Source organism: Brassica napus, chromosome A3, assembly GCF_020379485.1.
Source record: "Brassica napus cultivar Da-Ae chromosome A3, Da-Ae, whole genome shotgun sequence".
In the NCBI taxonomy this organism is placed as follows: Eukaryota; Viridiplantae; Streptophyta; class Magnoliopsida; order Brassicales; family Brassicaceae; genus Brassica; species Brassica napus.
Window position 1 is genome coordinate 26,769,392 of NC_063436.1, and position 110,521 is coordinate 26,879,912.

Below are 110,521 nucleotides of genomic sequence, written 5' to 3' on the forward strand. Positions count from 1 at the left end.
CGGATCTTCCATGTCACTGATCTCTCCTTCCATGAAGTGTTCTACTCTTTTTCCTTGGTTAGGGTTTTGTCCCATGTGGTTTTTCCTAACTAAGTTTTTAATGAGGGAATAGCTTCATGGAGTCCAAGCTTGACTTGTCCCACATGGTCAAGCTTGAGGGGGAGTGTTGACATGAGAGCATGAATGACATAGAGGAAGAAGAGATCAAGTCAAGACATGCATCCGGAGTGATCAAAGTGTGCTTGTCCGTACAAGTTTGATCTAAACTTGGCGTGCAAGACAAGATGAGACTTATCTGTGATCAAGGAGGATGTGATACTTGCCTTAAGATATTTAAATGATGTCGGCCAAGAGAAGGGATCCGTTGAAGAAGAGGACAAGGTGGTTCAAAGGAGAGAGAGCCGTTTGGTGCTGTCGCTTTCCACCTTTGCTGTGCGCACCTTGCCTTGATCAGTCCCCTTTGTTTATTCTTTTCTTCTATGTCAACTTGCCATTAGTTTATTCATTGTTGTATCTATTTAAGGCATGTAACCAGAACCAAATGAATCAAGGAAATGAGTTCCTCTTCTCTTTAGTCTTATGCGATTCTCTCTCTCTCTCTCTCTCTCTCGATTCTCTTCACCTTCTTCATAATTCTCATAATGGCTTAAACAAATCTCATATTCTTTCAGGATTGTGTTGAGTGCAGCTACCTCTGTTTGGTTTCCAGTGAACCAGAAAACAATGTTTGATTTACTCAGCAACAAAAGTGTTAAGGCTAATGGGATATCTTGATCGATGAAGCCTCCATAGAAGAAACGACCAAGATTCAAAAATGAAGAGCCCATAACAACTGTGTCTCTGTTCTTCGAATCGTGTGAGTTTTCAAAATAGAATATGGTCTCCTTTGAGGAGGTTAAATTGGTGTCAATGTTTTTTTTCATTTTTTTGGGGTGCAATTAAAATGCAAACAAGATGTTCTTAATTTCTTATAAATATAAAGTTCTACATATGTATAATCCAGAAATAACACCATAGTGTAACAATGTGTTCATCAAGTAGAAGACGAAGATGACTTCCCTGAAGATATCGCATCCGCAGCACCTGGAGTGTTCTGTGAGATTGTTGCCTCTGGTTTACCTGTTTTGGCACTATCGTCTCCTTCTGCGTCTTCACCATAGAAAGAACCACCAGAGGATCTCATCTCCTTTACCATTCGAAACTCGTCATAGTGCACCCGTCTATGTTCATTGAAACTTGTGTTTTTCTCTCCCTCAGGATCTGCAGTGCACAAAAAAAACAGAGATGAAGATATGATGACATGATGGAACTACTGAGTCAGCTTTGATGGGTATTTTGCGAAGAACCTTCTTCATTTTGATCTATTGGTTCTGCTTCATCCTCTGACGGGGTCCAGTCACCAGAATCAGATATGTGGCTAATAATTTTACTTGAAGAAGCTAAATCGTTCAGATCATTCTTTAGTTCTTCAGCACGATGCATTTCAACAAAGTTGTCAAACGATCTTACTCTAGAAGACAGAGAACCTGAAAAAAAATCAACCATAAAGAAAAGGAAAAAAAAAAACTAGTTCAAGTCACACTTCCAACTAGGCTGATAACAATTAAAACAGGACGCCTGCGGCAAATAAAACATATATGTAGGCATTAAAAAAAACTGAAAATAGAGCAATGGACAAACCACCATCATCATCAATCATGGGGTACGGTGGGTGATAGGGTGTCTTTGGTTCAGTAATCTTCTGCCTAACAGGTTTGTTGGATTCAATTTCCACTATATTAGCTTCATCCCATTGTACACGTCCCCTGCCATTCAATATTAACATACTTGATGATGCTACACCAAGAGAAGTTTTGCTAATAGCTAAAGAAAAAGGGACAATGTGTACAGCCCCTGAACCGTAGATAGGAAACATCCTTAGATAAACTTAACAACAATTGCTATTCTGTAGTTCATGAGCCTTACGATGAAGACAAGAGTACTCTTACTATTCACTTTTGTGCTTGATTAGGGAAACTCATAAACATACACAAGCAGGTATTCATTTGTCCATGTGTCATTTCCCTCCAGATGATCCGTTTAAACGCATGCTCTATCTAAATGATCAAATTTATCTAAAATTTTAAAACTCATCTAAATGATTCATTTGAATTTTTTTTGTCTTTATCACTAAACAAACAATAATTCTCGTTTCCATCTATATGAACCATCTTGAAGAACAAACGAAAATGTCCAATGTAAAAGTAAAATGGGGGAAGGGGAAACATACTTTGTCATCTTGAGGTGATTATATACTCTTTCAGGCTTGACCAATATTATAGCTCGACCTGATTGCAAGAAGAAAAAAAACTCAGGTTAGATTACGTACATGTTGGGCAGGTCTACACATTGATCATCATCTTCCTCTACTGTTAGGTAGGTCATACACCTATCAAACCCAAATTCACACCAATTCGCAACTGTTTATGATATACAATTCAGACAGAGTCACCTTGCTTCCTATGGCACGACAGATTCTCGCTCGCTTCCGGAAGTTTTTTTTTTGTCTCGTCTCTCTTGGACTTTTTCTACCTCGTATGTTTACCCTCACCAAGGATCTCACGCTTTAAGAAGACGTGCGGTCAATAGCCGTCCGTGCATTTGACATTGACCATTATAGATTCTATGTTTAGCCACTAGAAATAGAATTATCCGTTAGATTCAACTGATTCACGTTGACTGGTAAGGGTAGTTTTGTAATCAGCTTCTTCTAGACATAAATAGAATGTATTTTGAATAGACCCAGTATGTTCTTAACTCTTAATAGAGTGTTTTCCGTTCTACACGCGATTCGTGTATTTTACTTGTTTTTTATTTTAATTTTTAATATCATATCAACTGTTTTGGTTCGTTTTTGAATTGTTAATGATTAATTATGTATGTAAAGAACTTTTGAAAGCTTTATATAGCAACAATCTTCGAAGAATTTCATAGTAAGGACTGGAAGCAAACTCTCTCTCTATATATACAAAAGGAAGATATTGATCAACTTAAGATACAAAAGAAACTCTGATTAAGACATATATGACATGGCACATTCTTAACTTATGATTGGCTGAATTTCTCATCTCTCCCTTGGGATGTTCTTGTTAATACATAAATATTTTTGCCTGCACATTAGTAAAACCAATGCAGTGTTATCAAAACCTTGCATCGTTGCCGAAATGTTGATGATGTAATGGGTTTTAGTCTGATGATCTTTCCTACCTTGCTACTAAATCTTCTGCAATCTTCCAAGCATCTTTTAACAACTTGAATGATTTTGAAGGGTCGTCTTCAGAGAGAGCACATCTCAGGTCTGCAAACAAGTCACCTAAAACAGACATAGATTCTTCGGTGCGAGATTCTGGGGGTTCAGCATGTGCTTTTGGTTTCCCCGGTGACTCCATGAGATGCTTTACGCTACTAACTGTTTTTCTCTCTCTTGCACGTACCTCAGCTTCCAAATTTGCAGCCATGGTAATGGCTCGATCTATACATGATGGAGGTATCTACAGTTAAATATAGAAGTGGAGATCAGCTTCCATGAGCGGACTAAAATGACTTCAATAATCATCTTAAACATCTATCTATATCTGAATGAACTTAATTGTGTAAGCATCTGCATGTGAGGCGGATGGGGAAATACAAAGAGACGGAGTTTACCTGGGCAAGCTGAGCAACCTTAAAACCAAAGCTCCTGCTGCAAAGGCCACGCACGAGTTTATATAGGTAGGTCACATTATCATGATCAGACCCGCCATTATCCTTCTGTGATGTCAGATACGAGACATGGTATGTACCAGCAGAAACCGGGAAACTGTTACTGATCTCGGCTATTTCAGGGTAATGCGTGACAAAAAGAACCAAACATCTCTTTTCTACTAAGAGATGGTGTAGTGTTGCATAGGCAATGGCTACACCGTCATGTGTGCTAGTGCCTCTTCCGAGCTCATCTATTATAACAAGCGAACGTGAAGAGCAGGTTCTGATTATGTGCGAGGCCTCACTTAACTCCTCTAGAAAAGTACTTCGACCATGCTGGATACTGTCTGTAGCACCCATCCGAGTGAAAACACCATCAAGAACGTGCAGCTTGGCGAATGAAGCTGGTACAAAGGAACCAACCTGGGAAACCAGAATCATTTAGCATTCAACAGATGTAAAAAATACTAAAAACGGATAAGCTTATACTGCTAATCTCCATGTTACCTGAGCCATTATGGAAATTAAAGCAACTTGACGGATATAGCAGCTCTTTCCTCCCATGTTAGGTCCAGTGATAATCTGGCAATATTCCCCTTCTGCGTGCAAGCTTGTGTCGTTTGGGACGAAGTTATCTTGTAATATAGTCTCCAAAACCTGGGAAATTTTTGAAAAAGCAATGAATAATAATATTCCCAACTTGATTAGGCAAAGGAAGAGAAAAGAATAACAAGTGAGAGCAGAAGCATACAGGATGACGACCAGACTGTATGTTTATCTCAACTGGTTCACTGTCATCAACAAACAAAGGACACATATAGTTCTGCATAGGGGGAAAAAGAAGAACACAAGTTAAGAATTGAAAAGCAGTGACTGCTAGAAAATTTTGTGGGGTTTGTTCCTTTGGCAAACCTTATTTCTAGATAGAGTTGCAAAGGAGTGCAAACAGTCCAGCGCAGCAAGAGCTTGAATGGCAGCCTGAAAATCAATATAGTATCCAGCAAAACTTTTGAGAAAACTATCCCATGAAGCTCGGTTCACTATAGCAAGATGTTCTGTTGCTAGAGCTAGCTCGTCCAGTCCAGCTACTATTTCTGGGGGGTGATATCGAATAGTCTTTTTGGTGCTATTAACTTTCACCCAATTGATAGGAACCTTGGCATCAACAGGCACCTGTATTAGAAAGAAATCATTAGCTTCAAATAAGAAACAAATACCCAAAATTTTAAAATATTGTTGTGTTTATACTTGGTACGCAAGAAGATGGATGTGAATGATGTCTAGTGGAATGTGCGCGAAATCATATTAACACAAGCTTCCTTCTTAAAACCTTTTCTATTCTAAATACATGAAGATGCTTTTGGGGTAGCCATTTAGGTGCAGTTTCAAAAAGAATAAAAAAAGCTGCACTCTTGTGGTAAGAAAGCATCATCTTAAAAATACGAGTTCTCAGGAGAGTACCTCTATTAAATGCGTGATCCCAGACACATCAAGAAAATCCAAATTTCGATTCGCGAGCTTCTTTCGATATGAAACTATCAAGGAATCTAGCTTTTCCCTGACAGCTAGAACTGCTTGGCGAGCTTCAGCAAGCTGTCCATAGTAAATAACACAACTGAATTATGAACACACAAAATCGCCGCTAAAATAGAATCAGATCAGTGTTAAGGGCCTTTATGATGCATAAAACATAATGTAAAGAGAGAAGCGATTAAGGGTATATAAACCTCAGGAAATTGGTTGCTAGAAGTGATTAGTATGTCGAGCAAGTCTCCTCGAGCAGCCCCTTCCTTGTTGAGGGCAGAGAGAAGTTTCGCGGCATTGTCAACCACAGCAGGGGACGAAACAACCGAAATCAATTTTCTCAAAAGAGAAGACCGCACAGTTGCGGATTGCATACTCCTCGTTTCACAATATTGCTTTATGCCAAGGCGTTGAAGTTGCTTCCCCGCAAGTAAAATAGCTTCGATAACTGCAATGAACTTTTCACCCAGAAAGTTAAGAACTCTCAGGCCTCAGGTGAGGAAGAGAGGTAAACAAAGAACTAACAGGATATCTAAGAATAAATAAATGCTTTGGCCCATTGACATTTATAGCTCTACATATGATTATCAAAAAATGAATGTCATTGTGAGGAAAGAGGATAGGACCCTGAACAATTTCTGTCAGATGCTACTACTATGCATCAGTATTTTTTTTGTTTGACTAGATATCACAAAAATACTAATACTCTTTATTGTTAGCCAACTTACTTCAAGAAAGAGTTTTATGATTAGTCATAAATGGTGCGCTATATGCCAGGCACATATATAAGAGGGTAAAGGACAAGCCAAGTTTCACCTCTGTGGCTTTAGCAGTCCGATGAAAGATTCTTGTTATTCCACGTTGAATATCAGGTGATCTAGACAAGGCTGTCAAGACTGAGGAGAGCACATGATAAAACTCAGATGGTACAATTTTTCTCTCAGAACTTTGTTCATCTAACTCGTCGCTGGCCTGGGAAGAACTAGGAGATCCCATGCATGCAACAATCTCAGAAACAGCATCAAGGCGAGCCGATATCAAATTTCTATCGCAAAGAGGATGAGTCACCTGTCGAGTGAAAGTGTTACAAATCATGATCAGCGAAAAGTCCATCAACACTCTGTTTCTGAAAGGTAAGTATAGAAATCTATGTCCCTTCAAGAACTGATGGCCGTAAAATCTTATTACTTTATTATAATACGACGACAATGTGGTTTATCCTTACAAAAAGCCCTTTGTGTCAAAGCTAAGAAGAAAATAAAATGTGTCTTACCCAGTGTCTAAGAAGCCTGGAACCATATACCGTAAGAGTCTGGTTCATATTATGGAATAAAGAGCCAGACTCCGATCCATCTGAGTTATTTCTTATAACCTGAAAAAGCGACAACCTGTTTTAAAAGTACTTAAAAAGGACTGGAGTCTTAATATTCACTGAATATCACATTATGACAGGTAAAATAAAGCGGAAAGCACCTCCAACTGTTGCAGTGTATTGGCTGAGAGAGTCATCTCTGTGGTGCTTGATAAAGAGCGAATTGAAGCTCCCTCGAAAAGGATCCTTTCAAATCCAAACTGTTTGAGATGGCGCAGTGTCAGGGCAAGGGCTTTAACAGTCAGATGTGGCATGTTCATAATTGTCTGCACCATCAACAAGGCAACAAATTAGCAGGAACTGCAACAAGCAACTAGTTTTATTGAAAAAAAAAACTACTAGAAAACATATATCATAAACAAAAGTTAAAGGTTTTAGAAATCAAATGACATACATGAACTGTCAAGCGAGATATTTTCTCTTCAGCAGCCTCCACCTTGTTTTCTTTATCATCTTCTATGTTTCTTGCACTGAGATCTTCATATATTGAAACAATCTCATCTACTGCACTACCATTGCGGAAACGATCCAGTGCGGCACGTTCCACTCGAACGTTTGAAGTAGGTCCAGCATATCCCAACAGAAACTGCCAAACAAAGATCCCAAGCGACCATTCATCAGTACATGCATTTATATCAACCAAGAACAGAAGTTCTAGTATACTAAACTAATCCGTAGAATAAATTTTCAAACAGACAAAGATTCTTGTCAAACAGTTCATCAAGAAGCATCCAGCGCACGATAACTAAAAAACCTAAAAACGAGCTTAAAATACCAAATGTAACATTGACTTATACACATATAACTGTACCTTCTCAGTTTGCTGTGAAAGAGGCTGGCCAAGCAACAACTCAGCTGGAGATAAGCTCAAAACCACAGCCTCTAACCCACTCCTCATGAAATTATCATTAAACTCTCCATGAACAACTTCACCAGTAGAAATCTCAACGCCAACAACACCAACTCTAACATCAAAACTCGCTTCCAAACCACAACCTTTATTACTCTCCCTATCAACTCTCTCATCCACTACACAAACCAAGAAATTACTCTGACCACCAAAACCTTCTTCACCAACACACCCGCCACTTATATCCTCAGCCGCCTCAAGCGTCGCTTTAGTATACAAACCCGATAAGCCACGGAAAAACGGACCGGCCCGGTTCGCTCCGTGGGACTTAATAGCCGCAGTTTCGGTCTGCTTCACCACACCAACCTTGTACCCTGCATTCACCAGCCTCCTCACGTGGACATTGAGCCGAAACGTCGGTACGCTCGCCGTCATGAAGCTGTGATCCATATGAGCGTAAATGCCCAACACACGCGCTGCTATCTCCGCGTCTTCTCCGAAGAATCTATACCTGTAACCAACTTCCACCATCAGAATCACATCCGGGTGCTTACTCTTCAGCTCCACCACCTGCTGTTCCAACGGCGTGTACTTAATCGAGGTTGTTACGGGGAGAGATTCTTCCTCCGGTGGAGGTTCTAGGAATCTCTGGAGGAATCTTCGGTGTAGATTGGGGTCGGGTTTGGGTGTGGGGTTTTGAGATGGTTTGGGCTTCTTGGGTGACGCGGCGGCGAGATGATCGGAGAGAAGTTTTCGCTTGGAAGGGGAGAAGGAGACGGTGGCGGAAATCTTCGGCGGCGGTGTTGACGATTCCTGATTCGGCGGCGGTGAGGGTTTGGGTTTGGGAGCGAAGAATCGAGAAATCACCTGCTGTTTCTGCTTGCCCATGGTTACTTCTTCGTGGCTATGGCGATTCGTTGGTTGCCAATTTTCGCGCGCTTTCTTAGGCTGCTGCTTGATAGTCTGGAGAAGAGTGACGAAGGCAAGCGGTCTGAGGAGATTCTTCTGGGCCTAATATTTAAATGGGCCTTTATACATGATTCCCTAATGGGCCATCGATGGTTTTGATTTGATACGGTGTCGTATTAGGAACGCGACTCTAGAAGTTGTAGTGGATACGGTGTCGTATTAACTCCTCCGTCAAGATTACTTCTCTGTCGCCGTCGCCGCCGAGATCAATCGATCGATACACAGAGAAAGAGAGAGAGAGAGATGGCTATGTCTCAGGTGGTGAACACGTACCCTCTTTCGAATTACAGCTTCGGAACTAAAGAACCGAAGCTGGAGAAGGACACCTCCGTCGCCGACCGACTCGCTCGTATGAAAGTCAAGTACGACTCCGACTCTTTCCTCTGTCATCTTCTTGTAGCTACTGCTGAATTTAGAAAAACCCTTTAAGAAAGCTCCGGCCTTTACATGCTTAGATCATGATCTTGCTGATTTTCGTAAACGATCACCAAGAAAGATCTAACACAAGACATTGTTATATAACTTTCCAGTAATTGATTTAAGAGGAGGTGTAGCTACTGTGCAATGTGTTGTAGAACACTTTTGTTTTGTAATTATTTATTCTCTCGAAAGTCTCTTACTTCTCTAGTCTCGAGTTCTATAGTTTTAACTCAAGGCATTGTTGAAGTCTGTTGATGACTGAAGTGTATCTCTTTCTTGTTTTATTGACTGGTGTGTTGCAGCTATATGAAAGAGGGCATGAGGACTAGCGTTGAAGGGATTCTTCTGGTGAGATAATGTTTTGCAACTCTAGGTCGACTCTACTTGTTATCAAATTCCTCTGTACTTTTCTCTATTTTGTATCACCACCTGCTGGTTTAAAATCTGTGGAACAGTTATGTGGTTCACATTTTTCTGTTAGGCATAAGATAATGTGTTAACATCGTAAGGGTCAGTCTTATGTACGTATAAGCCACACATACATGTATCTCGTTGGTTGGTGCATATTGCATAAGTTAAGTGAATGGTTGGTGTCAAGCTATACTAGAATTGTTACCACCTACTATGATTTGAGATTTGTTCTCTCTCTCTCTCCCCTACGCTAGGATTGGTCTTGATACCTTTTTGCTGATCAACCTTTCAGGTGCAAGAACACAACCATCCTCATATACTTCTCCTGCAAATCGGTAACACATTCTGCAAACTTCCAGGTGGACGCCTGAAGCCTGGAGAAAGTGGTATGCAGCAACCATCTGTTATTAGTACTTTCTATACTATTGTGATTTTCTTCATTGCTTCATTTTTGGTTTTGCTATGTTATGTCTTGCAGAAGTCGAAGGTCTGAAGAGAAAGTTGACCAGTAAGCTTGGAGGCAATTCGGCTGGAATTGTACCTGACTGGAAGGTACTATTCTGGTTTCCTCTCTGTTCCTTTAACTGACAATGACTAGATTATTAGGTATTGATAGATGCCTTAAAGGAACTAAGTCGATGTGGCATGTGCTTGCTCTTAATGCAAACGAGAAGCAGTTCAAAGTAGGGACCTTTTGGTTATAAATTATAACACTTTGGCAGTCTAGTAATGAGGGTTTCATAAAAGGAAACAAAGATAGGTCTTGGTTCTTTGATAGAGATTGATATGTATATTACATGAAAAAGAAGACTTTGTCGCTAGTCCCCACATGCCTATGTATGTATATCCCTCTGTCCCTGATCCATAGTTCGTCGATGGATTTTTTTCCCTTGAACAGGTAGGAGAATGTGTTGCGACATGGTGGCGTCCAAACTTTGAAACCATGATGTACCCGTATTGCCCTCCTCACATCACGAAACCAAAGGTAATTAAAAAAAAAACTCACAATATAGCTTCATAACATTCCTGTTTGACTCATCTCCTGAGTAGGTTTTGTTTACATCTCTCTTTTTTTTGGGAATGGCAGGAATGCAAGAGACTCTACATTGTTCACTTATCTGAGAAAGAGTACTTCGCAGTGCCCAAAAACTTGAAACTCTTGGCCGTCCCTTTGTTTGAACTCTATGACAATGTTCAGGTTTTTGTTTTTTTATATATATTTCCAGATACTTTCAACCGTTAGAAATGGTCTTATCCCAAATTTCTAACGATGTTATTCTTTTCCTGTGACAGAGATATGGACCGGTTATATCGACCATTCCTCAACAGCTATCCAGATTCCATTTCAACATGATTAGTTCGTGATTCTACTCGGTGTTCAAGAAGAAGAAACCTGTCAGATTAGGCACGATAGAGAGATGTAGCTACCAGTTTTAGAGATCCGAGTTCTGGATGATGCATGTTGGTTTCTTTACATTATAGACTTGTTGGCATTATGAAGAACAGGTTCGTTCATGTATCAGCACAAGAAGATTATTCATCTAATTTCTAAAAGCATTCGTCATTATTTGACTAACGGCTGTCTTCTCTAACCATGAAACATGTGTTTTGACTAATGATATTTTCATTGACGTGCTATCAATATATGAAACACAAACTAGGCCATGTTAAATCTACATTGTCTCAGTCGATCTGTAATAAATATCTGAAAGAGAAGTATATTACCATACCACAAATCCAAATGGTGAGAAGCAGGAGAAGTTTTATTATTCAACAGTCTGTCCCTAATCAAGACTGATCATATAACATTTTCGGATGACTAAACATGATCGACGTAACATTAGATGTGTCATTGGTCGAGAGAAGAGTACATTTGGTCATGCTTCATCATAGGCCAGTAGAGCCAACAAGTACAAAACAAAGTCAGAGTATTTGAAAATTAGCGACAGCTCATTGCGAATGGGACATAAGTAATTAACATTGCAAAAGTTAACAATATTCCTCAGATAAATCTTATAACTGGTCCACTTGTCGGTGTAAATGTAATATTTTTTCTTCTATTATCAAGAAAGACAAAAACGTGAGTGGAAAAAACTATACAATTAATTTCTTGCAGCAAATAGGAGCTCAATGTTGACTTCACTGCAAATTACATACAAAATGTCTCTAGCCAACTTAAAGTTCTAATATATATATAGCTAGCAAATAAACTTTTTTTTTTCGAACTTTGCTAATACAGTTTGTCTACTTGCTATTGATGCTTTACTAAAAAGACACATTCTTTAACAGATTGAATGATTGCTTCTCTATAATCATTGTTTCATCATTTACAATCATTGGATTGAACCAGACAGATTATTCCATCCACTGAGTTAAATTTATATGTGATCCAAATTGAAGAAGTCGGTCTTATTTTCTTGAGTTCTTGCCACCATTTCAGAGATATTTTTTGGATATGAAGATTTTATATGCATGAAGAAATCACATATCTAAAATACGATTGAACTTAAACTAATACGCTAATCGTTTTGTGTTGAACCCTATTTTCTTTGTTTCACAAAAATTGTTATTTTGATACATTTTTTTGTTACACGAAAAGTGTCGTTTTATAAATACATTATGAATCATATTTATTTTTCGTTTTGATATTAGTTGAATATTTTTGATTTATAAATGGATTTATTTTTCTTTAATATTATTGATCAAACAAATGTATTTATTAATCAATATCTTTTACTTTTTGTAAAGTGTTACAAACAAATTTTTGTTTTCTCAACTAAATTTGAAAATAAATAATCATTCTTCTTCATATCTCGTATCCGTTCTTTTTGTCTTCCTATATGTTTTTGTGATGGTTACTAGTTAGATCATATATGTATTAATAATTTAATTTTGTCCTAGCAGACTTTTGCTACCTACACCTAACCAGTCCTTGCATAACCACAATGGCTTTTGTGATCAGTACTTATACAAATACACATATATGCATATACATACGAAATTCACACATAAATATCCTAAATTCCATGTGGGTCTACATGCATATAGTATACGAACCATTTGTCTTTTTATTTCTAAGCAGACCCATTTGGTCATTTCTTAACATTAAGTATGCTAACTCTATCTGTCGGCCTTTGGTGATATATATGTTATCTCAATACAGACATGTATTCTTCTACTATAACAGGATTGAGAAATGTTGAAGACGATAGCTGTAGAGAGACCAAAGCAGAGACAGAGGAAAGGGTTCTGGTCACCAGAAGAAGACGAGAAGCTAAGGAGTTTCATCCTCTCTCATGGTCATTCTTGCTGGACGACTGTTCCCATCAAAGCTGGTCTCTCCTTAAATCTTTTTCTTTTATTGTTTAGTCTTTGTCAAAATAATTTAGCCAATTTTTTTTTTGTTGGGGTTTAATATGAAAAGGGTTACAAAGGAATGGAAAGAGCTGCAGATTAAGATGGATTAATTATCTAAGACCAGGGTTAAAGAGGGATATGATTAATGCAGAAGAAGAAGAGATCATATTGACTTTTCATTCTTCCTTGGGCAACAAGTAAGCTTTACCCTAACCTAAAAAAAAACTAACCCTCTTTTCTCAGCAGATGCTAAAGAGTAAAGAGAGCTGTTCTTTTGTGTGATTAGGTGGTCTCGGATTGCAAAGTTCTTACCGGGGAGGACAGACAATGAGATAAAGAACTATTGGCACTCTCATCTGAAAAAGAAATGGCTCAAGTCTCAGAAGTTGCAACATGCAACATCTATATCCACTTCTTCCGAATCACTCGTTGCTTGCGGGAGAAGAAACCCGCAAACCTTGATCTCACTTCCAGAGAAGACATCTTCATCTCCATCACAAGAAAGCAATGACAACAACAACAACTATTCATGCTCTTCTGGTCCTGAGATTGCAAGGCTGTTCTTCTCCGAGTGGTTTACTTCGTCGGATCCCTACTTTGATCATTCCTCTAATTTGACAGACTCTAACCACATCCAAACTCCAAATATTCAAGGACCTGTCTCAGACTACGAAGAATCAGGTGATGTTAATCAGTTCTATTACAACGAGATGGTGATGATGAGCAACAGCAACTGGACTCTTAACGACGTCGTTTTTGGCTCGAAGTGACATAAGCAGGGGCATAAGATTGATAGAGACGACTCAGTCGTCAACAACCATGTAAATCCAGTCTCAAACAATGTAAATCAAATTATAAATGAAAAATATTGGGAAAATTATAATTTACCACAAATTTGATACTTTTTTTTTTTGACAACAAACAATGCACAGACTCATATTGACTCTGTGAACCAACTTGGAAACTCTGCATCCATGTGTACGACGAAAGATAGTTGATGCCGGGCACTACGTGCTAAGCTGTCCGCCTTTTGGTTCGCCGTCCTTGGTACATGAACGATGTCTGAGTTGTGGAAACTTCTTCTCAAAAGCTTGATGTCTTCTAAATAGGTTCCAAATGCAGGCCATTCCTCAGGTTCCGAAACCATCTTCACCAACTGAGAACAATCTGTTGCAAACGTAACCTGAAATTGTCTTAAATTTCTCATGCATTCCATTGCCCAAATCAATGCCTCCACCTCAGAGTGAAGAGGTGATAGACATGCACGGACATTTCGTGCCCCTAACAAACCATCAAAGCCTGGTAAAGTAATAAACCATCCTTGCCCTGAGAACACAGCCTTATCTTTCCAAGAACCATCTATAAAACACCATCGTCCTGTATTCGTTTGGATGGAACTATTCTGTGTAACTGGTGCCACTCTCTGATTCCTTAAAACCTGAGCCTCAGCCCAAAGTGTTGATTCCAGTTCAGCCAGCTTAAGTGTATCTCTCGGATCAACATCAATATTACCAAACACCTTCTTATTCCGACTTTTCCAAATATACCATAAGATCCATGCAAACTGATGGTCATCTATCTTTGGATTAACTCTCCAAAAAAGATGATCCATATTCACAAATTTGATACTATTTTCTAAATTTATGTTTAAATGATAACTATTTTGATAAATATCTCAAATTTGTGATGATAAAAAAACTAAAACAAGTCTCCTAAATCATTTATAAATATTTAAGAATCATTTATAAAACATTTATAGAAGTTTAATAGCAATATAAAACATTTATGATATTTCAAACAAATTTCTCCAAAAAAATTGAAGGTAAGATGTATAAAAGAGTTGCATTACAATTTACAACTTAACTAGAGGCTAGAGCTAATTAAAGTGTCTTAACCATAGCAGCAGCGGGAATTCGAGGCAGCATGCGCCACCGCGTGTCTTTGGCTTCATGGAACTTTGCCTCTGAGTTTATCCATCAGCTCAAATTCATTTGGAGCAAGCTTAGAATCTAAAAAATTTGGAAACTCTTCCTCACAAAGCTTATCACATTCACAGCTGGAGTAGCATAATCCATGAGCTCCAAGGACGTGCGCGTTTTTACGTCAGACACAATAAGCTTTACAACTCCTTCATCGAATTTCTTCTTCTGCAAGTTTCTTTCTCGCTGATGTCTTATCTTCCAAATCAATTAAAAGCTCGTGCCCATGCCTAGTTCAATGGTTCGGTTTTAAGCTGAACCAAAAAACCAAAATGTTTTAACTAAATTAGTTAAGTATAGTAGTAATATTAAGATTTAATATATCTAACCAATTAACCTAAACAACTAAATATAATTTATATATTTTACTTTTAAATAAACAAAATAAACACGACTAAAAATAAAATAAAAAATATGAATCCCATACATATATCAAAGACAGAAAACTACTTTTGATATTTATATTAAGTTTGAAGATAATAGCATAAAGCTATTAGATTACACCTTCTACATTTTCATTTTAATGTTTTGCTTGAAAAAATAATGGTTTCGTGTCAAATGGTAGTCTGTTTATATTCTTATAAAATATCTTTTGTAACTTACCTAAAACAAAACTAATAAATCAACACGGTTGAACTAAAAAAAACACAAATAAAACCAAATAAAACCGAATGAATACACACCAAGTTAAACTAAAACAAAACCGAACACACACACACAAACAAATTAAAACCAAGCCAAACTGAAAACAAAACTAATTTAGGGTCCGATTGGCAAATAGACTTTAAGAGCTTTTAAGGCTTTGAATCAAATTAAAAGTCTTCAAAGCCATTTTTTTACCAATCACGTTTTGTTACTTCTAAAGTCTCCAAAATCTTCCTAAAAATATCCATAACCCGTAATTAAACCGAAATGCCCACCTATAATTAACAAGGTCATATTCAAGCACATTGCAAAAAAAAAAGAAATTTGAATTTGTAAATCAGCATAACATATACGCGGGTCAAAATCTAACTGTCTGTTAAATGACAATATGAAAAATATTAACAAGAACTGTTGCAATTTTCAACAATACTACTGAAGATTTTTACACACCAGAAGTAATCAAACTCATAATCAGCGAAATCACAAACACAAAGTATTTTCACTACAAATACATCATATAAGAATATGATCTTTTGACAGCACAAGTAGCAACAAAGATATGCGAGGAACTGAGGAAATGTATAAAGCGTTTTCATATAGCAGAATAGCTGTAGTTATCAGCATCATCAATGGAGGAAGGAGACTTAGCAGAAGCAGTGAGTACCACCAAGGCACCAAAGAGAATGGTGACAATGGCTGTGAAGTTCACAAGAAACGCTTCTGGCCCGTACTTGTCGAGCTTAGCACCACTCTCCAGGAAAGTCAGCTTCTCCAGAAACCCTAAAGCTGCGTTCCCAACCGCGAGTATATAAACAAATAGGCCTAGGATTGCGTGCCACGGAAGCAACCCACTTCTAAGGTTTGGTGACCCTCCAGGGAAGAAGAACACTATGAAGCTGTACACCCACTGCAAAGTTTAAAAACATTTTTTTTTTATCTTTCTCTGGTAATGAACAATGTACAAAAACCCTTTAAAAATCTACTTTCTATAAATGGAAAGGTCTAATAGCTGCACAAGGCCATGGGATTTACCTGGAAGCCATAAAGAGAAATGACACCAATACCAATCCAAGAGTGGAGGCTGTAGAGGTTAGGGATTCCACTTTCGTTGTGGTTCTTGAAGGCTGCACAGATTCCCCAGATCCCAAGAGCCAGAGCAATGGCATGGAGGATAAGGTGGATCAACTTTTTCACTGGCTTCTCCAATGGAAGCGATTTGTAACTTATAATTGCTGCATTTCAAGTTCAAAAAACAAAGGTTTATGCAGTCATTTTCTATAAAGTGATCATCATCAACAGGGCAAATCCATATAGTAAGTAATACAAAGCTTTTCTCATTGTTAAAAGGAGGATGTTAATGTTACCTTCTCCTCCCAAGATTACAAATCCAATGAGCATCAGAACAGGATGCAGCTGGATCACAGAAATAGAAAAAAATCAGATAAAGAAGGTCATGCAACAATTCGAATGGCTAAAAGTAATAATACAATTGAACAGAAGTCATGCTTTGCTTCAATGGCATACTCAGGTAAACATCATGTTTGTTTTGGATGTTTATAATCTTTTTCCTCTCAACAACAACAAAAATAAATGGAACTTTAAAAACAAGATTGAAAAGTCAGAAGATATTTACATTTTCTGTATACCATCAATCAAACGCCAATGACTCAGTAAAGACCAAACATCATTTTAGTACATAACTGTACGCTCATGGAGCCTATTCCACATCCGTAGCAAAACTATTATCCAAGTACATGGGACACACCAGATAAATCAAAGTTATCTGAAAAACTATCAAAAACCCCCACTTTACAAATCAAACAAAAATCAAGAATTAAAACAGAAAGAGACTTCTCCATCACAGAAAGCCACTCACTCAGAAACAGTACTAAGGTATGGATAAGGTTTAAACTTTGCAGATAAACCACAAGATTGTGAAGCAAAAACTCGGAACTGAAATCAATTTGATTTTTGATTTATAAATACTACACATACCACCAATCAGAACAATGGTCAAGAAAGGCAGAAAGTCAACGCAAAGACCTAAAAAAAAAAGAACAGAGGGAGAGAGAGCTTAAAGTAAAGGAAACAATACATTGAAGATGAGATTCTTGTTTTCAGCTTCCCAAGCCAATCCACCTCTGTAGCTGATATTCCAAACCAGCACCATAATCGCCGCTATCACAGCCAGCGCGTGGGCCGCAAACGTCACCGGCATCGCGTTAATCCCGACAGCCATAACTGAACAGAACTGTGTTTCTTTTTTTGGTTCTTGTCTTTTTCTCTCTCCTTCTTCTTCTACTTTTGTGTCAGACTAATCTCGATGATAACCTTTGAGAAGACCCAGCCAGATAAACCAACCACGTGGTCGTCGCGATCCCCTTTCGATTTGTATATTCAGACGTGTATTTTCGTGGGCAGTTAACTGGATAAACAAATCAGAGGTCCCCACGTGGATGTCGTGGTAGCTGCATCTAACCCCCGCGCTTTCGTGTCTGTTCTTCTACCACCAAACCCCTAGAGCATACTGGACCTTGTTTCAGGCCCAACTACACATTTCTAAATGGGCTTAGCCCGAACCATTTTTGTGAAAACAACCAAGTGAATGATTAACAGGCTCTGTTAGGTCTATTAACCTCTTTAAGAAGTTACATCGACATTACTTCCCGGATAAAGATCACATTCCAAGAGAGCCACGTACAGAATAAAGAGCCGGCTACGTGGCAATACATGACACGTGGAATCCTCTAGCGGAAATATAGAGGACACATGTGTCCTCCTCTATCACTCACTCTGTATAAAGCTTTCAAGAAAGTACACGAGTTTCTCACAGAAAAGAATTTGGCTAATGGATTCACAAGCGCAGTTGCAGCGTACTCATGCTCATCATCATCAAGCAGAGGAACCAATCAAGATTCACCATCCAGGTTGTATACCAAACTGAACTCTAATTTTCAGAACCCAACGTAAGCTAATGAATGTGTTTCCATGTGTTTTGGATGCAGAGGAAGAAGGGCATCATGAGAAAGGACCATCGAAAGTTTTGAAGAAAGTTAAGGAAAAGGCAAAGAAGATAAAGAACGTTCTTACTAAACATGGACATGGACATGGTCATGAGCATGATCGTGGAGGAGAACAACACATCCCCGACGATCACGATCTAGACGAGGAAGATACTGAAGATTACGACGTAGGCCAACAAGTCCACGGTGGTGCACCAGGTCTGCCCCTCCCTTACTATAAACTTCACTTTAAAAGCAGTTTATGTTTTGGTATTAACACGGTTGATTGGATTTGTTTCGGCAGCGCGAGGAAAAGCTCATAACATTCATGATCCGATGAAGGAGGAGATAGTTCCTCCAGGGACAAAGGCTTTCCCGGTCGTGTCCTCTTCCCACACTAGAGTCTCTGAGCCAAACAGAGGATTTGAACCAGCACGAGCCCCCAATACCTCTCAAGCTCTGCCTCATCCTGTAAGACCTTCCGGTGTGTCGGAAAAACAAGAAAAAAGAGGCGCTGCTCCTACGATGACGCCGCATAACACGCCCGTGTCTTTGCTCTCTTCAACAGAAGATGTCACGAGTACGTTTGCTCCTGGTGAGCAACGTAAAGTCCATGTCGAGAGAGACAGAGTATTGGAGGAAGACCCGTCTGCTCCAGGTAAAGGGATGTCGAATTATCAGTCCAAAGTCACTGATACCACCGGAAAAGGTGATAGCTTGTCTCCCACGTCTTAGGGCTTTCAATTAGGTTCTTTGACTCATGCTATTTTTTGTATCTCAGCTGGTGGAGAAGTTGGAGCAGCACAGACTATAGCAGCTCTTGCGAGGTTGACAGCGACAGGCGGAGATGATCAACTAGGGCATGGAAGAGATCTGCCTGAGAGAAGACACGGGCTTGAAAGAGAACTTCCGGCGAAGAGACATGACGTAGATGTGAAGTCAGGAACTGCTTTGGGTAAAGATCTTCCGACAGGAACTCAAGCTAGACATAACCCTGAACGTTTTGAACGACAGAGGGGAGATGAAACGCATCAGCCGGATCAGAGCAGCTACACCGATAAAATCACATCAGTGACCTCAGTCGTGGCGGATAAAGCTGCGGCGGCTAAAAACGTCGTCGCTTCGAAGCTTGGATACTCCGGGGAAGGTGGAAACGTAGGAGCTGAAACTCCGAGCTCCGGGGAAGGATACGGGACCAAGGTTGCATCGGTAGTGACTCCAGTTTACGAGAAGGTCAAAGAGACGGGAGCTAACGTGATGACGAAGCTACCCTTCTCCGGCGGAACAGAGGAGACGCAGCAAGGACAGGACAAGGGCGTGTCTGCCAAGGAATATGTAGCGGAGAAACTAACTCCGGGGGTGGAGGACAAGGCTTTGTCGGAAGTGGTCGCCGAGAAACTTCATCTCGGAGGAGACACACCGAAGAAGGGGACAGTGACGCAATCTAAGGAGGTGGAGGAAAGGCTAGGAGGGTTCCCGGATCCGAAATCGGAAGGAGCGATCAAACACGGTGAAAGGTATGCAGAGGAAGGCGAAGGAGGGATGGTGGATAAGCTGAGTGGAGCTGTTACGTCGTGGATCTCCGGTACGACGGAGGAAGTGACGCAGAAGTCTACTGAGTCTGTTCAAGACTCTTCACAGTCCGTAGGCGCCACAATTGGTAACGCCGTTTTTTTTAATTGAAAATCGCGTTTCTTGATTTTAGCGTTTGTGTAATGATGTTTGGTTTTGGTGTACCGGTGGTTAGGGAATATGGGATTTTCCGGTTCGGGAGCAGAAGGAGCGGGCCAACGAAGCGGTGAGAAGCGTGGCTCTGTGCCTGTGCAGAAGAAGTTCCAAGAAAATTGAGATTAGCTTCTTTTCATAATGTATGGCGTGTGTTAATGCTTTCGAGTACAATGTGTTTCTGGTTTGATCCATGGCTAATTCTGCTGCTGTCATGTAGAAATGGTACAAGTTTTTTTGGGTTAATAATGGAAAACTACTTTAACTGGCCTTTGGAAATTGAAACAGTAGTCAATACAAAACGTCGACAGCAGGGTTCGAACCTGCGCGGGCGAAGCCCAACAGATTTCAAGTCTGTCTCCTTAACCACTCGGACATATCGACGTGCTGTTAAATTTCTTCTTGTTCAGTTACAGATATCGACAGGATGTTAAAAATGGTTACAGCATAGTTCTATTCCTTTTGCATAACAAAGTAGCTTTGCTTTGGGACGTTAACACAAACAAGATATGCATGGTTTCAACTTCCGAACTATATTTTCATGATAATCTGTTTTAAACTTTCCATAAGAATACTTCTACAAAAGAGAAGTGAAAAATGAACGGCGACGACATTGAAGAAATATAAGATCATAACCAAGAAAATTACATAATATGAAAGTGTTTTAATTTTGTTTTCTTTTTAATATGAGAAATACGAAAAGATTATATATTTTTAAATGCTTGATGAATACAACGAAAATGTTTAGAGAGCTCGGCTTTTGACGATGTCAAAGCTCATCTCGCTAGGATCAGTGGCTTGCAACTCAACCTGAATGCCATCCAGTGATCTCTTGAACCTATCCTTAGAGCTCGCGTACACCATCTTCATCCTCACTCTAGAAGAATCCGGTGACCTACAATCATCCAACAAGCCCAAACACATTAATTAGCACACCTTTCTTTTTTTGCCAAGAAATATAAGCACACTTATTGAAACAAATTCAAAGTATTGTATTTCCGAAAAGTATAAGAAGTCTTAACATGTATTTACACAGCTTGTTTAGTCTGGTTAGATCTAACTTAATCTAAGAACATCCACAATGAGAGTTCTTCAAAAGGTTTCGATCAGTAAATATCAAAAATGAAAATGAAAAAATGTAGAAATACGATAAAGATTATATCTCGTACAAAAAGCTCAAATTTTTTTTTTTTTAAAACATCTCCACATGTCACCATGTAATTGACTTAACTTTTTTTGTTTAAATTTTAACTAGATAACTAAATTTGAATGAAATTATTAATATTGTATTTGGTTAGATACTCTTTAAAGTATGTAACCAATAACCATTGATGATGCTAAGTATTTACGCACTTCTGACTAGTCTTGTTTTAGTGAGTTTGTATATAAGTGGATATGATCTCATATGAGGCTATACATATTTCACATGTTATAAGCGTTTTAACCTTATAATCTTATGACAAATATATAGTAAAACTGAAATAAATAAAAGGAAGGTTAATATAACGTACCAGGCGATGAAGAAGATTTTGCTCTTCTGGCAGTTTTCATTGGTGGTAAAATCTAAATCGAAAACCGCATAGCGGCACTCATCGGCAGGGAGGGAATTGGTGAAATCATCATAAGTCTCCTGCGGGTTTCCTAACTTTTCAACCACCACTTGCTGTCCATCTATCCTGAATATTATGAACCGATAGGTTCTTTTCTTTAGCTCCAAAAACTTCAGCTTGCAGTTGTCCTCCACTGCCATCCCCGACGCCGCGTTCGCCTTCTCGTTCAATCATACCATCCATTATATCATTGCAGTCAATCATGCCATCCATTATATTCTTGTATACTAAGTTAGCTAGGTTTTTGGTTCTATACTAATATCTATATGTGGCAGCTAGCTTATATGTGATATATACATTTTGGTATTGAGTTATCACGCTAATATTGTTATTTAAAACGTGATAAACTATACAAAGAAATGAGAATCACGTCAATATATAACATGGCTACATTAAGAAATCTGAGATCTAACATAATTAGACAATACTAGCATGATATGCATCCAAAATCTATATTTTCCTAAACTCTACATAGGTATCTATATTTAATATTTTCATGATCAGATGTTCTATCAAAACTTAGGCTGATTAAAAAGATAAATACAATCCTTAACTTGGAATAAAACTAAATCTTCTTGATTGCCTTCTACAAGCCATTGTTTAGAAACAACAAGCCTACAAAATTATTACAAACAGAGAAGAAAGAGAACAAACCATTGTTTTTGTTCAGTTTCTACGGTAAGACTCGAGGAACAGAGATTTGCTTTTTTTTCTTGTGTGAATATGGATTGTCTTCTGGCACAAGAGGGAAAAAAAGACGAATGTAATTTTGGAGGATAATGCTTAATTGGTTTGGTGAAGAAAGGATCGAGACAAACTCGGACAAACAAAGGCTCTTATTTATTAACTTTAATATTGGTTTTAATCTGTTATTTTTTCAAACCTTAAAATTCGCCTAACCATCCCTCTTTTAAGGCACTTTCCGTTCTATTTTTAGCAGCAATTTGTTTACACTCTAATCCATCCATACATTCATGATATGCTGTTGTTCACGTTGATCGCTAGGTTGCATCTATTCGCTCCTTTCCATCTCTTAAAAAAACTTTTACAATACATGTAGATAATCAAATGCGTATGAACGGACTATATCATACACCAAACACACATAAAGACTACAAATAATGGTGATCACAATCTGACAATAGGGGTTACTTAAATTTTTAATGAAAGATACAATGTATATGCTTTGTAATTTTAGAAAGTTTGGCATCAATCGTTTGCTTGCCATGCAGTGACAGTAGTACCAATATCCACTTATCATACCAGTTATCCTTATTTTCAAAGAAAAATCCACTATCTACTTCTTACAAAAACTTCAATATAACCCTTCATAGTAATCCCTTATATATTAATTGAGGAACATTTGAAAAGATGTAACCTCAATTTTGTATTAATTAAAAGAGGCCTCAATGCATAGGTGGCACTCAATTAGGTAGTCAATTACATTCAATTGAAAAATAAGTAGGTCCACATTCGATTTTTATATATTGTTAGATACATAAGTTGGTCAAACTATATGATATAATGATATGATATGATATTTTCTTTCCTTAAATAAAACCTACGGAATTACCATAAATGACTAATAAATATATGACAATTAATGATTTTAATAATAAAGATTTGATAACAATTTATATCTCCTCCATCATTTTTTGTTTAATTTTATATTATTAAAATAAATTAAACAATCAAATTAGCTATAAAAGTAAAATTTAGATTTTTTCGTATACGTTATATTTTGAATTTTTAAAAACGACAATAAATGACTAAAACTATTAAAATTATTATGTTAAAAATTAATGATCAATGGTTTAACATTTTTATTATAAGAAGATACACATGATTTTAAAACCATATGAGTAAAAAATATCATTTAATAATAAAATATATATATATAGATTAAACACTATATACCATAAGATTACATAAATATTTTAATATTAAAACTTTCAATGAATTTTCAAGAACATTTATAAATTATAAACTTATTAAAGATTTCAGATTGAAAATTTTGTTATCGATGATTTAAATATTTTGTTATAAAACGATATGAATGATCATAGAACCGTATGATTATAAATTCTTATATAATAAATAACTATACAAAATATACTATTCTTAGAAAAATAGGTTGTTTCATCTTAACTTATATTACACTTTTTATTAAACTAACTATCGAATTGATAAATAACGTACCAAAAAATGTTTTGCTCTTTCCTTAAATAAAAAGCTACGAAATTACCTAATATGATTAACGTAGATGTGAAAATTAATTATTATAAATAATAAATATTTGATAACAATTTTTGTATCTTAGTTCTTTTTTTTTAATTTTATATTATTAAAAGATATTAAAAAATCACATTAAATATATAATAAAACCATTTATATTTTTTCTTTTTTTTTTTTGTCGACGCCCATCTTCTAAGATCAAGTGGTAGTCGGGTTTGAGTCGTTCCGAAGAGACGCTCTGTCCGACTGAGTCTGATCAATATGGGAAAAGAGAACACTGCTACATCTTGCTTCCTTGGCGAGAGAATCTGCACGAGAATTTCTTGTCCTCGGTATGCGGCTGATACTGAACTCCAAGAAACCGGCTCGTAAAAGTCGAAAGGAAACTAACTCGGAGGCAAAAGCCGGCCAGTCAGTAGGGTTCGAAATCATGTCCACCAGGTCCGAACAGTCAGTCTCGATATGAATCACGGTGTACTGTAACTCTCGTAAGCAGGACATCGACCATATGAGTCCTTCCATCTCTGCATGGAGAGCTGATAGGCTTTTCCTGCATCCTTGTAGGCCAAATCTTTCAACTCCCATTTGATCCTTGTAGAACCACCGTAAGCCACTAACCGTGCTATTCTCGATCCATGATGCATCGATTTGGCAGGTCGGACGTTGGGGGTCCACAGAAGAAGTCGAAACCAGTGACGGAGTAGGATGTTGCTCCTCTTCTTCTCCCTCCTCCAGTAAATTTGCTTTCCTCCAACAGTCAGCTTCGAGGGAAGCTAGCTGGAGGGAATCCAATGGGGAGATATCCTTACCATTGAAAAATTTATCATTGCGAGCCTTCCAAATGTACCATAAGATCCATGGAAAAGTCTCAATAAGTGGTTCCCTAGGGGTCACGTTTCTCTTCTTCCAAAAAAGGAAGTTCATGTTTTGATAAACAGAGGTACTCGGGAAGTAACCCGGAAGGGACGGATAGTCCGATAAAGCCCACACCTGGAGAGCCGGGGGGCATTCAAAGAGGAGGTGATTAATGGTTTCCTTAGGGTCACCGCACCTAGGACAGCTCCTATCGGTTCCCAAGTGTCTATATGCAAGTCTTTCGGCTGTAGCAATACATCCTGTCAAAGCTTGCCACATAAAGTGTTTCATCTTCCCGGGAGCGGGGATACTCCACACATGGCTCTGTAAACCAGTGATACTTGGTTGTACAATCTGAGCTTCGTCATCACATGGTTTAGTCTTCTGTAAACGTTGATATCCTGATTTTACTGAGTAAACGCCCGACTTTGTAAAGTTCCACGCATACCCATCCATAGACCACGTATTACTTGGTCGTAGTTTGAGTATTAACGGGATATCCTCAGAATGAAAGTATTCTAGTAACAGGTTAGTATCCCAATCCCTTGTATCACGCCTAATGAAGGAGTGGACAAGGAGTTTTGGGTGTCTATGAGTGATTTGATTGGATGGTCTCGGCGGGCGAGCCTCAATGTCCGGAATCCAAGGCTCAGACCAAACACATGTGTTTTGTCCTGCTCCAATAGTCTTTCGTAGGCCCGATTTGAGGAGTGGTTTTGCTGCCATAATGCTACGCCAGCCATATGAGGGTGAGTAGACCTTCCGATCTTCCAAGGGGCTTGATCGATTATAGTACCGTCCTCTCAAGACTCGAGCAAGCAGAGAGTTTGGAAACTGGATCAATCTCCAAAGTTGTTTTGCTAATAGGGCGATATTAAAGTCGTGTAGGTCCAAAAAACCAAGTCCACCTTGATCATGTGGAACACATATCTTGTCCCATGCAATCCAGTGTAATCCTCGGTTGTTTTGGCTCGAGCTCCACCAAAAGTTTGAGATAGCACTCTTTAGTTTCTCCACAATGCCTTGTGGAAGCAAGTAGCACGACATATTGTATGTCGGCACAGCTTGCGCCACAGATTTTATTTGAACCTCTTTACCGCCTTTCGAGAGTAATCTAGCGGACCACGAGGTAACACATCCATTAAGACGGTCTTGTACGTAAGAGAAAACTTTCATCTTAGAGCCACAAATTTGCTCTGGGAGTCCTAGGTATTTGCCCATCCCACCTTCAGTAGTAATCCCAAGAACAGCCTTTATATTCTGCTTTATGTTTTGATCGACCTTATTTCCAAAAAAGATGGAAGATTTAGTCGCATTTAGTTGCTGTCCCGAAGCTTTTCCATATGAGTCCAAGATGTCTAAAATTTCCTTGCACTGTCTCACTTCTGCTTTGCAGAAAAAAAGGCTATCGTCCGCAAAGAGAAGATGAGATATCCGGGGGCTGGCCCGAGCCACACGTAGTCCTAAGATGCGCTTCTCATCCTCCGCTCCTTTAAGAAGGGAGATCAGAGCTTCAGTGCACAAGATGAAAAGGAACGGGGATAATGGGTCTCCCTGCCTCAAACCTCTCGTGGGTATAATTTTACCCCTGGGTTCTCCATTAATGATCACTTGATAGGAGATCGATGTAACACAAAACATAATAAGATCAACCAACTTTTCTGCAAACCCCAAACGCAGCATTAAGGTCCGGATAAAACTCCATTCCACCCTGTCGTACGCTTTGCTCATGTCCGTCTTGATGGCCATAAATTCTTCTCTAGCTCTGGTGTTTGTCCGGAGGGCGTGGAAGTTCTCTTGCGCAAGTAAAATATTATCTGTGATCAAACGTCGTGCCACAAAGGCAGATTGAGTCTCCGAAATCAGCTCAGGAAGAACTCTCTTAAGTCTCTTAGATAGCAGTTTCGATATGATCTTGTAACTAACGTTACAGAGGCTAATAGGTCTGAACTCCGTCATTTCTCTCGGTCTTTCCTTCTTTGGGATCAAGCAAATGTTGGTCTGATTTAGTCTCGGGTCAAAATTTCCATATATTTTTTCTTATATGTTATATTTTGAATTTTTCAAAACGTCTATAAATTATTAGAAATTTGAAGATCCCACTCTGAAAATTTTGTGATCAATAGATTTTTTTTTGTCATAATAAGTTACAAATGATCATAAAATTGTATTAATATGAACTTTTATTTAATATTATAAGAAGATACACATGATTTTAAAACCATTTGAGTAAAAAATATCATTTAATAATAAAACATATATATATATATATATATATATTAAACTATATACCATAAGATTACAAAAATATTTTAATATTATAACTTTCAATGAATTTTCAAAAATATTTATAAATTATAAACTTATTAAAGATTTCACATTGAAAATTTTGTTATAGATGATTTAAATATTCAGTTATAAAATGATATGAATGATCATAGAACTGTATGATTATAAATTCTCATTTAATAAATTACTATATAAAATATACTATTATTAGAAAAATAGGTTGGTCCATCTTAACTTACATTATATTTTTTATAAACTAACTATTGAATTGATAAATAATCTACCAAATTTTTGTTTTGCACTTTCCTTAATTAGAAGCTACAAAATTACCTAATATGATTAACGTATATATGAAAATTAATTATTATGAATAAGAAATATTTGATAACAATTTTGGTATCTTAGTTCTTTTTTTTAATTTTATATTATTGAAAGATATTAAAAAATCACATTAAATATATAATAAAAACATTTATATTTTTTCTTATATGTTATATTTTGAATTTTTCAAGACGTCTATATATTATTAGAAATTTGAAGATTCTCACTCTGAAAATTTTGTGATCAATAGATTATTTTTTGTTATAATAAGTTACAAATGATCATAAAATGTAACGCATATGAATTTTTATTTAATAAATATTCAAAATAAATAATATATATATATATATATATATATATATATATATATATATATATATATATATATATATATATATATATATATAAATACTAATGATTTAAAGCAACAAGATTGGCTGATCAATTTAGTCGTCGAGTTGAAATCTTTGAAAAGTACGTGAAAGACTAAAGTCAAAGTAAATATGGATTTAGAATAGTAGTTATATTTTACTAACCGAAATACCGAAAAAACCGAACCGAACCGAAACCAACCCGATATCCGAATTGAACACCCCTAATCCAAATGATGCCAAACTATTGTTTCATTCTCCAAAATATAATAAAAATAATAACTTAATCTCGCGCAAGGCGCGGGTCTTATCCTAGTTGAATGTATATTAAAAAATTAGTAGACATTAAGCCTCAATTTCAAAGAAATGTGAATAATAACCACATTTTAAATTGTAAAAAACACTTTGAATAATTATAAAAGATTTGAAGCAATACATTCATTACTAATTGGTTGAGAACGCATAAAACTTAATTATAGCAACAGTTGAATGAAACTTAAAAAAAAAAAAAAATTGGCTCATGAAATTTTGATTCATTCCATAATCAATTCACATTCTAAACTAGAATTATCTTCGAGGATTACATTGCAATGGTACACGGGGTAGATGTAGAAAACCGGAAAGTTGGAAGGTTATATTTGTAATATTCTCAAAACATTTTAAGGTAAAATAAGCCACAACTCCCGAAACGACGTCGTCGCAGCCTCGTGTTCATCGGATGAAGAATTAGGGAAAAGATATTCATGAGAATATTTGATCGACGCTATGTTGTTACCACCAACCAACATCACTGGATGCATGATCCATGGCTTCCCTTAGCCAAATCTTCCTTATTCTGATCGTTATCTCTTCTTCCCCTTTCTGCTCAGGCGGAAGGTGCGTTTCGTCGTGATCCCCTCATTTATCAATCATACCACCGAGCTGCGACCATTGGTTTCGGCGGATGCATGTAGCTTTTTTTAATTCATCTTCTAATTGTGGCGATTAGCGTTACTTGAATATCTTGATCCTTGCGTAACACTACTGAACCTTATTATTCATTGAGATGTTAATTGATTCTGCAATAGTTGGTTTGCAAAAATGTTTATTCATACTACTGCTCTTCCTCTACGCAGTCGAAAGGAACTCCGAGATAAAGATAACATTGGTGAGAGTTACATACAGTCGAGTTATGTTGTTGGATCTAAGTCTGTGGACCCGAGACGTGTTCTTCAACTTTCATGGCAACCAAGGTCAGGTACCTTTTGATTTGATATATATATATATATATATGCTTCTTCAGTCAGTTGTTAGATAGCCTGCAATTTATTGCAAGCGTTACTAATAATGTATGTCTGGAACTATTTGGTATGCACCACAGGGTCTTCCTTTACCGTGGGTTCTTGTCAGAGGAAGAGTGTGATCATCTGGTAACATTCCTCTTCCTTTCCTGTTTTAATTATGTTTTGATTAATACATTTGGTTTTTTTTTTTTTGATTAATGGTTGGTTGCTTTTTTTATGTAGGCGAAGGAAACTTCAGAGGTTAAATCAGGGGATGGTGATGGTGATGGGAAGACTCAACTTTCAAGTTCTGACCACGTCTTAGATGTGCCGGTAATTTTTTTTGTTTTCTTCAAGCTTGACAAGAAATCTTTTGTCGTGTTCCTGGAGGAACACTATGTGGTAAAGATGCTAAGTGTTCTTGAAGTAGACTCTTAAGATATATATGCTTGTAGTTTGTCTGTAACACAAAGTCGTTACCTTTCTTATACATCCTTATCAAGTTAACGGAGATTTGAATGGACGTAACAATGTTATGTTACAATCCTTGTTTTGGTATAAACTAGGACCCAATAGTTGCTGGGATTGAAGAAAGAATTTCTGCGTGGACTTTCCTCCCAAGAGGTAATTTACCTTTACTTTTCAGTCTCGGAAGGGCTCTTTTCATGAGTAATGTTTGTAATAAGTTTCTTCTTGGTCAAACTGCTTGCTTGTGTTTCTCTTTTGATGCACATCTTGCAGAAAACAGCGGTCCCATCAAGGTAAGAAGTTACACTATGGAGAAGTCAGACAAGAAGTTGGATTATTTTGGAGAAGAATCTAGCTCTGTGACGCATGAGTCTTTGTTGGCAACTGTCATTCTCTACGTCTCAAACATAACTCAAGGCGGAGAGCTTCTCTTCCCAAATTCAGAGGTCAGTAAAGCAAAAAGAATCTATTTGGCATAACTCAAAGAATATTTGGATTCATGTTTTCTATCCTTTTCCTTCAGGTGAAACTCAAAAGGAGTTGGTCAGACTGCTCAGAGCCCGGTAACATCTTAAGACCAGTAAAAGGAAACGCAATCTTGTTCTTCACCAGACACTTGAATGCGACTTTGGATCAGACGAGCACTCATTTTAGATGCCCTGTCCTGAAAGGGGAACTGCTGGTGGCGACGAAACTGATATACGCGAAGAAACAAGCAAGAAAGGATGAGGAGGAGAGTGGTGAGTGCAGTGATGAAGATGAGAGCTGTCCACGATGGGCTGAGCTTGGGGAATGCAAGAAAAACCCTGTCTATATGATTGGCTCTCCTGATTACTTTGGTACCTGCAGAAAAAGTTGTAACGCTTGTTGATTCTTGAAAAGTACTATTCTCATCATCATCATATTGGAAAATAATGATGGCATAATTGAAACTTTTTCAATATCACAGCTGTTTTTTTTTTCTGTGGTTTTGTATAGTTTACACTTGACTTGAGTATATGACTATCCAAAATTATATTTTTTCTACATTGACTCGTGATACCGATTTATTACTATCACAATTTTGAAAAATATTAGACGATTTTACAACTGACGATTCCATTTATTTTATGAGAGTTTTAAAATATTTTTATGAGTATTTCTTTCAGTTTCTTACTACAGCAGGGTTTAAGTATTTCTTTCACTAATTTTCAATACATCATTTTTCTGACGTCGGGGTGTGGAAACAATTTATCACACTTAAATATATCTTTTCAAAATCAAAAGTGCATGAATCATCACCAGACAAAAGAGATGAAAGCAAATGTGCATGAATCATGTATTTTAATGAATAACTAGAGATTGACCCGCACGCCCGTGCGGGTGTTAATTTTTACGGTTTTATAAATTATTTGTTATTTTATCATTAGTGTTATATATTTAAGATGTGTCGTCGTATAACTAATTGTATTCAAAATATTTGGATTGAGTCGGGTAATAAGATTATTTTTGGTACAAATATACACTCTTTTCAGATACATTGGTTAATTAAATATTTTTATATTTCTACACATCAAAATCAAAATCATTCAGACCCGAGAGGATCCAACTCAAGCATCATACATAAATTTATAATATCCAAGTGGCGCCTAATTTAAAAATCCAAAAAAATTAATCCCGAAAGAAACAACTTGTACCTCAATGAGTATCCGAATGTCCATACTTAACTGATTTTGCAAATAGATTAAAAAGGAAACTCTTTCTATATATTTGGCAAAAATAAGAAAAATAGAAAGAATTTTTTATTTAATAAAATAGTTATATGAAGTGAAACATTAAGTGATAATAAATGTAATACTTTTTAATTATTTTGATTTAAATTATTATCTTGTTCATATAAACTATGCCTTTGAATTATGTGTTTTGCTATGTAATTTTTCACCAATTGGAACTAAGACAAAAGAAAGTTTTAGTAAAACATATTAAACCAAACTATTAACCATATGCAAAACTCGGTTATCTTACATTTTTATTTTTTTTTATAATTGCACAAAGTTAATATTGATTAACTAATAAATAAAAATCTACATTATTACTTTTACGGTAAATATAATTAATGATGTGATATATTGTTAAAGTAATATAATTAATGAAATTACTAAAATAAAACTATACTTGTATTTTTATACATTAATATTTGTTTTTCATAATTAGTGTTTTATATTTTAGATATGTCGTAATATAACTAATTGTATTCAAAAGATCCGGATCGAATCAGATAATATGGTTATTTTTGGTACAAATATCCAAACCCGTTTCAAATACATTGGTTATTTAGATATTTTAGGGTCATATACATCAGAACCAAACTCATCCAGACTCAAAAGGATTCAACTCAAAACCTACACATAAATTTATAATATTCAAGGAGTGAGTAATTTTAAAACAAAATAAAACGATACCCGAAAGGAACGACTCGTACCTAAGTGGATATTTAGTGTTCATGCCTAACTGATTTTATAAACTAATATAAATGATATTTTTTATGTGTTTTGCTAAATTAAGTGAAACTGAAAGAGTTTTTTTTATTTAGTAAGCAATTATATTGAGTGAAAAATTAAGTGACAATGAATGTAATTCATTTTTATTATTTTGATTTAAGTTATGATTTTATTCACTAAACATGTTTTTGAATTATGTTTTTGGCTACGTAATTTTCCACTGATTGAAAAAAAAAATGTTATAGTAAAACAAATTAAAACAAACGCTTAACCTTATGCAAAACTCAGTTATTTTACTTTTTTGATTTTATAATTGACACAAAACTTATATTGATTAACTACTAAATAAAATCTACACTATTATTATTATGGTAATATAATTAATGATGTGAAATATTGTTAAGACAATATAATTAATATGAGTGAAATATGGAAATACAATTAATGTAGTACTGCTATCTTCGTTTCTAAACAATTTTCAGTTATAATACTATTCATGTTTCCAAACATTACTAAAGTGTACTTCAGTTTTAATAATATAGATAACTTTCTTCAAAGACTAGTCTTTTTCGTTAAACATCCAAAGCTTAAAAGTCATCCCCTATATATTAAAAGAGAAGCATTATAACATATTTTTGTAGCCACATGTCATCACCACAATCATTCTTAGAATCCTTAGAAAAATATGTTGGTCCATATAAATATATAATAAGTTTTTTATTAAACTAACCATAAATTAATCATAAATGTTCTTCATTGTTTCCTTAAATAAAAATCACGGAATTACCTAATGTGGCTAAAGTATATATATGACAATTAATAATTTTGAATAATAAATATTTGATAAAAATCAGTCTATTCTCTATAATTTTTAATTCATTTTAAAATAAATTAAACAACCACATTAACTATAATAAAAAATTAGATTTTTTCGTATATGTTATAGTTTGAATTTTAAAAAACGAATATAAATGACTAAAGTTGTTAAAATTCTCACACTGAAATTTATGTTATAACAAGATTCAAATGATTCTGAAATTTCATAAGTAGAAAGTCTCATTTAATAAATATTATATATATGCATATTAATATTTTTTAAAAATAAATTATATACCATATAAAATACATAAGTATTTTAATTTCGAATTTGATTTGAAATTTTTTGATAAACATTTTGAACAATTATTGACAACTTAATATTTAGATTTTAAACTTTGTATTGAATGTTTTTAAAATTATAAATTACTAAAACTATTAAACATCCCATAAAGTTTTTATTGTTATCATTTGTTTAAAATTTTTGTTATAAAGAAATACAAACGATCAAAAATAATATGAGTATAAAATATTTTTTAAGAGATGTCAATATTAAAAATGTACTATATATCTATGTTAATATCATTTAAACTTAATTTTATAACATATAAAATATAAAAAAGTGTTTGTCTGGATAAATAAAATTTATTTAAGTATTTGTACCAATTTAATTATATACGTAATAGTTACTAAATTTTTAATTATTCAATATATATTTATTATTTCATAATATGTAAAAAATATGTAATACTTAAAAATAATTTATAAATAATATTCATTCCGCGCAAGGCGCGGATCTTAACCTAGTATATCTTATGCGTGGACCCTTATGTGTTAAGAAAAAAAAAATAAAAGAATGGTATAAGTTATAACCGAATTTAATCAATTAATATTTGATGGAATTAATGGAAATGGAGCCCCTGAGGGTTATGTTTGTTTTCTCCGTACTAGGCCTTTATAATTTTTCGACGACAGCTCCTTTGCCTCCTCCTCCTCCTCTGAAAATTTTCTTCTCATTTTCTTTTGGCGTCCCATCACTTTCTCTCGGTGACTTTCTTTCCTGCCAAGCCCCGAGGATCGCTCTTGATCTTCCTCTCGGCGCACGCACGCACGCCCGATCTGCTGTTACTGTTCTACTGGTGCGTGATCGGGACTTAAACCATTCGCTTTCCATTATCACTTAAAATCGATTCGCTCGTAACTGTCGTTGATTGAGATTCGAAATCAACCAAACGTTTTTAGTTCTCTCCGCCTTCATGATTAGGAGATTTAGGCGTCTGTGTTAGTACTGATTCTGATTGATTTGTATGTGTAGTTGCTTAGGGAATCTATACAGAGGGTGATGTGTTTATAGGACTGTGTGTGTTTCAATGATTGTTGCAGTCAAATTCGATGGAGCTGGTGAAACAAGATGGGAAACGAGATTTAGGCATCTGTTGTTTCAGTGGTTCTGATGATTTGAATCGAATACTATGTGATTGATTTTGTATTTATAGAGTTGCTATGTAGATTTATACGGGGTGATGTGACTTTGTGTGCGTGTGTGTGTTTGCAGTTGAAGTCGATGGAGCTGGTGAAACAAGATGGGAATGATTCTCTCGACATGCTCATCAGACGCGCCGTTGGAAAGGATCCTTTTCTTTCCTTCCCTAGGCCTGATAATAATCCAGTCCAGCTCTTTCAGCTTCTCCATAACTTAGAGCGTCCAGGTGATTGGATCTGATATTGTCTCTCTATCCCAGGCAAGAAGTACTACTCTAGGCTTGGAATCAGTGGGGATATGTAGTTTTTAGAGTCTTGATAGGTTTATCATGTTAGAATCCATATTTCGTTCCCAGGCTGGCCATTGCTGACTCCTTTGAAGATATAACAAGTACTCCTCTAGAATTGGAACAGTGGATTAGGTGTTATGTGGTTATATATATATTTAGTTTTACTGTCTTGAGATGTTTATCGTATTAGATTAAAGGGATTTGTTGAATAGCATGTGTGGTTTGGGGTGTGGGATTTGGGATTTATTCGATGTTCTATTTCGTTCCCAGGTTGGCCATTACTGACTCCTTTGAAGATAGAACTGCAAAAGTGTGAAAAGTGCGCCAGGGAGTTTTGCTCTCCTGTGAACCATAGAAGGCATAGCCGTGTGCATCGGCGTCCAAGAAAGCAGGAAAAGGTTTGCTTTTTCTCAACTTAGGTCTACGTCTTTTGTTTTTATGTCTTTCCAAGTTCCAACTCCTGGTCGCTGTAGTCTTTTTACTCAATAGTCATCTGAAGATTGTGTTTGCATGATTCCAGGATTCCAGCAAAGAGAGGGATGCGCTGGGGGAGTTTTGGGATAAGGTAAGTTATCTCTTAGTTTTTTGCCAATTCGATTAAGTCTTTTTTTCCTTTGGGTAATGATCATGTTCGATCCCTCTGGTATTTTCAGCTCTCGGTAGTTGATGCGAAGGAGATTCTCTCATTAAAGAGCATGATGCTGGAGGTAGTATAATTCCACGTTACATTTATTTTGTACAAAAGAAATTCTTATCTTTAGTCGTTTAAAGTGCATGGTGACTGGTGAGCATCGCATATGAGTGTAGTATTGCATCTTTTTCTGTCGTCTCAATGACTCATTTCATTGTTGTTTGTCCCACTCCCATCGTTTCTAGGGGTTTGACTCTTCATGAAGGCCTAATTACTTTTTCTCTTCATTTGTGCAAGGTGTGATACAATAACAACGCTGTTATATATGTTTCCTAGAATGCCATATGACTTCATCAGGGTTATAGGATTAATTCCCCAATAATTACGCTTTAGTTAAAAAACAAGAGCATAGCATACTTAATTCGTATACATACTCTCGCACGTCTGATGAGTATGCATACTTAATACATGCTGTCCCATTCTTTGGCATTCTATTTCTGCATCTTTTACCTAATACATACCTGTGTGAGTAATCAATATGCTTTGTTTTGGTTCTTTTAGGATGTGGCTGGGGAATCAGTTGAGTCCGGACTAATGTCACTTATCGAAAAACCAGGATATACTGCTCTGCCACAATATTATCTAAGAGCTGGTTCTGACCTTTTGGTATGAATTTCTTTTTTACCTTTCTGGATAAAGAGTGTCCTCAATGCTCAACTCATGGCTGATTTAGTGATACATGCTCTGGTTTCTCCAGGATATTATCCAGGCTAGAACACCTAGGTTTTCAATTTCTTCGCAGAAGCTTTTTAGCATCCTCGATGAAGCAAGTGAAAAAACTTTCATGTGTAACGAGGCTGCACCAATGCAAAAATACATATTTGACGGGGAAATTGGGAAAAATATGCTGGAGGCAAAAAATGTCGTTGCTTGCGCAAGCTTTCTCCTGGAACAGAAATTGGTAAATTTTTCCTTTAAGGTTTCAACATTGCTCTCTAGTTGGCAGTGCAAAGTGTCTAAGACGAGGACTTAGCCTACTGTGATTTATCTTTGTATTCTTAACGTAAAGATCAAAGCATGGCTTGCTGACAAAGATGCGGAAGCCCTGAGGTGCCAAAATTTACTGGTTGAAGAGGAAGAAGCTGCTCAAAGAAGGTGCGTTCTTATCAATTGAAATGCTTGTCATGTAACGTTACTAGATTCACAATTCTCTAATTCTGAATTGGCTTCTAAGTGTTAAGTCTTATTCGCTGGTATTATGTCTGGAGCAGACAAGCCGAGCTCTTGGAGAGAAAGAAGAGGAAGAAGCTAAGACAGAAAGAACAAAGAGTAAAGGACCAAAAAAAAGATGCTACCGAAGACGTGAGTACCACATCAGAAGAACAACATTCCCCAGCTGAGTCTTCAAGCCCGTTATCTGTAGCTTCAGATTCCGAGGCGCAGAGATCAGATTCCATACCAGTTGAGGATTCTTCATCCCTCGAGGAACCTCAAGTTCTGGAAACGGACAATGAAAGAAACGGTGAAACTCAAGCGCCTATGGTTGATGATGATGGTTTGGGTAATGGTCAAAACATGGAAAGGCGAAGTGGGCGAAGGCAAATGGAGAAGAGATCACAGCATGGAATGCCGAATGGGTTCCACGGTAATCATGCGCCAAAACTTGGAGGCATCCGAAAGAATGGAACTAACAGAGACGTAAGAGGCAATACTACTAAAGTTTGGAGCCGAAAAACCAATAACCCCAACTCGATATCACCAGAAGCAGCAGTGGATGAACAGGATCGAACAAAGAACAGTGAAGTTCTGATTGGATCGTTGAGTGTAACAATCCGAAACACCGGAGAACATAACCAAGCAAAATGCCGTGAAGAGGAGCCAAGAATGAAGACTGTTGAGGCGAAACCCACATCTGACCAATCAACTGTAAAAGTATGGAGGCCAGTGAGCAGTCAGGGAAGGATCGATGAAAACACAGACAAAAAGGATAAGATCCCAAGCTCAACTGTACCTGAAGTTAAAACCGCTCATCACATAAGCTTGAACGAAGCTAAGGCGTTTCTTGCAAAGAGTAAAACTTCTTTTAACTGGTCTTTTTTTTTCTCCCTATCGTTTAATTCCAATATTTGTTTACTCAAAAATCTGAATTGGCTTGTCAGGATGGAAAGAGGCAACCTCTGAAGAACACGTGACGTTGGTTCTGTCTCAGGAAACAGACATTTCAGGTAACAACAACACTCACGAATCTTCGAATGGTGTTATAACCGCCGCACGACCAAAGCTCAGGAAGAAACGCGAAAAAGGTAGCAAGGTAAAGTATGTTCCAAAACAGAGGACTCCTTGAGAAATCTAAACAAAAAAAGAACGAGCTCGTCTCTGGACCGGAGTATCATTTTTTAGGTATACCAAAAGTGCAGTATTAGTGAGAGAGACGTATGGTATTTTTTTTCTTTGCTTCTAGAGAGATTTTTCTTGATTTTAAGAGTCAATATTCTTTTTTTGTTTACTTCATTTTCTCGATAGAAAGACATTGAGTTGTTATTTTGTTGACCTTTCTCCATGGTGAGGGTTTAAACTTGAAATTTTGAAATGAAATTGATATTTAGCCAAATATGAAGTCTACCATACTGTAATATCATATCAGTACAACATAGATTCCTACAATATATGTATAGTTGTTAGACCCCAATCTCTTACTAAATCACCGAACTGCTTCCAATGTTAGAGGGTTTAGTTCTTTCTGGTAATAAAGAAGATAGAAACCCTTTTTATCTTTCGTTCTTTCTCAGTTAGTCAACTGAATCCTCCAGACCGTAACACCGGAAAGAAACTCCAACTGTTTCCTGGACTGTTGTTATCACCTTCTCGCATGACCTTCTCATTCGACCACCACTCCGTTCTCACCATTTCTTCAGTGTTATCAAACTTGAACTCTTTGCTCGACCCTAGCGAAAACGTTCTTAACTTGTGACTCTCTGTTTCTCCCCACGTTTTGTCACTCCATCTCATAGTAGGCGAAACCGCCTCATACGTATCCCTTTGATCATCGAAACCAGCTCGGTTTAGCTTACTTGCAAAACAACGTGCTAAGTCTTCGCCAGTCACCTCAAACGAAACTCTATGACCAACCGTGAGAGCTTCATCGTTCCATGACGACCCGTGATCTGAATATCCAAAAACAGTGCCTTCAAGTGACGTCAGATTCCCAGAACCCATTCTTGAAACCATCTCTGCACCGTTTGAGCCGAGTCCGAATCCTCCGCCACCATCAGGAGTCAGGGCACCTGAACCCAACCTCGAACCTGGACCAGCAGGTGTGATGGATCCAGAACCGAATCTCGACCCCCATTTACGAGCTGTGAAGTGCTCAAACCCCAAGAACTTTGGAGCTTCTCCGACACGAAACTCAATGATGGAGCATTTACCTGGGTAAGGAGAAGAAGTACCTGAACCAGGAGAGATTAGACTACCACCTGGACTTCCTGGATACACTTGATGCGACTGAAACTCGTAGTGCGCAGCTGAAAACTGTTGATCCATTCCCCCGCTGTTTCTCCGAGCTCGTTCCAGAGAAGATGTAAGTAACTGAGCAAATGGCACTTCAGGGGAAGAAGGAGTTGCAGAACTCATTTGACCTGACTCTGGAGGTGGCGTGAACGGCGCAGTGGATGGTCGAGTAGTGTAAGCAGAGTCCACAGGAGGAGTCACGGGTTGAGTTTCGTGAGCGTAAGGTCCAATCTCAAAGGCTGAAGACGGTTCGTTCAGTGAATATGTGTTGACCGGCAAGGAGAGTAGACCATGAGGAGTGTGGGACATAGATGGTGGACCTGACTGAAGAAACGATGCAGGAGATGAAGGAGGAGCCATAAAGGGAAGAAACATAGAAGTTGAGTTGCTCGAAGAGTTTTGGACTGGAGCCACCGGAGCTGATCCGGAGGCAACCGGTTCGGGTACAAGCACCGCGTGGCCGATCCGCTTGTTGTTCTTTTGTGATTTAAAACACCAGTACAAGCTCCAACAGCTTCCCCATTTTTTCTTCTGATGAATTTCAAGAAAAAAAAATACAAGATTTTTGATCAGCTTCGGACAGAACCAAAGTCTATATAACACTTCAAACAGACATAAAATGTAATTGAGATCTCCTGTCGGAAAACGTTGGCAAATCAAGACGCAACAATTCTTATTAATATTTTTTTTAAACAGTATTCTTATTTATGATGACAAGAAGAAGAGGAGGAAACATATGTACACTCCGGAAAAAAGGAGAGCTCGTAGTTACCTGCACCCTCGACGATTGTAGTCTTGACTCGGAGGAGGAGAAGATGGCAGAAGCAGCGGCGCTCACCGTATCAACGTTATTGTTCAAGTTTCTCATATCTTAGACTTGTTTAACATCCAAGATTTGTACGACTCTACCACCACTTTCGATCTCAGTATTAAACGAGGAGATAGAGATTTTTTCCCTGGTTGGAATCAAAAGGAACAAATGATCCTAAGTAAAAGAAATGTGAAACCGAAGAAGGATTAGTATAAATAAGCAAACAAGGCTTTGATTCTTATGAAATGGGATGAGTCTTCTCTCTCTCACCGGTCGTTATCTTCCACAGTTTTCATTCAATTTCCCACGAGATATTGCCATGTCATCCAAATTGACTGTCGGGACCCACGCGCTTCCTTTTTTACTTTCTTCGAGATATATTCTCAAATTATTGTGTATTAAACTGTGAATTTAAAAGAAAAATGAATAAAAAAACACTAAAAAGGGAGAGTAACGCCCATGTTTTAAAAATCGGTCACCTAGCCGCCTAGACGGCCATCTAGATACTACACATCACTCTTTTACTCCAATCTGTTTAAAAAATTAGATATCTGATTTTCTCTGCCTATACCGCCTAGACGACCGTCTAATCTATTTTTTTTTGTATTTTTATTTTATTTTTAATAATATTTTTTATTAATATATTTGATCTAAAATTTTATAAATATCATTTATATTCATAATTTTGATGAAAATTACACTATATTAAGTTTATATATTCTATTTGTGTGTTTTATACAATCTTAAACATGAAAATGTATTAATGTTATACACAATTAAAGATTAACATGTTTTATAACATAGTAAACAATCTAAAAATTTTGCTCCGATTTTTTTTTAGGTTCTAGGTCCAATCCGACCGTTAGATTAGCGTCTAAGGCGTTCTCGAACGGGGAGTAACGCATAATAGTGAGTCCCCGATGTAGACAAATGGCTTTCTTTATTTGGATCTTTTTTTTTAAAAGGAAACTGAGAGACTAGAAAAAGAACAAAAAAAATTGTGATATAAAAGGATAAACCCTTCGTAATTACAGGGGATACCACTGAGGGTGTCATTATGGTGGGCGTCGCGAAACTCGTGAGTCTGGTCCGCTCTCTGTGTGTCTTTTGTTGGTTCGCGATAATCTCGTGACTGACTTACACAAATTTAGTTTTCTTCCAGGTATAGTATTTATTACCACCAAACATTCATATAGCATATGCAAATATAGTTATTGCTACGGTCGCGTTCGTGTATGGAATGAATCTATTAAATGGTTTCCATTTATTTCTTTTGCTATTATCATGTCACTTTTCTCTTTGAGTATAATACATCACTTTCTTATAAGAATATCACTTTTATCTTTTAAAGTTTTAAGTAAGGATATTACACACCTTTTGTTTTGTAGTTGATCCTTTTAATCCCTTGTTATATTATTATGTGACAGATTGCTCGAATGTCCACACTTCAGGTACGTGCGATATTTACATTTTTCGATTATCTAACCAAGTAAAACTAGATCTTGTTTTGTTCAGTTATTATCTGCTCTACTCGTTTATTGTTTTATATCAACTAGTTTGATTTCTTTGTTTTCTTTAGTTACTAGTTTTGGTAGTCTCGCAAATTGAAAACCCAACTTTAAAATCTCACATGCTACCTTAAATCTGCGTTTTAATAGTATCAGGTTAAAAGTTGATCCACAACATATTTGAAATATAAGTCATGTTCAAGCCAGTGTTCTAACTTTCTAATTATATTATATTGATTTTTGCTAGTCAATAAACAATGTTGGATCATTTTTCATTGGGTGCAAAACGTATAAAATGCAAACTGGAGTATTGAACTTGAGATAATAGAGGGTGCACATAAGAGATTTAGCCATTTTATCTATCAAAAATTATCAATATTGATAATATAATGGGTGCATGTGCCCTCATAGTGGACACTCTAGCTACGGCCCTGGACATAAACATGAAGATGAATGGTTTGGTCAACCGATACAGGTTATTGTTCGTTATTATATAGTATTTTCAGTATATGTAAACCAGTAACAGTCACATAAAAAGTTACCAGCTAATTTGTGGCCTGGAATGATAGATAGCATCGGCGTTTGAAAAAGCTGGATCCTTTTCAACGTGAATATCTAAACAAAATTGGTCTTCGAATCGGATCCTGCATGTAAGTTGGTGTGTTTGGCAGATTTGTATTATCTTATGATTTTTTGTCACAATCAATTATGCATTTGTTTATAAAGCGTCCTAATAAAAAAAATATACAAAGTTAGCTATAAGACAACTTCTCTTGGTCCACATAAAAGAAAGTATTTTACCAAGATTCTTTTAAAAGGAAACGATAATTACTTTGAAGACTTTTGAAGACGATTAAAAAGGATTGTCATGGAGTTTAAAGAGATTCTTTAGAACCAAATCGACTGGTTGTGAACAGCCTTGTAAGCAACAACTAGTTAACAAGTATATTAGTTAATTTATGTAATAAGTAGTTATCTTTTGTAATTGTTATTTGCTTAAAAATCTAGAACCAGATGGACATGTTACTGGTCTTAGCCGCCATACTTTAGTTAATGGAAGATCTTCGAAGATGTATGAATTATGATTCAAATGATTTGTGAATGGTTAAACTAGATTTGAGAAGGGTTGTTTAGTCGGTGTAAGTAAGAAAGATATAAGAGCATGATTAATGGAGGTTTTTAGGGTGGGTTTTTAGCGGAATATAAGAAACTGTTTCTTTATTACTTATTTAAGAACCGGTTCTTAGTTTTTTCAATGAAAAGTTAAGAGATGGTTTTTTATACTCCACTAAAAAATCTTAAGAACCCCTCATTAATTATGTTCTAAGATAAATCTTTGTGGTTATGGGCTAACAAGAGAGCGCACGTTTGCAGAGTGAATGCCCTTTCCGTGCGTGCGTACGAATGCAACCCTTTTTACCTTTCTCTCTTGATAAGAAAGTTATTCACTATTTAGAGTATAATATTTTGCAAACAATGATAGAAACTTAGAAAAAAATGGCAGTGGATCTTTTTGTGTAAGCAAACAAAATCCATAAAAATGACTTCTCTTTCGACATTTTCACTATCCTCTCTAGTCATGTAATCAATACATGACAACCAAATTAGTGATACCAGCACATCATGTGACCTGAACTTACACTTGTGATCATATATACAAATGCTCGAAAAATCTGCTTAGCCAGTACCAAGAAGCCAACTAAATAAAGCTTCACTTGTGTACACCTCTGGCTCTAGTTAATATATTTGAACTATGAAAGTCTAAATACGGAATGGGAAACTACATAGACACATATATAAAGAAGCATAACTAAAAATGGTATATATTATTGACAAAATTTTACGTCCAAAGGTCGTCGGTCATCCACCAGCAGTCAGTCACATGGATATCTAGTAGACATTGAACATGATATAAAGTGACATATAAGTGGAATAATCAATGGGAATCTTCATTCACATCCCTAAATAAAAAACATTTCGACGCTATGACCTAGCTATAGCTACTCCATTACATATATGAAAAGAGTTTATATAATTAATTTAGAAGTTGTGGAAAGTTATAATATGATTGGTAGGGAGAGGACTCGAGAAAAAGGGTTGGGGGCCAGCCAATGGGCCCTATTTCTTCCCCCAACATCCCACATGCACACTTCGTCTCTCCAATCTCTTTCATTCCGTATTTCACAATCTCACTTACTCATTGATTGTAATGTATTAGCCGCTTAGACTCAGTGCCGTGCCAAGGCATATTGAGGCCTAAGGCAAACTTAAAAATAAATATTTCATTTAAAATTTGGAAATAAATGTTTCCATTTCAACTTTGGAAATTGTAATACATATTTTTAAATATAAAATTACTGAAAACAAAAGAATTTTGTTGTAATTTTTTTAAATACAAAACATTATTTAAAAAAAACAGTAAAAAGGACTGAGACATAATATGTTTTCTTATATTCAAAAAATTATTTTGCCAAATTTCCATAATCAACATTTATAAGAAAATAATTTCATATAAGTATATGATAGTTAGGCCATTCAATAGTATCAATACATTTTTGGATGTATTTTATAAAATTATTAACTAAAATAACTAATTAGCAGTTCAACACTATTATAAAATGTTTTTCTATTTAATTTTTTTTTGAACGAAACTTTCCTATCTAACTTAAGTCACAATAAAATCATTAAGATTCTCTTCAGTCGCTTTCCATACACAAGATTTGGCATGTATTCATTGTTTAAGGTCCTATATCTATTGTGAATTGTAATTAAAATCCTAACATGAATTCAAGCGAAAATAACATCATGCTAAACTTATATTACCAATACCCTAAACAAGAACTTGGGGCCCCTAAAATATCTATTTTTTTGTGAGGCCTGAGGCAAATGCCTTTCTAGTAACACATAAGGCACGGCTCTGCTTAGACTTTTAGTAATCCAAGCGGTCGTAGACTCGTAGCTGGTGGTAAAAAAAAAACTGGGCTAAAGCGTATATCTATCAATTTTTTTTTTAAATAAAAAATCTACCAGTTTCATTTAAAACAAAAAATCTATCAGTTCTGTTAGAAATTAAATTATCATTTATTTGATTATTATCTTATTATTGTATTGATTCATGTCTTATTTTACTATGGTCCAATTTAAAGCCGAATACATTTATTTATTTATTGTTTTTTTTTAATTTATCAAATATTAATCTATAGAGTTGGGTCAACATCGGAAGTTGCTTCGTATTAACATCTAAACTATAAGATTAGTGCCCAAATATAATAAGTATAAACAAGGCAGCTTGTAAACCCTATGGAAGAGATGTTTCATACTAAGGCCCAACACAATGAGCTTAAGTCAAGGCCCAAACATAAAGTAAGAGTATATGCGTAAATAAAGAATAATCAACGCCAAGCAACCAAAAGCAGCATTAACGAAAGATCTTAGCTGGGTTTTTAAGTAAAAAGGTAAAAGATGTGTGTGGGCTCTACCAACTTTTTAGAAACCGTCTCTTACCGTTATCAATTAAGAGGCGATTGTTGGTGAGTTTTTGTACTGTTCACAAGCCTTACAACTGACACGTAACGTTCTACGATTAGTTTTTAAATTTTTTTTTTTTATAGACCAAAAAAATAGAAAAATAAAAACACATTGGGTTTTAGGGTCAATGGTGCTCTGAAGGTAAGGCCTTAATGGTTAAGGCCTCTACTAAAACCCTAGAGACGCACTTGTATAAAAACAATCACATTGCGCTAGCTAGGTTAATTGCTTACGACGTCACTAAACTCTCCCTTGAAACTTGTCTCTTCCTTCTCAAGCAAACATGAGACCTCCTCTAACTGGTGGTAAGAACCCTAGTCGCCGCTTCTTTTGACTCCATAGTTTAGTTTTTGTCTCCGTCGTAACAATAGCTAGTTCTCTGTTAGTTTTGTCGGAACTCTTTGTGTTTAGCTGAACTGAACATCAAAGTTGTTCCCTTTAGCTAAAAAGTCAATTGGGTATTGAGAATATTGAGTTTCTGCTTTAATGTTGCTTTGTGTTTTAGGACGTGGTGGTGGTGGGTTCAGCGGTGGACGTGGTGGCGGTGGGTTTAGTGGTGGACGGGGAGGTAGCTCTGGAGGTAGAGGAAGAGGTTTTGGAGACCGTGGACGCGGCAGAGGCATGAGAGGAAGAGGTAGAGGAGAGCCTGGTCGCGGAAGAGGAGCACCAGGACGTGGAGGAATGAAGGGAGGCAGCAAAGTGATTGTGGAGCCACACAGACACGCTGGAGTGTTCATTGCAAAGAGTAAAGAAGATGCTCTTGTTACTAAAAACTTGGTTCCTGGTGAAGCTGTTTACAACGAGAAGAGAATCTCTGTTCAGGTATGTTATTAGATGATTGATTGATACTTTCTGTTTGTATGTTTACCTCTTTCTTAATTGGTTTTTGATTGAATCTACAGAATGAGGATGGAACCAAGACTGAGTACAGGGTGTGGAACCCTTTCCGTTCTAAGTTGGCCGCTGCTATTCTCGGTGGTGTTGATAACATTTATATCGTAAGTTGGACTCTTTTGTTAATCTTATGTATGCTGATGTCTGTGGGAAGTGTTCATGTATTGCTTGTTTTATGTTTCAATGTAGATACCTGGTGCTAAAGTTCTATACCTTGGTGCTGCCTCTGGAACTACAGTCTCCCATGTATCTGATATTGTTGGACCTGTAAGCAAAACTTAGCCTCTATGTTTGTTGATGATTATAAGTCATAAACGTTGTCTTTGTGATATTGTAGGAGGGATGTGTTTACGCGGTTGAGTTTTCTCACAGAAGTGGTAGAGACTTGGTGAACATGGCTAAGAAGAGAACTAATGTTATTCCCATCATTGAAGATGCTAGACACCCTACTAAATACAGAATGCTCGTAGGCATGGTTGATGTTATCTTCGCTGATGTTGCTCAGCCTGATCAGGTTTGCTTTTCTTACACCTTTACACTGGGAATGATCTGATACTGAAGTCAGAGTTGCTTAAAAAACTTTTGCTGTCTAGCATTATATTTTGTATTTGGTGGCAATTAGAACGGTGTTCTAATGATAGCAAATGATGAGCTTTACTTGGATTCCCCTTCAGATCATCATGGGTGATGCAAACTCCAAGTTTCTGATGCTTAAGAACATCTTGTTTCTCTTTTCTTAAATATAGTTTCAGTTTTTGGTTTCTTTTCGGATTTTTATGTCTTGTTCTTAAAAAATGGCAACTGTAGTATATGTTCTGTACATTTTGCATTTACTATTTTTTGGTTTTCAAACTAAATATCTATTTTTGAAAAATACAAATTCAGAATCGGTTTTGGTTTCACTGGTGTAGATAAATCAATAATATTTTAGTCATTAGTTTTTGATTTGATAATTTGATTGGAGCTGATGATGCAATTTAGCTTTTCTTGTTCAAAGTTTCTAATGTCATTTTGGTTTCAAGAGTTGCTATTATATTATATTTATATGTAATGATTGTTCTTTATGAAATGTTGTTTGTTCTCTTAAAAACCCTTAAATAGGCTAGGATCGTGGCTTTGAATGCAAATTTCTTCCTCAAAACAGGAGGTCACTTTGTTATCTCAATCAAGGTTAGTAGCATTCCACAAACATTCTTTCATGAAACTTTGAACGTTCATTTTCGGACAAAAGATTAGTAAACATGTTTCTCTCTCGTTTTTGCAGGCTAACTGTATCGATTCAACAGTTCCAGCAGAAGCTGTGTTTCAGAGCGAAGTGAAGAAGCTGCAACAAGAGCAGTTCAAGCCAGCAGAGCAAGTGACTCTTGAGCCATTTGAGCGTGACCATGCTTGCGTCGTTGGTACCTACCGTGCGCCTAAGAAGGTCAAGGCTGCTACTGCTGCTTAGTAGTTCAGAGATTCCTTCTTTTTTTTTTTTAGATTTGGTTCACTCCTTTTTTGTTCCTCAGATTTTGCTTCTATCTTTCCTCCCTTTAGAATCTCTAAGGTTTTAGGTTTTTTATCCAAGTTTTGAGTATGTATACTTTTTGAACCTTGTTACTAATCTATTTTTTGTTTGTTCATCACTCCATAGGGTTAAAGCAATTTTACTCAATTTTCACTTTTATTCCATTAAAAAAAAGATGGAGTTATACATTGGAGATGCTCTTAGGCTTTTTAATCCTGAACTTATTTAATCAGAACTGGGTTTTAGAAAAAGTTTTATAAAATTTCCTGACTTGTTTGTTTGAATTATAATCATAAACTAGATTTTGACCCGCGCTTTTTGAATTTAATAATTTTTAATATAAATATTTATATAAGATAGTTTGGCCATATTATTCGGAACCGAATAATCAACCCGTACCAAATTAAAAAAATGAAACCAAACTTGAACCAAAATTTATAAATAACCGAACATATCATATATCTCTAGAACCAAGATAAATAGATACCTGAATTTTTAAAATACAAATTATATACCTACAAATATTAATTATATGTAATTTCTAAATATCCAAATATCTTAAATATACTATTTATAAGCTGAATTATCCAATAAAAACAAATTACTCAAACATTTTTTTCAAATATTAAAAAAAATATCTTAATAAGTCCTCAACATTCAGTCTAATTTTCTACTAAAAGGTACCAAAACACCAATAAGTGATATCCACAGTCAAACCAGTAAACGCAGTCACTATATATAATCTAGTTTCAATTTAATAAAAATCTATTATTTAAAATCCTTTAAAATCTAAAATCCATATTAACTCGTGAATCTATACCAGATGACATGGTAAAAATCTAAAATAACATGATAAAAATTTTCAAAATTTGATTAAATTTCTCATATAAATTTTACTAAGATATAAAATTGAATAAACTACATTTTTTTATGTTATACATTCTAGTTTATAGGTTTTATAATTACTATATTAAGATTAAATTTTTGAGTTTTAGAAATAAAATTATTATTAAGTTGAGTATAGTTGAGTTACCTATAAATGTTAAAAATAAAAATATATTTTATTTAAACATAAAAAACATTCTAAAATGCTATAATTTTCTGAGAAAATATTTATACAAAACTTTTTCTCCTAATAAACCCAGTTGTAAAAGATTTTCATTACAAAAATAACCTAGGAAGGTTTTCAAAGAAAAAGCTATAATTTTGAAATATAATTAAGCTTGTTGTTGTACTGTGAAGTATTTTTCTAATCGTAATTGGAAGTTAATATGTTTTGACCGTCGAATGGTATCATGTTTTTAACTTTCTGTTAACCGTACTTGCATCATGTTTTTATGTTAGTTTGGGTCATAAAACATTTAATATGAATTAAAAGTATGGTATTGTTCAGACTTTAATTACCAATAAATCCAAATGTTTTTATAGTAACTGCTTTTGTTAAAGAAAAATGATCTTGGGTTGTGTGATTATTAAATCAGTTATAAAATAATCTGTTTTTTTAATAGGTTTAGTGACACAAAAGTAATATTCCAAGGAAAAATAGGGGTAAAATATATCAATGATTCTGAATTAATAATATTGATGTATAAATCTTTGGTGTATTATAGTAAGTTGAGTATTAAATAAGAGTATTGGTTATTTTATAGTTAGAGAAATATAAGGTAATTGATTAGTGTATAGTTAGAGAAATATAGGGTGAGACCAAAAAAATAGTTAAGTCTAGTGAATATGTCCAACAACCTTTCATAAATAGATTTTTTGGGACTGCTTCCTTTTTAATAGTAGAGATATAACATGAACCGACTTTCACCCTCGTGGTGATGAATGAATGTCAATGGTGAGGTTAAGAAAAAAAAAGAGAAAATATATTCTTGAACCAGGGATTTGCTTCGTCACGGCCATATCCACATACCACCAATACCTGTAACTGTAAGCAACTATGTTTAATGATGATTCACAACTCTTTATTTAGTGAACGAGGACGTGTTACTTGTATTCATGAAATGAGCACACAGAAGGTAGCAGGATAAAAACTATGCTAGCTTTAGTGGTAGTATTAAAACCAGTTTTCATCAAAAAAATGAACATTAATAAAAAATGAAAATTGTCAGAAGTGGGATTTGAACCCACGCCCTCTTTCGAAGACCAGAACTTGAGTCTGGCGCCTTAGACCACTCGGCCATCCTGACTATTTGTTTATACAAATAAGAAAAGTTATAATATCTTATACTTATGTAAAATAAAAAATTTCTTAAAGCAATTATATATTGGAAACTAGAAGTCTTCCGGCGCTACGCGCCGGGTTCGGATATTTTATTTGATCCAATTTTTAAAATCTTGTGTTTTGGTATTTAGTTGTTAGGAGTGATGTAGTTGAGTGTTGTTGAAAGGTTTTGCATCTTAAAAAGTGTTTAAATTGGTATAGTCTTTACGGGAAGTTAGTGTTTTTAAGTGTTTATATTTTGGAGTTGATATATGAGCTCATGTTTCGTATCTCAGTGTAATATCTGGTGTTGTATCCATGCGGTTTTCTTTATTTTCAATTTCGTTTTACTAAGTTATGGTAAAGGGGTTGAGCATAAAGGGGTTGAGCTCTTAAACTGAGCATTTTGAAAGAACTGATAAATTAAATTTAAAATAAATATTCTACGTCACTGGAAATAAATATCTCAGTAACCATCTTAGATCCTCTCAGCGTTTTTTTGTGTACATATCAATGGGAAGATCAATGAGGCATTTAGATTGTCGAACTTCTGTGAGGAAGATAAGCAATGCTGATCGTGATAATCATTCATGCGTTCACTTCTTCAGTCTTCGATAATCGTAATCATTCATGCATTCACTGGAAATTGATTGTTAGTAAATTTAATTATTTTAGATCAATTGAGTTTTAATGATGATTTTTGTTAGACCATTCTAAAATCACATATAAAATTATGAGATTTGTTTTTTTTTAAATAAGAAAATTTACTTAAACATTCTAAAATGATTAGAAGTCTCCTGAAAATTATAATTTTAACTATTCTCAATAACATTAGTTTTCAAAACGTTTTATTAAATAGTAGGTTTTTTTTATTTTTAATGACATTGGATTTCATACACAATTTATCAAATAGTAATTCTATAACATTCATTTTTTTAAAAAAGATTGTGCTTGTATAACAATAAATTTGTCATTTAAAACAAATCATCTTGACTATTTTGCATGCTTCATTGCATGGGAAGTATATATATATATTTTGTCATGTTATATCAATGTTTTTTTCGTATTATTTTAAAAAGTATTTTAATGGGAAATGCAAAATGAAAACAAAGTAAGCAAGGAATACAAATTGAAGATCTATTCGAATCTTGAACGTGTACCAAAAATCCAAAATGAGAAATTTAAAGGTTATGAAGAACGTGAACTTGTAAACGCAAAGAACGTTTTGGTGTATAGCATGTTCTTTAATCCATGAGATCATTGAATCCCGACATCATCTTGTAGAACTCGATCAGCAAGAAGAAATGAAAACAGTTGGAGCAGACCATGGTATCAGCTCCCTCTTGAGGATGGCAGTTTAGATGTGGCCACATTTTCTGCATTGAACTCACATAGGTTTGTTTCATGTGAAGAAAGGGGCGTGCCATAGAACGCTGGAAATTTGCCATGCAATCTTCCACCACTGAAATACCTTTATCATCGGTGAGTTTGTTGATGATTTTCACTCCGTTCTCAGTCTCGCCGGCCATGAGGAGAACACCATAAACGTACGTCCCTTGGATGTGACCACCCTTTGAAGCTATGTGGATTTGCTCAAATGGTGTTATTTTATAATAGAGTTATTCTATTATAGTATATAATGCATAAGAGATTATAGAGTTCTATTGGAGATGCACTTACTTAATTGAATGGTATTATATTGCGACAAAAAATGGGTTTATTAATAGGTTACAAAACTATCACCAAAGACCAATCTCTTTTGCTTGTTGTTGTAATTTAGTTGTTGTATGAACTCTGGGTAATGGGCCGGTTTGGACCCACTATCTATTTTAATTTTAGTAATCGTTTCACAAAAAAGACCAATCATGCAAGCATGGATCTTGGTCCTTAGACAAGAATGAGTACGAAATGATATTAGTTATCTAACTTTTGGACAAAACTATTTTTTATGTTTTTTATAGTTGTATATAATTTATATTTGCCATATAAGAAGAAGAGAAGACGTTGTTAATATAATCCAAAAAATGAAGAACTGAAGCTCTGTTTTCCGTCAGTAAAAGGAAGAACTGAAGCTCTGTTTTTCTAAAAAAATATTTTTTTTTTATCTGCAGGAACAACTTTGTTTTTCTTTTTTTTTTCAATCCAAATGTCGGTTGAGTTATAAAACAAAACCATAGACCACATTCTTTAAACAACTGTTTTTTGAAATGAATAAAATTCAACATTCTTTTAAAAGAAAAAGGTATAAAGAATTTTCTAATCGTGTTTCTTACACATTCAAGCAAGCAAAACCAGTCTAATGTCCGACGTCCTTGTTAAATCTATGAATCAAAACGTTCACTTAAAAACCAAAAAGAGGAAATACTAATCACAATCCAAATTAACTAAGATGAAGATCCAAAAGAACTTCATATAAAAAGATAAATGTAAAGTGTGTGAGACTATAGTTTTTCTTATATAAACATGATTTATTTCCGAGAAGGAACAGTGTGACAGTCTATTCTAGTATTCAGCACGGATCAGATATATGGGTTTTTGAAACTATATGTGATTTTTTTTCGTTTCGTCTGAATCGACAATTTACAATCTGAATTGCTTTGAGACTATCTAGATAATCAATGTTCGGATTTTCAATAAAATATGTTTTTAGTCGAATCAAATCTGTTCGCGAAAATAAAATAAACTTTATTTTTAATTTTTTTATAATTTAGTGAAAACAAAAATATATTTTGAATGGTACCACAAATAATAGCGACATCATATGAGATCATAAAGTTTCGTGCGAGTGAATCGGGTGGACAGAGATATTAGTGTGAGAGGTTCAAACCAAATGATAAACTTATCATATTATTCTTTAAAAAATTGAGATCTCTATACTATCCTCTGTAGTTAAATGTTATTATACACGAACCATTGAAAATCAAAAAACCAGGAGCAGTGGTTGGCCGAACATGAGCAAGACATGCTGTAACACATCATCAGTTGTTCTTTCTTCAACTTGTTTGTCGTTGCTTTTGAATATTAGTCGACGGACATCACCCAATCGTTTGTTGTCTCTATCTTCATTCAGAGCATAACCAGGTTTTCTCCAAAACATTATAGATAATTTCCTTAGCTACAACAAACACTGAGACAAAATAAAACACACAGAAATAGCTTTCATCCAATTTACAGCAATAAACCAGTTTCACATTAACGATCAAACTTGCTTCTGATCTCAAACCACAAAACCTTCTTTAGTAAAGAAACTTTCTGATTGTTCACAACAACTAAAGTTCTCAACTCTTGAAGAGAAATCATACATCAAAAAAGGGTTTCTCTCCAGAGAAATAAGGAGAACCCCATTCCTTCGTAACTGTCTTCTGTAACATATCAAAGAAAAAACCATAGACCCTAGAGAACGTTGATAATTTAAACTTTAGTGAAAATCTTTTCGTTTCAGATATCTCTTTTTCTGCCTATGCCTTGTGTGCAGTTGATGCTCCTATAGCTGTTAGATAAAACCACCAAAGAAACAAAGGAAGTTCAGAAATTAATTAACCAAAACATGTGAGCATGAGCAATAACTTCTGGTTTCACCTTGTTTCTAGCTTTATTGATCTCCTGCAAAAATAAAGAAAAAGATATTGTTTTTTTTTTGTTCAGACACTGAATCAAACCAAAACATGTCTTCAATTTGTGTATTCCTTCGAATTTAACTCGTGTTTTCTTAGCTAAATTGTTTTAATTTTTGTTAATCAAAGAAAACACTGCTATATTCTCCTGATCTGAAAAACCAAAATCGAAACCAATAAATTAACTGTAGACAATGAGATCAAAAGTAGAGACTCTAGACAAATCCAGAATGAGATGGCAAACTTGGTCAGCCGGTTTACTTGTCCAAACGGATCTAACCCATTTTCTTGGTGATTAAACTCCTCTTGAGTTTTAGAGTTAGTGATATCAGAGAAACTCTGTCTAACTCTTTCTAAACTGTAAAAGAGATGAATGTTGAAGAGGTGATATATACCTTCAATTCTTATCGTTGCCAACTTGCCATTATGCGTTGAGTGCTTTGACTCTTTTCGTTGAAAATGGTTTGTATACCCATAAGTTCCCCAACGTTATCTGCAAACCACCACTTAAATGAAGACTTCTTTCCTGGGTTATGTAAAAATGTTATTTGGTGTGCTTTTAAAGGAATTAGATTAAACTGAACCTGGCAAGTCGGTGTTTGTGTTAGCCAAATCAGATTGTGTCAAAGTTGCAGAACCACCAGAAGCTCTCTCTCGGATTCTGTTCCACCGTCGCAGCAATCTCAACGAACATGGTTTGGTCCGTAAAACTAATAGCAACAGGGGCGTCAACAGACCTGATGTTCGTGTTGCTTGGTGTAACATCAAAAAATCTTGCTCATGATCTCTCTTTCAAGATTTCCCTAAAGGTGTTCAAGTGGCAAACGTTGATAGGCTTGGATTAGCGTTGACTGCGAAGGGGTAAGATGGATCAGAAAACTACAAAATCCATAAACTCGTTCTGTTAATTTGATAAACAAAGAGATATTCGACATACCTTCCCATTAATCAGCAGGATATCAATGCCCAAAATCGAAGCAGACGTATCAGACTATCAAGGAATAACATTAGATATGAATTAGGAGGAGGAGCGTTACGGCGTCGGTGAAGACGAATGGGAAGCGTTACCGGGACAGTTACACAATTGGGAGGATTTGCCTTAAATCCACGGTTCCAAAAACACGGCAGTGCTCGTGACCTCGAAACGACGGAGATATGGAAGAAGGGTGAATCATTTATGGGCCTATTATGCTAGATTTAACTACTCATTAAACATTTAAGGTCCATCTTCGAACTCTGCAGCGTGAAAATTAAAACTGGAGCCGCCACATTTAAGATTTGGGCTTAATCTGCAAATGTAATAAAAGCCCAGATGAAATAAACGGATTAATAGACCTGAAGCAAAAAAAAATCGGAAACAGCTTGGTGTGCTGATACGTGTCACGAAATGCCCCACTCTTTATGGTGATGTGGCTGCAGGAGGTGAGAGAAAACCCAACTTTATTGTATAAGATGTACAAGTCTTGAATTCATAAAAAGTTAGTACAGGGTTCTTTGAATTCATAAGTTAGTACATGGTTGTTTGAATTCATGTGAAAGTTTAAATAGGTTGGTTGATACATTTAAGTCAGATGAGCAGATGTACCTGACATTTGGTAGGTTCAGTTGCATTTATCTTTTCTTTTGGAAGAAAATAACAAAAGCACCGTTTGTTACTTCACTGGTCGAGTAGTTTCCTAGAGCCTAATAAAGTTTCTACTGGTGGTACCAAACCAATGAGAGAACACAAACAAAAAAAGCCTTAGAGCTACATATTCATTCATTTTCAAAGCTAAACAAAAGAGAAACCACAAATCATGCAATTAAATCCTTTGTTTCACTCCCTCCCCACTTCTTCATACGTTCCATTGTCTCCTCCACCTGTTCATCACAATTATTTATTAACGAATCTCAATGGACAAGTGTGTATGGATACGGTTTTGTGTCTTAATAAGGTTCTTACCTCTTTATTCCAGTTTGTCTTGTACAGAACAACTATCAGTAACAACGTTTGAAGCGCTGTTCCTGCTATCATTCCACCCCAAAGTCCCTGAAAACATTATTAAAGTATAATCACTATTAATGAACTTGAAAGGTTGCATTACAGTAAATTTTAAGCATGTTTTTACTTACCATCACTCCCAAGTTTGCTTTGTAACCAAGAAGATACCCAAAGGGAAGGCCAAAAATGTAGTAACAACCCAAGTTGATATAAGCCACTAAGCCTTGCCAACCACCTCCAATAGCCACACCTAATGAATTAAGCCAAGAGACTGTTATTATGATGTGATGAAAACCTCTGGTTTGGTTTTTGATGGAAGAAAAGATATTATTGTGTTACCGGAAATAACTGGCTGCACGCTGTTGAGAACCATGGTTATACCAAGAAGATAAGCTAGCTTAGACACTGCCCGTTTTAGTACTTCGCTGCTTGTGAAGATGATAGCAAAATGGTCTCTGGCTATGATGATAGCCACCATAAAGACAAGACCAATGAGGAGAGACTGGAACACCGTTACATAGACAGAGTATTTAGCTGCTCGTGGACGGCCTAACCCAAGCTCATTAGAGACACGGACACTAACACAGGTAGACAACACATTAGCTTCATAAGTCTAATATATAGTTACCTAAACAATGTCGGTACCTTATAGCAGCGTTTATTCCAATGAACAACATAGCCTCCACACCATTAACATTCATGCTGAAATGTCAAAATATTTCAAATATTACGTGATAGTAAAATATGATTAGTATACAAAAGCATTTTTTGTGAAAGTCACTAACCATATAGAAAGGGAATCAACAGCGATGACAGCGTTGTCAAGACGACCAGTTAGGACAATGATACTCATCATATACCAAAGCTCAAGACAAAGCATAACAGCAGACGCAATAGAGAGCCTTACAAAAGCCCAAATCTCTTTAAAAGCCAACCAAGTCAAGCCAGTCCACCCTTCATTACACCAACCAATCACATAAACAATCTGAGAGATCGCTGTTCCCCAGTTCGTAATACTAAACGCCAAAGCGGCACCGTTTGTTCCCCAACCAAACACAACTATGAACAGCCAGAGCATAGCAACGTGCATGATAAGAGCAACGAAACCAATCCAAGCAATGGCGATGACTTTGCTCTGCGCTTGAAGGAACTTGGAGGTAGGGAAAGTGAAGGCCATCGAGAAGAGCTGAGGGATAGTTAGAAGAGTGAACTCTCCAGCTGCTACAGCTATCTCCTCTGCTTGACCGAGAAGTCTCAAGACCGGTGTGGCGAAGACGTAGATAGGAAGGAGGAAGATGCATGAAACGAATAAGATGATCCATGATCTTTGCATGTAGACGCCTAACATGTTGACTTGACCAGCTCCAAAGGCTTGGCCACAGAGTGTTTCAAGTGCACTTCCCATGCCAAGCTACACCAAAGCAAGTTTCATCAAGATTCAACAAAATATTTGATCATGTCTGTCCTGAAATTTTTATAGATAATTAATTTAATAAAAAAAGTTAATTATTCTTTTTTTAATAAATTTGGAGGTCTATGTAAATTACTTTTGTGTTTCAAAAAGAAATGTAAATGAATTTTATAATGTTAGAGACTATAAGCTAATATTTTATTTGTCTATGCTCATGACCTGAGTTATAAGGAATCTAGAGAGAGAGAGAGTACCAAGAAGCCGAAGGAGAAGGTGCCGATGACGGAGAGAGAGATGGAGACGGCGGAGAGCTCTATCTCGCCGATGTGACCGACGAAGATGTTGGTGAAGGAGGTAACACCGTACTGGCAGATGATGTTAAAACCTATCGGAGCAGCGATCTTCCACAACTTGGCCGACTCCATAGAAAAGACTCGCTTCACGTCGCTCAACGTCCTCGCGGGCGAGTAATCTTCATCTACCGTATCGCCACCACCGTGCTCAAGAAGCGGCGTCGTCGGTTCCATCTCCTCCTCTGAGTCACAAACGTTAAACCTACGCTTGCTCACTCACTAGCCTCTCTTTTAAGTCTTTTATCTCTTTTTGAGTCAATGTCTGTTGCGAATTAATAGGTTTGGTTTTATATAACAAAGACGTTGGATCACACACTTCTCTCCACCCTTCGTTTTTGCATACTAATCTTATTTTATTATCCTGTAAATAAATATATATATATTAGTTGTTTTCACAACAAGTCAATTATATATGACAGTTTGCGGAAAATATCATTTTTTGCCAAGAAAAAAATTGAAGATTTGAAATGTAATGTTTTGAATACATTGGTTGCATGCTAGCCTTTAAATTTGATATTATGCCAAAAAGGAAGTTAATATTCTCGGAATAACTTGATTTATTACCTACTATAGTCTAAAAATAGGATAAAACCATATTTATCCATAGTTATAGAGCATAAATCTTTTTCTTAATAGTATGTTTAGAGTTTGGGAAGAATGATAATAGTTAATGGAAAAGAGAGAGAGAAAGAAAGAAAGTGTTGGAGAAACTTTCTTCGAAATGGGATTTGGTTGGTAAGGCTAACCGGTGGCGACGTTTGGCATATGAATCAAAGATTCATAAAAGAAGCAACCAAATAAACGTTGAGATGAGAGAGACATGTTGGCGTCGTACCTCCCTTTAATGCCTCTTTCCTGGCAAACGACAGAAAGCATTTACTAGGGAGAGAGGGAGAGAAAAGTTTGGTTGTATAGAAGAAGAATCACATGAAGGTTATTAATAATACATTTACTACTCATTGGTTAGTGATAGTATTTAGCAAGTTGTTGTAACGTCCCGGCCTCGACAGACTCCCATGTTTGTTCACTGGGCATGTGCGTTTTACTTTGTGAAACGGTAGGTATTAGGCATGGGCATAAAAACCGAAAACCAAAAACCGAACCGGAACCGAACCGAAAAACCGAATCTGAAACTGAACCAAAGTTCAAAGATAACTGAACGGTTCCTATATTTCTATAACCAAAAAACCGAACTGAGAACCGAATGGATATCCGAATATCTTAAATAAAATTTATATACCTAAAAATATTAATTATATTTAGTATTAAAAATACTAAATATTCAAAACTCACTACTTATATACCGAACTATCCAAAAAAATCGAAATACTCGAATAATTTTTTTATCTAGAGTATTTTAAATTATCCAAATTATCCTAAAGAACCGAATTACCCGAATAATTTTTATCCAAAGTAATAAAATTTATCTGAATTACCCTATTTATATATCCAAAAAATCCCCAATAAATTATTTTACCCCGAATCATCCAAAATTAACCAAAAAAACCGGAACCGAACCGTAACTGAATTGAAACCACAAATTTATTGGATATTAGTCGGTTCTTATAATTGTTATCTGAACTGACCCGAAACCGAAAAGAACCGAACCTGACCCAAACCGAATTTCATAGATAACCGAATGGTTCCTGTATCGCTAAACCGAAAAACCGAAAGAACTAAACCGAAATCGAACCGAAAACCGAAAGAACCGAACCGAAACCGAACCGAAAACCGAACGTCCAGGCCTAGTAGGTATGTTGTTATTTTTTTTAAGGTTCGGAAAAGTCTTATTTACTATTCATACAATCATCATGTGAAATTTCTATATGCTTTGATCTTATTTCCACAATATTGGAAATCATTTTTTGATAGATTACTCATCTTGAAAGTATTCCAGCTTAAGTATATTTAATTTTGAAAAAAAAAATTGGTGTAAATAAGTGACCAAGAAAATAAAAAAGTATTTTATTAATATAAAGTAATCAAATCAATTATTGTAAACATTTTCATGTACATCATCTTATACTTGAAATCTGATGTTACAGTTGTCCATCAATTTTAACTTCCAAAAGGTTAAAGACATAGCTCCACTTTCATGCTGGTAGCATATGTAAGGTAGGAAAGTTGCTTAATCCTTCTAGAAGCCAAAGAAGTGGGTTACGTAACGTATGGGTCGTCGGATGCACTGATCAATAACATTGGAAGAAGAGTCCGAGAATGAAACACCTTTTTTTTTTTCCTTAGGGGTGTTTCTACGGAAACTACTACTATGGTCCCATGGTCCAGCTTTCTTGTTTTGGTCTTCGTCGTCCCTACTGTGTTTAATTCATAATTTAAAAACCTTTTGTCACCAACCCAAACACACAGTACATCATCATCATCTTTAACTTGTGAACCGAGCCCATCCAGTTCACCAAAGGCCAATCCTGGCCAGGATGAAGATGCAAATCATGCAAATCCCCAATCAGCAAAAACAAAGCCGTGACTCTGAGGCTTTAATCTTTCAGTAAGATCCATACCAAGGCAAGCAACCATAATGCATTCATATGGTTAAATATATATTCACCGGTCCAAAAGTTAATCATCTCTCCATCACTGTGTCACACCACTGGAAACCATCTCTCTTTTTTTTCATCAGAAGGTGTGATTTTGTTGAGAAGTAACCAAGCAAGTCTTGGCATTTGGTTTGCATACAGTTAAAAAGTTTTTTTTTTGTGATATAAATAAAATATAGATGCAATTCAGATAAGAAGAGTTTTAAACATGTAAATGAATACAACTCGCAATGAAAACATAGTGTAAGCAACAGAGTAATCTCACATCAAAGCAACCAAAACGGCTATACAAATAAACAACACAGTAACTTATATCATAACACATTCATGATTCTTTTAGCAAACCAAATCTGGAATCATGGTATTTATCATCCCCGGAACATCCCATTGAACACAAAGGTGTTCCCGTCACTGTTTTTAGATATATGTAGCGACGAGACAGCCTGAGCAGCAATCAAATCAGCTGATACACCCATGTTGTCATCCCAAACATCACTAGCGAATGGCGACCAGTTACTGTCTCCTAATCCACAACCGTTTGACACAAACCCAATTCCTTGAACCGCATAGCTTTCACCTCTAAACATATCCATCTTGAAACCCTTTTCTTCACCAAACATGACTGGAGATGAATCATCGTCAGAGTCTTCACCCAGTAGGACGTGAAGAGCAACAGCTTCTGCAATAGCAGCACCTTCTTCATCTAACCTCTGTTGTTCTTCAAGTTTCTTCTGCTTCTTCTTCTCAAGCTCAGCTCTGATGGCTGCAGAAGTAGCAAGAGCTTTCTCAAGACGTCTCTTCTTCTTCTCAGCTTGTTTGACGCGGTCAGACTCATCTTTACCATGTGCCTTCTTCTTCTTCTTCACTTTCCTAGCTACTGGCTGAACTTGCTTGCACACCACGTGATCCATGCTTGCTTGCTTATACTATTATCTATAACTCTTTAACTAAATAAACTCGTAGTAGAAGGATGTCAAGAACTACTACAACCACTCTGGTATATAGGAATACCTCATGGTTCGGACAATACAATCCCAAAAAGAAACAAGTGGAGACAGCTGAAGAGAGACGTTGTAAGAATTAACATTTGGAATCACTCGTCCTCCTCTCCCATACCCCTTAGACTCGCCCATTTTCTGCATTTGGCAATTAATTAATTATTACTTTATTAGTTTTAAAGCTGCAAAGGAGAAACACAGAGAAGCTTAAAGGAGAATCATAGTTTTACTAGGCCGAACACACCACAGCATTTATAAGAAGCTAACGGTTGTAGAAACCAATGTTGTGTTCAAGAGACCAAATCTTAAAGGAAGTAAAATAAAGTCAACGGCTATATAGATTTCAAGACAAGTCAACGATAACACAAGATATAGGAGATACATCACATTCTCTAAAGCCTGATCATTTTTTGATGAATATTGAATCCCTTAATTGCCACCAAACTTCAACAACTCATATAAACATACAGCGAGAATGCCACAGAGAGAAAATAATCAAATTAAACCTCAAAACTTCAAGAAAAATCTCAAAGATTGAAAGCAATCAAACGAAAGAAAGTAAGATCTGACTCAGAAACTCAAGTTGGATCAGAATTCAATCGCACGATTAAGTCAATTCGATTGAAAAAGATATAAGGAAATTGAAGATGATACAAGTTTCGATCCAAACCTCTACACGTTGGCATAGAAGCGGCAACCTCAAAAGAATCCTTCTCAAGATGATCGAAAATACAGAGAGAGATGCTTGTTATCTGGATGAAGAGAAGAAAGTAATGACTGATGAGATAGAGAAGAGGAAAGAGACAGAACAGAGCCGTGAGATGATCAACAAAGAACACAAAAGACCGTCTTCTAATCATCCAATCATATTAAGCCATGTGGCGAGTTATGTCTAGATGGTCTACTACAGTTTCCAATATTGACTTGACCGTGTGTCAGATTGTTTCCTCGTAATAGATCTGCTAACAGCCGTTAGATTTGATATTTTGTTTCGTTCCTACGGTTGAGATTTATTAATATTACACTAGACCAAAACCAAATTGGGGGCAATTTTACACCTAAATTTTTAAGAGTCAATTTTTAATCAACTTGACAATTAACTACCATGATGTTTTTACATTCTTAAATCTGCAGGAGGATCAGCAAGTTTTGCATAAGCATTAGTTTCAGTCTTGTAGCTTACTTGACAAACTCTGCACCACTACACTAAGATTTGGTAGGGCTGGACATGATTACTTGGTATTTGGCTTGTTATTTGATTCGTATCCGTCTTGAAAAATCAAGAACTTGAGGTTGTCAAATAACAAGTCAACAAAATTTATTATCTGCAAGTTAGAATCAAGTATCATTATTTCTCTTTATATTTGTTTTGGGAGTTGTCTTATTACCTGTTATTCGTTACCTATTTTTTAAAAATACTTGTTATTTGCTAGAAAGTACTTGTTACTCGTGAAAAATATTTGTTTCATATATATTTTCTAACAAGTCAAATATATACCAAATACAAATACTACTACTTAAATAAGTCAAGCCAAATAGTGACAAGTACTTGTCTTGTGTCGATCCCTGATTTGATTTGGTTTCTACTCAAGTCTCGTTTAAACGACTAACACGAGCCGTTCACAACAACTCTTAAAAAATCAGCTCTCATGGATTATTTGGAGGGTTATCCCTCTTTATTCGTTTTTCGTAAGGTTTTTTACCCTCAGGACTATTTCAAACTTGAAAGTGAAAAACTTAGAAGCTTGGAATCAGGATTGAGTTTCTAAAATGAACACTAGCTAGATTGCCTTAGTTAAGACAATTGAGAGGAAAACAAGCACATCATGTATAGTTTTTGTTACCATTGTCCCATGTCTTTTACCGTAGATATGATATACAGGTGAACAGCCCGAGCTTATGGAAGCAGCATTGCCATTGAATAAGGTTTTCTGATCGACAAAGTGAACTAATATATATAATACATGTGCATGTTAGAAAATGCTTATCCTTTTTTTACTTGAATGATGGATCCAAACGTGAGCTGTCTTGCCTATCGGCACAATTGAAAACTTGAAGATCTTGAGATTCATTGATGTTGAATTCGAAATGTATCCTTTCCTTGAAGCTTTTTGCCAGAACAAGATCATTAGATCATCTTGAAAGCATTCCTTAAATACTGCATTAGCTTTTCATAAGAAACATGATCTTCACTTATGCTTCATCTGCCAACAAAGTTGATAGCAAGAAGTTTCATAAAGTATGGTTAGTATATATTGATTCGACCAATGATTTCATCCGTTTTTTTTGGGGGGGGGGGGGGGGGGGGGGGGGGGGGGGGGGGGGTTTGTTTGTTGGATTAAACCTGTTTTGCATAAGTAACTTTCACTCAGACTGAACATTTTTATGCGTAAGAATTATTATATTATTTTTTGATTGATTTTCAGCTAACTTAAGTGTCACTAAGACCATCTTTATCGCAAGTTCTTAGTAGAGGTTTTAAACAAAAGTAGGCATTTAATTAAATCAAAATAAATGAAAATTAAAGTAACCGATCCTTAATACAGAGTTTTGACAACCGACTATAGAGAGATTTCTTAATACACGTGTCACCAGGCTGTTATTTAGGAACTTTTTTATTTTCTCTTTTTTCTTTCTTTTCTCTTCTTTCTCTTCTTTCTCTCCTCTTCTCTCGTGTTCGTCGACTCAAAGAAAAACGACAGAGATGCCCGCTTGATCGCCGGCGTTCTGTTTCTCTCCGGCCGCCGAGTCTTTCACCTTTTTTTACTAGTAAGATTTTCGTTCTCTTATCGATGTCTTTGTTTATTATTATTATTTTTAATCGTTAGTTGAATCTGTTTGCAAATCTTCGTTGATGTGATTAAATTGGCTTAGATTAACCTTTTGTATGTGTTTGATTGTTGATTGTTCGATATGTATCTACTGGAGATTGAAACATAGGCTCAGTCTCGTGGGTACAGTAGCTTTCGATCTGGCTTTAACCGCCGCTGCAGCCTTCGCCGCCGATGATCATCTTCGTGAAAACGTCCCCGTCATGGTGGTCGAGACTGTTTTCCCTGGAGGATCCGACCCGAAGGCTACTGTCTCAACCCGATTGGCTTGGTCTTGTTTTCTAAGCAGGTAACATGACACAAGACGAGGCATGAAGTTGGTTGCTGTTTCTAAAAAAACACGAGGCATGAAGTTGGTAGAAAGTTACTTGGGAGTGGAAGGATCACGGACTTGTGTCTTGTGGTGATTGTGTCTTGTGGTGATTGTGTAATGTGTTTTAAGAAACCTTATCTTTGTTCTATCTACTTCCTCTTAAGTGCTATCAACGCTCTCGAGAGTTAATTGTTATTACCGTGTGTTGTGCAGATCATTACAATCATCCAAGCAGCAGCTGGTGCTGGCCGTACAATGCTGATAAGTGATAGTGGAAACGTTTACTCGTGTGGGAAAGATTCGTTCGGTGAAGCTGAATACGGAGGGCAAGGGTCTAATGTTCCTGGTGTTGATTTTGTTCTGTTTTCTCATTGTTTCAAATGTTCATGTTGATCTTGTTCATGCTAAAATGTTTAAATTTATCTTGTAATGCAGGTCTTGTTGTCTAGTTCGTATGTCAGGATCACTCACTCTATCTTCAAAGAACGTCAAGAATGGCTCGGGAAAGGTGTGTGTGTGTGTTGGAGTGTGTGTTGGAGTGTCACGAGATATGTGTGTCTGTTGTAGTTGTTGTCTTGTGGCACAAACAGTTTATAAATCACAAGAGAAGTGTTGTTGTTGTTGTCTTGTGTCGCGGGTGATTTATAAATCACAAGAGAAGTTGTAGTTGTTCTCTTGTGTCACAGACACTTTATAAATCACAAACACACTTGATTCTCTTTATAAATCACAATCAATTCTTCTCCTTCTCTTCACATTCTTCTCTTCATTTTTTTGCTCACATTCTTCTCTCAAATATGATGGGTGTTCAAATTACAATTCGTAATAGACAAATGCATCACCAACTCAAAACTGATTTGGTTGAACATTTATGAAGTAAATTTGTATGTGATGAAAACAACAACTGAGTTCGAGATGTTTATTTCAAATTATTTTCGTTTATTGTACTAATTTTTATTTTTATGTTTTCTTTTAAATCTATGTTTTAAATGTTATCTTTTAATATGTTTTATTTAATAAATAAATTTTATCTTAAAATTTTTTTTTTTTAAGAATCTCTAATTAAGAAACTCCCATTGGACCACTCAAAATAAGAGTTTCTTAACTAGAGTTCTTAATCCCACTAAAGTACATTTATATAACTAAATTATCATTAAGAAACCCATTTAAGAGTCATGGGATAATCATGCTCTAAGACACGTAGCAAAGTTGGACACCTTAATGAGATTGTTGTGGATTGGAAAATGGACACTGCAAAACGCGTTTTACTCATTTGGTTACGTTTAAAAATTATATATAGTCACTTTGGTCGGTCGAAACAAGGCTTACCATTCGTCCACGAATGAATCTTAAACTTTACAACAGCAAAAAAGAAATATAAAACACTAGACTTTCTAACAAAATGTGTAGTATTTAGGATTGATTATTGATTTGTGCGTTATTGGTTATATTGGAGCTACTTGGTCAAAAGCTGTACCGAACTTCCTATTTGTGTAAAAAGAAGCTATCATCGAATTTTTATATCGCACGTTTTATGTCATAATCTAATTATGCGTCCACGCCACCTCATCCTCATCCTCTGTCACTTTTCACCATCAAATAATTTGGTCTCCCTCTTATCTCTTGGGATTTAATTGGGTAGTGTCGTGGGAGTGTACATAATAAACTTACACTTACAATCGATGAGCATGATGAGATAATACTGTGATGTACCCACTGGTGAAATTAAAGTGAGTTAGTTCTAATAGAACAGACTAAGCACGTAACACGTATCCATAACTTTTTCTTTAAAGAATTATTCCCTTTTTATGATCTCACCCGCCAAGTAATAAACTGATACCATAGCACTAATATATCTTTGACTGTATAGTGGTTACGACTTCTAGACTGTACGTGTCTTCTTTACTCGTCTTCTACAGTATATTCGTATGTTGTACTCACTCGCAAAAGCTTCAGTGTTTGAAGTGTAAGAACATTTGCTCCAGTTCCACTAATGATCATTAATTATATACTACTTCGTTTTGCATAGTATTAATTAGTGAGCGTTTAGGGGTCTCCTTATTCATCTTCTATCTTTGATGTTGTTAAAGAAAAAAAGATGAGAGTGATTGCATGCAGCAATTGATTTCAACCTTTTCTTTTATTTTGAACATTAATGAATCATGACGTTACACGCAACGTTCGATGGCGCCATCTTCCACGAGATCGCGCGAAGAAGCGGGCCATACTATGAACGTAAGCTTAAATAAACTTGCGTGACGAAGAAACATCCAGAAACATCAATTTGGGTAGATGCATGAATATTATTAACTTGTTGGTTGCAAACGTGCATGCATAAGCAAAAGATCTTCTAGTGCAAGTCATAATATGTTTCAATTTATTCCAGATAAGTATAAGATCTATAATGTCTCGCCTTGTTCATATTCACTGAATAAGATATGTCTAATAAATAGTCAGTCGAATTGGTATGTTTATATTTATTTACTTTTAGCTAAGATGATTAATGGTGTGTTTATGTAGTATTAGCCTAATTTTCTACTTTTATAATTAAAAATCAAAATCGGCATATATGATTTATCAACAAAGACCGTATTTCAGATCATGACAAAAGACCATAAAAGAAAAAGAGAAGTAAAATTTGTTTTTAATTAAGTAATCAAGAGCTCGAACTCTTTTTGTATAATTTGATTCTCCGACTAATCTCCTTGTCTAACTCTTCATCTCCTCCAACTTCTTCCAATTCCTAGAATCACCAGTTCATTTGTCAAAATTAAATTATTAAAGACCAACATAAATTAGAAGATTGAGAATCTAAAGCAGATCCAAAAACTCACCTTTGGTCCAAGAAACAGTCCATATGGCACACCATCGAACTTGTCAGTGTGATGTAGCTGAAACACCATCATGAACGAGCGTATGAAATTTCTAAATCAATAACTAGGAACGCCGAAAACATTGTTTTATATTTTTAACGCCAGACAATTATACAACAAAGCGCATGGATAAAAAGTTAAAAACCAATAGAATCCAATAAAATACTATTCATTCAGGAGACTTCAACGAAATGCGTTTCTATTTTGGGAAAGGAACTGTTTATACTTTTGTCGTTGACCGATCAAGTCAATGAGTTATATACCTGGTGAGCGGCAGCGACCTTCCGGAGATAAGGGACATCAGCGATGGGACCTACAGGGAAACGCTTGTGCACCAAACCATCGTGGACAAACATATAGGCGATCCCAAACACCGTTATTCCTAGTCCCTGTTACAAGGAGAGAAACAACTTAGAGCAAAAACGCAGACGCGAACGCAACATAACGGCGTTTTTAGCGGAAAACAAAAGACAGAGTAAGCCACCACTAGTCTCACGGGGTATTAATGAAAGCCAACGAGCCTATTTTGTCATCACATGAACCGAAGATCCCAATGTCTTTAGTAAAATAAAATACATAGTATAATTTAGAGACAGAAAATCTTGCAAGAGAGATACGTTTCTTTAAGCCTAATGTCCACAGAGAATAAAATACTAATTGTTTTGACCTTTAGTACTAATAAAAAGGCACCGAAATGTGCTAACTGTTGTTTAATTTTGTATTAAAATAGCCTAATCACTTAGTTAAAGATTTAAAATCCTTTTAGCATAGTTGTTTGTGAGAGTATATAGACAAATGAGTTTGCGTGTATAGAGAGAGAGAGATGACATACGGCGCCAAAGCAAAGACCAGGGACGAGTCCTTTATTGAAGAAACCATAAGAAAGGAGACCAATCGCAGGAACAGCGTTTATAATTGCAAACACATCGTTCAGCTCAAAGGGACCTTCTCTTGGTTTGTGATGTGACTGCTCCCAAAAAAAAGAGGAGAAAAATCAAATTAAGTAGCTAGAGATTGAATTACTCAGTCAGGATGAGAACTGAAGGTAACCAACCTCATGCATATTCCAAAGAGAAGCGTGCCAGAGAGCTCTATGAGCCCATCTTGCCCAAAACTCCATGCCCACCTGATAGACAAATATTCATTGAATTCAGACAAACTATGTGTGTGTTTAAAGAAGATTATTTGAGAACTTACAGCAGCACCAACAGAGAGTGCAAATGTACCAAACATCTCTGACATTGGGATCACACCTCCCTGATTCATTTTTTATAACCAAAACAAAAAGAAACAATTATGAAACTTTTTCAAATTGAATTGAGTTTTTTGTTATATTTTTTTTTGGTTATTACCTCCATTTGCCAAGAGAATCTGTAGTAAACGGCCATAACGGCCATGGAAGTGATACCAAAGCTCGACATCACAGCTGCTATTAGATAAGTGAACCTCTCGGACTTCTTCCTCTCCAACTTCTCAGCCAAACGCAAAGCCAAGAGCTCGGGATCTATGACGTTGGTTCTCTCAGGTCTTTCATCGTTGTCGACGGGAGAGCTCTGCCTCTGCTCCTCGACGACGTAGCAGACCGAGAAGCCTCTGAACCGGAGAGATGAAGGGAGTCCGGTTAAGGATCTTGGGTGGTGTAAGCGGACACTTGAGGAGGATGAGAAAGAGCGGTGGAGAGGGTTGAATGTTACGGTGGTTGAGAGACCTGCCGCCATGGTGAAGAAGGAGCTCCGAGAGTACCTGGTGATTGACTGGTGGTTCACCTTTTATGCGAGAGAGAGAAAGAGATGTGGTTGTTAAATGCAATGAGGAGGCCTAGGATTCATTTTGTTTTGGGTCTTTTATTATTAAAAAGAAAAAACAAAAAGACACTTTGAAAATTAAATAAAATACAAGTGAAGGACGGTTTAGTTTCGTGTAATGAAATTTCCCCCTTCAAGTCTTTTGTCCTCCACTAATCTTACCCCACCCTTCTTCTACTTTATCTTATTTAAAATCACCAATATTAATTTACACACGATTTTAGTGAAAATTTTTTATATAATTAGGAAATATAAAGAATAAACGTAAATGAAATCTTGTAAATTTTAACAGTCTTGAAGTCAATTTAATTGTACAAATATTCTTGTTTTAATTGTTAATGAAAAAGATTATGTTTCTATGTGTACGTAAATGTAGTGAAATCCGTGGTAAGTTAAGTATAAAAGATGGGAAGGATTCAGGAAAGACAAAAACACAAAGGAAAGCAACAAGTTACTTACAAGTTACATCCATTTAATATGAGGCTGATGCTTAGATAGTGTTGGGCATATGGGTCTTCTTTACGTGTCATTTTTCCATTGGTTCACAGAATTCCTCGTAGTATCTTTGTCTTTCTGATATATTTATTTATTTCATTTTTTTGGACCACTCCAAATGCAACTTGGGCCATGGACCTCAAGGTTACACTACACCTCCTATTGTTAGGAATACAAGTACAACCTAACCATAAGCATTATATGTATCTTCATTTCATACCAAGCATTGTTTCGTGTCTGTTTCTCGCTCTATTCTAATGCCTGTTTTAGCTTGATTTAGTAAAATCTTCATACATAGTTTCCCCCTTACTGCATAACCCGAGACTCAAAATGTCATACGACTATAAAGAGATTTATTACCAAAGAGGCGTTGCTTGTCGCTGTCCCATGCAATGGTATTCAACAGATCAATACTTATAGTTCCGAACAAGATTGAGTTAAGTGTAAAAAGCGTTAGTAAGGATCATTTCAAACAGTGTATCATCTCCCGCATAAACAAGTCCCTGAGTAAACGCGTCAGGGTCATGAGGAAACTCAGCAACAACCTATGGTTCTGTCATCACTATTGTGAATCTAAATTGAATTATAAGAACTTTTATGGAACAGGCTCCTCCCAGTTTGTAACCCGCACTCACGTAACAAGGTACATATTGAAAGCATTACCATACCTCTTCATAAACAAGATAAGAGTTCCAGTAAGTTTAAACTTGGGACTCGAAAAAAAACAAAGTACTGATTTAAGAATCAAAAAACAAAGTCAAGAAGTGTGCTCAAAATAGATATATCAGACTACGACGGTACACGGTAACAAAACTTCCTGTCGCGACATAACCGAACCGTTGAGGACTTAACCGCCGCCCATGGGTCTCTTACCCCTCGGTTTTTTCTGGCCTGACTTATTACCAGGGGCACTCTTCTTCCCCTTCCTACCAGGCTTGCCTCCTCCACGTTGCCTAGCATCACTCTTCATCCTCCTATCCACTCTCTTCTGTCCTTTCCCAACCTTAACCCCAACTCCTTTCTTTGACACAACAAGTTCCTTCTTAGGCTTCCTCGGCTCCGCTGCCTTCTTGTACAGCTTGTCTATCATCTTGTCCTTTGAACGGTCTGATATATCAGTTGTGTCGGATATTACGTTTGCCTTCTTCCTCACCTTCTCCAATCTTTTCGCCGCGGCTCTCTTCTTCCTTGCCTTGGCCTCTGCCACCTTTTTGGCTGGACGAGCGTTGATTTCTCTGAACTGAGCCTTCATTGCGTTGATTTCTTCTTTCGTGACGGGTTTCATCGGTTGCCTATGCTGCTTCTCGTCATCCAAAAACCATTTGGGTAAAAAACCTTCGTCACCATACATGTACTTGTTATAAGCATCGTCGAGCATCTCTTCTCTCTGCTTCTTCCTCAGCATTTTCTTAGCGCAGGCCAAAATCTCGGCTTTTGTATGAACGTTGTCGTCATCTGAGGATGAATCAGAGTCCGAATCTGTGACTGGCGCAGGGACGATCTCGAAATCGTCTTCCTTCTTAGAGCTAGCGAGTGAAGCATGATCAGACAACTTGCTTGCTTTCGCCTTCTTCCTCTTCTCGGCTTTAGATAAGTTCTTCTTAGTTGGCATGTCGTCGTCACTGTCATCTTTTCCCAAGTCTCCTTCTTCAACCGCTTCTGCAAATATATCCTGACTGAACCACTGGTTGGATATTTCCTCTTTTGTTTGGGTCTCTCCATCATCAAGTGGCACCATAAGAGGGTTCGCCTCATCCATCTCTACATTCATATCTGAATCGTAATCTAGTTTCATTTCTTCATCTCCATCACCCTCCTGCAGATCCAAGCAAAAAAATGTGTCAATCAAAACAAATCTGTAGCATCCATGAAAATGAGGGGTAAGCAATGATATTTAGTTACCTCCAGCTTTTCAGCGTGTGCCTGTCTAGCACGCTTCCTTTGCTTTGCGCTTCCTTCTTTCTTCTCCATGTACCGGTCATATGCCTCATCAAAAGCCTCTTCCATTATTTCAGTGTATCTGCAATGTCAAAAAGACTATAAGATGAGATAGCTGCACAACACAAACTTGAGCAAGATATGGCAATCTCGAAACACATTCTATAATCAACACATAAGGATGGGGTCAGAAGCCTGACCTCTGACGTTCTTCATCAGAATCTAGGCCACTGTCCTCGAAGTCATCTGAGTCGACAACAACACGGTTTTCGTTCTCAATGTCATTGGTGTTGACATTATCATCTTCATCATTGTCAACTGCCATAAGATCTTTCTTTCCCTGCAAAGGATAAATAAATTAATATTTCTACGTATTTACAAGCTAATTCGGAGTAGAATCATATGTTAACACAACTGAATCATATCAAAACAAGCTTCCTTTTGATGGCAGTTAGTCATACAAAACAAATTTAACGTAGAGTCTGGATAAAAAACTGGAGTACCTTGATAGCCGCAAGAGAGAACAAATCATGGTCCACGTAACCATCTTCAAGTGCATCTATCTGTGGATTAGTCGCCTTCCGTGTCTTATCCTGGCAAATTATATCGAATTTAGCAAAGGAAGTAAAAGGTCAAAATGATCTAACACTAAGACCACTGATAACAGTATAAAAAGTGCTCTTAGTTCCTAGAAATCAGTGGTAAAGCAACTGATTATAAATTATACAATTGGCGACAACACGATTATCCACTTTATACCAACGGAAATGGCAAATAGGAATGTAACAAAAAAAAACTGAGCCTAACCTTAGCTCGTCGTTTTGCAAGAAGCTTCTTTGCTTGTTTCTTCTTGCGATCTACTGCGTTTGTCAGCTCTTCTAATTCATTGAGTAATTTATCATCCTCATTTTCCTCTTCCTTCTCCACATCAGGCTCCTTTTTAGCTACTTCCTTTTTCTCAGGAGTCAGAGCTTTCCTGATTTGCATTCGCCATCTACAACAAAAAAAAAAGGAGTTACATATCTGCTACAAAGCTAATCCAATTTCCTAACGTATTGATGGTTGACATAAAATGGTAAGAGAGTCATAACAAAACCATATTTTCCCTCACGACAGTCCTAAGACCATCGGACACCAGATATAGCCTATTTTACGCACAATGTTTTATCTGGTTGAGTATGTAAGGTATTATTCAGACTAGTAACACAGTTCTTACTTTAAGATGTGCTTAAAGTCATTCTTCCCCAAAACCGGAAGATCATCGCAAAGAATTTTAATCTGCAACCAAAAAAAAAAAGTTACCAGCAGGTTTATGGAAATAATCATGGCTTAGTTAAAATAAAGGCAAATTAGAGAGCAGTACCTCCTCTGAAGTCAACTCGTGTTCCTTTAAAGGACGAGAGGCTTCATCGTCAAAGGATATAGAAGTAACCGTGCCAAGAATCTCAAGAGGATTCTCAGACCAGATGAAATCAGAAGCAGATGAAACTCTCCACAAAATGGACTCTCCATCCTCATACCTAAACATAATCCTCAGTTACTAAAACTTCATATAAACAAAACAAAAACAAGATAGTTGACATTGCATACCCATCACGGTTTCTCTTCTGCTTCGATGTTGTAAGAACATCCACAACCTACAAAACACAACATGTATTACTTACAAACAAATCTTAACTACACAAAAAAAACATTAAATAAAAATAGAACAAACCTTTCTTGTAGGTTCAGCTGCCTCCTTGAAGAGATGTCTGAAATCAAGAAGACGAGGATCAATCTTTCCAGGAGCTTTGTACTTCAAACCCAAAAGATACGTCTCAGCAGACGCTGAACGACTAGCCGCCGGCTTATACACTTCAACCTTCTCAAACAGCTGAAGCAAACCAAAAACCAGTAAGAAACTAAAACCTCTCATCACATTACATTCAACAAGTAAAACAAATACCTTCCCAAGACAGAACAGTACAGAGTTGTAATCTCTAGACCTGAAAACCTACACACAGAGAAAAAATGGTCAATAAATAATAATAATCAGCAATGAATAAAATCCCAAAAGCGTAAAGTTCAGACCTTTGTGACGAAATTGCCATTAGGAGCCAAAAACTCAGTAGCCAATTTAACAGAATCAATAACCAAAGCGTTCTGGGTCATGGCTTCCTGAGCCCAGGCACCACCAATGTTGGGAGACCCATCGTGAACAACAAGATCGAAAGCCTTGACGCCGTGCTTGTCAAGCACCTGCCTGATCTTGGACCTGCACTCGGGCCTCGTGATGTCCTGCTGGATGGCGACGCAGCCGCCGATGGTCTTGATGGGGACGAGATCGATCCCGAGGACGAGGCTGCCGACGGGGACCTTCTGGACAACGACTTGCATCCAACCACCGGGGGCGGCGCAGAGATCGAGGACGGCTCGGGATTTGTGGAGGAAGGAGAACTTTTCGTCGAGCTGGAGGAGCTTGTAGGAGGCTCGGGAGCGGAAGCCGCGCTCCTTCGCGAGCTTGTAGTACTTATCCAAACGTTGACTCCCTTTGAGCTTACTCTTACCCATTGCTGAGGGTTTTTCTTTTTTTTCTTCAGGGTTGAGTTTTGGTTTCGAGGAAGCAGCTGTGATGAAAGTGTTTATAAGCTAGGGTTTAGGGTTTACTACGCGCGCCGTGTAAATGGGCCTTATGTAACTCTTTTTAATGGGCCTTATGTAACTCTTTTTAGTGGGCTTCACCCAAAGAGTTGCGCGGTTCGAACTTAATCACTAATTGTGTCACTCACTCATAAGAGTCAGTAATGATACACTCAAAGAAATGTTTGAATCTTGTTCTTGAATATGAAACTTTGAATCAGTAAATATAAATTGAATAACCAGACACACAAGTGTAATCCAATGTATTACCTACCGATCATGGATTTCTGAAGAAGTTGAAGATTTTGGTTGACACTCCATAACATGTTACTCTTAAGCAGATACACAGGTATAGTTTGGACAAAGCCATACACACAAGAAATGTTCGGACATATTAAAAAACATCATGTCAGAAACTAATAAGAAACGTGCATTTTAGTACTAATTATGGAAACTATAAGATTAGTTTCTTTAGACCAAAAGTCATAGAAATAGATAGATTATAGATTCCCGATTACTCATGTCAGAAAATAATAAGAAACGTGCATTTCAACAAGATTTCTGGAAACTACAAGATTTGTTTCTTTAGACTAAAAGTCATAGAAATAGATAGATTATAGATTCCCGATGTGTATTACAGAAACAAAACTGAAGCCAAACAAAAAAAAAAAAAAACAGTCTTTCCATAGCTTAACGATAACATAAATTTCTTTCAAGGTAAACCAGAACCAGAGGGTGCTGCTGCGCTGAAACCTCCTGCACCACGGCCAAATCCAGGCCTACCACCACCTCCCTGTCAACACAAACAACAATATCACATATCCAATGTTAGACTCATCAACTACTGACAAGACTTGACTGAAGCCAGATGCATTTGTAAGAACTACTACTACTAGGGATTGTTAGAGAGAGATATTTACTTGGAACGAGGGCTGGTAATCAGCAGGAGCTCCACCCTTTTCACCTCCAACATCTCCACCACGTTGCCCTCCACGGTACCCATCACGGTCACCATATCTTGGACGGTCTCCATCAAAGCGAGGTGGTCCTCTGAAATACAAAAACGCCAAACCCACATGTTAATGAATCAGTCATTGTTACAATGGATACAAAGATATAAACGAAACATACCTTGGGCGATCACCAGGTGGGCCACCAAAGGGACGACCAATGGGCTTAGCAGACTTCTTCAAAGTCGCAGGAACAACATCAGACGGAAGGTTAAGGTAAGTTCTCAAGAACTCAATCCCTTCATTGGTCAGAAACCAATAGTAATGCATCCACGCGAATGTCTCCCTAACGTACTCCTTGGACTTGAAACTCTGCATGAGCTTGATCACTTGCAAGTTGGGTACTGACTCAATCAACGGATGCTTCGGGAGATTGAAATCTTTCTTCGCAAACAATACTCCTTCTGTAGAAACAAACCAAGGTAATGATATAAATCGTTGCAATAATTACCTCATTATCCTAAAGATTCAAACTTTATGAACAACCCTCGAAAGTTCACTAGATCTAGCATCTACCATTACTCAGTAAATAAGGTTACAAACCTTTGAAGAGGTACTTGCAGATCTCTCTGCGGTTGGTCTCTGAGATAATCTGGTAACAGAACAAACAAGAGCACAATCAGTACATACTTGGTTAAGTTTTTTCATTACATAACGTAGAAAATAGAGGAACAGAGTTAAAGCAGAGTCTTTACCATCGTCTTTGTTGATAGAGATTTCGCTGCAAAGGGGCACAGAGCTTTTGTTTTTTTTGGTCAAAAGAGGCAGAGATGTTCAGCTAAGGGAGCTAGGGTTTTCTGTAGATAAAAGATGGCTTGGGCTTTTATTGGGCCGAGCATCGTATTGATTGTTTGTTGCAAGCCTGGCCTTTTTGGATATTGGATTTTGATTAAACCGGTTCAAAATTAGATTTCTGAATCTCATCGTACCAATTGATTTAGATTATGGAATTCATGGCTGTCAAAATGGACTAGAGATTAAAAAGGAAAATAGCACAAGTACAAATTGAATGAGCAAAGTGAGAAGATGCATATAGTGGTGTTAACCACATGAACTGCAACCTTCAGGATGATTTGAGAAATACACAACCAAAGTGTACACCCCCATCTTTTAAAAACTTGTTCTATTGATCTAGCTGTTTTTCCTTTCTCGACTATTGTATTTGCACCAATATTTAATGGATGTGATCTTCCAAATTGAAGTAAATGCATATATGAAACTATTCTTTTTATTCTTTTTAATTAAAATATGAAATGGGTGTACACTTCTGTTTTATTTTCTATGATTACCATTGTTTACATTATTATTAACACATAAAAATTGCGCATCAGACGGTCCATTTCCCAATCTGTAAACCTTCCTTTTGTTTGGCGCACACATTGCAAAACCAGTTTTACAGTATAATACTAAATGACTAGATAATAATATGCGCCTTGCGCGGAATTGATTATTAGTTTTATTATTTTTAATAAAAAGACATTAAATCTGTTTAATCTTGATATTAGTTCGGTTATAAGTTTTTTTAGTTTTTAATCTTCTAAAATATAAATTATTTTATATTAATATTCATTTTAGTTTATTCAATTAAATTATTTGATTTTTTTGGTTTTTCCTGGTAAAAACCAAAAATTAATATTATTTTTTTATTTTTATTTATGAATTTTAGATAGTCGTCATGTCGAACCAGTAGTTTCATATTATATTTTCTAAACAAATAATAGTTTAAGAAAAAGAAAAGAAAATTATTAAGACAAATCATTTCAGTATAATTTGGTCGATAGTGAAAGAAGCGTCAAGAAAAAATATTTCAACTTTCAAAAAAATTAGATACTTCAGTTGTGCTTTATTTTAAAGTTTAAAGGTGTTCAAAAAGGAACTCTATTTTGAAGTTTCCAAAACTCTATATTTGAAGTTTAAAGGTGTTCTTCTCCAAAAGCAAAACTTCAAACTCAACTTCAAAACTATTTGTATTTTATAATATGGTCTTTATATTTGTCATAAATAATTTAAATTCACAAAACTTTTGTAAATAACTAGCACATATATAAACATATTACAACAATATTAATTAATAAAATATTATATTAAAATATAACATTTTAAACAAAATAAATTAATTAATATTAAACTTCAAGCAATACGATATTATTCCATAAAGTGATTTTCGTAATGCATATATGATATACAAGTGCATTTTGAAGTAAAAATGGTTCTCCTCATTTTAATTTGTAGATTAAAGATATAAATTGTTGAAATCGGGTGATATTAATACTTATAAATACATTAGATTAAAGCAAGAAAGTGAAAGAGAAACATAAAATATTGCTAAAAGACCAACTTTTATCGATGATATTAATACTCGTTAATATATTCAATATGAACAAGAAAAAGATGTACGAAAAGACATCATCATCAATAACAAAAACAACCATCTTAAGTTTAACAAAAACAAAATAGACAATATTTGGAAATTTTGAAGGTTCCGGATCAAACTTACTTGACTATTAGTGTTGTTGTAATATTTAAATTTGTGTAGTAGTTATGTCTTCATGAATTTTTTTTATACTTTTGTTATCTAAATTTAGTTTTAAATATTTTAAAATTTTATTTAATTTTATGTGTAAACTTAAATTTTGTAAAAAAAAACTTAAAATATTTATGAGATATAATTTTTATACTGATTATACAATAAACAAGAAAATATTTATGAGTCATAAATGTGATGTGTAATTCTAGTGACCAAAATGCAAATAAAAATATGAAACTTCAAATTTGAAGTTTTGACTTTGAGTAGTGAAACTTCAAATATAGAGTTTCACTCCTCAAAACTTTGAAGTTCCTTTTTGGAAAGCAAAAAACTTCATATTTGAAGTTATAGAGTGTCTTTTGGAGATGCTCTAAATGAATAGGTAATAATCCGCGCCTTGCACGGGATGTGATTATTAGTTTCATTATTTTTAATAAAAAGACATTAAATCTGTTTAATTTGGATATTGGTTCGGTTATAAGTTTTTTTTGGTTTTTAATCTTCTAAAATATAACTAATATTTTAAATTAATTTTTATTTTAGTTAATTCGGTTAAAACTTAAAATGTTTGATTTTTTGTTTTTCTGGTAAAAACCAAAAACTAATATTATTTTTTTATTTTCATGTTATGAATTTTAGATAGTCGTCAAGTCAAACCAAAAGGTTCATATTATAGTTTTTAAACAGATAATAGTTTAAGAAAAAAAATTATTAAGATAAATCATTTCACTACAATTTGGTCGGTAGTGAAAGAAGCATTAAGAAAAAATATTTCAACTTTCAAAAAAATTAGATACTTCAATTGTGTTGAATACTTAGTTACAAGGTGCTCACATCAAGGTGCACATGTATGTGTATGTAAAAAGTATATAAAAATAGTTGACAAATATATAAAGATATTTTAAATTAATATTAAATGACTTTTTTGTTCAAAATAATACATGAAACATAAAATTAAAATTAATTTTTAAAAAAGGCCTTAACAATAGTCATTTTTTCATATAAAGAAAATAAAATTGTATCAATAAATAGGGGTGGACACATATCGAATATCTGGGTATTTGGAAGCATTCGTGTCGATTCAATCTTTAGCCACCTATATATTCGGTTTCTCGGATATCCGCAATGTTTTAGAATTTTAAAGAATATCCTATTTGATCCGTAAATAAAAAAAAATTGAAAAAATTGAAAATTTTAATAATAACATTTTATTACAAAAATAAAACATTAATTAACTTTTAAATTCTAGTACCTAATATAATAAAATTAATTCATAAAAATAGTGTAAAACTGATATAAAATATAATATATATAACATATATATATAATTATTTACATATATGTATATATATGCATATAGCAGATCGAATTAGATATTTGTTCCTAAAAATATTGGTATTTGTGATTTGTTTCTTTTTGGATATTGTATTCTACTATTTGATTTGTTTCATTTTTTGGTTAAAATCAAAACGGATAACGAATCGAATAAAAATTTAAGAATATTTTGCTCAACTTTATTCGTAAACAACATATGTATATATATATATATATTTATATAGGTTGGCTTTTGATTTGTTATCTATTTTTATTCGAACCAAAAAATCCAGAGTTTTATCGGAACCATTTATGTGAGTTTTATATTTAAAAAAAAAACATAAAGTACATAGTATGAACACATTTATGAATATAGTGTGAACGCGTTAGCATATTTATTATTAAATATTGTAAGAATGTCACGTGTCTATTATAGTATGAATGCATTTATTATAATGATTCTATTTTAATATATAAGAATGTGTATGAATTTACATAAATCCAAGTTATTGTAGCTTAATAGTTTAGTTAAAGTGCTGAAGAATTTGCTATATGGATTGAGAAAATATATAGTTCTAATCCCACGAAATATGAGGACTATCCACTTAGTCACTAGAAATTTCCGCATGTTTGCAAATAATATTCTAACCTTGTTCACAACTTGAATTACATTCCCTTATGACATGAATTACTTTAAACAAACGAGATTAATTGGGGCAAGGCCTTTGTCCCCTACACAATACATGCAGTTTTCACAAGATAATATCAAGCAAAGTAGAGGATGCAATTCATAAAAAAATATTGTTAACTACAAAGTTGTCTTTGGTGTAGTCTGTAGATACAAGATCACATATGATAATATTTGTGACGGGTTCACAAACGTAGTTCATCCTTCCTGAATATGACAATATAGCACATAAAACCAAGTCTGACTCAAAATCTTGGAAGGTCATGCATCAGCTGAAAAACAAAAATGACCAGACGAAAAGAATAAACTGTTTAACCAATTTTGTAGGAACTAGGTTCTCATTTAACATGGTTTATCTGTTTATATGGTTTCACATCAGAAGAAGAGAATAAAATTAAATGATCCCATGTGCAAATGTACTCATAGCACATGCATATGGCTTCCTAGACTTCAAATTCTGATCCGATAACACCAAGTATTCCTCTAGCCGGTTAAGCCAGCCGCACTAGGACTAGGGTGAATAGTGTTATTAGCTAATACTCAAGACTAGACGTATCTGAGTGCACGAATTCATTAATGGTATCCAATGAATGTGTGGGTAAGTTAAAATGGGCAAGGCCGACAATGGAGGTAGATGGACCAGACCAGGGTGCTGGACGATAAGGACGTCTCGACTAAAAGTTGAACCACCCTCCGGGCGTGGGTCCTGCAAGGGCTGGTCCCCGTTGACAGTCTCGCATGTACTCTCTCTCAAGGAAACACCTCTTTCTGCTTTACTACTACTAACTATTCCCCTCTTTATTCCTCCATTTTTACAGCTTCCACATGAATCTTATCATAACAAATAAAAAGCATAAAGTTCAAAAAAAGCATAACAAAAAACTATGCAATATTAGGAAATGAACCAAAAAAATCTTATATATGGCTCTGTTTTTTTTTTGTATCTTTACTCCTTGTTTCTTTTCATCTACGTGTTTTATGATACATGTGTATATGAATCACTACAATTATTGTACTTTCATCTCCTTAAAGTTAAAATAAGAACATCCTTTTGTCATCATTTATTTTTAATAGACCTTTTTTTTATAACCTTCTTCTCTTTTCCTGAGAGCGAATCTTAATTATTTTATTGTAATTAAAATATTCTTTCTAGACGTTCAGGTTTTTCAAGTAACTAATGGGAGACATGCAATAATGAAATTTGCTGCATTCTATAGTTTCAGTAGGTCATCAGTCATCATAGATCTATAAAGCTATACGTGCCACTGTAATGTTATATACTACTATTATATTAGTGAATAGTGGTGATACTCTTATCCAATTTACATCCACTTATCTGTTTTTAAGTTATCTAACATTCACAAATAATGAATTCTAGCGCCCTTTAAAGTGAGGGTGTAAATACAAGCAGCGTGATGCGTCTAAATATTAAACTGAGATCAATGACCTGCTGGTGTATTTTTAGATATCCAACAAAATCATCTACTTTATTAAAACAGAAGTACAAAATAGAAATACCCCTTAGTTTTACTACTTATTTACATTAGAATGCCATTGAGATATTTATTGAACCTATATTTAAGCATGCTTGTCTTTTCTTAATTTAAATCATAGATTTAAGCATTTAATATCTTTCCAAAATTTAAATAATAGATTTCCTTTATCAAATCATAACCAAAATAAATTTCCTAATATATTTCGTATTAACATACTCAATATTTTTAATATTTATAAGTAATAAATAATAAAATAAAAAATCACACATCATAATCAATTTATATAACATATAAATAAAATATAAAATAGTTTATTCATATATTAGTATAGTGCTTTCATAATATAAGTCCAATTAGTTATAAATATTGGATTTGTTTATATGATACATTGTGATATAATAGACGATTAAAATCACAAAATATAATTATTCAAAGTAATAAATAAAATTGTTATGTTTAAAAATGTTATATTAACAGTTATGTAATATATTTTAATTTACATATATATATTATACCATTAGTACAAAGAAAAAAATTAAAGTAAAAGCAAATATTTATACGGTCACGGGTCAAGCTCTAGAAATAAATAACAACAGTAAGATTATTTTTCTTTAACAAATTTCTTTTAATTGAAATTATAGTTCCAAATAAGTTTATATATTTTATGTATTTATAAATTTATTTTCTTTGTCTTTAAGGAAGATTAGATTTTGAAATTGAAAAAAATATGACCGCCTCTATATTATTTTAACTACGAAATTTAAAATTTATATCAGAATATTTTATTAAACTTTTAATTTTTATTTTTATTATAACTATAAAGATTAATTTTCAATATGAATTTATGTTTTAATATTACAAATACGTCATTTAATATAAACAAAAAAAAACTAAAAACATAAAATAAATACCCGTCCGGTCGGACGGGTCAAGGTCTAGTGTATATTATAACAATGATTGATTTTTGGTGAATTTTATAGAAATTGTTGCCTAGAAATAAGGTGAAGAAGGCAAGTATTCCGGTTGTTGAAAATCACAGGTAATCTGGTTGTTTACCACGAACAGGCACCCATCATTCTTTCAAATAAACTGATTGGTCCAAACCACTATGGCAAAATAACTACCGTACCAGAAAGAAGAATAAAACTACATTATTTAGGGTGCAACTTTCGCTTTAGTCTGTTACTTTAGACTATTAGGTGTAGAGATTCTGGCTGTTAAAACTATAAGTATTATTTTAAATATTTGAAAAAAATAAAACTAATGATAAAAATTGTAGAAATTGTTAATTTTATTCTTAATATTTCATTACAAATATAAAATTATACTAATAATAAAGAAAAACCATATATGAAAATAAAAGTAAATCAATATGGATCTTAAAATAACAAAAAGAAATATAATAATAATTTATTTATCAAAACAATTTTAAAATAAAATAAATATAACTTAGATTAAGTTGTTTTAGTTATTATGTGGTAAAGAAAAATTATTTGTATGATTAAAATGTTTTTTGTTCTGAAAGTAACGTAGAAGTGGCGGTAGAAAAATTAGTGTAAAAGAAAAGAGAGAAATAAAAAGAGACTTCGAAAACTTTAGAATCATTAAGATTAGAAAAAAAAATGATTAGTGAAAAATGGGATTTAGAAACTGTTTAATTCCACGAAGCTTTGACAGCCACAACTCCGATCAGAGCCTTAATTTTGTACTTAATTGATAATTACTTCCTTTAATTTATTTATGCTAGAAACTAATGGGCTCCTCCTATGTGTAGTGTTTTTTTTAACTGGCTTTGTGTAGTATTTTTTATATTCTTTACATGGAACGTGCCTATATAACGAGAATATGATTCCCTAAGATTCATGCATAAACACGAATCAAATCCGGGAATTTTAAGTTGGATTAGGGATCGTTATACAGACCACAAGTTAAGTAGGTTAAACTTCAACATAAGAAAAATAAACTATAAATACCTAAAACATTTTGGTTATGGTTATAAAAAGATAAACGAGTATTTGTACTCCCTACACACAACTTCTCACCTATTTGCATTCTATACCCTATTTCCCTTCAATTTTTTTCCCCCCAATACTACCATTTTCCCCCAATTCAATGGTATCCCACTCTTTTTAGGGTATTGAGCTAATTTGCTCATAAACTTATTAGAAACTTGATATATAATATGAAAAGGATCATTCGACTAATATATTCCGGCTCCACCACATATCTGTTATGTATGTGCGTATATATATGTCTGTACACATGTGAGAAATGAAAATGAGAGTTAATCTCAATAGGTTAATGTAAGAGGAGGATTAGGTTAGAATATTATTCTTTCAAAATTGTTGGCTTGGATGCTTTAAAAAAAGTTTTGCCTTAGAAATTCCTTTCACTCGACTTAATGATATATTAGTGCTTAAGATAATACTAGTGGGCACATTAAAGAATAATCAGAAAACAGAAATTAATAAACTAAGAAAGAAAAGAGGAAGAATGTGGAAATGAGGAACGCAAGAGAAGTGATTGGAAACCAACGGAATATCCGTGTGTCCTTAGACATGGTGGAAGCTGACGCTGAGAACCAAACCCGCCCGTTACGTATACTCGTTCTGTTATTTCATTTCGTAGCGAATAGATATTCCCAATAGCTCACTATATAGTTACTATATATTTTTATAAATGTTGTTAAGAATTCTACATTGATATATAGAATAATATATCAATGATGTATGCCAATCTACGAGTATCAGACATATTGTTGAATTGAAAATCCATAAAACTAACATAAATTTAATTTATAAAGTTCTATATATGGGACGTCAACTTTTTTTTTTGTTTTTAGTAACATAAATTTATTTTATAAGTTCTATTATGTTTTTACGTTCCAGAATAATCTTGGATGAAATTACAAAAGAAATTGTGCATTACTTCCAATTTTTGCTGATTTTTATCAAACTGGTTGAACTACCAACTCCTGTAATTTTAAAGTTGTTTTCGTATATGTGGATTCATTTTTTTTTTTTGGTCAAACGTATATGTGGATTCGTATTTTTCTGTTTAGTCTATAAGATTTATTGGTTTTTATTTAGTTTTAGTTAAATACTGTTACTGTATTTTTCCAAAACAGTGAAGTGTGTGTACAAATCGCCATAACAAGATTATTAAATACTGTTAATGTATCTTCCATTCAACCTCAACCCATTATTGCATTTTAAAGACTATTGAATCCGTTGCAAAAACAAAGACTATTGAATCCACCACTAAACTTAAACCTTTGTTTTTTTTTTTTGACGTCAAACGGCCATTCTATTACTCAAAACTTAAACCTTTGTTAAATTACTAAAATAGAGACATATAATGTAAAAAAAATTCTGGAAAACCAACTTAATTAAGTTATAGTTATTCACCCAAAACAAGGAAAACCCTCGAAATCATGTAAATACTAAATACAGATGGAAAAGCTACATCTCTATACCATGAATTGAAGTTGTTTACTTCACCAATAATAGACGATTCCCTATAAAATTAATTATGTTACTACTTACTCATTAAAACATTACATATAATTAATGAATATTATTTGATTAAGAAAAACTCTCCCAATTAGATTAAAAATTGGAAGTATTAATCAGGACCACAACATACATGAAGAATTGAAGACATTCAAATTTATGTTTTATCAATTATCAACATACTGGCTCAGTTCCCTATGTCGAACCCGTGGGATTTAAGCCGCCTCGCTTCCGCCTCGCCTCCGTCGTCTTCTTCCACCGGTGATAAGAGAAATCTCATCCCCTCCCGCCTGACCCGACCCCTACCCTTTCCTTAGAGCTATTCCCCGTCCTCTCCCCTACCACCTCCTCTAAGCGCCTCAACCGAACTAGCGGTTCAGTTCTCTCGACTGAATCTTCTCCCTTCTCTCACTCTAACCAAACTGCCCAACAGCCCTCTGTTGCTGGCCCTTCACTTACTGCTGACACTGAAATGGAGTTGGAAATTGTCTCTGGCTCTGTTCCAAGTCCCAGATCTAAAACTACTGTTGCTGGATCTGTAACAGATGCTCACTCCAACTCTACTGTGAATCTTACTGTCTTGCCACCCAAGACTAGCTCTCCTTTGCAAACCAACAAAGCCATCTCACCTTCTCACTTATCCACTGCCAACCCGTCCAATCACCACCATTCAAATGCGACAGATACAAATCGTGTATCTGCCACTTTACCTCCAAACCCTGTAACCGCTGAACCCAATCCCGCCTCAGCACCTACTCAATCTGGTACTCAACCCAAGGCCCATTCCTTTCCAACTCTTGTTGAAAAAATCCGTAGGTTTGAAGATAAATCCTTGAAACGATTAGCACCTGCTACCACCTCAGCTACAGGTAGACCAACGGTACTAATCCCTGATGAAGTCTTTCAGAAAGGAGCCGCATTGCACAAGGACTTCATTGTTTGTATTTTCAATGGTCGACCTCCGCCCTACAGTCAAATCCAAAGTGTGTTAAACCACATGTGGGGCAAAGGTACTAGACTGGAAATACATAACAACCCGGCCTCCCGCAGTCTCCTAGTTCGCATCACTAGTGACTACTTGAAGGAAAAAATATTGGAAAAAGGCTACTGGTATGTAGGAGATTCGATGTTCCATACCGAGCAGTGGACATCAACTCACTCAACTAAAGCTCCCTCCTTCAAGTCGATCCAGATATGGGCTCACTTAACTGGCATTCCACTGGATCTTAGGCATCAGGATGGGCTCAGTTTGGTAGCAGGTCTTGTTGGTGAACCTAAGGAAACGGATGATTTCACAAAAAAACCTTGTTAGTCTCTCCCTCTCACATGCTAAGGTTGAAGTGGATTTAACCAAGGCCTTACCTGACGTTGTTGAATTCACTCGGCAATCAGGGGAGGTTGTTGAAGTCACTGTCTCCTACCCTTGGCTTCCTCCAACCTGTTCCCATTGCAAGGAGATGGGTCATATAACCAAAAACTGCCTCCTAATCCCTTTACCACAAAAAAACCCTCCAATCATTCCTCCTTCCAAAACTCCATCCAAGACTTCTACCTCCAAAACACCAGCCAAAAATCCCTCAAAAACACCATCTGTTCCTTATTATCGCCCAAAAACCATCCCAATAAAAGTTACTGGAGATGCAACTGGAGTGGATTCTCCTGGCTTTACTCCCTTGGCTCCCTTTGCAGACCTACTCTCTCCATCTCTAACCGTTCCTCCACCAACGTTACCCTCTACCTCTTCCTCCCCCGCTGAACTAGACCCACCTCTTTCCTTAAATAATACTGTCCTGGCCTCTCCTCCCAAATTTACCTCACCCTCTAAACCTTCCAGATTTACTAAGATAAAAACCCTGGCAACCTTATCCCCTATCACCTCTCCCTTAACAAAGCAACCCTCTCTTAATATCCCTAGTCCTACTTACCAACCTTCACTGAAGAGGTCTCGTTCTGACCCATCTTTGTCCCCACCTAATTCTCTTAGCCTTTTAACCTCTTCTTTAAAACCACCTATTTACCCTTTAACCTCTAACCATTTCTCCCTTTTGGCCTTTTTGGACTCCTCTCATCCTACGAGAGAGTCTGCTCCCCCTTCTTAATGTGTACTAAGATATTTTTTTGGAATGTCCGAGGACTAAATGTCCCGGCCAAGCATACCCCTTTTTGTGATTGGCTTCAAACTCATAACCCTTCATTCGGTATCCTATTAGAAACCCATATTAAAGATCAGAATGTTATCTCTCTCTTGGATAAACTTTATCGTGGATGGAAGTTTGCAACTAACCATGCCTCCGACGAGGATGGTAGAATAGTCGTTATTTGGAAAGATGATGTCCGTGTCAGGATACTGCATCAATCAAGGCAAACTCTTACCTGTGAAGTCACGCTCCCAGCTACCCCTCCCTTCAACTTCACGGCAGTTTATGCCTCAAACTTAAGAGCAGAGAGGATTGATCTGTGGGTGGAGCTCCTGTACATTTGGCAATCTCATCAGCTACACCTGCAGCCTTGGATCCTTGGAGGTGACTTCAATGAGATTCTTAACCCTTCGGAACACTCCCTCTCTGAAGTAAGTGTCACTACTCCACAGATGCAAGAATTTAAAGATTGTTTGACGCAGATGGAAGTCTTTGATCTTCGCTTCCAAGGACCGCTGTACTCTTGGAGTAACCACTGCCCTGAGAGCCCAATAGCCAAAAAGCTAGACCGTCTGCTAGTAAACTCCAACGTCATCTCTGCCTTCCCCAACTGTTCTGCGACATTCCACCCTCCTCTCTTCTCTGACCATAGCCCTTGTGTTCTAGACCTAGCTCACCCCTTCCCCCTTGCTGGTACCAAACCCTTCCGTTTCTTCAATTACCTCACCCGCCACCCCTCTTATCACCAACTGGTAAATGAGACATGGAGTCTGGCCGGAAGCTTGGCACTTAATCTCACTAAACTGAGCTGGAAGCAAAAGAGTGTAAAGGGAGTGTTAAAACAACTGAATAGAGAAAGTTACTCTAATATTCAAGTGAGAGTTTTAGAAGCTAACAGTTTGTTACAGTCTGTGCAGGTGCAAGCTCTCAACGATCCTTCCACTACTACCTTTGAAGAAGAACGACGAGTGCATGAGAACTGGGTGTTCTTGAGGGACATTGAAGAAAGTTACTTCAGGCAGAAATCGAGGATCAACTGGCTGTTAGAAGGGGATCAGAATACTGCCTATTTCTTCAGGATTTTCCAGACTCGGTGCAGCTACAACTCCATTCGTTCGTTTGTTCTGACGTCAGGAGTTATCCTCTCGGACCCACACCTGATGAGCCTTCACGCTATATCGTATTTTCGCAACATCCTAGGTCCTGATGTTCTGGTTGTGCCGCAGCTCCACTCCTCTCCAGCTTGGTTTGGGTTGCTTTTATCTTTTACTCCTCCTTCAGCACTGCTGCCTGCCCTTACTGCCTTGCCGACTTATGAAGAGATTACCACCCTCATGTTTAAGCTGAACCCAAATAAGGCTCCTGGCCCCGATGGTCTAACCTCAGCATTCTACAAGTCTTCTTGGAGCTTCCTCGGTCAGGAAGTTGTAGAGGCGGTATCGCATTTCTTCCGTCACTCTTTCATGCCCTCTTCCACCAACTCATCTATTCTGACCCTTGTCCCAAAATTTCCTGGAGCTTCCCTTATCTCTGAGTACCGACCAGTCAGCTGTCTTAATACCTTGTACAAAGTAGTCGCAAGACTACTAGTCAGGCGTCTTAAGCCCATCCTCCCTACTCTGATTGTTCCAAACCAAACAGCGTTCGTAAAAGATAGACTGATTGTGGAAAACACTACCTTGGCGGGGGAACTTGTGAATGGATACCATAGGAGACAGGGACCGAAAAGAATCACCATTAAGGTGGATATAGCAAAGGCTTTTGACACAATCTCCTGGGAGTTTCTCTTCAACTGCCTTCACGGATTACACCTGCCTCCTCTCCTCATTGACTGGCTGAAAGCATGCGTGTGTTCCACAAACTTCACTGTTGGGTATAATGGGATGGTTCATGGATACTTCAAAGGGAGCCGCGGACTGCGTCAAGGAGATCCCCTTTCCCCGTATTTGTTTGTTATTGCAATGAATGTCCTTTCCGTTATGCTCAACCGTGCAGCCTCAGAGCTAAAGATCAAATATCACCAGAGATGTTCCTCTTCAAGACTCACCCATTTATGTTTCGCGGATGACCTTCTGATCTTTACTGACGGATCTATAGACTCTGTACAGAATGTCCTCCAGGTCCTAAAGGAATTTGAGCTTCGTTCTGGTCTTGCGGTTAGTATACAAAAGAGCTCCTTCTTTGCGTCTGGCCTATCTCAGCAGGAATTGGACACCATCAAAGCTTCTACAGGCATGCCGAATGGGATCCTACCTGTCCGTTATCTTGGAGTCCCGTTGTGCACAAAGAAGCTCACACTAGCTAACTGCGAGATCCTGATACAGCAAGTAAAAGCTAAGTTTAACTCCTGGACGGTCAAGACACTCTCCTTTGCGGGACGGCTACTCTTAATTAAAACGGTTATTGCTGGGATCACAAACTTTTGGTGTTCAAACTTTCTGCTTCCTAAGACTTGCATTGCGCGAATCAACTCTCTATGTGGCATGTTCTTATGGAAGGGATCTATTGAAGGGCATCACACTGCAAAAGTATCATGGGAAGTGGTTACTAGGAGCAAAGACGCTGGAGGACTAGGAATCAAGGACTTAGGCGCTTGGAATCGGGCCTGCTGTATCAAGTTAATTTGGATGCTGTTCTTTCAAGGTGGGTCAGTGTGGGTGGCTTGGTTCACTTCAGAGGTGCTACAAGGTTCGCTATCTAACTACTGGACTGTGAAAACCAGTGTTAATAATTCTTGGCTAGCAAATAAACTAATCAAGATGCGTGGAGAAGTGTATACCTGGATCAAAATGCGTGTAGGCAATGGAGCAACTTGTCGCTTCTGGACAGACCACTGGTCCCCCTTTGGATCATTACAAGACTACTTCTCACAAGACAGGGCTTCAAGACAGGGTATCCCCCTTGATGTTACTCTATCAGATCTCTATAGGTCTGAAACCTGGGTACTTCCAAGAGCTCGATCTGAAGCGATGGTGCAGGTGCAAACATTCCTAACAACACTGGTGCTGCACGAAGGGATGGAGGACAGCTATGAGTGGATTGTCAATGGAGTGAGGTCTAAGAGATATAAAACTGCACAGATATATTGGGAGATTAAAGGAGCAGAAGCACAGGTACCTTGGGCGACTGTGGTATGGACTAAAGGAGGAATCCCAAAGCACAATTTTCTGGTTGGCTGTTTATGTTGAACAGATGTCCTACACGCGATCGTCTTCTGGCTTGGGGGCTGCCTGTTGATGGTACCTGCTTGCTCTGTAACTTGGGGCCAGAATCTAGAGACCATCTGTATTTCCAGTGCCCTTACTCCTATAGAATCTGGTCGGAGATTTCTCGGAGGTGCTCGACTACGCCCTCCCGATCATGGCAGGATACGGTAACTCAAATGTCGGCTTTATCAAGGAACAGACATGCCAAGCGCCTCATCTTATTATGCTGGCAGGCTGTGATCTACCTATTATGGCGAGAGAGAAATCAACGATTGCACAATCAGCGCTTTCTCACAGAGAATGAGATCATCGCTTCCTTGAATCGACTGATAAAGGACAGAATCCTCAGCTTCCGTTCCTCGTCGCCTTCGCTCTCATCCTTCCTCATGCAGAGATGGCTTATAACGGAGGTGATAAACACCATGGACCATTCATAAGGACCCTTCGACTTCCTGGAAAGCAAACTTCACCAAATTATCCTTTTAACTACCTGATCTTAATTATGGGTTTTGACTAAGTACGGGTTTAATTGTGGGATTAACTATAGCAATATGCTTGTAAAACATTTTATTCTTTTTCTATAATATATGCCTTAAGTCAAAAAAAAAAAAAACATACTGCTTGGATTTCGTAAAAAAAAAAAAAAAAAACTCCCGCTGTCGATTGACATGCTTAAAAAAGATTAGAAGATACCATATGCATATTAAGAATGATAAACATAATAATGAAACGTCATGCACGATCAAATGCGTTAAACAATAATTCCCTTTACTCTCTTCTATAAATGCCCCTCACAACACAATCCCTTCTCCCACCACTTTGTTAATTAAATAAAAGAAAAAAAAACATTTCAATTATTCACTTTGAGAAACACATGCAGACAATGGAAGGAAGACAATATTACAAAAATCATGAAGGAAACAATCATAGCTCTTCCATGGTGGTGCCTCACTCGGCGTGGCACTCTCCGGTTCCTTATCTCTTCGGTGGTTTGGCCGCCATGTTTGCTCTCATCGCCTTCGCTCTTCTCATACTCGCTTGTTCTTACTGGCGACTCTCTGGTTCGGCTGAGAGAGATCTCGAGGACGGAGAGGATGGCAAATCCGACGGCGACACTCACAAGGAAAGGACTACGGCGATGCCGGAGAAGTTTCTCGTCATCATGGCCGGCGATGTCAAACCAACTTACTTGGCTACGCCGGCGAATAGGTCTGACTACAGTTGTACTTGCGGCGATCATAAGGAAGAAGTGGCTAGTGATCAGGTGGTGCGGCAGAACACTGGAACTTGAAAAACAGAACAATCATTATGGACTCTGAACTGTTAACGGGTCCGGCCGGGTCATAGTTATGCTGACCTTAGAGGAGCGGATTGGATAAAATTGGGTTTTATAACTTTTATTTTATTATTTTTGTCTGCTTAAACGATGTTTATGCATCGTTAGTATGGTTTTGGTTTTTTTTTTTAACTTATTCTCCACTATTTTCCCGTTTATGGGTCAAGAAGGAGAACTTGAATAGATGATTAGTAACTACTATGATGCTTAAGTACCTTATGAGCTGCTTAACTACATATATCGTTGTGATTCATGTCGGATTGTTGCCGATGGTAGTTCGGTCATAACTAGAGAATCGGCCTAAGTGGTCGTCAAGTGAAAGAAAGTTGAAGAGAATTAGTAACAACGACACGTACCAAGATCTTGATGGTGTCGTCGTTGGCTCGTTGCGGCGAGCCGAAGTTGTTAAATTCTCGTTGCATCTTTACTCAAAATTTTCTAAATAGATTGATAACTATCAAGTTTTATAAAAGAACAAATAGCCCAAATACATTTATCCTTTTAAGTGTTTCAAAAAAGACATTTATCCTTCTTCCTGTTTATCTTTATAGTTGGACAAAAAAAATATTATCTTTTGGAAAATCAGTACAATGTGAATAGTGACTACAGCGACTGGACTGTTTTAGTGTGAGGCAAGTGGTCAATGATTGTAGCAATTATGTACGTCATTTCCTTAGAGTGTCCTGGTATGTTTATGTGAACATGTGACAATCGACACAATTAAACAAGAAACAATTACACTCAGGGTCACTTTCTATCTTTTTATATCATAATAGGTCAGTTGTTGCTACACACACACTTTCTTCCAAATAACCTATTGAATCTTAACTAAAATACACTAACCATAACTCTAAAACTTATGGACCTAACTAGAGAATAAGCGGGAATTAATATCAGCCACACATCTCTCCTCCTATCCGACAGACAATATTAATTATAGTACACTTTAACAAATTTTATATTTGTCTTATTTTATGACCATTGGATCTACTATTATAACTTTAATATGAATAGCCCAGATTCATCTTATCTTTTTAACACATCATCATCTTCATCGGCTGATTTTTTTGTCCTCATAAATTCGAAAATCCCAACCTTCAACCATCTCTCTCGATTCATTGCTGGCGAATGGAGTTCCGGTGACTCTCGTTGGAATTACGCGATGGACAAGGAAATTATGTCACGAATTATTCTCATTTTTCCAGATATATCCTTGCTTGAATTACAAAACAATATCATCAACAAGTTCTTCACAGTCACGGTTGCGGCACCTTCGGTGGTTTTGAGTTATTGGATGCCTAACACAAAGGAACTTGTAACTGGAATCTCCCCACCGCCGGTCATGCTTATCCACCATAGATTTGTCTTGTACTTCTACGGTCATTTCGAATTGGGTCAAGAAACAATTACATGAACTGAGTCAAGATAACATTACATGAACTGAACTAGTTATGATGATTGTGTACATATGGATATCATGTGTGTTTATGTTAATTGTGTGTACATATGGATATCATGTACATGTGGATATTGTATTTAGGTATACACGTGGATATTGTTCTCATGTGTACACGTGATTCTCACAAAGTTCTAGTCCATTCATCCAACACAAAATACATCTAGTGATACTACATACGACTATCTAACATAAAGCAATCAAATTTTTGAAGTCATAAAAATACACGTTTATGGCTATATTGCAATCCACGAGTTCTCGATCTCTAATGTCCATATGTACACACTCTCTCTATTGTCCATATGTACGCACTATTTCTAATGTCCATATGTACACATTCCCCTGTGTACACTTATTTTACTCACTATACAGATGATTGGTTTAAACAATATACATCCACTCCATCAATGAAATATGTGATCCAGTTTATAATAATGTTTTAAATGGTTCTCAATGTAGAAAATATTCAAATAAAAAAATAAAAATGAATTTGCAATGAAGTAGATTGGTATTGCTATACTGGAAAGTTTACATTTTTCTGTATATGTGAATATCATTACATCGGTGTACACATGGATATTGTTCATATGCACCGGCTCCTACACCAACAAACACAACATATACATGTCAACCTATCAACAATAATACTCATATCTACATTACTTATTATGTACATATACATGCGTGTACACATGTACAAAATCCTGATTGTTCATATGTACACACGTGTTGGTGTACATCCGACCACAAATTTGTCAAAACACCAAAACTAGCAACAAGCTTCGACCTTTTACTCTATTCACCGCTCCCTTTTCAGTTTGCGCCATCTCTGTAAAACAAACAAAAACCAGAAAAAAAAACTTAGAGAACTTGGATATCTAGAACCACACCCCTAAATGAAACCCTAATGATAGTTTTGCATAGATCTAGAACCGCTCCCCCAAATCGAAACCCTAACACCTCACGTCCAGGCTCTTACCAAACTCGAAAAATCAAAACCTAGAAATCGAAACTCTAATCCCAAATCCGAAATCCAAATCGATGAAACTGGGAGGAAGGAAAATATCTAACCTTTAGCATCACCCCTTGAACCTCTCCGCTTTCGAGACGACATCGTCTTCTCCGTCTGAAAATCTTCTTCGTGTTCGGCTTCTCAGGTCTCCGTTCTTACTTTTGTTGGAGAAAAAAAACAGGACTCACCGTCGTCTATGTCTTGTCACAGCGTTTACGCTTAATCGTCATCTTCTTTTCTCTCCGTCGCTCGTCGTCGGCAAAACGATATGTGAAAAGTAAAATTAGGTTTACAAATAGGGGAAAGTTGAAACAAATATTACAGTTTTATCTTTTTACGGACCCAAGCTCAGATAATAAACCAAACAACACTACGCCCAAGAAATCCACCAATCAGCTTCCAACGGTTTTGAATTTTAAACTCCCAAACCAGAGTAACCAGAAACAAATGTTCTATTACAAATATGCCCACGCCTGGTTTGCCTTTATTAAGGACAAAGACTACTTTAACCAACATAAAGTGTCCTAGTAGCAACAACTGTTCTTTCATGTAATAAAAACTCAACAACTGCCTATATGTGTTATAAACTCATTAAACAAAAACAACAATACTTGTGAAAATTTCGTTTTTTCTATGATGTTTCTCTACTATATCCTTGATACCAAAATATAATTATTTTTGTTATTTTAGAAGCAAAAGAAACAGATTTTCTCTGACCCACAAAAAAATATTCTTACATTGATCATTTAGTATAAACTAAGAAACACAAATGTTTGGTACAGAGAAAAAATATCACTAGTTGATTACTCTCTAACTTGATCCCTTAAAAACAGAAAATTAAAAATTTACAAGCTATAATGTATGTGGAGAGGAATTGGAAGATCCCTTGCATTAAAAAGACACGAGACTTTCCCTTTTGGCCCCTTCATCCCAATATATATCATATCGATGTTTCTTAGATTGATCATGTGTCAGTTAGTAGATTGGGATGATGTTTTACGGACAACATAGGATGTCGTAAAAGCTTTTTTTGTATTTTACGTGGAGCTGACCGGTTTCCTTTGGCTATATTCAACCTAAGAAAGAAGATAATATTTTCAGATAGACTTGAGACGGATTATGCAAATTTGCTGAAGATTACTGAAGATCCAGCATATTGCTTCACGTGTAGAAGAGAGATGCCTAGGCACCTAGGGACAATGGGGTCTTCCTCAAGCTGCACTTTGAAGTCACAGTGGGCCTATAAAGCTCATTAGTGTATTTATTGATATGCGTCTATTAAAGACCCAATAAATGATAGACTAAATGCCCAACTACGAAAAAACACGTCTCTTGTACTTTTTCTAACTCATATGTAACGTTTTCGGATCCAATCTTGTTTGTTTTCCTTATATATGAATCAGATTCTCCTTAGATGGAACTCCGGTAAGAGAATTGAAGACATGGAATCTAAAGGGACTTTGTTCCCTAAGAACCAGCCGATGAAAATGTACTCGAGTCTATGGAATGCCGAAGACTTGTCAAAGCTTAACGAAATATTGACCTTAAGTTCCCAATTTTTTTTTTGTAAAAAAATTACACTGACACGTAGCCTTTCAAATTTTTTTAGGCCTCCAAATTTATTTTACAAAAAAATTTAGTTAAAATCTTTAGTAAATCTCCCGTGGCCTCTAAATTTCATGACCGACCCAGTGGGCCGCACAGGGTGGTCTGGTGAAAACTGACTGTTCTACAGCTCCCTTCACCGCTTCATATCTAGGCTACAACGAAGAAGCTTGCGACGTGTCAAACGGCAAGTCATCGTGCCCCAACGGGTCAGAGCAAGGGAGTAGTAGTGGTTCGTGGTTGTCGCAGGAGTTAGACTCCACACGTCAAGAACGGATGAGATGCCGGATGCGTGCAGCGTAACTACATGATCTATAATTACTGTACGGACGCTAAGAGGTTCCCTCAAGGTCTTCCACGAGAGTGTCTAGCTGCGTAAAGCTTTAAAACTTAAGATCCAAAAATACTTAATTATTTCATTCATCATATAAAGTACCTCCTTGGTTGGTTAATTATTTGTATTACGCTTCACAATCTAATTAATAAATATGTTCTTAAAAATAAAATATCTTGTGTTTGGTCACAAATTTTATATTCCTTCTATGTAAGTAAGTACATGTATACAATGCAAATGATAAATATAAAAAGTTTCAATTCAAAAAATTGAATGGATGCGTGGAGAAAACGTATGAGTTTTCTATATTACTTGAGAAATTTTAGGAATGCAGGCCTAGACAAATTAAAGTCGTACCACTATGAGAACACATTAAACGGAATCCCTTTTATCTCAGACAAATTAAATGATTATCTCAAGTCCAAATTGAATAAATCAGAAACCTTAACCCTTCAAAAGCCTCATGCATGGCCACGAAGCTCGTTGCAAGATCCTTAACAAGAAGTAGTGTGCCTAATTGGATGCAGCTTGTGCGTGATCCAACGATAGAAGTGGTTCGCCATTTTTCTATCTATACCTAATAATTATTATTACTTATGGTCTTTAGCCATCAATCAATAACGATTTTTCATATCTGGTTAGAGAAGTATAGTATTTCACTTTGTTTTGATATGAAAAAGTAAAAAAAAACTACAAAGTTACCGAATATCGTTTTCGTAGATTCCTTTTATTGATTCCTCAAGCAAAAATTATAAATTATAATTTATTATTAATTAATTAATCCGATAACGGTATAATTCTTCAACCCTTTCAATTTAACAAATGGCATGTTGATCTAAACTAATATTTAGAAAATACAAAATAAAATTTATTTTGGTGACAGATAGACAATATCAATGTATTGAAGAAAAAAAAAAACTTTAGACACAAACAGTCCATGAACTTGCCTATACGTTGAACCGTGTAAGGCCGAATAATTCTTAATTTAACCCTGTAAGGTCGAATAATTCTTAATTTAAATACTAGTAAATACAAAGTTTAAGACTACCACGTCGATAGATGATGTGCCTCCACGAAACTCCCTTTATATAAACTCTCATTTCCAACTCATCTTAATCCATCGACCAACACTTATCTTCCACGGCAAGAAACAACAGAGTTACCGGGCAAAAAATGGCGGTTCCCGCATCTAAAAAGCCTCTGTTGTTGTCTTTCCTCTGGTTTGGCTTATTTGTTGCCGCTGCATCTGCCGGAAGCTTCTACGAGAGCTTTGATATCACTTGGGGAGATGGTCGTGCGGACATATACGAGACTGGACAGCTTCTCACTTGCACTCTTGACAAGGTCTCCGGCTCAGGGTTTCAATCCAAGAAGGAGTACTTGTACGGTAAGATCGACATGAAGCTCAAGCTTGTCGCTGGAAACTCAGCTGGAACCGTGACCGCCTACTACGTAAGGAATCTCCTTGTGAAAATGATTTGATATTAGGGTTCTTTCTCATCTGAAAACCAGTCGGTAATAAATGAAATTATCTCCTAATATTGTACATTTTGTGGCAGCTTTCGTCTAAAGGTGCGACATGGGATGAGATTGATTTTGAGTTCTTGGGAAATGTCACAGGACAGCCTTACACTATCCACACCAATGTCTTCACCGGAGGTAAAGGTGACCGCGAGATGCAGTTCCGCCTCTGGTTCGATCCCACCGCTGATTTCCACACCTACACCGTCCACTGGAATCCTCTTAACATCATGTGAGTATTATAGTTTATCAGGAAACCCTACATTGATAACAACGGGTAATATTAGTTAGTATAAAAAAAAATATGGCATGGAACTTTGTGTAGATGTGGTGCTATATAAAAGTTATGATGGGGAAATAGATTGTTACCCAAAAATATATGTTTTCATATGTTCGTTGTTACAAGCCTTACGATCACTTTGACATGTCTAATCCCATTTTTTTTTCCAGTAATCCCTTGACCATTGTTATGTTATTTTTACATAGGCGTAGGAATATTAGTTGTAAAAATGATTTTTGGCATTTTAAAACGTCTAGAATCACTTGTCATGTTTTTGATATACTTTTTTTGTGTATGAAGCTTCCTTGTGGATGGGATCCCAATTCGGGTGTTCAAGAACAACGAGAAGAATGGAGTGGCTTACCCTACGTCCCAACCCATGAAGATATACTCAAGTCTTTGGGAAGCCGATGACTGGGCCACGCAAGGCGGTCGCGTGAAGACAGACTGGAGCAACGCACCATTCAGAGCACATTACAGGAACTTCGACGACAAAAACTCATGTAGCAGGACATCAAACTTGACATGGGTGACTTGTGACGGAAACAAAAACTCGTGGATGTGGACCAGTCTCAATAACCACCAGATCGGACAGATGAACTGGGTGCAAAAAGAATTCCTGATCTACAACTATTGTACCGATTACAAGAGGTTCCCTCAGGGTTTTGCCAAGGAGTGTTACCTTTGAAAACTTTGGTTGATCCTCATACTATGAGAATTTTCGAGCATTTTCCTCAAATTTTTTTTTTTATTTCCCCTTCGTGTTATTTGATTCTTGTGATGTTACTTTGATTTATTCTCTCTTTTTTCAAGTGTTTCTGCGATGCGATAATACACGCATATATAATGTTACCGAGAAAATAAAAAGTTGTACTTGATAATACATTTTATCTCGCAGAATCTTATATATTAAAACATAAGTCATGACTTATTTTCATGTGTGATTTTTTTTAATTTGGACCATTCCTAAAAAATATCATATTTTACATAAGTTCATTATTATATTTTTTAACATCATTATCTTTTTATTTGAAATACAAATGAATATATTTAAAATGTTCTAACAAAATCTTTTAAAAATCTTCTTAGAATCTTTTTAAATTTACTTTCAAAAATTAGTTAGTTTTAATTTAAATTATCATAAAATATAATTAGAAATTAAAATTGAATATATTTTTGATTTATAAACGAAAATTTAAATAAAATAAAATTAATTAATTTCACAAATACATTTACTAATAATTTTTAAAGATTTTGTTAGAAATAAATATTTATTTTAATTTTAATTTTTTCAAATTTGTTTTCTAATAAAATAAAAATCATGATTTTTAGATGAGTGATATTTTTATTTGGACTATCATTTAAATTTTATATTAAATGTATATCACTAATGCTAATATACATAATATTTTTAACTACTTTAATCATAATATCTTTTATATCTTTTAATTTTTTTAAAAAAAAAATTAAAATTCTAACAAATCTCTTGAAAAAGATTATAATAAGATCTTAATTGTCATAAATTGAATATAAATATTTTCAACTAATTTTGTAATTAGTAATGAAATGTTACTAAAAGAATAAAATTATATCCTATTTTATCAATTTTATAATAATATCTATCATTTTATAATAAAAATATTATATTGAACAAAGTATGATAAAATTATTTTAAATTGATAAGTTAACATATTTTATTTTCATAAATATAAAATATTTATGCTAAAAATATAATATGTTGGTAGAACGGGTTAATATTAGTAAACTATATAATACATTTATAAAAATTTAACTTATCTTAATTTTTTTAATATACAGTAATTTATTATATAAAATTAATAAACATTAAAAAATTACTTAAAAAATCTAGCGATTTGAATTACGGATCATGATTATAATAAATTAAATACAAAATTGTCTTCATATATGTTGTTTCATGCATTAAAAAATTTAGTTTAGTAATCAAACGCAAATTCAATAAGACAAATATATAATAAGCAACATATATATGTGATGATTTTAATTTACAGCATGAAAACTATAAAATTATTATTTTTGGCATAATTATACAAAAATTTAAATATGTGAGTAACATTAAAAATATATAATGATTATGTAAAACAATTATCTATATATATAAATGTGAAAATATATACCCGCACGGTTGTGCGGGTGGAAATCTAGTGTTTATTAATTCTGTTGAACTGTGGTTGTTTATTTTGCGTCCAGTGTTTACGCAAACATCATTGTTCTAAAAGAAACACACTTAAAAAAAAAGATATAACACACAACAATAAAAAAAAATCTTAGATTCCGCATGTCCTTAATGACCTAGTATTAATGCAAACACTACTCTAAAGATTATGGCATGAGGGAAACAGATTGCACAATGGAGTAGCGGCTACCCCACTAGATACATTAAGATGAATGGACATCCAAGTTCATCCCACAAACATGGCAAATTTTGTTTTACTAAGAATTAGGTTTCAGGCCTATCCCTCTCCAGCAGCTTTTTGTTTAAGAAATTCAGCAACATTGTTTGGAATTATTGATGGTAATTTTTGTAAAGTCTATAGCCTAAAAATTAAAATCCAGAAAATCAAAATGTCTGTATATTATAGTATAACTTCTTACAAGCGTACTACAAAACTGACCAGCGAATCATTACCCATAACTAAAAGAGATGAATAGAACTCATGATTCTTGGCTATCTGTAGCGACAGATTGGAAGTGCCATCATTTTAAACTACATCGCCGCCACGGTGTTCATACTCGTTGTTCTCGTTGTCTCCTCCGCCTTCAACCTCTTACGCCTCTACTCGCATAAACATTATTTTTACTATAAGTCCTCGTAATTAATTACACTGTTAATCATTTAATTTCTTAATCCAAAATAATGTTGATTAATGCGTATAAAGGGGTTATTAGTAATTGATTCGACTCTAAAATATAGTTTGTGTATCTTCAATTAACTGCAAAATTATTCGCAACAATAAATATATGATTAGTCTATTGCCTGAGGCCCTGAGAAAACAAGTGTGGACGTAGTAGTATTTCGTTTGATCCAAAAGACAGATGCTGTGCAACAGACAATTGATTCAACGTTCTGAAACCATCTGTCATATCTTTTCAAAATTACAATCCAAAAATAATTATAGTTATTAGGCACCGCCGCATGTGAAACTGATTTCAACATTATTCTGTTACCCCCCCAGACACACGAACTTTTGTTTTCGTATGAGACACACAAACTTGTAAATATGGAAACGTTTTATTTTACTCTACAAGAAACGTTTTAAGCATTTACAACTCTATTGACCAAAGAGTCATTGGACCTTAGCCAACAGAACCGTGATGATTAACATGTGAAAGATTTCCGTATCCCTTCTCTTTTAATTTATTTAGATACTTCAAAAATAAAAATCTGCAGAATCTAAAATCAAAGAAATCAATATGATTTTTATCAACATAACTTAAATTTAATATTTAATTATTTTTTTCAAAAAATAAGAAAATAACCAAAATTTAAAATCACAAAATATCAAATATATATAAACTTTTTTTCATCAAAATTAAAAAAATAGATATAAATTAAAACAAAACACAATCATTTTGACCCATCTTAGCCTTGATTGGTAGAGCATAGCAGTAACAATATGCTATAGAAGCAATATGTTATAGAAGCAGTATGCTGCATGAGCTATATGTTTTTACGAAACTGTTTAATATGATGATTGGTAGCACAGTATGAATATACTATTTAAAATTATTATAAAAATGAGTATATAATATATTTATTTTTAATGAATATATTTCTAATATATATATATATAAATATATTAACATATAAAATTAAAAACATATATAATTCATATATTTTATTTAATAATTTTAAAATTATGTTTATATCGAAAATTATATTTTAATATAATTTTTTATATTAAAATATCTATTTTTAATAATAATATTTCACATTTAAAATAAATTAAATTATATTTTAAACGTGAAATACTATTTTTTAAAAAAAATTATTGTAAAATAATTTTAAAAATCAAAATTTTATTTTCTGGATATAAAAATAATTTTATGATATTATTAAATAAAATAAATGAATTAATTATATATTTTTCTTAATTTTATAAATTATAAATGCAAATGTTCTTCTAAAAGCTTCATATGAGAGTATTGGCCATAGAGCATTTGGAGAGCATTAGCATTTAGTAAATGTTTCTCTAAATTTTTTTCTAACAATTGTTCAATGCTAATGATAATGCTCTACCAATCAATGTCTTAGAAAAAAAGAGACTTGTTGAATAATAACTTTGTAATTATTTTTGATAATGGGTGTGACTGACAATTGTTGTAGATGCTCTCCACATCAGTAATTATATCCACATCCCTAAATCTAAGCCAATCTTGATTTGTACTTTTTTAAAGCTCACAATTATTTTTTAGAAATCCACAGTACTTTTTAAACTTATGTCTTTATAATTTCTTTTTAGAGATAAACTAGACCTCGACCCGCACATTTCAATTATTTTTATATAATTTTTTTAATTTTAAATTAATATATATTATAATATATATGTATATATCAATTTTTAAAACATAATACGTTTACGGTATTTTTTTCATTTAATATATATTTTTAAACTTCCACATGTATTTGTATCTTTTTCTATATATATATATTTTGGATTATTATTTCATTATTAAAATTGTAACTATATATATAAAGATTAGTAAAATATTATTTTATTATCATTTTCTAAGATATTGTAACATTTCACAAATTTAGAAAGTTTTAAAAAAAAATATTTTTCGCTTCACAGATTTATATTATCGAGTAAATAATTAAACACTGGTTTAATGTAGTAAATATTAATCATGGTTAGATAATATGATTTTTGTTATTTAAAAAAGAATCTTTATAATTTTAAAAGTTACCATCGACAAATATTTAAATAATTAATATATGGAGGTATAGCATTACAATATTAAATTATATATATTTAATTTATACTATCCATAAATCCAATAAATCATCTATTATTTAAATCCAATTATTGATAGTCCAATAAAAATTTCTGGTAGGCCCAAAATTTAAATGATAAGATTAGAGATTAAATGTAACATGACTTTCTATGAATAGGTTTATTAGGTCTATTTTTTAAAAAAAATCACACATGAATCAAAGTTGTGACTCCTGTTTTAATATATAAGATACCTACGTCTCAAATTTAAAAACTTTTAAAAATCAAAAATCTAGAGTCAAAACAGAAAAAAATCACAATAATATTTCTATATTAAAAAATGAATCATAGCTCTTACCAATCAAATCCAATCCCTTTCTTATTAAAGGAGGAGCATTGGTAGAAATAAACCTTGGCCTCACGTGTTTACCACATGCACTTTCACTTACTTTTTAAAAAAACCCTTTACGTACTAGAATAATTACAGACAAATGCCACTGGTCATTTGTTTATACTATATGATTTCAGATTTCAAAAATAACCTTTGAATTCTCATCTTGATTACATTTCGATTTCAAAAAAAAAACGGGGATCTAACTAAGGCAGCATATTAACTTCTTCCTAAGAGAGGCTTTATGGTATGTTCAAAAATTTGGAAGTGTTTCATTTAATTAAGGCAACAAAATAAGTGTCTCATCTAAAGTCATAAACGCTTTAGTACAATTTTTGATTCTTTAAACGTGATACAACTAAGTTCTTTACGGTTTGCATTGGTTATTTTAACCTGTACGAAAGTTCATATCATAACCTGTACGAGTGTTCATATCTAATCTTGCAACAAGCAAACCATGTTTATTAAAAAACTAATATCAAATCGTTTATCATAATGTTCATATCATAATCTATACGAATGTTCATATCAAATCGTGGTAAGATATTTTCGATTCAATTCATCGAAAATAACCAATTATTCCCAACCCTTAATGCTTCAAAATATTAAGGAAACACAATTAAATTGTTAACGTATTCAAGGAAACAAAATTCAAAGAATTGAAAAACTTACCTTGATCGATAGGAGAATATTTCTGAAATATTTTTTGCGTGACCATCACTGATTTTTCTTACCTATTTCACGTCCAGGCATCACACAATATATAAATCAGGTAACTGGTATACACAGTATTCATTTTCCATCATTAATATTGGTTTCTTCGATTGAATTTGACGTGGTGATGAAAGACCTAGGCTCCTTGTTGATATAAATAGTAGAGTTGTTCGTTTCCATCTCCTCACCATTGCCTCCTTCTCTAAACTCCTTTAGCACTACATTTCTAGCAAACACAAAAAAATTAATGGCAGGTTTTAACTCTGTTGCCGACTTGAAACCCTATAAGACTATGAGGAGAGTGAAAATGAGTATTGTGAGACTGTGAATTTAAATAATACTAGATTTTAACCCGCGCTTAAAAGCGCGGGTTATTTTTCAGTTGATAAAAATATATGATATGAATTAGTATTTTAGTCTTGTTATACATTATTATGTTACAAAATTTTATTATATCAAAAAAAATTATTATTATGTAATTATATTTTTAATCGTTTGATTACTTTTTTCAAAAAAAATTATATGGATTGATCAGACTCAGTGCGTATATTATTTTAAAATAAATTATTTTTAATTAGATGAGAACAATACTTTTATATCAAGTTTGGACCCATCGTCGAACCAGTAAACACGAAGACTTGTACATAAGCTGGTTTAGATTTAATGAAAACTCGTTAATTTAAAGCATGCAAACTTCGAAAAAAAGTGCAATCAAGTGTGACCCGGCATTTGGTTTACATGGTAGGAAAAAAATAATCTTCAATAATATTTTAAGAGATAAATGAAACTTCTAATATATTAATGTAATAAAAAATAATTTAACGTAAATATATATAATTTTGTTTTAACAAATGATTTGCTAAAGTGTTTTTTTATTAAATTTGATTTTGTAAATATTTAGAATTATATAATGTTAGATGACATGATATAATATGATGTGTGATATGCTTTCGTTTTAATAATTGATATCTAAATATTATATATCCATCTTTGAGCATGATATATGATGTATATAACGTTATTGAATAACAACAATAACATTGGATGATAATAAGAAAAATAATTAGAGAAGTGTATCATACAAAATAAGAAATAATAATAGGATTTGTTTAAATTATTTAAATTATTTATAGTTATTGTAGTTAATGGTAGGATAAAAAATAAAGAGTTTTATATAGACTAGGGTTAAACCCGCCCTACGGGCGGGTAAACAAATATACAAATAATTTAAATATATTTAAAATGTTCAATTCATTTTTAGCTAAACATTAATTTACTTTTTATATATTTATCATGTTAAACTTGTCTATCTATTTTACAAATCATAAATTTAATTAACTCTTAAAATTAGAGCTGTTCAATATGGTAAAACCGAACCGTACCGAACCGAACCGAAATAGACAATATGGTTTGGTTTTGACATATACCATATAAACCGAATGGATATAATTTTATAAAAACCGTAGGATTTGGATATGCTTTGGTATATAACCGATTAAACCGAATAAACCAAACAAAAACCGATTAAAAGTAGAAACATGTAAATATGTATCTATTTATAACAATACATGAAAATCTATTTGTTATATAAGTTAAATTTGTGTTAATAACTATTACCATAATTTTATAGTAATAAAAAACTTTAATTTGTAAAACACTTGAACTATAACTAAATAACAATACATCGCAATTCAGACATCTTATTTTCTAAGTCTTTTTTTGATCTTTTTGATTTATTTTAGTCTTCACTAAATTAATATGAAGATTATAAATTTGATGGAAAATTTTCAATTGAAAAAGCATGACTTTAATGAACACTAAATATGGAAGAGTGGAAAAACTTTTCTTTCATGTTTTTGTTTTGTTTCATATTTTTATTTTCAAAATTTCAAGCTTTGATTTTAGTTATAGATTTGATTATTTTATTTGATGGTAGAAGCATTTTTACTTTTTTGTTCATTTATTTAAACATGTAATATATTTTTAATAAATGACTGTGTTGACAATATGACTAAAATTCATATAATATGATCTCAAACAAAATAATTATGTTTTTTGGTATAAAACCGAATACACCGAAAACCGACGGTATATAAACCGAACCGAACCGAAGTAAATATGGATTTAGAATGGTAGTTATATTTTACTAACCAAAATACCGAAAACCAAAAATAACCGAACCGAAACCGAACCGATATCCGGATTGAACACCCCTACTTAAAATCATAAAATAGATTTTTTGTTTAAGTTTGTTATAATTTAGCTTATAACGATATGTCACCTCAATTATTTTTAACAAAACAACATCTTTTTTTTCTGAACAACAACAAAAAAACATCTAACAAATAGTTGTAGACTTAATCTAAATCGAATGTTAAATTTTCTAAGTTGCTCTCATTTTTATATACAGTCACACACAAAAAGTATTATTGTAAACTAAGTTTGTCATCATCTACCTTTATTGTGGAAAATCATCATCTGTCGACTTAAAGGAACCGTTTCTTATGTGTTTGCCTCTTAAAATTTTCCGACAAACAATAATGTTTTTTTTTTATTTTAATATATATGAAGATGTTTAGTTATTATGTATTGTATATTTTATATTTACTTATTCGTATATACAAAATAAGAAACAATAATGTTTACCTTGTTTTCTAAATTAGCACATCTCATTTAATTTTCGATGATCCTAGACTGCTTTTGTTACAATGAAACAATAATGTGATAAAGACCAAACGAATATTATTAAAATTAATCACATTTTTTGACCGAGCTACGATTCATTAAAATAAAAGCAAGTTTACCCACCACAAAAAATTGTCAAGTTTAGAGATAAGAGAGTTGATTTTGCCACTGCATCAACCTCTTTATTACATAATATAGGGATGCGATGGAAAGAGCAAGCTTTAAAGAAGCTGCTGAAATGGTCAATATCAAAGAGAATGCCATTACTCTCCTTGATGAGTGTAGCTTGGAGAAAATTAGACAACATGGATGCCTTAAAATCGAAGAAAAAAATATGAACAATAGTTTGTCATTTACTTGTGCAATAAGTTGATCATGCTAACCGTTATCCGTATATACCTATAGATATTATATATTAAAATTTGTATAACTTTATATATAATTTGATAGTAAATGTGACGATAACGTTTTACAATAATACAATGTTTTCTAAATTAAATTCTTATCCTAAAAAATGTGTAAATAAGAATTATGATGTTAATATCTGAATGATGAAAATCAACTGATAAAATCTACACTATTATTTCTGAAGTGATTTTGCTTATTTGTCATGTTCTCCATGATTTTAGATAATTTTGCTTATTTTTTTTATTTTTTTTTTGTCATCAACAAACAGACTCATATAGATTCTGCGAACCAATACGGTAACTCCGCATCCATGTGAACGACGAAAGACGATTGTTTTCTGGCACATCGTGCTAGACTATCCGCCTTTTGTTTTTCTTGTCCGGGGTACATGAATGATCTCTGAGCTAGTAAAACATGTCTTCAGTAGCTTTATGTCGTGCAGATAACTCTCAAACGCCGGCCATTCCTCTGGTTCCGAAACCATCTTCACCAATTGAGAACAATTCGTAGCAAAAGTAACTTGAAACTGATGTAAATTCTTCATACATTCCATTGCCCATATCAATGCTTCCATCTCTGCATGAAGAGGTGAAATACATGACCTAGAATTTCTTGCACCCATCAATCCCTGAAAGCCCTCGAGTATGCTATACCATCCTTGACCTGAATAAGGTTCTTCATTTTTCCAGGAACCCTAATTTTGCTTATTTGTCATGTTTTATTAGGTTTTAACTAAATTATTGATTTATTATCTGTTATTAGCTGAGTCATTAATATATTAATTTAAAAATATCCTTAATGAATCTTGTATATAATTAAAACGAATGTTAATAATATTAAATTTCTGTGTTATATTTAAAAAAAAATAAACAATATCTTCACTGAATTTTATATATTATTAAAAATGAATTTTATTTTAATAGTATAAATTTTATATGTTATATGTTACATTAAATAATTGATTATAAAATAATATAATAGAATTATAAAAAAATAAGATTATTCTTATCTATATTGTGTTGCTATCTGAAAACAATATTTTATTATAAACTTTAAAAATTTAAGATAAAAACAATTAATAATAATATTACTCAAGCAAAAAAATCATATAAAAAATTTTTCTAAACTATTTCTAAGATATGAGTGTTTTAAAAAAAAATAACACAATAGTAAGTATATATTTTGATAAAAAATATTTGACATATATAAATACTTTGATGTTTGATTTAACTATTTAAAACAATAAATAATAACTTATTATGTTAGTTTTAGATTAATAAAACATAAGCTAATAAGTATCCATAAGAAGTTTATGCCCGTATGTGCGGACAAAATACCTAGTAAATCTTTATTAGTAAAGAAGAGTAAGCCAAACCGATGGTTACGTTTTTATACATGCAATAAAAACATAAATTATAAAAGAAAAGTAAAACATATTTATGTATATTAATTATGAAGTAATCGAATTATTAAGTAATCCATTGAAGTTAAACTTGTGATCACTCTAAAGTCTAATGCCATTGTGCTCACTCTAATTATTAATTATTAAATTATAAAAGGAAAATATATTTATGGATATTAATTATTAAGTAGTGCCATTGTGATCACTCTAATTAAATGGATGGTATATATTTTACATTCAGAAATTTCTTACTCACCTTTGTGAATAGTAACATATTTTGTTATTATTAGTGGTTGTGATAATGCTTATTAAGACGTCGGCTGCTATTCCGGATGAGTTTTAGTTTTGGTTTACTTGCATGAGAAGTAAGGAAGAATATGTGTTTTAATTTTGTAACCATATATGAGAGTGAATAAAATAACATTAGAGAGGATGAGTTTAACATTTTCACCGAAGCAACATATAAACTATCCCTCCACAGCTTTAAAGTGATTTGTTGTCGTTCACGCATGATGTTATGTGTCATTCTTTTTTTTTGGCTTAATGTTATGTGTCATTCTTGCACTCCTAATGTTTTGTTTTCAATATATCTCGTGGAATGTTGTTATTATGTAGATTTAATGAACCATATGTAACTTGTTTGAGATGTTAATGATGGTATCAGGAAGTGTGGTGTCGCAGGAATAAATTATTCATTTAGATAATAATGCTTTCCATGTGCAGACGATTTGAAGTGAAGTGTGGTGCTTATTTCTTAACAAATAGAGCTAAAGAAATAGATGTGCTGACGATTTGAAGTCATATGACTTTGTAGTGATTTGAAATTAAATTAAAAACTATAAGGCGTTGTGAGTGTAAGCCGGTAAGGTAAACTGGATAAGGCCAGTCTGGGTGGAAGTGCAAATTTATTAACTTGCAAATGTCTGAGCGGTGCAAATTTAGAAAATATAGAGCAACAAAACATAATCTATAAAAGACTTGAAGTGCTCTGACTTCGTTGAACTTGGAAATAAAATAAAAAAGCTAATGCAACGGACAGTCCACATGTCTTGCAACTTCAGCTCCCTTTGTTCTTCTAAATTACTTATTGTGTTGTTTCTTTCCAGAGGACTCAGCTTTCTTCTCTTGTCATCATCGCTTCTGTTCCTATAAAGACAATGCTTTAATTAGATAACAACTTGCTTTTGAAATCGAACATATCAGACGAACAAAAGATCATAGAATGAGAGAACCACACAAAAATCCATTTTTAGAATGAGAGTTCAGAAGCCTGAAGTTTATAAAAAGTGACTCTTGGCTACCAAAAAAGTTTTGCAGAGAAGGTGAAAAAAGAAAAATCAATCAATTGAGCAGACTCTTGGAAAGGAAAACACTTCGGAAGAGATTTTTCAGTGAGTAAACGCCTCCTTGTCAACCGAGAGTAACTGAGTAGTCAGTCATCTTGAACGGGTCGATCAATTATTTCAAGGTGAAGTGAGAGCTATCATCCTCATCTCAACTCCATCTCCTCACATAGCCACGTATCTAAACACAGATAAACAGCAGAAAATTATATTTTTGGCATCAAAAACACATATGGATTCAAACACTAAATTTCTCTCAAACAGAGCTACAAAACAATGTTGCGCTTGTGGTTAAACACAAACAATCCAAGACCTAAACTTTCTATGTTAAATAGACAAAACAATAAGCCTTACAGACAATCAAGCAATATTCAGGACATCAAGGATACACTTTCATTTCGTAGACGAACTAAAACTCCATAATCCATAATCCAATATCAAATTTCAATTTCAGATTCAAATCATAAGAAGAAGAAGAAGAGAGTGACCATGATGACCGAGATCCCGAGAGGAGGAATGAGAGGTACAGAATCAGAGATCTCCACGACTCCTTCGTGCTTAGGGCTGATTCGAACCGATGAGGACTCTCCGTTCATCGCAGTTTCTTGTGTTGCAGCGAGAAGCCACTAAAGAAGAAAGATTGATTAGTTAGCCATTCACACAATAAAATTAACTTTGGTGTTATCACGGATTGAGAGGATGATGTTCAAGGAAAGAGGGCTTACCTTTTATAGGTGCATAGAGACCAACTTGCAGAGGGATAAGATGCATCAATCTCAGATCATGCTCAGACGCGGATTGATGGTATTAAGAGGTTTGTTAAAGCGATGAATTAATAACCTCTAACGTTTCGAAGAATTAGAAAGGAACGTGTAAAGACGCAACCGAAGCTTCTTACAGATAGGCCGAAAACAATATATGATTGGCCCACAAACAATGTCCAATTCGATGATCCAATATTCGGTGGTGATGTGGAGAGATGAAGCTATATGATTGGCTAGAATTTATAGTCCTACGTGGACAGGCTAAATGGGGTTTATATTTGGCTTTTAGTATAGGTTAGATGTTATAAATTCTTTTATAAATATTTTTAAAAATATTTTCTTTTAATAATATAAATTTTCAATCGCATCTATAATATATTCTTATTAAAAATCATCATAACAATATATTTAGATATATATATTTAGAATATATTGTTAAACTAAATTAGAGAAATATAAGGTAATTGATTATTGCATAGTTAGAGAAATATAAGATAATTGACTATTGCATAGTTAGAGAAATATAAGGTGAGACCAAAAAAATAGTTAAGTCTAATGAAAGAGTCCAATAACTTTTCATAGGTAGATTTTTTAAAATTCATTCCCTTTTAATAGTATAGATTTTTAAATTCTCTAGATGATCTCTTTGCTATTGCTCATAATAGGATTGCAAACGAAGACTTCTGAAGGCATTATTGACAGCAGTTATTTTGTCTCTATTTTTAATTTTCTTTTGTTTTTTATACATTGTTCCTTTTATATTTTATTAGACTATTGCTTATGTTTTATTTAATATTTATATTTATAATTTATCCGTATGCAAACAAATATACAATTTAATTTTAATGGCCATCGCATATAAATTTATATTGACATACTAAAATTCTTAGCTATAATCCGTATTTTCTTACATATATTTTTTTTACTATGGCTTTAACTTTTATTATGTCTAAATATTAAAAGTTATAATATTTTAATAATCTCCTCGTTCCGCGCAGGGCGCGGGTTATCACATAGTATAGTACTATTTGTCAAGTCATGATTTGCAGTAAAATCTGTGATAATAGATTCTGTAACAAAAACAAATAACTACTTATAAGTTATAACTATAATATGTAAAAATCATTTAAACTTAAACAAATTGTCTGAAAATCTTTGAATTCCTATCAGTTCTTCACCTAATTATTCACACCTCAGATATATTTCCTTTTTACTACCTTTATATATGAATGGCCTTAATTGGACTACAATTTTGACAAAATCTTGTCCTTGACAAAATCTGGAATTTATATTTAGACGTATATGATATATCTCCACTAAAATAGTCCTTATTTCAGTAAAGAGTGTATCAAAATTTATTGTCTTTCCTTCTTTTATGGTCAAAGCATTTAGGGCATCAGCAATGGTGATACTCAAAGCACAAATTTTTAGAAATAGTAGTTATGATTATTTTATTTTATTTTTTCAGATTTTTTTTCTTAAAAAAAACTAACCAATCGTGGGACGCCACATGTCAGTGGGGCCCGCAAATAGTTAAGAGGCTCAGCAAATCGAATCCTTAGCTAGGGAGTT

At 35.0% G+C, this 110,521-nt stretch overlaps 20 protein-coding genes, 2 long non-coding RNA genes and 3 other non-coding genes across 37 annotated transcripts; 11 read left to right on the plus strand and 14 right to left on the minus strand.

Annotated features, from left to right (window-relative positions):
• Positions 1-944: 944 nt before the first annotated feature.
• Positions 945-2,725, minus strand: LOC106444622 (protein phosphatase inhibitor 2). Of its 2 annotated transcripts, none has more exons than XM_022717731.2 (5): positions 2,492-2,725; positions 2,270-2,327; positions 1,684-1,805; positions 1,347-1,526; positions 945-1,260 (listed from the first exon to the last, which is right to left on the minus strand). In XM_022717731.2, exons 2-5 carry the CDS (start codon positions 2,275-2,277, stop codon positions 1,034-1,036), a joined length of 537 nt encoding a protein of 178 aa, XP_022573452.1. In that variant the 5' UTR covers positions 2,278-2,327; positions 2,492-2,725; the 3' UTR covers positions 945-1,033. The 2 variants fall into 2 exon arrangements, with proteins under 2 accessions (XP_022573452.1, XP_013741530.1); XM_013886076.3 differs by having other exon boundaries at positions 1,681-1,805.
• A 255-nt stretch (positions 2,726-2,980) lies between these two features.
• LOC106440848 (DNA mismatch repair protein MSH3) lies at positions 2,981-8,473 on the minus strand. Its single transcript, XM_013882612.3, has 13 exons — positions 7,431-8,473; positions 7,014-7,205; positions 6,721-6,885; positions 6,521-6,619; positions 6,064-6,315; positions 5,451-5,705; positions 5,185-5,316; positions 4,636-4,896; positions 4,475-4,546; positions 4,231-4,380; positions 3,685-4,146; positions 3,247-3,530; positions 2,981-3,149 (listed from the first exon to the last, which is right to left on the minus strand). Exons 1-13 carry the CDS (start codon positions 8,355-8,357, stop codon positions 3,104-3,106), a joined length of 3,297 nt encoding a protein of 1,098 aa, XP_013738066.2. The 5' UTR covers positions 8,358-8,473; the 3' UTR covers positions 2,981-3,103.
• Positions 8,474-8,577: 104 nt separating this feature from the next.
• Positions 8,578-10,845, plus strand: LOC106440849 (pre-mRNA cleavage factor Im 25 kDa subunit 2). Its single transcript, XM_013882613.3, has 7 exons — positions 8,578-8,800; positions 9,161-9,206; positions 9,562-9,655; positions 9,748-9,821; positions 10,168-10,254; positions 10,357-10,467; positions 10,563-10,845. Exons 1-7 carry the CDS (start codon positions 8,682-8,684, stop codon positions 10,632-10,634), a joined length of 603 nt encoding a protein of 200 aa, XP_013738067.1. The 5' UTR covers positions 8,578-8,681; the 3' UTR covers positions 10,635-10,845.
• Positions 10,846-12,220: 1,375 nt separating this feature from the next.
• Positions 12,221-15,924, plus strand: LOC106444623 (transcription factor LAF1). Its single transcript, XM_013886077.3, has 3 exons — positions 12,221-12,604; positions 12,694-12,823; positions 12,913-15,924. Exons 1-3 carry the CDS (start codon positions 12,466-12,468, stop codon positions 13,394-13,396), a joined length of 753 nt encoding a protein of 250 aa, XP_013741531.1. The 5' UTR covers positions 12,221-12,465; the 3' UTR covers positions 13,397-15,924.
• LOC106440850 (transmembrane ascorbate ferrireductase 1) lies at positions 15,707-17,728 on the minus strand. The gene is made up of 4 exons (XM_013882614.3): positions 17,346-17,728; positions 16,615-16,663; positions 16,283-16,482; positions 15,707-16,157 (listed from the first exon to the last, which is right to left on the minus strand). Exons 1-4 carry the CDS (start codon positions 17,487-17,489, stop codon positions 15,843-15,845), a joined length of 708 nt encoding a protein of 235 aa, XP_013738068.1. The 5' UTR covers positions 17,490-17,728; the 3' UTR covers positions 15,707-15,842.
• Positions 17,729-17,954: 226 nt separating this feature from the next.
• Positions 17,955-20,248, plus strand: LOC106440851 (low-temperature-induced 65 kDa protein). Its single transcript, XM_013882615.3, has 5 exons — positions 17,955-18,177; positions 18,256-18,471; positions 18,557-18,961; positions 19,034-19,912; positions 20,000-20,248. Exons 1-5 carry the CDS (start codon positions 18,099-18,101, stop codon positions 20,098-20,100), a joined length of 1,680 nt encoding a protein of 559 aa, XP_013738069.1. The 5' UTR covers positions 17,955-18,098; the 3' UTR covers positions 20,101-20,248.
• A 31-nt stretch (positions 20,249-20,279) lies between these two features.
• Positions 20,280-20,361, minus strand: TRNAS-UGA. Its single transcript has one exon. It is a non-coding gene; the product is annotated as a tRNA-Ser (tRNA).
• A 119-nt stretch (positions 20,362-20,480) lies between these two features.
• LOC106444624 (actin-depolymerizing factor-like) lies at positions 20,481-22,415 on the minus strand. The gene is made up of 3 exons (XM_013886079.3): positions 22,242-22,415; positions 21,489-21,745; positions 20,481-20,872 (listed from the first exon to the last, which is right to left on the minus strand). The coding sequence occupies exons 1-3, from the start codon at positions 22,242-22,244 to the stop codon at positions 20,722-20,724; spliced, it is 411 nt and encodes a 136-aa protein (XP_013741533.1). The 5' UTR covers positions 22,245-22,415; the 3' UTR covers positions 20,481-20,721.
• A 1,605-nt stretch (positions 22,416-24,020) lies between these two features.
• On the minus strand, positions 24,021-26,636 carry LOC106442748. Its single transcript, XM_013884398.2, has one exon. The coding sequence runs from the start codon at positions 26,634-26,636 to the stop codon at positions 24,021-24,023; it is 2,616 nt and encodes an 871-aa protein (XP_013739852.2).
• A 1,706-nt stretch (positions 26,637-28,342) lies between these two features.
• LOC106440852 (probable prolyl 4-hydroxylase 12) lies at positions 28,343-30,414 on the plus strand. Of its 5 annotated transcripts, none has more exons than XM_013882617.3 (7): positions 28,343-28,534; positions 28,774-28,890; positions 29,019-29,067; positions 29,164-29,253; positions 29,487-29,544; positions 29,662-29,834; positions 29,912-30,414. In XM_013882617.3, the coding sequence occupies exons 1-7, from the start codon at positions 28,464-28,466 to the stop codon at positions 30,257-30,259; spliced, it is 906 nt and encodes a 301-aa protein (XP_013738071.1). In that variant the 5' UTR covers positions 28,343-28,463; the 3' UTR covers positions 30,260-30,414. The 5 variants fall into 5 exon arrangements, with proteins under 5 accessions (XP_013738071.1, XP_013738070.1, XP_013738073.1 ...); XM_013882619.3 differs by having other exon boundaries at positions 28,362-28,534; positions 28,774-28,895; XM_013882616.3 differs by having other exon boundaries at positions 29,487-29,834.
• A 3,112-nt stretch (positions 30,415-33,526) lies between these two features.
• On the plus strand, positions 33,527-37,698 carry LOC106440854 (neurofilament medium polypeptide-like). Of its 4 annotated transcripts, none has more exons than XM_013882622.3 (11): positions 33,593-33,823; positions 34,068-34,158; positions 34,240-34,393; positions 34,727-34,854; positions 34,977-35,021; positions 35,110-35,163; positions 35,649-35,753; positions 35,845-36,048; positions 36,157-36,242; positions 36,359-37,158; positions 37,247-37,698. In XM_013882622.3, the coding sequence occupies exons 3-11, from the start codon at positions 34,249-34,251 to the stop codon at positions 37,429-37,431; spliced, it is 1,752 nt and encodes a 583-aa protein (XP_013738076.2). In that variant the 5' UTR covers positions 33,593-33,823; positions 34,068-34,158; positions 34,240-34,248; the 3' UTR covers positions 37,432-37,698. The 4 variants fall into 4 exon arrangements, with proteins under 4 accessions (XP_013738074.2, XP_013738076.2, XP_013738075.2 ...); XM_013882621.3 differs by having other exon boundaries at positions 34,068-34,131; XM_048763642.1 differs by having other exon boundaries at positions 34,068-34,128.
• Positions 37,664-39,685, minus strand: LOC106440855. Its single transcript, XM_013882624.3, has 2 exons — positions 39,367-39,685; positions 37,664-39,125 (listed from the first exon to the last, which is right to left on the minus strand). The coding sequence occupies exons 1-2, from the start codon at positions 39,460-39,462 to the stop codon at positions 37,881-37,883; spliced, it is 1,341 nt and encodes a 446-aa protein (XP_013738078.1). The 5' UTR covers positions 39,463-39,685; the 3' UTR covers positions 37,664-37,880.
• Positions 39,686-44,624: 4,939 nt separating this feature from the next.
• Positions 44,625-46,957, plus strand: LOC106444625 (rRNA 2'-O-methyltransferase fibrillarin 2). Its single transcript, XM_013886080.3, has 7 exons — positions 44,625-44,746; positions 44,947-45,263; positions 45,344-45,439; positions 45,525-45,602; positions 45,673-45,849; positions 46,437-46,505; positions 46,600-46,957. The coding sequence occupies exons 1-7, from the start codon at positions 44,725-44,727 to the stop codon at positions 46,780-46,782; spliced, it is 942 nt and encodes a 313-aa protein (XP_013741534.2). The 5' UTR covers positions 44,625-44,724; the 3' UTR covers positions 46,783-46,957.
• LOC125607813 lies at positions 45,974-46,047 on the plus strand. The gene has a single exon (XR_007338879.1). It is a non-coding gene; the product is annotated as a small nucleolar RNA snoR60 (small nucleolar RNA).
• Positions 46,958-48,950: 1,993 nt separating the features above from the next.
• Positions 48,951-49,034, minus strand: TRNAL-CAA. Its single transcript has one exon. It is a non-coding gene; the product is annotated as a tRNA-Leu (tRNA).
• A 5,262-nt stretch (positions 49,035-54,296) lies between these two features.
• On the minus strand, positions 54,297-57,043 carry LOC106440857 (protein DETOXIFICATION 35). The gene is made up of 8 exons (XM_048763650.1): positions 56,972-57,043; positions 56,309-56,768; positions 55,429-56,054; positions 55,289-55,345; positions 54,983-55,221; positions 54,775-54,893; positions 54,605-54,691; positions 54,297-54,522 (listed from the first exon to the last, which is right to left on the minus strand). The coding sequence occupies exons 2-8, from the start codon at positions 56,579-56,581 to the stop codon at positions 54,457-54,459; spliced, it is 1,467 nt and encodes a 488-aa protein (XP_048619607.1). The 5' UTR covers positions 56,582-56,768; positions 56,972-57,043; the 3' UTR covers positions 54,297-54,456.
• Positions 57,044-59,147: 2,104 nt separating this feature from the next.
• Positions 59,148-60,837, minus strand: LOC106440858. Of its 2 annotated transcripts, XM_013882627.3 has the most exons (3): positions 60,631-60,832; positions 59,974-60,098; positions 59,148-59,895 (listed from the first exon to the last, which is right to left on the minus strand). In XM_013882627.3, exon 3 carries the CDS (start codon positions 59,871-59,873, stop codon positions 59,331-59,333), a length of 543 nt encoding a protein of 180 aa, XP_013738081.1. In that variant the 5' UTR covers positions 59,874-59,895; positions 59,974-60,098; positions 60,631-60,832; the 3' UTR covers positions 59,148-59,330. The 2 variants fall into 2 exon arrangements, with proteins under 2 accessions (XP_013738081.1, XP_048619609.1); XM_048763652.1 differs by having other exon boundaries at positions 59,148-60,098; positions 60,631-60,837.
• A 1,587-nt stretch (positions 60,838-62,424) lies between these two features.
• On the plus strand, positions 62,425-65,386 carry LOC111198953. 2 transcript variants are annotated; one of them, XR_002653084.2, is made up of 4 exons: positions 62,425-62,729; positions 62,889-63,218; positions 63,318-63,450; positions 63,540-65,386. It is a non-coding gene; the product is annotated as an uncharacterized LOC111198953 (long non-coding RNA). The 2 variants fall into 2 exon arrangements; XR_007326572.1 differs by having other exon boundaries at positions 62,425-63,218.
• Positions 65,387-65,626: 240 nt separating this feature from the next.
• Positions 65,627-67,890, minus strand: LOC106442750 (beta-carotene 3-hydroxylase 1, chloroplastic). The gene is made up of 7 exons (XM_048763663.1): positions 67,330-67,890; positions 67,175-67,234; positions 67,032-67,103; positions 66,810-66,944; positions 66,241-66,366; positions 65,939-65,995; positions 65,627-65,847 (listed from the first exon to the last, which is right to left on the minus strand). Exons 1-7 carry the CDS (start codon positions 67,693-67,695, stop codon positions 65,761-65,763), a joined length of 903 nt encoding a protein of 300 aa, XP_048619620.1. The 5' UTR covers positions 67,696-67,890; the 3' UTR covers positions 65,627-65,760.
• Positions 67,891-68,925: 1,035 nt separating this feature from the next.
• Positions 68,926-72,823, minus strand: LOC106440860 (pre-rRNA 2'-O-ribose RNA methyltransferase). 2 transcript variants are annotated; one of them, XM_013882629.3, is made up of 11 exons: positions 72,286-72,823; positions 72,161-72,208; positions 71,930-72,088; positions 71,806-71,852; positions 71,579-71,735; positions 71,432-71,493; positions 71,023-71,209; positions 70,719-70,808; positions 70,416-70,555; positions 70,180-70,297; positions 68,926-70,093 (listed from the first exon to the last, which is right to left on the minus strand). In XM_013882629.3, the coding sequence occupies exons 1-11, from the start codon at positions 72,763-72,765 to the stop codon at positions 69,125-69,127; spliced, it is 2,457 nt and encodes an 818-aa protein (XP_013738083.1). In that variant the 5' UTR covers positions 72,766-72,823; the 3' UTR covers positions 68,926-69,124. The 2 variants fall into 2 exon arrangements, with proteins under 2 accessions (XP_013738083.1, XP_048619614.1); XM_048763657.1 differs by having other exon boundaries at positions 71,930-72,208.
• A 542-nt stretch (positions 72,824-73,365) lies between these two features.
• On the minus strand, positions 73,366-74,661 carry LOC106440861 (40S ribosomal protein S10-1). Its single transcript, XM_013882630.3, has 5 exons — positions 74,540-74,661; positions 74,388-74,436; positions 73,966-74,248; positions 73,755-73,884; positions 73,366-73,627 (listed from the first exon to the last, which is right to left on the minus strand). Exons 1-5 carry the CDS (start codon positions 74,540-74,542, stop codon positions 73,547-73,549), a joined length of 546 nt encoding a protein of 181 aa, XP_013738084.1. The 5' UTR covers positions 74,543-74,661; the 3' UTR covers positions 73,366-73,546.
• A 9,192-nt stretch (positions 74,662-83,853) lies between these two features.
• LOC125607211 lies at positions 83,854-89,029 on the plus strand. The gene is made up of 4 exons (XM_048777072.1): positions 83,854-84,633; positions 84,716-85,168; positions 85,654-88,632; positions 88,832-89,029. The coding sequence occupies exons 1-4, from the start codon at positions 83,854-83,856 to the stop codon at positions 89,027-89,029; spliced, it is 4,410 nt and encodes a 1,469-aa protein (XP_048633029.1).
• A 444-nt stretch (positions 89,030-89,473) lies between these two features.
• Positions 89,474-90,322, plus strand: LOC106444627 (protein GLUTAMINE DUMPER 2). Its single transcript, XM_013886081.3, has one exon. The coding sequence runs from the start codon at positions 89,600-89,602 to the stop codon at positions 90,014-90,016; it is 417 nt and encodes a 138-aa protein (XP_013741535.1). The 5' UTR covers positions 89,474-89,599; the 3' UTR covers positions 90,017-90,322.
• Positions 90,323-95,573: 5,251 nt separating this feature from the next.
• Positions 95,574-97,152, plus strand: LOC106444628 (xyloglucan endotransglucosylase/hydrolase protein 14-like). Its single transcript, XM_013886082.3, has 3 exons — positions 95,574-95,920; positions 96,028-96,221; positions 96,570-97,152. The coding sequence occupies exons 1-3, from the start codon at positions 95,642-95,644 to the stop codon at positions 96,955-96,957; spliced, it is 861 nt and encodes a 286-aa protein (XP_013741536.1). The 5' UTR covers positions 95,574-95,641; the 3' UTR covers positions 96,958-97,152.
• A 10,196-nt stretch (positions 97,153-107,348) lies between these two features.
• LOC106444629 lies at positions 107,349-109,157 on the minus strand. 2 transcript variants are annotated; one of them, XR_001288299.3, is made up of 3 exons: positions 108,911-109,157; positions 108,674-108,811; positions 107,349-108,366 (listed from the first exon to the last, which is right to left on the minus strand). It is a non-coding gene; the product is annotated as an uncharacterized LOC106444629 (long non-coding RNA). The 2 variants fall into 2 exon arrangements; XR_007326578.1 differs by having other exon boundaries at positions 108,674-109,157.
• Positions 109,158-110,521: the final 1,364 nt, after the last annotated feature.

Bases quoted from the DNA above. Each gene is read 5' to 3' on its own strand.
- LOC106444624 (XM_013886079.3), bottom strand. The intron at 20,873-21,488 runs GTACGTTATATT...GGATGATTGTAG, and splicing joins AAAATCTTCTTCATCGCCTG to GTCACCGGATTCTTCTAGAG.
- LOC106440852 (XM_013882616.3), top strand. From the start codon at position 28,464: ATGGCTTCCCTTAGCCAAATCTTCCTTATTCTGATCGTTATCTCTTCT. The intron at 28,535-28,773 runs GTGCGTTTCGTC...TCCTCTACGCAG, and splicing joins CCTTTCTGCTCAGGCGGAAG to TCGAAAGGAACTCCGAGATA. The intron at 28,891-29,018 runs GTCAGGTACCTT...TATGCACCACAG, and splicing joins CAACTTTCATGGCAACCAAG to GGTCTTCCTTTACCGTGGGT.
- LOC106444623 (XM_013886077.3), top strand. From the start codon at position 12,466: ATGTTGAAGACGATAGCTGTAGAGAGACCAAAGCAGAGACAGAGGAAA. The intron at 12,605-12,693 runs GTCTCTCCTTAA...TAATATGAAAAG, and splicing joins GACTGTTCCCATCAAAGCTG to GGTTACAAAGGAATGGAAAG. The intron at 12,824-12,912 runs GTAAGCTTTACC...TTGTGTGATTAG, and splicing joins CATTCTTCCTTGGGCAACAA to GTGGTCTCGGATTGCAAAGT.
- LOC106440861 (XM_013882630.3), bottom strand. The intron at 73,885-73,965 runs GTATGTTTCGTT...TTTGTATTTCAG, and splicing joins CCACCTGGTGATCGCCCAAG to AGGACCACCTCGCTTTGATG. The intron at 73,628-73,754 runs GTAAATATCTCT...TTGTGTTGACAG, and splicing joins ATTACCAGCCCTCGTTCCAA to GGAGGTGGTGGTAGGCCTGG.
- LOC106444622 (XM_013886076.3), bottom strand. The intron at 1,527-1,680 runs GTTTGTCCATTG...ATTTTTTTTCAG, and splicing joins CATGATTGATGATGATGGTG to GTTCTCTGTCTTCTAGAGTA. The intron at 1,261-1,346 runs GTTCTTCGCAAA...TGTGCACTGCAG, and splicing joins AATAGATCAAAATGAAGAAG to ATCCTGAGGGAGAGAAAAAC.
- LOC106440857 (XM_048763650.1), bottom strand. From the start codon at position 56,581: ATGGAACCGACGACGCCGCTTCTTGAGCACGGTGGTGGCGATACGGTA. The intron at 54,692-54,774 runs GTAAGTAAAAAC...TAATGTTTTCAG, and splicing joins AAGCAAACTTGGGAGTGATG to GGACTTTGGGGTGGAATGAT. The intron at 54,523-54,604 runs GTAAGAACCTTA...TGTGATGAACAG, and splicing joins AGACAAACTGGAATAAAGAG to GTGGAGGAGACAATGGAACG.
- LOC106442748 (XM_013884398.2), bottom strand. From the start codon at position 26,636: ATGACGGAGTTCAGACCTATTAGCCTCTGTAACGTTAGTTACAAGATC.
- LOC106444628 (XM_013886082.3), top strand. From the start codon at position 95,642: ATGGCGGTTCCCGCATCTAAAAAGCCTCTGTTGTTGTCTTTCCTCTGG. The intron at 95,921-96,027 runs GTAAGGAATCTC...ATTTTGTGGCAG, and splicing joins GAACCGTGACCGCCTACTAC to CTTTCGTCTAAAGGTGCGAC. The intron at 96,222-96,569 runs GTGAGTATTATA...TTGTGTATGAAG, and splicing joins TGGAATCCTCTTAACATCAT to CTTCCTTGTGGATGGGATCC.
- LOC125607211 (XM_048777072.1), top strand. From the start codon at position 83,854: ATGGAGTTGGAAATTGTCTCTGGCTCTGTTCCAAGTCCCAGATCTAAA. The intron at 84,634-84,715 runs GTAGCAGGTCTT...TCACATGCTAAG, and splicing joins ATCAGGATGGGCTCAGTTTG to GTTGAAGTGGATTTAACCAA. The intron at 85,169-85,653 runs GTCCTGGCCTCT...CGTGGATGGAAG, and splicing joins CTCTTTCCTTAAATAATACT to TTTGCAACTAACCATGCCTC.
- LOC106440850 (XM_013882614.3), bottom strand. From the start codon at position 17,489: ATGGCTGTCGGGATTAACGCGATGCCGGTGACGTTTGCGGCCCACGCG. The intron at 16,664-17,345 runs GTATTGTTTCCT...TCTGTGATCCAG, and splicing joins ACAAGAATCTCATCTTCAAT to CTGCATCCTGTTCTGATGCT. The intron at 16,158-16,282 runs GTAAATCCCATG...TAAACTTTGCAG, and splicing joins TTTCTCTTTATGGCTTCCAG to TGGGTGTACAGCTTCATAGT.
- LOC106440855 (XM_013882624.3), bottom strand. From the start codon at position 39,462: ATGAGAAACTTGAACAATAACGTTGATACGGTGAGCGCCGCTGCTTCT. The intron at 39,126-39,366 runs GTAACTACGAGC...GAAATTCATCAG, and splicing joins TACAATCGTCGAGGGTGCAG to AAGAAAAAATGGGGAAGCTG.
- LOC106444627 (XM_013886081.3), top strand. From the start codon at position 89,600: ATGCAGACAATGGAAGGAAGACAATATTACAAAAATCATGAAGGAAAC.
- LOC106444625 (XM_013886080.3), top strand. From the start codon at position 44,725: ATGAGACCTCCTCTAACTGGTG. The intron at 45,264-45,343 runs GTATGTTATTAG...TTGAATCTACAG, and splicing joins AGAAGAGAATCTCTGTTCAG to AATGAGGATGGAACCAAGAC. The intron at 46,506-46,599 runs GTTAGTAGCATT...TCGTTTTTGCAG, and splicing joins ACTTTGTTATCTCAATCAAG to GCTAACTGTATCGATTCAAC.
- LOC106440854 (XM_013882620.3), top strand. From the start codon at position 33,581: ATGGAATTAATGGAAATGGAGCCCCTGAGGGTTATGTTTGTTTTCTCC. The intron at 35,754-35,844 runs GTATGAATTTCT...TGGTTTCTCCAG, and splicing joins GAGCTGGTTCTGACCTTTTG to GATATTATCCAGGCTAGAAC. The intron at 36,049-36,156 runs GTAAATTTTTCC...CTTAACGTAAAG, and splicing joins TTCTCCTGGAACAGAAATTG to ATCAAAGCATGGCTTGCTGA.
- LOC106440858 (XM_048763652.1), bottom strand. From the start codon at position 59,873: ATGGATCACGTGGTGTGCAAGCAAGTTCAGCCAGTAGCTAGGAAAGTG.
- LOC106440849 (XM_013882613.3), top strand. From the start codon at position 8,682: ATGGCTATGTCTCAGGTGGTGAACACGTACCCTCTTTCGAATTACAGC. The intron at 9,207-9,561 runs GTGAGATAATGT...TCAACCTTTCAG, and splicing joins GCGTTGAAGGGATTCTTCTG to GTGCAAGAACACAACCATCC. The intron at 10,255-10,356 runs GTAATTAAAAAA...TGGGAATGGCAG, and splicing joins CTCACATCACGAAACCAAAG to GAATGCAAGAGACTCTACAT.
- LOC106440851 (XM_013882615.3), top strand. From the start codon at position 18,099: ATGGATTCACAAGCGCAGTTGCAGCGTACTCATGCTCATCATCATCAA. The intron at 18,472-18,556 runs GTCTGCCCCTCC...TTGTTTCGGCAG, and splicing joins AGTCCACGGTGGTGCACCAG to CGCGAGGAAAAGCTCATAAC. The intron at 19,913-19,999 runs GTAACGCCGTTT...ACCGGTGGTTAG, and splicing joins GTCCGTAGGCGCCACAATTG to GGAATATGGGATTTTCCGGT.
- LOC106440860 (XM_048763657.1), bottom strand. From the start codon at position 72,765: ATGGGTAAGAGTAAGCTCAAAGGGAGTCAACGTTTGGATAAGTACTAC. The intron at 71,736-71,805 runs GTATGCAATGTC...GATTATGTTTAG, and splicing joins CAGAAGAGAAACCGTGATGG to GTATGAGGATGGAGAGTCCA. The intron at 70,298-70,415 runs GTCAGGCTTCTG...TTGACATTGCAG, and splicing joins TCTGATGAAGAACGTCAGAG to ATACACTGAAATAATGGAAG.
- LOC106440848 (XM_013882612.3), bottom strand. From the start codon at position 8,357: ATGGGCAAGCAGAAACAGCAGGTGATTTCTCGATTCTTCGCTCCCAAA. The intron at 4,897-5,184 runs GTACTCTCCTGA...TTTCTAATACAG, and splicing joins GGATCACGCATTTAATAGAG to GTGCCTGTTGATGCCAAGGT. The intron at 4,547-4,635 runs GTTTGCCAAAGG...CCCCCTATGCAG, and splicing joins CAACTCTATCTAGAAATAAG to AACTATATGTGTCCTTTGTT.
- LOC106442750 (XM_048763663.1), bottom strand. From the start codon at position 67,695: ATGGCGGCAGGTCTCTCAACCACCGTAACATTCAACCCTCTCCACCGC. The intron at 66,367-66,809 runs GTATGTCATCTC...TCCTTGTAACAG, and splicing joins CTGGTCTTTGCTTTGGCGCC to GGACTAGGAATAACGGTGTT. The intron at 65,996-66,240 runs GTATATAACTCA...ATGGTGTTTCAG, and splicing joins AGGTCGCTGCCGCTCACCAG to CTACATCACACTGACAAGTT.